Below are 101,500 nucleotides of genomic sequence, written 5' to 3' on the forward strand. Positions count from 1 at the left end.
GAGATGCGCATAGACGGTGGCATAAGGCGAATGAGATGGCTAAGTGCTACATGTTGGCTTCTATGTCATCAGTACTCAAGCATCAGCATTCTGCCATGGAAACTGCCGCCGAGATCATGACAAATCTCGCAAATCTTTTTGGTACTCAGAATCGAACGGCTAAGTCTCAAGCCTTTCGGAGTATCATGACGAAGTCTATGAAGGAAGGCTCGTCTGTGAGGCAACACGTCCTCGAGATGATGAGTCACCTCAACCAGATTGAGGTATTGGGAGGGACGATCGATCCCGAGTCCCAGGTTACTATAATCCTTCAGAGTCTTCCCCCTAGCTTCCAGCAGTTCAAGCTCAACTTTGAGATGAACAAACGGAATTATACTTTAGCAGAGTTGCTGACTGAACTTCAGTCGGCGGAGGACCTTATGGTTCAAGCTAAAGTAGCTATGATGAGTATCGCGCCTAATTCCTCTGGCTCTAAGGCTAGAAGAGGAAAGAAAAAGGCACCGAACCAAGTAGCAGTCAACAATGCTAAGGGAAAGAAGAAACAGCGGGGTGACAAGAAGCAAACTGGAAAATGCTTCAAGTGTGGAGAGAAAGGTCATTGGAAGCCAGATTGTCCTAAAAAGGGCAAGGCTACAGGTATGCACCATGCTCTAGTAGTCGAGTCATGTTTGGCTTTGACATCTACTCATACTTGGGTTATTGATACTGGAGCAACTGATCATATATGTTTTGATCCTGACTTGATGCAGGTGACAAGACGGCTACATGATCGTGAGATAGAGGTCCAGCTGGGCGACGCTACGAAAGTGGCGGCCGTTGCAGTGGGAGACGTTTATTTACGTTTTTCTAGTGATAGATTTTTGATTTTGAAGAATGTTTTGTTGATACCCTCTTTTAGAAGAAATTTAATTTCAGTTTCTAAATTGTCTTATGATGGATATTCGATTTCTTTTAATGACAATTGCGTTATTAAGAAAGATGGTTCTTATATCTGTCGCGGTATCATGGAAAACAATCTGTACACGATCACTTCTACACAATTTAATCAACGTAAATCAGAACTCAATGCTACATCGAAAATTTCTAAGAAAAGAAAAGAACCTTCAACTTCAATGAATGAAACGTACTTATGGCACCTTAGACTTGGTCATGCCAACGAAAGAAGGATTCATGCGATGGTTGATCAAGATCTTATTAAAGGTCTTGAGAAGGAACCGTTTTCGAAGTGTGAGTCCTGTCTCGAAGGCAAGATGACTAAGAGATCTTTTAGATCAAAGGGGAATAGGGCCAAAGAAGTACTTGAGCTCATTCATACTGATGTGTGTGGACCAATGTCAACCGAGGCAAAGGGCGGTTTTCGATATTTCGTCACCTTTACAGATGACTACTCGAAAATCGGATACATCTATTTGATGCGCTACAAGTCTGAAACTTTTGACAAGTTCAAGGAGTTTAAGGCTAAAGTAGAGACGCAACATGGTAAGAGTATCAAATGCCTGCGATCTGATCGCGGAGGCGAATACCTAAGTGCCGAGTTTTTGGACTATTTATCGGTAGCTGGGATTGAATCCCAAACGACTGCGCCGGGCACACCCCAGCAGAATGGCGTGGCTGAAAGAAGGAATAGGACCTTATTAAATATGGTCAGATCGATGATGAGTTATGCACGGTTACCTGTTTCGTTTTGGGGTCATGCTTTGCTTTCTGCAAACTATCTCTTAGACGTCTTACCTTCTAAATCTGTTCCTACAACCCCATATGAGTTGTGGAATGGGCGTAAGCCCAATCTAGAACATCTCAGAGTATGGGGGTGTCCGGCTCATGTATTGGAAAAGGATCCAACTAAGCTGGAATCAAGGACTGAGGTTTGCGTGTTTATAGGATACCCTAGAGGAACGAAAGCTTATGAATTCTATAGTCTCAGAGATCAGAAAGTGATTGTGAGCACTCATGCCACATTCTTAGAGGAAGACTATGTAATGAATCATAAGTCCAGCAGTGAGATTGCTCTAGAAGAGCTAACTCAAGTTTCAACTTCCATTAACCAAGAACAATTACCAAGTGTAACAACAATTCCAGAAACTTCAACTAATACTCCAGATATTGTAGTGCCGCGCCGCAGTGGGAGGGTCTCTCATGAGCCCGATAGATACATTGGTTTGGGTGAGTGTATGGATCACTCCTCGGACAGCAATGTACTGGATCCCTGGAATTTTGCAGAGGCGCAGGCTGATGTCGATCATTGCGAATGGGTGAAAGCAATGGATTCGGAACTACAATCTATGTTAGACAAAGACGTCTACGATTTGTCTGTCCTACCCGAAGGCTGTACTGCCATTGGGAGCAAGTGGATATACAAACGTAAACGTGGACCCGATGGACGAGTTAAAGTCTTCAAGGCAAGACTAGTGGCTAAGGGGTATACCCAAAAGGAAGGTATCGATTACGATGAGACCTTCTCCCCAGTGGCCATGCTCAAATCGATCCGTATACTTTTGTCTATAGCAGCTTACATGGATTGGGAAGTATGGCAGATGGACGTTAAGACTGCGTTTCTAAACGGGAGTCTTGAGGAGACCATCTACATGGAACAACCCGAAGGCTATGTAGTGAAGGGCAAGGAACACATGGTTTGGAAGCTTAAGAAGGCCATTTATGGTCTCAAGCAAGCATCTAGATCATGGAACCAGTGTTTCGATCAAACTGTTCAAAAGTTTGGATTCGAAAAATGCCCTAATGAAAGCTGCGTGTATAAGAAGGTTGAAAAAGGAAATGTTGTGTTCTTAGTTTTGTATGTAGATGACATTCTTCTAATTGGAAACAATAAAAAGATGTTGTCATCAGTGCGAACTTGGTTGTCCAGCCAGTTCGAGATGAAAGATATGGGTGATGCGGGACACATTCTCGGTATCAAGGTTCTTAGGAACCGAGGTAAGAAAATGTTGTGCTTATCCCAAGAATCTTACATCGAAACGGTACTTAGACGCTTTAGCATGCAAGATGCCAAGAAAGGTTTCCTACCTTTTAGACATGGCATCCAGTTGTCTCAAGAGATGTGTCCTAAGACAGCATCTGAGATAGCAGAGATGAGAAGAATACCATATGCCTCGGCAGTTGGTAGTCTCATGTATGCTATGCTTTGTACTAGACCCGATATCTGCTTTGCTGTTGGCATGGTAGCAAGATATCAATCAAATCCCGGCCAAGGACATTGGACTGCCGTAAAGAACATACTCAAGTACCTTAATCGGACTAAGGACTATGTTCTAGTTTACAATGCAGCCGAGCTCTGTCCTTTAGGATATACAGATTCAGACTTTCAGGCTGATCTAGATTCGAGAAAATCAACTTCCGGATATGTGTTTACCTTAGGAGGTGGAGCCGTAATTTGGAAGAGTGTAAAGCAGAAATGCATTGCAGACTCTACCATGGAAGCCGAATATGTGGCCGCTTCGGAGGCTGCAAAAGAGGCTGTTTGGCTTAAGAATTTCCTTCTGGACTTAGGTGTGGTTTCGAATATGCCCAAGAGCATCACCGTTTATTGTGACAATTCCGGTGCTGTGGCAAATTCGAGAGAACCACGGGCTCATAAGGCGAGCAAGCACATAGAGAGGAAGTATCATATCATTCGAGATATAGTGCAGAGAGGAGACATACAAGTGGTCAAGATTGAGTCAGAAAACAACCTGGCAGATCCTTTCACGAAGGCGTTAGCGGTAAAGCCGTATGAAAGCCATGTTGAAGGAATGGGAGTTCGACTAATTCAAGACCTCAATCCGCTTTCAGTATAAGTGGGAGATTTAGACGTTAGCACATTTTGTATACTCGAAAGTGTTTTGAGTATAAGTGGGAGATTGTTAGAGTTTGTATACTAGAAATCACGTTTCGAGTGATTGAATACTGTAAAACTCTTATTTTATTTTCCAATGAATAAAACAGATTATTTTTGTCATAATGTTGTTATGTTTTACATTTAATGGATGTTAATGCATGTTTAAATGTATAAGTTAACTTAACAAAGTCTAAGTCTTTGTTTTAGTAGACCGGTTGTGGGCGTCGTCCACTTTAAGGTAATACGGTCAGTTCTAAACAAAGAAAAATATGAATTTCACAACCTAGATGGAATTAGACTACCCATCGAGAAAGGTTGCAATGTCAGTCCGTATATTTCTAAGCCTTACTGAAATAAGATGACATTGGTGTGGTATAGCACTGAACGGATCTAACAGCAAGACTTGCCTTGGGCTATCTACTGAAAGGCGAGGTCTTGATAAATATTTATTTCTTAATCAATGTAGGTTAGCATTGAGCATACGGTATTGATTATGCATTGCTTTGACTTATCAAATGGTGCGGGTTTTTCGTAACCCAATTATCCTGATATATTGGGCAGTGGTGATCGATATCTAGCGGTGCTAGGATTGCTATTATATTGAATCGTGCACGAGCTGAGTCTCGTTTGATAATGTCCTCAAGAGGAGCGCGAAACAAGGTTTTATTATTCGGAACCTAGCTAGTTGGAGTTTGATTACTCTATGAATAATAAATAAGTGTTTCATGCTGAGTCCACTCTTGGAATTAATAAGAAGTTAATTAATTAAGTCAATAGCAGACATTAATTAATTAATGGACATTTTAATCTTAAGCGCGGGAAATGAAAGATAAACGGAAACCCGGATTACTTGTAATTTCGGATTTGGATGGGGAGAGTTCAATATTACTTCTGTAGTGGCTGCTCGTAATATTCCAATTATAACTTATATTAAATTGTGGGTTCAATTTAATTAGTAAAAGTAAATTGGATGAGCCCATATCCAAAGCCTTCCATAGATCCCTGTCTGGGCCCAAAAGGAACTTAATATAAATAGGAGAATAAAGGAGACAGAAATAACACAATTTTATTTGCTAAAATTTTCGAAAATTTCAGCTCTCACAAGCTGTAGGAATTTTCGAATTCCTCTCCTGTTTCAAAAAGGATTTCTTCTGTCTTCTTTATTTAAGTCCTAGTATTCTAGTAAGATCAGCCCACACTGATATTAGAGTACAGTTCGGGAACCAGAGAGAAGATTTGTGGTCTAGTACTCAAAGCATCACGTGGAGAAGTCGCTAGCCATCTTCAATTCTTTGGAGAATTAAACAAGGTATTTTTCCTGCTCCGTAGAAAAGCATGTTTTAGGTTTTTATATTCTAAAACATGATTGATTCAAGTTATGAGCATGATACATGTGAAATTTGCGCGAATAGATTTTGTCTAAATAATCTGCTAAATAGATCTGATAATTATGTGATTTGTTTTATGCACCCGCTTCCGCTGCCAGCTCCATCACCGGCCGGGTGAATTTATAGTTGAAAAATTCCACCCGGCCGGGTACAAGGAAAACAGCGTGATGAGTCCAGAAAGTGGTCTAAAATGGCCACCCGACCGGGTAGATTTCCAGCACAAATATTCTACCCGGCCGGGTACGTCAGTTTGACGCGTCTGAAAGCTGAAAACGCGATTTTTGAAGTGAAAAAAGGGGAAGAAAAGGCTAGGGTTGCATTCGGCGAGATTCATTCAACACCTACCGCCTCCAACACTCACATACACCCCCAAGAACACTTTGAGAGAGAGAATTGAAGATTGAAGACTCCAGATCGGAAGATTGAAGACTTCATTCCATAGATTCGTTCCACATGAGTTCTTAGTATCTATCTTTCATGTTTTTGTTCAGATTCTTTGTGCTAAACTTAGTTTTCTCCATTAACATGAGTAGCTAAACACCTTTTTGTGGTGAAGATGCACTAATTTCATATTTTTATCCGATTAATTTTGTTCTTGCCTTGGTCTTGTAGTTATTTGATTATTCTTGGGTTTATTCCTTTCAATTGCTTGATCACCATTTGATTGTGTAGGATTAATTAGATTAATCGGGAGATGAAATAATTAATTTGGAAATAAGAATAATTCACACCTTAATACAATAAAACTCGGGAGAGTTGAGGTTTTGAGTGAGGTCTTTGACCTAATCGAGCTTTTGGGAGTTAGGGGTTTTAGGATTAGAAGGGGACTTCAATCCTAGCACCTAATCTACAGGTTTCTCACCTCGGGAGGGGGTTTAATCTATAATTGTGGTCGACTTAGTAATTCTAGAGACATCAAAAGGTAAGGCAATTTGATTGGATAAGAGCTTGGAATTGTGCATCAGATCATTGAGTTCTACAATTTTCTCCATATATCTTTTCACTCCGTGTTTACTTGCTTTTATTTATTTACTTGTTCATTATATGCTTTTCGTAGTGTTAGAACAAACTAAACTTTTTCCGATTGTCTAGATAGTAGTTGACATTTGTTCGTGGTAGTTAAGTTGATACAAATTTGTCTCTGTGGGATACGATTCTCTTGCTTGTTAATTGCTACACCAGCCTCGTACACTTGTGGGTATCACTTGTGTTAAAATAAGTCGAGTCATTGTCAAGGGTACATGTTGTACTGCCCGCCCATCTGCCCCCATCCAGACCCCACGGGTAACATGGGAGTCTGAGACCCGCTCGTCGCCGAAGTAGACTGGTTGTTGTTGTCCATCTCTCGATGTTGCTCTTGTACAGAAATTTAGATAGAGAAAAAACTCGTTAAAACAAGTGGTGCAAATGAAAATGACATGAAAATCGCGAATATATAGTGTTTCAAAAATTTTTAAAAAAATAAAATAAAATATTGCACGGCCGATCGCTAGCCGATCATCAGCCTGCAATGGCGGCCAGCGCCTTCAAATCGGCGTGCGCTCGCCTAATGCGCTAGCCGCTATTGGAGATGCTCTAAAGAGGGACGGAAGGAGTATTTCATTTTGAGAATATAACTTTACCTCTTCTTGATAGAAAAGGTAAATTATTTTTATTTGTCTTTTCAATTTACCTTATTTTCTTGGAATCCATTACTTTTTAAGAAGATATAACAACTTTTTTGAGAAGGTAAATGAGAAATATACATTCTCAATTTACCTTTTCCCCTTATAAATGCTTTTACTAAAAAAAAAACAAAAAGTGGAACATATTCAACTATTTTCACGTGTCCATTATGTCAATAAATCCGTCGATAATAAATCGACGTCTAATTGTGCAAGCATTTATTATTACTATGATGTAGTCCCCATATGAATTGATCGCCACTAATTATAAATTATAATGATAAGAAAATTTCTTTAGTTAATTAATCATCTTTTATAGTACTAGTACAATTATTTATTTAAATAATTAAATGATTTTTTCTATACTTTCTAATCAACGTTATAACTTATATTTTACTTTTTTTTCTTGTCTAAAAATTGTATGGATGAACTTTATTTTATTATTCTAATGCCCTGTACACTTAAAATGTTTGAATATACTACAAATATGTACACGTTTATTAATTTCAACGTGCTTTAGCCTGTGTAAAGACGCCACTAAGCTTGGAATATTTTTATTTAGAATGGCGTTTTTATGGACTTTCGAAGTACTCCTGTAATTTAATAATTTGGAGAGCGTATACTATGTTGCGTATAATATAGAATAAAAGATATGATATGATGTCAATCGTGAAATGAAGAATATCACCTGCGTAATTAAGTCCTATGAAATTGATGACTACTAAGTACTAATATTTTTTTTACTCCCTCCGTTCCCTCATAGTTGAGGCAAAACTTTTCGGCACGGAGTTTAAGAAATGAATGTTGAGTATGTTAAATAAATAGATAAAAAAAGTAAGAAAGGGAAAAAAGTAGAGAGAATAAAGTAAAAAATAAATAAAGGAGAGAGAATAAAGTAACTGAGAGTAAAGTAAGAAAGAAAAAAAATTTACTATATATAAAAATGACAAAACTATAAGAGAACTTTCCGAAATGGAAAAATGACTCAACTATGAGGGAATGAAGGGAGTATCTACATTTTTCAAAGTAAGGACATAGAATTTGTTGGTCTTGTGACTTTGTCTGATTGTCTCTATTGGTAGTACCATTTTATTCCTCCTGCACAACTCAATTGACCCGTCAAATGAAATAACACATCATTAGGAAATTTAAGTGCTTATTCAAATTTTTGATTAGATTTTTATCTAATCTAAATTCATCCGAAAAGCCGATTTAAAGAAGGTTTTAGTAGGAGTGTTTAAAATATCTAAACTAACTAAATCTGAACCGAAAAGAACTTTCTAAAAAATTCTGAAAAAAATATTAATATCCTAAAATCCAAAATATTTGCTATTATGAGTATTAAATATAATTCATATTATTATTATTTTTAATTAAAAAACAGTGAACCGAATTTAACCGAGAAATCAAATTTTATAAAATGAATAAATATGATTTAATCCAAAGTTAAAAAAATCCAAGTCGAATTGAATATTTTGATTTGATTAAGCTAAATTATGAAATAAAATGTTTAGCGCACAAGTGACAAGAGTTTTGCTTCTTATAATAGTGTCGGCTTCTTGTTGGAACTAATCAGGATACAATTCTAACAATGATAATAATTATAATTATTACTGCCATTCCCTCCGTCCTAGATTAAAAGTCACTTTTTGCCATAAAAGTTTGTCCTAATTTAAGAGTCACATTTAGAATTTTCGATATTTGGTCATACAATTTTACTCCATTGTTCATCAAAATTACATCAAAATGTCATTATCTACATTAGAATAAACCAAAACAAAAATAAAAATCTAAAAAGTCAAAAGTGACTCACCTTCAACCAACTCACTTCATTTATTACACACTCCATCATCTCACTTTATCTATTACACACTTCAACTATTTCTTAAAACCCGAGCCATAACAATAAGTGACTCCTAATCTGGAACGGAGGGAGTATATTCTTATTTTTTATTATTTATATTATTATAACTAAAAGGGATTAAAATACGGCTACTTATAAGGCTTTTGTCCTGTCTTTCCTTTCAATTTTGTTGTCCTAATTTTTAACTTTGTCCGGTTTGGAAAATATATTCAATATACTCCCTCTGTCCCATTAGAAATGAAACGTTTTCCTTTTTGGGTTGTCCCATTAAAAATGAAACGTTTCTTAAAATACAAATAACTTTATCTCTACTTTTCACTCTCTTCTTTAACTCACAAAACAACACTACATAAAATCTTGTGCGAAAAGCAAACGTTTCATATTTATTGAGACGGAAGGAGTACAGGTTTAGGTTACTTCAAAAGCTAAGAGACTCAAATTAAAATAATACCACTCATATTTAAACTAAAAAGAGTTCAAATACGGCATTATATAAGGGTGTTGCCTAGCTACTTGTCTTGTCTTTCCTTTCAATTATGTAATTTATAATTTTAGATTTTCGCCGTTTTGCAAAATATTAATTATAATATACACTTAAATATATTTCATGAACTGAACTTTTTCCCAACATATGGACCAATTTGCCTCCTCTAGCAAATGTGCGTTACCCCTAAACTCACTTTCATCTAGAAGACTTTTTGCCATTTGCAGTGAACAACATTTGTGATTAATTTTATTCAAATTTCAAAAACAGAAAAGAAAAGGATGTCCACTAGCATGGGTTGCATTCTGATCATCATCCCCTGCCATTCTTTTTGGTAAAGGAAAGCTTCACCACTTTCACTTTAGTCAATTACAATATCAACAAAAAACAACAAAACTAATAGAGAGACTTGACACATGTGTGTGTATATATATAATATATTGTCCTTCCATTTTTATGTTGATCATAATGAAGTTTCTAGTATCCAATTATTAATGTTATTCACTGATCTTGTTCGAGTTACTAAAGTACAAAGGTTTATAATGAGCCAGACATTTCACGATAAGACTTAGAAAATATTTGACTGCTACTTATTTAGTCGGTAAAATTTCTTTTCAAATTGAAATATAAATCAAACTAATTTATAAAAAAAATAATAAATCTTTTAAGTATATACTTTCACATGTGCAAGAGCATTTATATATATCAACTGGGAAACAATTATATGAATTTTAGAATATTGTAACAATATTAAAGTATATGGACTTATATGCACTGATGGTGCCATATATTTCGTGTTAGGCTTTCAAGAAAACGTTTTACTAACTTATGTGGTAAGGTTTATTTTGAATAAAACATAAATGAAATTCAACTTTATAAATTTGACAAATCTGTAAAAAAAGAGTTATACTTTCTTGATAGGATAATTATCTTAAAAGAAATAGGAATTCGAAAAAATAACTTATACGGTCACGAAATAATTTTTAAATTTAACTTATTAATTAAAATTATTGGAGGACTGTGGCCCCCACACACTTGCATGTTGCTTCAAACCTCAAACATTGATATTTCTGTTCAACTTGGCTTTATCATCAATTCAATTCAAGGATCAACATAAAAATTCACAAATAGTCTTCATGGCTTAATTCAACTGTCTCCTTATATTCATAAAGGAGCATATTTTAATGTACTGTAATTTTCACAAGTAATCCATGTTGACAAGAAAAATCATTGACTTGCTAATAGATTTTGGTAAAATGAAAAGGCACAAATAACAGAACTATAATTAATTACCAGTACTCCCTATTATACTGTGCTAAAGTCAAAGCCAATTATGTCACACCACACATTTTGTAAGGCACTTGCCATAGCTTTGAATTTATAGGATCACTATTTTGATTTTACGATAGATTCATTCCTTCGGAATTATTTTTAATTTCTTAATTTCTCATTCCTAGAATAAACTTTTTCACCTGATTTTCTTGCTTTCATTATCATTTTCAATTTTACCACCTCCGATAATAAAAACAACTACTTGGTCACTCCTATATATAAGGCTATAAAGATTCTATATAAAAAATGAATATTTTTATGTGCATAGATATGTACTTTGTTAATTTCACTATTGTTCACCATTTAGGTAATTAATTGAGAGAGAGAGAGAACAATAAACACATTGGGCCTAATTGTAAATTCAAAATAACTGTTAAACTCACATAATTAAGACGCTAATTTTGTATTTTCACATCATTCAACATTCCCAAATTCAAAACGAGTCAAACTCAATCGCATAAATTCTTAAATTAAAAAAATGTGTAAATTGAGCGAATATTCAACTTCGAACCAAGAAACTGGAATAAAGTCAAAGCCCATTACCATACACCACAAATTATCCATAGCTTTGAATTGATATGAATATACGAAAGCTATTTTATTTTTTTATGATAGATACATAGGGGGGAAAATTTTAATTTCTAACAACATTAATGTTCGTTGTAGGAAGACTTCCAATTCCATTTCTCATTCGTAGAATAAAAACATTTTCACCTAATTTTATTGCTTCCGTTAACATTGTTCTCGTTTCTATAAAGATATTCTCTCTTTCCCACAAGAGTATGCACTTTCTGACAATAATTTAATTACATTTTTTTCTACTTCTGTCTTACTGTATTCACATTAAAACTCTTGCTCAACTAAAAGTGTATACTCTTGTGAGGCGCATGAAGTATAAAATAAATTCAGTTATTTTCTGTGTTTTAATTGTATAAACAACTAGTTTTAAATGCCATTGGTTTGCGAAAACAAATGCAATTAACTAAGACACTAATATCATTTTTGACATCATTTAAAAATCCAAAATTGAAATGAATCAGACTCAAATTTTCAATTCGGCATCTATAATTCTTGTAGTATGCCCTAATTCTATCACAGTATTAATATTCTAACTAAACAAATTTAATAAAAAAGTAGTTATGGGGCTCAAAAACGGCATTCCATGTACCCATCCCAAAAAACAAGACAAAACACGCACCTAGACTAGACTAAGGGTTACGACAACTGAATTTATTTTATAAAATTAAATAAGAGTGTAATAAATTGGTAGAATATGAGATCTGATTTATGTTAAAAGAGAAAGTGAAATTCCTTTTACACTCCCTTAGGTAGATTTCAATAATCATCAAATCTTGTTCAAAATCAAGTGAGTCACATACAGTCTGGAAATATTACTGTTGCAAGATGATTTAATAAAATTCCATAATAGTAATATTATGTCAAGATTATAAAAAGTTTGAAATTGTACTAGTGCTTGTGCCCACAGAGTAATGATGTCAATCATCCATTTGTTGTAGACCACTGTCTATATATAAATAAATAACCTCAATTCAAGCGAATGTCGATTTATTCTATGTTCCTTTGTCTTCAATCAAGTCTTCACCCCCAAACCTCACTCCTTCTAGAAGCTTTGTTCTTCACCTCTCAATCCAATCCTCACAATAATATCTACACACTAAAAAAAGCTCCTGTCAATTCAACCCAAAAAGAGGAATAAAGGGTATTTTTCACTTTGCAAAACTGTATATAAAGAGCCAATCTTGATTTCCTCTTTCACACACACTTATCATTATAGTTTCCCTTTTGATGGATTCGGATCTTATTCCGGGTCTCCCTTCGGATTTGGGTCTTGACTGTTTAATTCGAGTTCCCCACACCGAATTCTCCTCCGTCGCATCGGTTTGCCGGAGATGGAAGCGGGAGATTCAGCTGCCGGAGTTCTGGCGCCGCCGCAAGGCCTCCGGGCTGACCCGGAGAGTCGTGGTAATGTCGCAGGCCCGGGTCGACCCGACCCGGGATCTCTCGGCCCGCAAATTCGCTGCGGTCCCGTCTTACCGCCTGACGCTTTGCGAGCCGGAGACGGGTCTGTGGGCGGAGCTCCCGCCGATCCCGGGTTGCCCCGACGGGCTGCCGATGTACTGCCAGCTCGTCGCGGTCGGGTTGAGCCTCGTGGTGATGGGCGGGTGGGACCCGGACACGTGGCGGGCCTCGCCCGCCGTCCACGTGTACGACTTCGTCCGCGCCGCGTGGCGCCGCGGCGCGGACATGCCCGGCGGCGAGCGCCTGTTCTTCGCGTGCGCGTCGGACGGCGCGGGGACGGTGCTCGTGGCGGGCGGGCACGACGGGGAGAAGTGCGCGCTGCGGTCCGCGCTGGCGTACGACGTGGCGCGGGACGCGTGGCGGGCGGCGCCCGACATGGCGGCCGAGCGGGACGAGGCGAAGGGCGTGTGGCGGGGCGGCGCGTTCCACGTCGTCGGGGGATACCCGACGAACGCGCAGGGGAGGTTCGAGGCCAGCGCGGAGTCGTTCGACGTCGCCAAGTGGCGGTGGGGCCCGGTCCTGGAGGACTTTTTGGAGCCGGGCGCGTGCCCGAGGGACTGCGTGGACGGAGGGGACGGGAGGATGGTGACGTGTCGGGGTGCTGAGCTGGTGGCGTGGGAGGGGTCCGCGTGGCGGGTGGTGGCTGAGCTGCCGTGCCACGTCAGGAGCACGGCCTACGTGGCGGCGTGGCCCGGGAAGGTGGTGGTGGTTGGGTCGGAGAGATTTGGGGAGCCTTACAATGTGTTTGTGTTTGACATGAAGAGATGTAAGTGGGAAAGAGTTGAGGCAGAGGATGGATTCAAAGGGCATGTTCAATCAGGATGTTGCATTGAACTATAGGATTTAGTGTAATCATTTCTCAATTTTGTGTCTCATTTCACAGATTCAACTGAAAATGCTACGAATGGAGTTTTGTTTTTTTATCAGTTGTTCTATTAAGATTGAAATGGGAGATTGTAACAATTATAACTCAGGAATTTGATACAACTCGAATGAAAAAGAAATATGATAGAAGAAAGAAACAATACAAAAATAGAGAGGCCCAAACGTTTGAAATAGAAATTTAGATATCGAGTTTCCGATCATTCGGAGTTCGGACACTCTCATTTTCTAATTCATTTTGGTATTTCGAACTAAATGAAGAAATTCATGACATCAAGATCTAATGAATAACTCAACTTTCCAACTCAATCAGATTCAACAGTTTTCTTAAGGAAAAGAGAACCCAAAATGTAATGACTATACTAATCAAATGTTGCAAAATCACTCTGAATTATTTTTTTGATCATCATCGAATTATCTTGGCTTAAGCGGAAGCATGCTCAAACCGTTTTTACACGCTACCACATGTTTGAGCCACAGTTCCTCAACTGGGTAGGTCATATACATGATGGATTAATCGACTTCAAGCGACGATTCAAATCAATTTAAATAGAAATATAATTTTGATAGAAATGGTGAAATTCGTAGTGAAATGATATTATATTTATCATAAAATATTTGTATATAGTGCTCAAATGCATGAATTGAACAAGTATCAATTTCTCAATGTGCAATTTTAATTAGGATTTTTTTTCTCAATGAGGTCATCACTCGTCGTTTAAGAATGTGGTAACACTTTGTTTGTACACACGGCTTACTATAGTATCCTTTGATTGATACAGACGGTGTAGCATTTGAAAACTCAATTTTGAACTGATTTACTCCGTCCGTTCCACTTTAGGAGTTCCAGTTTACTATTTTTGGATGTCTCACTTTAAGAGTTTCGGTTGGAATATTCCATTAATGATATTAGACTCCATATTTATTATAGAACTAATATAAAAAGTAGAACTCACATTTCACTATCATTTTTCATTAATTTTTCTTTACATTTTTTAAAACTCGTGTCAAACTGAACTGGATTCCTAAAATGGGACGAAAAGAGCATTAAATGCAAATTTTGAACTGAATTATTAAATGCACACATATCGACTACATTACATTCTCTCTTTCGTAAAAGATTATACTCCAATATTTTACTATGTTTAAACACGTGTTACAATTTCTTAAACAAGTGTAGCAGAGTCTATTCTTTGCGTACTTTCATGGATTATTTTGTTCGAAATTTTTTATATTTTTTTCTTGTATGAATTATAAAAAATATGAAAAAGTTAAAAAATAAATATACTCCATATCATATTTTTATATACTTCATTTATTTATAAAAATTCATCTTATTTATTTATATTTTAATATATCTAACAAAATTGGATTCATATTGAAAATTATCTCACCCCATTTTTCTAAGAGCATAAATTAAATTCAAATAATATTATTAATTGTGCTATGTTAATGTGACGTAAAATAAAATGAAAATCTAAATTAAGGTTCCTCGCAACCTTAAACCCCAAAACCCTCCACCGCCGCCGCCGTCACTGGTAAATAACCCTCTGTTTCCGCCTCCTTCTCCTTCTTCCTCTTCACACCTCACACCTTAGCTACATCCATAAACCCTCACCAAAATGTCTCATCACAGTAATTCTCCGATTCAAATGGTACAATTGGAAAACAGAGGAAGAGCATTGGTCTCCTCCAAGCCGCTCAAGGCCGGAGAAATCCTCCTCAAAGAATCCCCAATTCTCCTCTACTCCGCCCTCCCCTCAACCGCCGCCGCCAATTACTGCTCCCACTGTTACAGAACAATCGCATCCCAATCCACAACAACCCTCTCTTGCCCTAATTGCTCCGCCGCCTCCCAATTCTGCTCTTCCCAATGCCAATCCGCCGCTCTCTCCACCTCCCACACCCCTTTCGTTTGCTCCGCCTTACGCCGCCTCAGCGCCGCCGACTCTCCGCTCCTCCTCCACCATCACCACGACCGCCTCATCCAAGCTCGGTTCCTCATCGCCGCGTACAATCTGGCAATCGCGTCGCCGCCCAAATTCCAAACCCTAATCTCACTCCAAGGCGACGCCTTGGCCGACGACTCCTCCGTTTTCCTACATTCCGTGATTTCGACGATTTGCCAGCTGCCGAATTCCGGAGAGCTAGGGTTTTCAGTCGAATTGACGGCAGCGCTGCTAGCGAAGGATAAACTCAATGCCTTTGGGCTGATGGAGCCTTTCGATCAGGGGAAACAGAGGTCTGTTAGGGCGTATGGCCTTTACCCAACGGCGTCGTTTTTCAACCACGATTGCCTCCCCAATGCGTGTAGGTTCGATTATGATTCTGCCTCCGAATTCAGCAACACCGATATTACAATCAGGGTGATCCATGATCTCCCTGCAGGCAGGGAGATCTGCCTGAGCTACTTCCCTGTCAATTTTAAGTATGTGGAGAGGCAGCAGAGGTTGAAGGAGGATTACGGTTTCGTGTGTGATTGTGATCGCTGCAAAGTCGAGGCTAATTGGTCTGATGATGAGGAAGAAGGGGAGGGGGAAATGGACCATAATGATGGTGATGATGATATGGATGAGGATGACGAGGAGGGTGACTTGGAGACGACGGACTGTGGCATGGATAAAGAAGGTGAAGATGATAGCTTCCCTCACGCGTATTTCTTTGTGAGATACATGTGCAGTGTAGACAACTGTGGGGGTACATTGGCCCCTCTGCCTCCTGTTGATAATCGCCCGTCTACTGTCATGGAGTGCAATGTTTGCGGTAGCTTCAGCAAATGTGAGGACTGAAGCATCACTTGAAAATAAACAATTTCAGTGAGTTTCTTCCCTTTTCCTTTTGTTTTATTGTTTATTCATAGTTTCTCTGATTTTGTGTTGATAATTTTGCTTTTTGAGTAGAAGTACGACATTCATGGAAGAGGAGAGTCTTTTAGAATTACATTAACTAAAAAAATTATGTGTATATTCAAGTCGTATTCAAGCTGGATTTCTTTCTTGTTAGAGTCTGTATCGTTGAACTACGTGGTATGAGGATAAAAATGGTATCAAGTTATGAAGTGGGGAGCTGGTAATTACAGTGGCTCTTGATGGTTAAAAATGGTTAAGAACAACCCCAGAGCTTCATCTCTGTGAATGTGTCTATTTATGAATGATGTTCTTGTTAGTCACTGATTCTTGGTGGCTAAAAATGGTCAAAGCTTCAGCTTTGCTGATGTTTATATTTATCAATGTTGTTTTTGTTTAAGAGCACTGGTTCTTGATGGTTAAGAACAACCACAAAACTTCACCTTTTGTTGAATGTTTCTATTTATGAATGATGTTCTTGTTTTATTGCTCTGATTCTTGATCTTGATGGTTAAAAATGGTTAAGGACAACCACAAAGCTTCAGCTTTGTTGAATGTTTCGATTTAAGAATGCTGTTCTTGTTTTAGTGCACATCAGCTGTTGTATCTACCTTGAATTGTAATTATTGATGTGGATAAAGTTTCCAGAATAAGATTTCTGCACTGTCCCTGGCCTTGTTTTCTGGTAGGTTTGTATGCCATGAGTAGCAATGCCTAGATTCCTACTACCTTCACAAAAGCAAGTGAAAATTGCAACTTCATGTGAGAATTAAGATGCATGAAAACTAACTAGTGATGAAAATTGCAACTTCACGTGAAAATTAAGGTGCTTCTCAATGACTGTTTCTTTTCTACCATGTTTTCTGCAGTGAACTATAAAGTATTTATCGAGCACGGGATGCCTGCTGCAAAGGCTAGCTCATCGTTGATGGAGAGAGGCACTATCATCTTTCTTCCTCACGCCAAGTCTTAACCACTGCTTGGATTATTGTTGAGAGAGAAAAATCAACTTGTTTACTTGGTTGAACATATATGCTTTGATCGAACGAAATACTCTGTTGTATGCTCCATGATCCACCACTTTATTTGACTAGAACCAAGTACAGTAGGCGAAAGGTATTGTTATGAGACCATATTTGAGACTGTGTATTAGATTTTACTAATCATTATGTGAGATTATGGTAAATCAAAGATTAAATTGGGTGTTTTAGTACTTATGAGGATGTTTCAGTCATATGTTATTCACTGGTGAAATATGTAACAGAATGTTTGACAGTTTCATTTATTTATCAAGTTACTGAAATATGTGTGTTTGTAGGCCTTGTATTTATTTAGGATGCATTTATTTCGAAAACAAAGCAACTCCTTTAATTTGTTTTAGCAGCCAGGAGATAATTTTACTTAGAGTAAAAGTCAATTTTAGTCCTAAACATATGACCGAAATACCAATTTGGTCTAAAACATTTACTTTTTGAAAAACAGGTCCATAACAAATAAAAATGTTGCCAAAGTAGTCCTTTTTTAACGGCTTCATTAAAAAATTAACGGTCAACACTAATTAACCACATTTTGACCTAATTAGAATATTAATCTATAATTAAGTAAAAAAATAAAATTTAAAATTTAAAAAAAATTAAAAAACTATTCACCTTCTTCGTCAAAAAACCTGTCTCGACTGGCAAATCGCCGGCATAACTAGGGTACGCCCCTTTCGGAAACGGATTTCCAGTGCCCGCCGCTGTCTTCGCCGGTATGGTGCTTAAGCCTCTCACTTTTCGACCCCGTCTCTAAAAATGAGAGACAAACTCCAAATTCACGACTCCCATCTCTCTCTCCTTCTCCTTCGTTAAAATTCTCTCTCCCCGCCGGCGAAATTTAGCCCCTCCGCCGCTACCGTTGCAGCGCCGCCGGTTCTCTTTCTCACTCTTATCCTCTCTATCTCCTCAATCCCAATCAATTTATTCTCTAATCAGAGAAAATGATTGTTAACTCAACAATCGAGACTCGTGGGAGTAAGAAAATGGTTTGAAGGGTGGTTTTGCCGGGCGATTTCTTCATAGGGTTTTTAATAGTGAATTGGAAGAGAATTATGGGAGTTGAGGTAGTATGTTCTTGCAGAGAAAATTAGGGTTCCTGAGATGAACGAGAAGGAGAAAGAGAAATGGTTTGTACATTAAAATCCACTAATACAGTCAAAATATCACTAATCAGAAGTTGACCGTCAGTTTTTGACGGAATCATAAGAAAAGATGACAAGAATTTTATTTTTTATGGACCTGTTTTTCAAAAAGTGAATGTTTTGGACCAAATTGGTATTTTAGCCATATGTTTAGGACCAAAATTGACCTTTACTCTTTTACTTATTTATTCAAAAGGCTTTTGTTCGTCAGTTTATAGATATCGACAAAATAATTTCATGGACTTTCTTATCAATCCAACAACATAAAAGAAACAATATGGAGAAATTTGATTTTTCTAAACTTGGTTTAGCTTATATTCATATGATTTTGGATACATAAATTGTGTACTACACGAATTAGTCCAGAGGTTTTGGATGCCTGGTTACATATGTTGGTCTAGTCTTCATCGCTTCCATACTGTTGGAATAAGGATTGGAGTACGTTGCTGGTAGCAGCAGCGGGTTCAGCATCTTGCTGTCCTTTCTCCGGGCCTATAGTTGAGGATTGTGGTATGGATTTCTTGATTATCGAGAATTTGATGGAAGAAGTCTTCGAAACAGGTTTACCACCATCAGAAGCCCCATCAACACCAGCTTTACCTATCAACAACATACATGCAGCTGTAACTATGTAGTACTACATAACAGTTTGCTGAAACACAAAATCTCAAGCTAAAAACAGTTTAGATTGCAAACCTTGAATGTTGGAACCCTCACTGCCACTCTTCTCTGTCAAAATATCTGTTGGTTTGGAAGGATCTTCATCAGACACCTTCGTCCTCTGCATCAAAACACAAGATATCTAAGTAAAACCACAATAAAAGTGGACCCTTATCTACGGGCACAGAGTCAAATAAGTTTTTATGAAGATAGATCAGCACAAAAGACTTTGACGGCTGATGCTGAATGCTGCATATATACAATATGGTTTCAATTTCTGTCGAATACAGGCTAGATACATGTTGCTGAATAGCAGATCCTTCCTGCTGCAGCATAGTGAGTCTCAAATATCACGGGGAGCAAACACTCACCACTAAACTAACTGAGCACGCTACTTTATTAAGGTGAACCCATAATCTGGTACAAACATAAATGGAAACTAAGCTTGAGAATTGGACGCTGGTGCTTAAATGTTTTTCTATTGTTATCAGTGACTCAGGTCAGCTCTACAGTCTACTACGGTGGCGTTCGGTTGTCATGACTATTAGTCATGAGACTATCCATCTAGGTTTAAGTTGTGGGATTATTTTAGTTGGAGGAGGAGGCTATAACTAATTATCATGAGACTATCCATCTTAGATTAAGTTGAGGGGGTCAATCTTATGAACCAAACATGATACATATTTAATCATGAGATTTAGTCTTGCCAACCGAACACCCCCTACTTATATACTATATAAGTGAACACAGGTCAGTCCTACTGATATAGTATAATTTTTTTATCAATCTACTTACAATAGAAAGTGAAACCCCCATCAACGTGTTACTCAGTGTTAGCTCATTTAATGGCAAGAGAACAACTACAGACCTCAACCTCAATCCAGTTAGTGTTGCTTCTATGGCAAATTCAATAGCACAAGTAGCTAAAAGTTTTGAATTGTTAAAAGCACAAGGATGAATATTATGGACTGCAGCTGATACATCCTCAGCCCTATAGAAAAGCATACTCGGAAGACGGTTTATGAAAATAAGGATACCTTTGATGGACGAGATGAAGATCCCACACCGTCGAAAGAGAAAAACTCCAAATCTTCGTCGCTGTCATCATCTATATCTTCATCATCGATCCTTCGAACAAAAGGAGCCTTTTTCTGACCCTGAATTAGAGAAGGAACATAATGAGAACTTCAGTGGAAAATAAAGCTCAAAACAAGCTGTGTATTTTACCCTTACCTGAAACACTGCTTTTATGTAAGCTTCTTCTTCTTCTAATAGCTTTCTTTCCTAATAAATATAAAGCACGGTTCAGTTATAAGCGTGAAGTAGATATGATTTCACACGCATTTGCCATAACTATCTAAGATGTCAATGCTGAGAAAATTCAGGTTATTCAAAAGAATAGCATTATGATAATACCTTCTGCTCATTTGAGCGCTGCAGAGCTTCCAGCATTGAATCTACGCTCACAGTTGCGTGCCGTGACTGAATACAACAGGAAAGAGGAACATCACATTAGCATCAGTATAATTGATATATAAATTATACTAGTATTCATAGCTGGTAAATGATCTGAATTCAACTATTACCTTCATCGATTTCATTTCATCCAAAGCAGCAAGGATATCCATCTCTCTCTTCGAGTCTAATGTTCGATTCTCCAAAGACTTCATTGCATCTCCCATCTCTTCAGCATTCCTCTTCTTTTTCTCTTCCTCTGTCTCTTCATCCTCTGCACGCCAAGGCTCGAAGTTCCTCGAAGCACCGGATTCAACTATGTAATCCGAGTTCTGAGGATCTGTCTTGAAGGTCATCTCAGCCGAGCATTTAGTGCACTTGAAATAAAACCTAAAAATTTGAATCCCTAGGTAGGTCTGCAGATAAACAATATATGTCAAATTCATAAGAGAATCAATAATTGAAAAGACAAAAAAAGAGGCAAAATTAGAAGGAATTGAAACCCTACCTCTCCGACTACGTCTTCTTTGCGAGAATTGAATTTGGTTCCCTTATAAATGTAATTCCCGCAGGTGCCGCAACGGATGCTCATCGGAAGCATCATTCGTATCTTCATCTGCTGGTTCTTCGGCTGGCGCCGCCGCGGAATCTTCGCCGGATCGAAGTCCGGCGGGTAGTACTTGTTCAAAACCTTCCGTTCCCCCATTCCTGCTTGCTAGTCGATTTGAGAGAGTATCGAGCTTGGGCGTGGGATTTGGAGAGAGAGAAGTGGCCAGGAGAGGTGAGGGGGAGGGCTGCCGTCGACGGCGGTGACTGGTTTGTTTTAATGAGTTGGATAAATGAACTGAAAACCTTTAATGGGCCGTATTTATTCATAACTGCAACTAATTGGACTAGGCCATTTTTACTGGGCTAAAAGATTTTTTGTACTTGTTTCCATTATTAACTATTTTATGGAGTAGTAGTTACTCCCTCCGTTTATTCATAGTTGAGGTGAAATTTTTTGGCACGGAGTTTTAGAAATGAATGTTGAGTGTGTTAAATAAATAGATAAAAAAGTAAGAGAAAATAAAAGATATAGAGAATAAAGTATAAAGTGAATAAAGTAGAAAGAATAAAGTAAGAGAGAGTAAAGTAAGAAAGAGAGAAAAGTTACCATATATGGAAATGACTCAACTATGAAGAAACTTCTCGAAATGGAAAAATGACGCAACTATGAAGAAACGGAGGGAGTATTAGTTAGTACTCCCTCCGTCCCACATAATTTGACCCAGTATTCCATTTTGGTCCTCCCACATAATTTGACACACTTCACCTTTACCATTTTTGGTAGTGGACCTCATATTCCACTAACTCATTTCTACTCACATTTTATTATAAAACTAATACTTTAAAAGTAGGACCCACATTCCATCAACTTTTTCAATTCATTTTCCATTATATTTCTTAAAACTCGTGTCAGGTCAAAGTGTTCCAAATTATATGAGACGGAGAAAGTATAATTCTTTAATCGTCTATAAATTATTGATTTACTCCATCATTTTAAAAATTAAAAATATTTTATTTTGACCCCTCCCTTAAAATAATGCAATTCTAATTTTAAAAACTTTGAATAACACACCACTACACTATATTTACAATTTATATTACTCCCTCCGTCCAACAAAAGATATCACACTTTTCTTTTTAGTTTGTCCCACAAAATATGTTACATTTCCCTTTTTGGACAAAGTTTTCTCTTACATGAATATAAAAATTATATTTTCTCTATCCATTTAACACACAATAAAACATCATAAAATTTCGTGTCATCCCACAAGTGTGATATTTTTTGTGGGACGGAGGGAGTATTAGAATTAATAATTTAATAATTTATAAACCTTAGTCTCCACCACCACTATTTCATTTACCTTTCCTTATTTTCTTTCTTACTTTACCAATTGAGCATTAAAAGCATCTCCGGTGGCGGACTTCCCACTAGAACTTCCCACAAAAACTTCCTGCCACGTCATCACTAGGACTTCCCCTGTACTAGGACTTCCCACTATGACTTCCCGCAATAAAATTAAATTCACAATTATTCAATTTACTTACAGAATTAAAATTTCGACACGAATACGAACGGGGAAATGCGAATATTTCATTAAAAAAAAAACATACATTATTCGGAAAAAAAAATTACATAGTTAATAAAAAAAAATTAACCACATCAACGTCCATCCCTCCGCGTTCAAACCTCTTTGATGATATCCTCCTGAAGTCGAATATGGGCATCTCTTTGCCGCTTGTCGGCAAATGCGCGCAACCGTTCAACCTCTCCATGAGGTACCCCCATGTTCACATTCGCGCTGGCCACACCTTGGCTTGGACCGACACCCGTATCATCTTCGTTGGTCCACTGAGTCATTTCGTCACCTTCACTTTCGACAATCATGTTGTGCAAAATGATACATGCGTACATGATGTCGCCGATGTTGGGAATATACCACATCCGTGTAGGACCCTTCACCATCGCCCATCGACTCTGGAGCACACCAAATGCCCGCTCAACATCCTTGCGCGCTGCCTCCTGACGGCTCGCAAAGTAGGACTTCTTTTGTCCGATCGGATGCTTGATCGTCTTCACAAAGACGGGTCAGTTTGGGTATATCCCATCCGCCAAATAGTATCCCATATTGTGCTGGTTGCCGTTGGCGACGAAACTGATGGCGGGACCAATGCCATTGCACTAATCGTTGAACAGGGGCGACGACTGGAGGACGTTGATGTCGTTGTTCAACCCGGCGAATCCAAAATAAGCATGTCATATCCACAGCCGGTTGTCAGCTACAGCTTCAAGGATCATCGTGGGATGCTTGGCTTTGAAGCCGGATGTGTGCATCCCCTTCCAGGCGGCGGGGCAGTTCTTCCACTCCCAATGCATACAATCTATGCTGCCACATCCCAGGGAACCCGTCCACCGATCCGTGCATATTTATCAGCTGCCGGCAGTCTTTGGGGCTCGGACTCCGAAGATAGCGATCCCCGAATATCTCTCTAACGCCCGCGCAAAAATTCTGCAGACACTCGACGGCTGACGACTCGCCAATGTAGATGTACACGTCGAACATGTCGGCCGGGCCTCCGTATGCCAGTTGCCTGATTGCGGCAGTGCACTTCTGTAAGGGCGTGTGTCCGAGTTTTTCAGTCGCATCCTCTCTGATCCTGAAATACTCGTATCTTCTCTTTAAAGCACCCACGATATGCATAAACATCGGATGATGCATCCTAAAACGTCGTCGAAATAAGGCATCCCGAATATGTGCAGCAATGTGGTCCCGGGGTACATGATGTCGCTGATGGATCGGCCGAGGTACCGCCGCCTGCTGCCACCGCTGCTGCCTCTGCCGTAGCAATCGATCAATCACCCCTTCCACAGCGACATCCAATTCATTCTCACTATCACTATCACTAGCGCCCCTCCCACTACCACCCGCACGACTACTAGCCATTTTTACTTGAAAATAGAGTTTAGAGAGAGAAACTTGTCAACACAAGTGGTGCGAATGAAATGAATTTCAACGAGCCGTATTTATAGAGTTTTTTTTTTAAAAAATAAATAAATAAAATTTTAAGTCGGACGTTCGACCGTGACGTCCGACCCACGCCACAATGGCGGACGTCCGCCCGCCCGTCGCGCGGATATCCGAGGATATCCGACGTCCTCACGGGACGTCTGTATCCGAGGCGATGTGTTCCAATGGGACGTCCCGGTCGCCCGTCGCGGAAGTCCGACCGGACGTCCGCCGTTGGAGATGCTCTATACCTATATAATTTTAAACTTGTATGCGCTTATGTGCTACAAAAGGGCGTTGGTCGACATTGTGTATATTTTTAAGAATATAAGAAGAGTGAAAGAAGTTATACTAAAAAAAATACTCTTAACCATGAAGCCCAATTTAATTTGTGAAGTTTTCTCCTACCAATAGGGTCAAAATTTAAAGTCATCATATAGACACAGAACATAACTTAATTGACAAGAACAATGAGATCCTTTTAACATGAGCAAGCATTTCTTAACATGGATCGTTTGAAGCTCTCAATCTCAATAGCAAAAAAGAAATAAAGGATCTAATAAGAATTTTTGTTTCACTCTCATAAAAAAATATGCTTAGTTTGATAAGCTCGATAACAGAAACAACAATCTTCTTCAGTTAAATATCTCATAGCAAAATAAGGCAAGTTTACATCATCATAAAAAGTTCAAAGAATCCAATACCATGATAGCAGAACTCAAGTGTATATATTAACATAGACGAACATCATGTTCATAGGTGAAGAATAAAACTTTCGAGTTCAACTCAAGCCGAAATACCAGAAAATGCAAGACGAACACCGGGTTCATATGTGAAGAATAAAACTTCTAGAGTTCAACTCAAGCTGAAATACCAGAAACTGCAAGACGGCGAACCCTTTGATCAGACAGATAATAACATCGACGTTAAATAACAGGTGAAACTTAGTTCGATAAATCAAGCAGCAGCTGCAAAACAATATTTTGCTATTCAATTTTCTTTTTCTTTTTTTGAAAACTCCATAACAAACTTCTTGCATGGTTCAGGTAATGACTAATGCACAATAACCTGCATCAAATTATTAAAGTCATTTATTTCTCTACATTGCATTAAAAGACCAAGATTTCATCTTCCCATATCTGTGTTCTCACTTACATCATAAAAGAACAAGGAACTGCCACCCGTCAAGCTGCAGTGTTCTTCCTCAAATTAAGGCAGCATGATCAGGCGTTTTCAAGTACCTTGCACAAAAATAGACGAGTTATCAAACTGTCACGGTTAAATTAGATAGTAGATTAAATTAGTCAATACCTAAAATATCAGAAAATGCAGTAGCCCAAAGTACTCCAGATCAACGACTGGAGAACACAATGGGCCTCGGAAGAAGGCCTGCATCAAAAGCACACCCAACAACTCTTCTACACCCAACAGATGGAAGGACTCTAAAGATTTTTGTTTATATGCTTATTCCAAGGCAACCAACCCATCCAGTTACTTCACTGGTCAAATTTCATCTCCGTATATCTGCATTTTAATGCATATCAGGTTAGAAGCGAGAACATTAATTGAAAAACTACTGACAGCATTAACATAATAGACCACACTTGCCTGCGAGGATTCTTTTGCCTCTGCCCAAAATCATCGTTTGCAAGCTCTATACAGGGAACAAATAATTAGGTCAGTGAAGGGAAACGCATGGAAATGTACACAGTGTAAGGAACCAAAACTTTGATGAGACTTACCAGGCCTTTGTGAAGGTTTCCAATCGCTACCTACTTTTGTTGCACTGTTATTCTCTTTGCTGCAACCAAAATACAAAGTTTATATGTAGGCTGTGACATACCATGGATTTTTATTTTTTAATTTCATAAAAGCAGAACTGTTTTTAAAAAGCATGCAAATAAGAGAATGTGTGAGGCTGGTGCTTCCGAGAAGGTAATTCATGTAAAAACAAAGTACTAGGATTTTACAGCAATCTTCTCTACCTTGAAGCAGCTGCTGTAGAAGCTGTCTGTCCAGATGGCCGGGCATTATATGAACCATCAACCGTTATATATGGCGGACAATATGTTGCACCTAAGGCTCCAGCAGCACCCAGTGCTCCAGCAGCACCGGCTAAAACAGGAAGCCTGAATTGTATTATAGCTAAGTTAGGGATGAACACCATACAAGCAAAAAATACAACATCTGGTTTCTTAGCCAAGAGGATGTATCCATATAGTCAAAGATATACAAGATATCCCTCTATGTCAACCAAAAATCCAGTTGAGAGTTAGCAGAGAAAATCTACACAGTATTTAGAGGTATTACCAAGTCATTTCAGAACTCCCTAGACCACCAAGTTGTGGTTGACCAACATATCCAGGAAAGGCCATGCCAACGGCAGGAACCCCAATCCCACCCGGGTGCTGACCTCCAAATTGCATGACTGCAAAATTCCACCAAACAGCAGTTATTAAATGAAATTAAAAATAATGTTAATTGGGAAATAATATAGATGGCAATAGTATGGTTACATAGAACAAATCAATGAAGTTTTAGAGAAGTTGGATCACAAACCCATTCCAAACTTAACAAAGAAAACAGAAACCTTGCACGAAATGAATATATTTCATTTCCTGTCTTTTTAAAGACAGGCGTAATACCTGGTAAGAAAGCTGGGAAATTTTGATCACCTGGGCCACTGCCCATACCGCCAGAGGATCCCATAACCTGAGCTCCACCATATAGGAATGAGCCCTTTGCGCTGCCTGGAGCATTCCCTTTTCCTTTAGCGACCAATGCTGACTCAGGCTGATTTAATTCTGAAGCAGATTCCACTTTCCCTGATTCAGAATTATTTACAGCACCAGAAGCTTTAGGTGGAGATAAAGCTTGTGAATTACTGGGCACACGTTGTGTATACTGCTGGGAAGAACCATGCTGAGAAGACGGAGCACGAATTTGACCAGGATTCCTCTGAACATTTTGTGGCTGGTTTGGTGGATGAACCCTGTTGAGTTGGTTATTAGAGACAACCGGTTGGTAAGCCATCTGCGCGAAGGAAGACGACCCTCTTCCTTGGCCCCTCAACTGAGGTTGACCAGGATTGAAAGATGAAGATCCAGGTGTTGGCATTTGCATAGTATTTGAAGACTTCCCAGCCACTGAAGAAGATGAATCACCCATGGAGAGATTGTCCAGACCGATGGAATCCACTATATTTTTTCCTCGCACTGTAACAGTAGATTGTGACATAGTAAAATTTTCACCCACCACAGATTGCTGGCCGTTTCGATTAATTGTGCCAGCTAGGACATCCGTATTAGGGGGTGCAGTGTTGTCTTTTGTGGAAGAACCAGTGGGATAAAATGGAGGAGAAGCAATGTTCAAATTTGAGGCTACTTGTTTTCTGGGAACTACATCAGGTTTTGCATTAGATGCAGGTTCACTATTTCTTCGAGAACTGACATGGAAATGCTTTTCAACTGATTTCCCAGGGCTATAAATAAAAATAAAGTGACAATGAGAACTATAAACAACATCAAAAGAAAAAAAGGGAAGAGGGAAAAAGAGGATTATACTCACTATTTGTTCTGTGTAGCTGGAGCATCATTGTTGTTCTTAAAGGACGGTTGATACCTTCGAGATCCTCGTCCCCTAACACCCTTGGGAGCACTGCCCTGATTATTATTAATCTGTGTGCTGTTATTGGTGTATTCTTTAGGTCTGTTTACTGGTGCAAATCCAGGGTCTGTGGCTCTATTTCTGTTGCGGCCTCTATAGCGTCCCCTAGAACCCCTTCTACCCTGCAATTTAATTCATATAAGGAATGTGCTGCAAAATTTTCATCAGAGGCACAAATAAAACTAGCATATGTTGACGTATTTACCCCTTCATGATGCCTTTCGTGCATAGTCAGCTCCTCAAACTTATCATGCCCCCATTTCCTATCATCTTTAGACTCCCACAATTTTCTTCCTCCAAGGGTTCTCCTACTAACAACCAAAGCCACATTAATAAATTATTACAGTTACGCTGCTATCACTGGCTCGCTGCAAATGTATACTTCACAAGCTTGAAATAAGGTTCAAAAATATAAACGTATACCAGACAAAGCATAGGCACATGAAGAAACGAACTGTAGTAAGCTTATAAAAACATGATTAGGCTTCAACTTCAAGTAATAAAAAGTAACTAAAGAAATGCCAGAACTCTGTTAAAGATCTAATAGATATGAGTTCTTCGATAAGAAATTTGAACTACAAAATATCTCCACTTTCTTACTAGAAGTTTAGAACCATTGTATAATTAAAGTCTTTCAAATTGCGAGTGAAGAGGTAATATTGCAATTAGCAACAATTGTTTGGGAACTTGATGGCACCAATCCTTTTCTTAAATGAGCTCCTATTGGAGGAGCACGTCTTAATCCTAAATAACCTTATAACACCTGTTCAAGAGCAGGTTCAGAAAAGCTAAAAATGAACATACAGAAACAAAAACGAGTGTGTTTCAGGACAAGATTTATAACCACAAGAGTCCAAGACAGCCAACTAAGCAACCTTTCAAGAACATACTAATCCTACCATTATACTTTCTTCTGTACTTTCTACTCATTATAAGAAACTACTCAGACAGTAGAGCAGGAAAAGAACTGTCAGAAAATATTCTTATAAATCCTCTCATGAAAGTGAAAGCATTATTAAAACAAAGTAACAGTTCACAAGTTAGTTATGGAAACACCCAACTACCACTCTACACCAAAACATTTCCTACGAAAAATTACCAAAATGCAAGCAAAAATATCATAGAAAAAGCTCACATTTTAGCATGTCAACATCCTAACACAGTGATATACAACATCAATGAAAAATTCGGTAAAAAATTGCAATACCTATGTCTCCCTCCAGAACTGTCTCGAAATCTGTCATCGTGCATGTAAAATGCTCCCGCAGTTGGCACAGAGAAAGGCTCAATTACCTTCCTCTCTTCCCCATCAGCAGCATTCTTATCTTCATCATCATTTCCTAAATCGTCAATCCCCCCCTGCTTCTCCTCCTCCGTTACCTTCCCCTCAAAGGTTCCTTCTTTCTCACTCTCCCCCCTCTCCACCGCCACCACATCCACACCAATTCTTCTACCACCGCCATCTTCGTACTGAACAACTACCTCCTCCTCCGCATACTCCTCATCCAAATCATAATCTCCCTCTTCCTCGTCCAATTCCTCCTCATACTCCGCCGCCGCACCTTCAGACTCCCCGTCCGACTCCGACTCAATCCTCCGCGGCGGTTTCCCCCCTTGCTCCGCCTCTTCTTCGTCGTCGCTCGCCTCCCTCCGCCGCATCTTCAACGACAACTTCGCCTCCTCCGGATCGCTCTCGTACTCAATCTCCTCCGCCGCCATCGCCAGTAACAGAGAGTTCAACTTTCTTCGATACAGAAAAATGAAACGGCAGTTACTGCAAAACTTAGGGTTTGAAAGTGTTCGGAATTGTGAAAAACCCTGGATTAAACAATCAATTCGGCTATAATTTATAGGGATTTTGAGTTTGAAACGTTGAGGGAGAGTCAAATTGCATCAATCAATGATTGATTTCGAGAGAGAAAAAGAAGCATTGACGGATGAAGTTGAGTTCCTCACTTCAATTTGCAAGCCACCAAATCGAAAGCCTAACCCACATGGAATTATCTTTGGTTCCAGGGTGTTTTTAGTAATTTGCTATTACGGGATCCAGATCCGAACTCAGATACTATAAAATCAAACCATCTTGATTTACTTATCCATTGGGCCTCAAATTTATCATGCCCATACTAAATTTCGAAATTTATATTTTTAATAATATGTATTGTTTTAATTCATCACATCCATCTCAATATTTTCAGTTTATACCAATTTAACAAATATTTCCAGAAACAAAAATAACAACACAATTTATTTTGTAATATAAATAATAGCTAGGTTATCTTACGACATATCACGTCAAGATTCTATAGTCGGAGTAACATTCTGATAATAAAATAATGCGATAAATTTCAAAATTCGATACAAATTTACCAAAACAACACGACTACATCTTATTAGCTAAAGCTTTATCTCCACAAGTTACACAAACAACAAAGTAACATGATACACATTCAAATCCACAGTTGTTATACACTATTTTGCGACAAATGTCACAACGTTTCTTGAGGGTGATGTAATTGTATGCGAGGGGGTGAGGGTGAACAGAATCCAACTCAAATCGACGCCCGAATTTGACATTCCGGTGAAAACCAGATTCAGCCTTAAGACAACGAATGTGGTAAGACTGATCGCATGGTCGGCAGTGATACATGGGTTTCTTGGGATGCAATTCTTCTTCACAAAACTCGCAATAGAAATCAGAGGGATGGTCTGCTGAGGCATCACTTGTGAAGAGCAATGAGTGGTGATCCCACTCCGGCTTTCTTACAACCAGCGGTAGCTGAGCACATTTCAAGTCCAATGCAAATTCACAACCATCTTTGGTGCAAATATATCCAAGTGTTCTTCCAATGGTATTTGCACAACAATAACACTCTTCATATTCTGGTAATGTAGACATGATGAGGTTAGGGTGAGTACGAGAATGAGATGCATGTTTGATAGTCGTTGGTAGAGACGCGCACTTCACATCTATCATCATCCTACACTCTCCACACCTATACATCATTCCATTTGTAGGATTACCACAAAGGTCGCACCAAGGCACTTCCGGATCCTTATCATTTTCTTCAGAACTTACATACAATGCGAACTTATGATTTGTATCATCTGAATCCGAGCACTCAACATATTGAGAGATGGAAGAAGACGAAGACGATAATGTCTTGGGCAACAAGTAGCAAATCATGTGGATAAAATAATGGCATGCATTGCATTGGTAAAACGGAAGAGAAGATATAGGTGTTATGCACACATTGCATATCTTCAACTCTTCATCTTCATCCTCGTCATCCTCTAATGACTTGCACTTGCCCTCATCATTATCTTCTGAAACCAAACTTAAAGGATGTTTGTGATAATTGAATAAATATGAATAACTTGATGTGGTTTGTGGCATCTTTATGGTTGTTGGCATCTCATTCACATTAAGGATATTAATGCCTCTCTCTCTCATTACTAAAGGTGTGATTAACATTCTGTAAATGTCAGCTAATGGGAATTGGATCACATCACTTTCATCTATACTCCTGAAATCAACAAGTGAAATATAAGCAATCAATGGGTAGTAAATTAATTACTAGGAATTACTCCCCCCGTCCCACAAAGATAGTCCCACTTTGACCCGGCACAGGTTTTAAGAAATGTAATGAAAAGTGAGTTGAAAAAGTTGGTGGGATGTGGGTCCTATTTTTAAAGTATTAGTTTTATAATAAAATGTGAGTAGGAATGAGTTAGTGGAATATGAGGTCCACTACCAAAAATGGTAAAAGTGAAATGGGACAATCTTTGTGGGACGGACGAAAATAAAAAAATGGGACAATCTTTGTGGGAAGGAGGGAGTAGTATAGAGCAAGTTGTCTTACAAAATGTCTTGTTTTGTTGTGGATCCAACACATTTGAGATGGACAAAGTATCTGCAATCACCACAGAAATAGAGCCAACATTTCATGTCAAAATCTTTATCACAATAAACACACTTGTATTGGTATCTGCGATGCTTCATTGGGAAACAAAAGGCTAGAGAAAGCGGGTGGTGGTGTTGGTGGCGATCTTGCAAGAGAAGGATAGGCAACAAAGCACAAGTTGCGTGCACCCAATATTCGCACGTGCTGCAGATATATGCCATATCCACATCATTTGTACCGCAACCATCACACATAAACGGAAGTTCATGATTCCTCATCAGAATCAAGGGATGGATGTGACTCGGGTGTTGCAACTCTACTCTCTCCTTCAACAACCCCGAATTTCTACATTCTACATGGATGTCGAAATCACAACTAGGACACCTGTATCCTAACTTTATACCTATTTCGACACCACAAATATTACATTCATGTCTTATAGGCAAATGCCGATAATCAAATAGGTGAAGAGGATGCTCAGGATGAGAGGGATCCGAAAGTAATCGACGAGGTAACTCTCCACATCTTTTATGGAGGATAACGCGAACACTACTTCTACGACTACTATTACATAGAGATTGCTCGCAAGCATACACCGGCTCAGAATTAGTTACAACTTTACCACACACATCACAATCTAAAGCCTCCCCATCATATTGATTATTGAGGAATAAAGGATGTTCATGACAGAAATAATTAATAGCCTTCTCCATAATAAAATTCCTACATAAAATAGATCACAAAAACTAGAGCAAACATGCATATGTGCAAGCCAAATATTGGTAAATTGTGACTTGTGAATTTGTGTGCATCAATGGACCAAGAAATCACAAAAGTTAATAAAGAAAGACAAAATTAACAATAATGTATAGTGGAGAGCTATAGATACATGTTGGGTGGGATAAGAACCACAATATATAGACATGCATGCTCAAAAAGTATATACTAAAACTACAGTAATGGTAGATTGACATGAAAGAAAAGAACTCTAAACATATATATTCTTCGAATAAGATTTTGTGGGTCCTAAATTAACCTTTATTTAGTTTCCCCTTCTTTTAACTTGAATGCGATACCTTTGAAATATGGAAAATTAAATAAACCTCCAATACTTTTCAGTATTTTTAATACTATAAAACTGGTGATTGTTTAATAATTAATAATGTAATCAAACTACTAAATGATGAATATATAGTAGATCTTAGCTCATATATATATATATATATATATAGTATATATATAAAAGAATAATAATTGCATATAATTATAGCATGATGTTTAAATTGTTTAAAAAATGTTTAAATTGTTGCATCAAATCAACATTTAATAATTTTTGAAATTAGACAGATGGAAGATGCACGTATGTGTGCGTAATTCAAATTAATTTGTAACAATCACAAGTTAAAACCACTACATACACATGCATGCGTCTACATTACAAAAGAATTGTCCTTAGATTTATAACAAAGCAACTAATATTATCTTTTTTAAAGTATAAATTAAGTAGATATTTATTCTCACTAAAGTTAGTAGTGGGCCTTCTATAAGTTAACCTTATGAAACACGACGGAAGCCAAGTGTCTTTGATTGAAAAACACTAGTACTTAATTAACACTAATGCATGAGTTTGTTACAATTATGATATTTAAGATGATAGATATCAGCGCTGATTAATTCTTCGTATGACCATTTAATATATTAATTCATGATATCTGAGAATGAACGATGAAATAGCAATATCCATCAAAAAGTAAAAGATTTACTCAAAATTGAGAAAAAGCCTCTTCAATTTATGAAACTACACATGTAATTATTCATGCTTCCTATTTTTTGAGAACCAAAATATGATAATATATATCTCTGATAAAATTATATTTCGAAATCATGATCAAAATGTTGTTATTTTTTCAAAATTAAATATAATCGTACTAGCCTCCAAATAACATTCTAAATCATAATTGGTGGAAGTTGGAAGAATGGAAGAACACTAGTTGACTGGAAGGAAGCAGGCAGCTGTTAGAGTCTATATATTAACCTTTATTTTTTCACCCTTCTTTTAACTTTAACTAGTATCATCACCCGTGCTATGCATGGGACATAAAATTTTCAAATAATGAAGATAAATTCTAAGGTAAGTAGATTTAAAAAAGAGGATTAAAAAAAGAGGATAAAGAGAATATTAATGATGTTCATAATTAAGGATATGTGTTAATTACAATAAGTATTCATAACACTATAAACAATTAAAATTATTATAAATAATAACAAAAGAGAAATGTATTTCTCTCAACCCACTTTAAATGAAACATTTCATATTTGGCCAACGTTTTTATACAATTTTAATTTCTGGTATTTGAGTAAAATAAAATAAAACAAATGACAAAGAGGAGATGTGCAGTGCGACTATGGATCAAAGAGTATGGATTAGTAAGAATAAGATATAAGATATACAAATAAAAGAAAATGTGCGACTTGTGACTCTTGATACATCAATATACAATTTATGTGAACTGAAGACTGACTTTTTAAAAAATAATCCATTATGAGAGACACATTGACCTTAACTTTTGTTAATCGTCATTGCATACGACATGACCAAAAGGAAATTGTCGTCGTTGGAATTTGAATGACAATCTTGGATCAAATGGTATTAACAATTATAAAATAAAAATAAAATACAAAAGAAAAAAGAAAAAATAAAATAACATTTCGAGCCAATCCAGTGATGATCATAGTTATCCAAATATACATGTAGTGATTTTTATATCACAAAAATTTGTGACACTTGTATGGTAAAAAGAAATTATATATTTGCACACTTGCACACCCAATTACATAAAAAAAATGATTAAATATTTAGTTAAACTTATATGCCAATGCATAAAAAACGATTAAGGCAAGTCTTTCATTAAAAAATGACATTTGAATATGCATTTACAAATTTAATGATATTCAAAACAAAGAGTGAAAAAAAAATTACCGTCGTCTCAATTTAAAGTTGACGAAACGAAATTACTCCCATTGACTCATTCACAATATTATGAATTTTGTTCACCATGAACAACGTCACTTATAAGTTATAAGAATACGACTTTCAACGGATTTATCCACTTCTGTTAAAAAAATACTTATATGCATTTTAAATTACATAAACAGAAAGATTATATGATTAAAAATTTAGTTAACAAACTTATATTTCAACGTAGTATAAAAATGTGTTGAAAATAAAAGTCTTTCATGAAAAAGTTGAAAAAGTTCCATTCCTAATACATTTACATATATACTGGAGTACAAAGGATAACAATTCACACTTTTTAACATATTACTATAACAATAATAAAAAACAAAAGATAATAAAACGTAACATAGCCATGTAGGTTTTTTCCCATCACCCAATTATAAAAATGAGTAAATAATACGTTGCATACCCATGTTAATTTTTTTTATCACCAGAATGCCCAATTATACTACTCCCTCCGTCTCATAATAGATATCACACTTTACTTTTTAATTTGTCCCACGAAAGATGTCACACATCCTTTTTTGAAAAAAGTCTCTCTCACATTAATATAAATAGTATAATATTTTCTCTTGAAAGATTGAGGGAGTACTATAAAATTGAGAAAGGCGGCCGAAAAGGTCCTAACATCAACATGTACTACAAAATGGTGAAAGAACGGAGGCTTGTGCTACAAAATTTGAGAGGCTATGCAAAACATAAAATTGGATTAGATACTGGCCAAAAGGTTTTATTTAAGGTAACGATATTTTATAGCCATCATTTTAGATTGCAAAAAAACTAAACATGAAAAAAATGCACCAGCTTAAAAAACATTGTAGTATAAAATTAAACTTACATAGTTTTAGTTACTAATGCACAAATTTTGACAGAATTTGTTATATGAAGTGGTGACAGGGGGGTTTCTTGAGTCTTCAACAATTACAAAACGCATGATTACTACAAACATCAAAATCCAAGGTACACTTCTAGCTCAAAATAAATTCAAATGTGTGATAAGTTGACACACAAAATTAATATGTTGCAAAAAGCAAAATTCTTTCATTCTTGATTGCTTAACACAATCACTATACACAAAAGCATAGCTAAATTAGTCTTACATTTAAAATAGTGAAAAAACATAAAATTTGCCATATACTACCTTGGTTGCTGAAAAAATTTGTTGAAACTTAACACATTAATGTCTTGTCCATACTCTTTCAATTTGTACTGCTGACTTAAGTTGGACCACTATAGGTGTAAAACACCAAAAAATTGACCATTATGCCAAGTTTTATTTGAAAAAGAAATTGTTCTTCATTTAAGTATTCAAATTAGAAAATGACCTAACACATGGTCTAACAATTACCAATTGTATAGATAGTGGTGGATCATAAAGGATAGTACTACATCATTAACTTCTACAGCAGTGTAGAGAACTTCAAATTAGATTATTGCTGTGCCAATAAAACATAATAAAGTTGCTCACCACAACAGCTTGATTACTATTAATTCATGTCAAAATCCAAGACAGAAAACAAAAATGGCTTCCAACAAAGATTGAGATGAACAATCAGATAATTTAAAAAAGGGCTGCAAATTAAAATATAAAAACACATAAACCACTAATCTGTCACTTCGGTTGAAATAACCAATTTCTTCTTGTTTAGAGCATTCACCTCACCGTAGAAATAACAAATTTCTCACGGTTCATATCACAATCACCAATTTCTTCTTCTTGTTAATCTCGTCATCACAAACTGAGAACTCATCATCCATTTTTCCTTTTAACTGAGCAACACATATAGCATCAACCTGATTTTGTTAAAGTGGAAAAATTAAGTGTGAACTTGGAGTAACCAATTTGAAATTAAAGAAACAACAATAAAGATGGCGGCAAAGTAAGGAAAATAAATGGTTACAAATCTTCTTCAGGTATAAGAAAACTGAAGTACCTAAACTTCGGTTGCTAGTTGATGAATGGAGAAAAAACTATACCATCTAATTTTTTTCAGAAAATATATTATTCAATGTTGCAGGTTTGAGATGAAAAAAGAACCCATGCAACGGGAAGAGAGAAGACTCGTTGAAGGGGAAAGAAGAAAAGAAGTTTCAAAAGCAAGAATCTATGAGGTTGTATAAAAAAACTGAAGCACCTAAACTTTCCATTCTCTCCTTTCATAAATTCAGTTGCTAAATTCAATTTCTCCATTCCCCTTTAATGAATTTAGCAACTGAAAGTCTAGTCAAAAAATTTACTAATTCATTGTTGCAGGTTTGAGATGAGAAAAGAAGAACACATGCAATGGAGAAGACTCATTGAAGGAGAATAGAGAGAAGAAATTTGGAAATAGAATCGATGAGGTATAAAACTGAACTACCTAAACTTTAAGTTGCTAGAACAGTCGATGAGTGATTTTAAAAGTGAATAATAGGGTATTTATAGGAGAAGCGCCTAAATGGGTATTTATAGGAAAAAAAGAGGTAAGCCTGCTCTTTAAATAAACTGTGCATGTTCCCCAGAAAAACACAATAATTGCAAAAGACCTTCCGTATAACAAATTAAAGATTTATCAGATAATAATTGTCACGACCACAACTCCCTAGTGCTAGTGAGCGTAGCTATTTCGCGACTAAACAATTCTCAGTAATCAAGGGACAACAATAAAGGATGAAATCACTTAAATCAATAGTATCAAAGGCATATGGGTACATAGTCAAAACGTGTTCAGAGTATCAAGACTAAGTTCATAGCTTTCTAGCACATAACTCTAGATTGCAGCGGAAGAGTCCAAGACAAAATAGCACGTATGAAGACATGCTACTTTGGGTTACCTAACTACTTATTTACAAGTCTTGTCCCAACACCTTCGCCTCCTCGTACACGTTCAACCTGCACATTTGAAAATAACATGCAGGGCTGAGTATTTGATATACTCAGTGGGCACATTGCCAAAAACAGTTCTATTTTAAATTGTCAATGCCACAGTTAAGTGATCACGGGGTTTTACTTAAAAGTCCCGAGTCACTAAATACTTTTCCTTTAGTAAAGATTTTGATTGCGCAATCACATAACATGGATATACCATATCTGAAACTGATGTGAACCGGGAATGTGGCCACATTCCACGACGGTCACTGGACCGGCCAACTCCTTTGTTAGCTCACGGTCCCCTCATATGTACACTAGTCCGAGTAGGGTTTGCGGCCCTACTGGGACCCGAATTCGATTTAACTTAAATTGGCATAGCCAAGCAGATAGGTAATCATAAAACAAAACATGGCATGACAATATACTTGAGCAAAGAATCACATTTTCATACTGAAATCACGTTTTGAAAGAATGCCCACCTCAAAAGCTAAAGCTCTTTCCGTAAATTCCTTAACTTGGCCTTAGACGACGTTCGAAGACGTCCCTTTAGGAAATAAAATGATACTTAATTAGATTTTTGAGATATCCATTAAGCTTAAACATGAATGCATCCTAAGTGCGTGATCGTTTTATTCCTTTTCCTTAATTCAAGAGAAGTCCTTGAGCACTAAATAAATCTTGCGATTTAGTTTGGTGTGGAGGTCTACCAATTATTCGTTTAACGAAAGAGCGTTACCTCCTATATATTTTGTTCAAGCACTAAAATAGACTCGAGGTCTATTCATCGTTTAGCGCATAAAATTCTGAAACAAAAAGTATTTATTCGTGCACTTAAATTAAGGTCCGGAAATTTAACTTAGCTTCGTGGAAATATTTAGCGGACCAATAATTAATTAATCAACGACATAGGAGAGCCCATGATTTAATTAAATTCTTAGCCTATGCTTTTATTTTAGTTGGTGGCCCAACTCCATAATTAACTTCTAAAAACAAGGCAGCCCATTTCTAACATTTCCTAAGTCCATATTTATTTTTAATAGAGAGGCCCAACAAGTTTAGAAGAGGCAGGCCCAACAAGTTTCTCATATCCATCGGTCTTCTTCTTCTATATTCATTTCTCAAAAACAAAATTCCCCCAAATCAAAATCCTTAACTTCGGAAGAGAAATAGCGGCGCCTCTCCCTCACGCCTCTCTTTTCTCCGGCGAAATCGCCGTTTCTCTGCATCGCCGGAGCATCACCGATCCCGTCCTCTCTCTCCGTTTCACACAACTTTTCCAATTTTCCCTAATTTCACATTCTTAAATCCCTAATTTAGAAAACACAGCAACGGCTTCTTCCCTCTTCTTTTCTCGGCGATTCGCCGGCTTCGTCTCCTCCATCTCAACTCTCGGTCACCGCACTGATATCTTCTCTTTCGTGGTGGAGTCACGGCGGAGCGAATTCACCGGTGGGGCTGAGGCGTCGCCTCGAAGCTCGCGGTCTAGCGGCCTCGTCCCGCTGCGTCGATCGGTCAGCTGGTCCTCAAGGCGGAGCCGCCGTGCAGGGGTGCACGTGGCTGTCACGCCGCTTCGTTCTTTCCGTCGAGTTCTCCGGTGAGCAGCGACTCTGGCCCACTCTCGACGTCCCTTCGACGGCGTCAACGCCATCGCCATTTCACGCTGCTGCTCCGGCAGCGCCTCCTCCGTAGTCGACTTTCCGGAGCTCCGTCGTTGCCGAACAGCCCTTCGGCCTAAGCTAAGTTCTAATTCTTTTATTCCAATCTATTTCTCCTCATTTACTCGTTCGATTCCGAGCTTATTTGGTGATGTTTTGATGGCTGGAAAGGGAAAAATCTTATTTGTGTTCATTGCTGGGGTATTTGCATTTGATAAACATATGTTCTTGTCCTAGATTTCTTTCATCTTTTAGCATATTATTAGTGAAAAGGCTTAGGCAGCAGCTTGTGAGATTTTAAGTTCTTGAAATTGTTTGTCCCGGTGGAGTCCCGCATAATAGCTACTGATTTTGGCCTTATGAGGCAGACTATGGTTTTCCTTACACTACTTGTTATGATTCTGGATTTAGTGTAGTTAACACTTGTGCTACTAAGTTCTTGAACTATGTTGTGATTGTTCTAAACATGATGCAAGATAAGGTGTTGGGGTGTTGAGGTGTTTACCTTGGTTTGGTGATTTCCTTTTTGCTTGTTGGCTGCCCTCCTTGCTGTTGTTGGAAGGAGATTCCTAAACCTTAAGCTCACAATAGCCTTTCTTGCTCCTTCTCACTCTCAACTTACCACTCTAATGCTAGAGAATTTCGAAATATGAGGAAAGAGTAGTGTTGTGGTATGTGGTGTGGCTTATATAGGCAGAGATGTGTACTCGTGTAGCCTTAATTGGGGCTGTTGTAATTCTTTGTTATTTTCCTGCATCAAATCTCCCTTTTCTTTGATTCTTGCAGTAGCTTTAACAGAATTTGGTGGTATACTAAGGAGGTAAGGACTATGCATTTATGTTATTTGTAGTACTAGGTACTTGGCTGATTACTTCATCTTGTTCTCATATGGCCACCTAGTGACCGGTACATAAACATTTCAGGTGTTGCCATATGGTGTGAAGGATTAAAGAATTTGACTTGCCCTCTTTGGTGAATTTTTGGTCTCCTATTATCAAAGTAGGGTTGTTTCTTTTCTCCTAATAGTAGCTCCTTAGTTTCCCTTGTTTCTTTGCAATTAACACTTGTTTTTATCTTGTAGGAGGAAGAAACAATTTTGGCTGCCACTTAGTTGCCTCGGAGAGTGGGCTCGCTGCCCTGGGCCCGGTGGCCGATCAGATACGGGCCGCGACTTTCGGCCCGGAAGAAGAGGCCCGATGCCATTTGTTCCATGCACATTTTATCTTTTTAGTTGTTCATTTTATTGCCTATGTAACGCTATTCGAAAATTCATGATATTCTACAATGTAAATTTCCAATTTCTTAGTTCAATTGATTACTTAGCTTTTACTTGTAACTAAAAGTTTTAAAAAAAATTCACAACAAAAGCTCGAGTTTCATTAATTCTTCATGAACGGGGAACTTCACATCCTTAGTTCGATATTAAAATGGCGAGGGAAAAGAAAAGTAAGGGTGCGGGTATTACAATAATATTAAAAAAATTAAACTATAAAAAATAATTAAGTAAATATTTCAGTAAAAACCTTAATTAGAATAATCGAAATTTTTAAAAAATAGGAGTAGAAATCTATATCTAATTTTATACAAAAATCTATATCAATTTAAAATTTTAAAAAATTGTTGGGTAAATGTTTTAAAAAAAAAAGTTTCATATATAAACCTAAATTAGAGTAATATAAATTTGTGAACATTAATTTCAATGAAACAGAGTAAATCTGTAAAAGGTGAGAATATGAAATCTGGAAAATGGCGTAGAAAGCCTGGAAATTTGGGAGGTTGGGGTCTATAAAATCATTACAAAAGGATCACGGACTACAACAACACATGGTAGTCTCTGTAAGTCTATACTTAGCATGGAGTAGGAATACACATAGCAAGGAGTAAGAAGTATAGGAAGAAAGAAGAAAAAAAGATATAAATCGTAGTATTATATTAAAAGTATTGTTTTAAAATTGGTTCACTCAAAATTCAAAGAATGTTTTAGACCCGTTCAAGTTAAGTTTAAATTTTAATTATAGTTATTTTAGACATAATGTAGATTAGGTAGGTCTCTGAATCATTTTATTCAAGTCAAATTTAAATTAGAGTTACTACTCTTTCACGTCAAATTTAATTATTTTTCAGATCCCAAATTCAATCTAATTAAATTAGTGCTACTAATCTTCCCTTTGTAATTTGCAAGGAATGTTATTTCTAATTAATAGGGCATTCAAGTCAGTTTTAATTAGAGTTACTAATCTCTTTTCTTTCACGTAGAACATAATCCTTTGTTAGAGAATCCATTCAATTTTAATGTCATGCTTTGTATAAAGCTAACTTTTTTCAGGAAATTTTTTTATGTTTTAAATTTATGTATAAAAGTTTAGATATAGTAGATTTTATTTTCAGGTTTATGTAAGAATTGATTTTTTGTACTAATATAATAGTACTATTTGTTATGATATTTTAAACGTATAATCTACTCCTATTTTTTTTTGTCAGGTTAAGATCTTTTGGAGAGAGTAGAGAATGGATCATTGCCAGCTTGTAAAATGGAAGAATTGATTCTTTTTTTGTAGTAATAGAATACTCCGTATTCAATGCTTCCACTTTCAAAAACCGTAGTAATATTTTTCTTAACAAAAATAGCCATGCATCTTAAACATAAAATGTAGGTCTACAGTTTAACATATATAGGCCTGTACACAATTTTCAATAAGTGGTACAGATTTTAATACAACCAAGAGCAGTTATAGTGAATAGTTTCCCGCCAAAAAGGGCAAAATTGGTATTTAAATTTTTTTTTCAAAAACTCTCACTTTATATATTAATAAATTATGTCAATACCTTTGAAATATGGAAAATAAACCTTTAATACGATTTTAGATTTCAATATTATAATACAAAACTTGAGATTGTTTAATAATGGTACAATAAACCAATAATTGATGAATATAGTTCTTTGTTCACATATATCACGATATATCATGATATTTAAATTGTTGCACCCAAGTCAGCTATTAACAATTTTTGAAACCAGCAAATGGAAGATGCATGTGTTTGTAAGTAGTGCAAATTAATTTGTAATTATAATGAGACTTGTGTTTGCTTAGTTGAATAAATATGGTATGTAAGTGTCACAAGTTAATACTCCATTCTAGTATCTTTTTTTAAAGTATAAAGTAGATGTATATGTATACTCACCAAAGTTAATAGTGGGCCTTCTATAAGTTAACCTTATTGATTTAGCGCTAATTAAATATTTGTAAATTGTAATACATTATTTCACATCTTAAAATCAAAGATTGAATAATATCCTTCTTAACAAGTTTTCATCCGTCCCTTATTTGATGTCCCATTTTGACTCAACATGTGAATAATAACTCTTTTTATTTTTTTTTTCTTCAAACGTTTATGTGAATAATAAATAGACAGTTGAACTTAAATTAAGATATCAAAAGCCCAACTGACAAAATGAAATTTTAATTAAGAAAAAAAGTTTTAATTTAAGTGCTCCTTTTGTCATTGAACATTATCAAAATGACTTCAAATAAAATTGTGTACTATTAAAACTATATCGTCATTTGGTTTCTCAACATGCAGGGTACTAAATATATGCAAGTAAAATAAACATATATTAAGCCCATTACGACAACAAAATACATGATCATAATATACACACACAAATGAATGAACTAGCCAAATTGAGAAATTACATCTTTTTCTGTAACATTGAATCTCCACAACGTAGGCAAACAACAAAGTATGTCATAAACTTCTCTGTGACAAATATCACACCGTTTCTTGAGGGTGATGTAATTGTGAAACCAAACTCAAAGGATGTTTGTGATAATTGAATGCAGTTGTGGTTGTTGGCATGTCATTCACATTAAAGTTATCATCACTGCCTTTCTCTCTAATCACAAAAGGTGTGATTAACATACTGCAAATATCATGATCTGCTAATGGGAATTGGATCACATCACTTTGATCATCTATACTCCTGAAATTAACAAGTCATGAAATTCAATGCAATCACGAAACTCACTTGTGGCTAATAAATTATGTATATCAAGATGATCGATAAGAATGTCTTAGAGCATCCACAGTGGGATGACCTAAGCGACACCATATGCACCGTCACGTCAGCATTTTATCCTCCGCCCATTCCACCTGCAGTGGGGCAGACTATAGCCCGCCCTAAGCATTTTATCTATTATTTGAGTATTTAAATACTTCAAAATTTGGAAAGAGAACTTCATTTCATTAAAATTAAAACATTACAATACGAAATAAAAAAACTACAAATTCTCAACGGCGGCAGTTGCAGTTCCAAACTTCTTCAATCATGTCGGTCATGAGTTGAGTATGGTCTTGTTGGTTGCGCATTGAGGCCTGTCGCTGTAGAACCGCGCCGAAGCCCATCGGTAATCCTCGAGTGACAGGCGAGGTCGCCGTGCTGGAGCTAGATCCGGCTTCATCATCCACCCAATCGGTGACATGTCCACGTTCTTGTTCGACTATCATGTTATGTATGATGATGCACGCATACATGACGTCGGCGATGACTTCCTTGTACCAGAAACGCGTCGGACCTTTCACGATTGTCCACCGCGGTTGGAGCACCCCAAAATCCCACTCCACATCCTTCCGCGCGGACTCCTGCTTTGCCGCAAACAAGACTCTCCTCTCACCAATTGGGCAGCTGATCGTCTTCAAAAAAACAAGCCACCTTGGGTATATGCCATCGGCCAAGTAGTACCTCATATGATGTCTGCGGCGGTTGGCAGTGTACTCGATGGCCGGGCCGCGACCCCTGCACTGATCGACGAATAGGGTGGACGAGTTGAGTACGTTGATATCGTTGTTCGACCCGGCTACACAGAAGTAGGCATGCCAGATCCAGAGGCGGTGGTCAGCGACGGCTTCCAGGATCATCGTAGGGTGGCTGCCCTTGTAGCCACTGGTAAATTGGCCTCTCCACGCCGTCGGGCAGTTCTTCCACTGCCAGTGCATACAGTCGATGCTCCCTAGCATCCCAGGGAAGCCGTGCACCGTCTCGTGCATCCACATCAAACTCTGGCAATCATCAGCAGTTGGGCGTCGCAAATATGTGTCGCCAAAAGCCTCCACAACTAACTTACAAAAAGTCTTGAGACATTCGCGGCTAGTTGTCTCCCCGACGTGAAGGTACTCGTCGAACATATCCGTTGTTGTGCCGTAGGCCAACTGGCGGATCGCAACCGTGCACTTCTGCAACGGCGTAAGTCCGGGTCTGCCGATCCCGTCTTCTCGATACTGGAAGTACTCATCACGTCCTTCCAACGTGTGCATAATGCGGAGAAAAAGATCTCGGCTCATTCTAAAACGTCGGTGAAAAACATTCGGGCCCCACCTTGGATTCTCAGCAAAATAATATGCGAACAGACGTTCGTGCGCTACGTCGTGCTCGCGGGGGACATACGTCCGACGTCGTATCGGGCGAGGGACCCGCGCCACCGCCGCCTGCTCCCGCTGCATTTGTGCCAAGCATTCCGCCTTGGCTTCATTAACGGCATCGAACAAGGCTCGAGTCAAGGCCCGTCTGCAGCCATCCGATGTACTCAAATCGTAGTCGTCGGGATTCATTTTTGAGACGATGAGAGAGAATAATTGAAGAGAAATTGAAGAGATGTGAAATTGGAGTGTGTGAAATGGTAGAGAATTGTAGTGTTTAAATAAGAAAAAATTGGAAAAAAAAAAACAAAACGCGTGAGCATCGTCCGCGTCGTCCACAGTGGCGGACGATGGGGTATCCTCCGCGCATCGTCCGAGGACGATGTATCGGGTGCGGACGATGGTTAACCCATCGTCCGCGATGCTGCAGTGGCGGATGATGCATCGTCCGCACCACTGCGGATGCCCTTACAAAACGTCTTGTTTTGTTGTTGATCCAACACAATTGAGATGTGCAAAGTATCTGCAATCATCACAGAAATAGAGCCAACATGTCATGTCAAACTCTTTATCACAGACATCACAATTGTATTTGTATCTACGATGTTTCATTGGGAAACTGAAGAAAACCAGATTAAATTATAACTGAGAAGACAAGTATGCTTCTAATTGTAAAAATGATTGAGAGAATTAATATCTTAGTCAAGGAAGACAAGATATATAGAGTTACAGTACGTGTAATCCAATTCCTAGAATGCATAAAGCTTTCATAACAGTTGATTTACAATTATGGATAATAATGGTGCAACTATAGATATTGCTTCAGCTCTTCATTCTCTTTCAATTATTGGCAGCAGACTCTTGATCTTTCATATCCTCATGGTTTTGAATTTCATCAACACTTGTGATCTTTTGATCCATTGAGCTTGTAACGCTAACACTGCCCCTCAATTTGAGCGAGGATAGAGGACATATGGTCAATCTGTTCCTCAACTTCGCGAACAATTGATTGTTCAATGGCTTTGTCAAAACATCTGCAATCTGATAAAAAGTAGGAACATGTCTTAGTTCAATCAGTTTGGCTCTAACTTTGTCTCGCACAAAATGTACATCAAGCTCCATATGTTTTGTGCGAGAATGCAATACGAGATTACTAGCTAGAGCAATTGTGCTCAGATTATCAACCCACACCACAGGTGCATTCTTAAGTTTTACTCCGATCTCTTTAAGAAGTGAACCGAGCCATGCAATTTCACATGAGACCTGCGCCAGGCTTCGATACTCGGCCTCTGTACTCGACCTTGACACAACTGTTTGCTTTTTCGCACACCACGACACAAGGGTCTTGCAGAAGAAAACACAATAACCTGTCATTGAACGTCGGTCATCGGGATCTGCTGCCCAATCAGAATCCGAGAACCCTATCAGAGAGGGAGCAACAGGATCAACACGCAATCCATAATCCACAGAACCTGCAAGATATCTCAATATCCGCTTTACAGCTTTCCGATGTGTGTCAAGTGGACATGACATAGACTGAGACACTTTGTTGACAGCGAAGCTGATTTCAGGTCTTGTAATCGTTGCATATTGAAGAGCACCTACAACATTTCTGTACAGTTTACCATCCACAATTGGATTCCCTTCATGTTTTGACAATCGCAAGGATGAAACCATTGGAGTGGGACAACCTTTTGCCCCATCCATGTGCATCTTCTTCAAAAGATCTGATATGTAAGCTTTTTGACAAAGATGAAGTCCATTGGCTGTACGCGTGACTTCCACTCCAAGGAAGTGAGTAACCTCCCCTAGATCTTTTAGGGAGAAGTGCATATGTAGTTGAGACACAATTTCTTTAATTGCAGTAGATGAGCTGCCTGTAATCAACATGTCGTCCACATATATGAGAAGATAAGTAACTTCATTCATGCGATTCCTGTAAAACAGAGAGGTGTATGCACGAGATTGTGAGAAACCAAGTCCAAGGAGCACTGAACGAACAGTGAGGAACCAAGAGCGAGATGCTTGTTTCAGGCCGTATATGGCTTTGTTCAACTTGCATATAAGATGTGGGGAGCCTTGTTCAAAATCAGGGGGCTGCTTCATGTAGATATCTTCAACAAGATCGCCATGTAAGAATGCATTGTTCACATCCAGGTGGGTAATGGACCAACCACAAGAAACAACAATTGCAAGGATAAGCCTAATCGTGTTCGGCTTGACAACCGGACTGAAAGTCTCGTTGAAGTTGAATCCAGGTTCCTGTGAAAAACCTTGAGCAACCAGCCGTGCTTTGTGCCTTGCAATGGCTCCATCAGCGTCCTTTTTTAACTTGAAAACCCATGTGCAACCCACCAAATTCTTACCGGGCGGAAGAAGCACCAATGTCCAAGTTTTGTTTCTCAATAGAGCAAGAAATTCTTCTAACATGGCCTCTTTCCACACTTTAATCAAGAGAGCAACAATATATGACCTTGGAGTGACGAGGTCAGAGGGTTTTATGGTGATGGAAAAAGTTTTGGGCTTGAATATACCGACACGAGAATGAGTGATCATGGAGTGTTGAGGAGGCTTGGATTTAGTAGCAGAGATTGGATGAGAAGAAGAAATAGGACATGCATGAGATGACTGTGAGCAACTGGAAGACATGGGGGTAGGAGGATCAGGGATTTGAGTGGGAGAACCAGTGTGTGAGGAGGACTCGGATGGAGGAAGAGAGTTCAATTCAGGAGTGGGAGGAAATACTTGAGCTGAAGGGATAGAATCTTGTAGTTGGGGTGATATTGGGAGAGGAAGAAGACTAATATAAGGATCAACTTGAGGTTGTGGAGGTGAGACAGGAGGAGAAGATTTATGTGGAAAAACTCCTTTATCAAAAGAGATATCTCTAGTAATGATAACTTTGCCAGATGAGAGAAGAGCTTTGTACCCTTTGTGTGTGGAGCTGTAGCCTAGGAAGGTAGCGGGGCTGGATCTGTAGTTCAATTTGTGCTTATTATATGACTTAATAAAAGGATAACATAGGCAACCAAACACTTTCAAGAGATTAAAATTAGGCTTGGAGTGGAACAACTTCTCGTATGGATTAGAGAAATTTAGGACTTTGGTAGGCAGTCTATTGATTATAAAAACTGAAGTGGTGAAGGCATCATCCCAAAAAGAAGTAGTTAAACCACTCTGAGTAAGGAGAGAAAGTCCCATTTCAACTATATGCCTATGTTTTCTCTCTATCAAACCATTTTGTTGTGGAGTGTACGGACATGAGAGCCTATGGTGAATGCCCGAGGCTTAAAGAAAAGTTTTGAGGCTTCTATATTCCCCTCCCCAATCACTTTGAAGAGTCTTTATGCGGGTGTTAAACTGATTTTCAACCAAGGATTAAAAGTGTTTGAAGACCGATTTTACCTCCCCTTTACTTTTCAAAAGATACAACCATGTGAACCTTGAAAAATGATCAACAAAAGTAACATAATATCTATACCCATTTCTGGAAATTATAGGAGAGGGCCCCCACAAGTCACTATGAACTAACTGCAGAGGAGATGTGTATTGTGTGGATGATGCAATATATGGAAGTCTATGAGATTTGGCAAGACAACATGGTTGACATAAGGAAATAAAATTCATTGATTGAAAAGAAACATTACAACTAGTGAGAGCCTTTTTAACAATATCAGGGGCACAATGACCCAATCGTTTGTGCCAAAGCTCTAAACTAGAAACATGAGTGCTAGAGAAACAAGCAACAGGAGAAGGACGACTCGAGAGAGACACTGCAGAAGCCGCAGGTTGTCTTGGAGTTTTCTTGGAAATGGGAGAATGAGCAGGGGACTTGATGGGAGGGCACTTGTGAAGGTGAAATTTGTATAGCCCATGGCTAAGAGTTCCCTTGAGAAGAATTTTTTTTGGTGACCTGGTCCTTAACAAAACAAGCAGACGGATGAAATTCAAAAAATACAGAATTGTCTTGAGCGAATTGAGACACACTTAGAAGATTCTTGGTTATTTGAGGAACATGTAAAAGATGATTAAGCAGAAGGGATCTAGAGGTAGGAGAGGGAGTAGAATGGAACAAGGACTGACCAATATGGGCAATTTTAATTTCATTATCATTACCAAGTTGAAGCTTCATACCTCCATGATACTCAGAGCTGACATTCAGATTTGCCAGATCATTTGAGATGTGATTCGTGGCTCCGAAATCCGGATACCATACTGAGGAAGCATTGTCAAAGTTGAACTTCGAGTGGGAGTGATGAGACTGACCATTGTTGTGCCGAGCCTGCGCTATGTTAGTAGCAGGATGCTGGCCCAAAAGAGACTGTTGTTGCTGGCCAAAGACGAGCTGTTGTGGTGGTCATTGTGGGGAGGATTGTGGAACAAAGTTTTGTTCGAATCTGTGCCAGCATCTTTCCGCCGTATGACCTGGCTTCTGACACAGTTGGCACACCAGACGGTTGCTAGAAAATCTTCCTCGGCCCCCTCTCCCTCCACAGTAACCAGTTCCTCTACCACCTTCATTTCTTCCATATCCTACAAAAACGCCACGGTGGTTACGCGATGGTCCTTCTCGCTTCTGACCAGTGGCTTGAGCAAGATTAGCCGTCGGCTGGGATCCATCAAGATTGATGGGGGAGACATCTGTTGATTCCAACCTTGACTCAAAAGAAAGAAGCAAGTTAGTTGCATCCTGCACGCTCCACGAATTTGCCAAGACCTGCCAGAATATGGAGGATATGGTCTTCATCCATGACCTTGCAACCTGCTGCTCCGAGCAGATCACAACACGTTTTGATCTTGTTGAGATATTCACGCAAAGGGAGTGCATCATTTTTCAGAGTTTGAAGTTGCAGCTTGTAGTGCAACAATTTTGCCTTTGACTAGCTCCCAAAATTTGCTTCAATAGTTTTCCAGATTTCATGGCTGGATGTTAGACCCACGATCCGAATCATGATACTTTCTGTTAAAGAAGATTGGATCCAAGCTCATAACAGCTGGTCCTGGCGATTCCAGAGGAGAAACTCGGGATTGATGACTCTTTTTGTTGAACCCGTGACTGAGATAAGTTGTTAAGGAATTTGTTGATCCCCTTCAAGAAATGATTCAAGGCCATATCCGCGTACAGTGGCCATGATCTGTTGTTTCCAAATGAGGTAGTTTGATTCAGAGAGTTTGAAAGAAATGGGGTGATTGTGAGGATGAATGAGAATAATAGAGTTTTGAGAAGGTGTAGAGCTCTGTGTAGCAGCATCAGATGTCTCGCTTTCTGACATTAGAGTAAGATGCAGGAGGAAGAATGGAAGATAGATAAAAGAAGGTAGAGAAGGAAAATGTTACTTCAAGGCTGTGATACCATGAAGAAAACCAAATTAAAATATACCTGAGAAGACAAGTATGCTTCTAATTATAAAAATGATTGAGAGAATTAATATCTTAGTCAAGGAAGACAAGATATATAGAGTTACAGTACGTCTAATCCAATTCCTAGAATGCATAAAGCTTTTATAACAGTTGGTTTACAATTATGGATAATAATGGTGCAACTATAGATATTGCTTCAGCTCTTCATTCTCTTTCAATTATTGACAGCATACTCTTGATCTTTCATATCCTCATGGTTTTGAATTTCATCAACACTTGTGATCTTTTGATCCATTGATCTTGTAACGCTAACAGAAACAAAAGGCCAGAGAAAGCCGGTGGTGATGCTGGTGGCGATCAAGTGGGAGAAGGATAGGCAACGATGCACAACTCACGTGCACCCAATATTCGCACGTGATGCATATGTACGCAATGTCCACATCGTTGGTGCTGCAACCATCACAGCTGAATGAAAAAACGTGTTTTCTCATCAGTGTCAACGGATGGATGTGGCTCGGGTGTTGCTGATCTTTTCTCTCCTTCAACAACCCTAAATTGATGCATTCTATATGAGTGTCAAAATCACAAATAGGACACCTATATCCTAACTTGCTACCTATTGTGTCACCACAAAGACTACAGTAGTAACCTGCAGTCATGTGTCTATAATCACAAAGGTGAATAGGATGCTCAGGGTGCAAGGGATGCGAATGTATTTGGCGGGGTAACTCTCCACTCATTTTATGGATCATTATTCGGCTACTACTATTATAATGAGGTTCTTTGCAAGTATATACTAACTCAAAATTAGTTACAACATCACCACATACGTAACAATTTGAAGTCTCCTCATCATGTTGTTTACTTAGAAACAAAGGATGTTCATGGCAAAAATGATAAATAACCTTCTCCATATATAATCTAGTGTATAAATTCAGTATAAGATCAAAAAACTAGAGCAAATATATGTATGTGTGATTTGTGTGCATGCGTCAATGGATCATGAAATCACAAAAGTAGTTAAGAAAGACAACAAAATAACAGTAATAATGAAAGCTATATATGGTGTAGGAATTTTGTAAAACAGTTGTATCAAGCACCACAATATATAGACATGCATGCTCATACATAAATGGTAGATTGACATGAAAGCAAAGAACTCTTATTACACCTATATGTATTCTTCAGATAACATTTTGTGGGTCATCTATTAGCTTTTATTTTCTTTACCCATTCAACTTTATTAAATAAGATAAGATACCTTTAAAATTAAAATATAAAACCTTCGATTGTGTGTGTATGTGTACTGCAAAATTAATTTGAGATTATTATAAAATTCAATCAGACAAATCCAAGATATATGTGACTATGAGTAATACAAATTAATTTGTAATTATGATACATTTGTTAGATTAGTTGAATGAATATGGTATGTATGCAACTTTCACAATTTAGAACTATTGTATACACATGTAATCGTCTATATTACAAAAAAAATGTGCTTGGATTGATAGCAAAGCTAATAATATTATCCTTTTTTAAAGTGTAAAGTAGATATTTATACCCACCAAAGTTAATATATAGTGGGCCATGTGTAAGCTAACCTTATATACACAATGAAAGTAAAGAATCTTTGATTGAGAAATATACAACACTGCTCAGTTTAATACTACTATGTTTGTTATGTTACTAATGCATGTTTTTTTTTTAAAGATGATCAATAAAGCTTCACCATTTACCCTTGTGATAATTCAAATTTTCGACTTATTAGTTGAGGGAGAAACGTCTTACCAACTGAATTGTACTTTATTGTCTGTGTAATATATAAGCATTAGTTGTTACAATTATGATCAGTATCAGAGGCAGATGTAAAATAAATAATATTTAATAATTATAGTAATAATAAAAAGAGGAATCTATATGACCTACACGTATCTGCCAGTGATATATACTGAAATTGGTAATACAATTCGTGGGACAAATACCTTTTCTTTACTTGTGCTTGCATAAACTTATATTTACATTTTGTTTTCTATTATGCATGCATACAAATAGATTTATTCATTGGTTTAACGTGTAATGTACTACAACGGCTAGAAGATATTAAAACTATGTTATAACTATTACTCCCTCCGTCCACGAAAATTTGTCCCAGTTTTCCATTTTCGTCTGTCTCCCAAAATTTGTCCCATTTCACTTTTACCATTTTTGGTAGTGGACCCCATATTCCACTAACTCATTTCTACTCACATTTTATTATAAAACTAATACTTTAAAAGTAGGACCCACAATCCACTAACTTTTTCAACTCACTTTCCATTATATTTCTTAAAACCCGTGCCCGGTCAAACCGGGATGAATTTTCGTGGACGGAGGGAGTAATATTTATGCATTTGTGAATAAAATTTGTGTTTTGCACACAAGTCCATGTGGTTTCTCAACATGCTAAATACTTCTACTCCCTCCGTCCTCAAAATGTTGTCCGCATTTGACTCGGCGTGGATTTTAAAATATATAAAGAAAAGTGAGTGAAAAAAAGTTAGTGGAATGTGAGTTTCACATTTAAATATTAGTTTTATTATAAAATGTTAGTATAATGACCAGTGTCGGAGCCATGAATTTTGTAGTGGGGCGTCCAAGAATTTTAGCGCTCACTGTTAATAAATGTGGGTATCTCTCGATGATATTGCCATCGAAATTAGTAGTAGGAAGACCCTTTTATGTTTTGCCTTTTTTTCATCATTTAAAATCAGAAGATCTTAAAAATAATGGAATGTTTTCAGATATTTAGTACACAAAAAATAAATGCATATCAAGAAATTTAATCTAATAAAAAATAATTGATATAAGAACTTTGTGATGACCTTAAAAGAATTTTACCTACTAATAAAATTAAGTTTTTCATAAGTAAAAGCAATTGTTTAAATGGACATATTAAAATTCTTTGGTAAAACTATTAATTATATTACAATACTAATAAAAAAATAGTTTAAAAATGTATGTAACAATATTCACAAGTTATTAACAAATGATATCCTTTCAACCTATACCCTTTAAAAGTCATGAATTAATCACGTCTCTGAAAAATGAATTGCAGTAAAAGTTATTGGATAAATATATATTGTAATTTATTTGACAAGAAATGGCTTACTAAGGTTGGGGTAGTTATTGGATAAATATATATTGTAATTTATTTGACAAGAAATGGCATACTAAAGTTGGGCAAATATTTAAAAAAAGAAGGCATAGCTGAAAATCAAACTCAGCACCTCGCCCACAACAAGAAATGTAACCGGTTTCACCGGCCAACTACACTACTGAATCACATTATTTCCACCTCTGAATATATATATTATACTAAAGTCTCCAATGGCTGGGGGCCCAAGGGCCCCTCATGCCTCATTGTAGCTCCGCTTCTAATAATGACTAATGAGTTAGTGGAAATTAACTCCATTTATCAAAAATGGAAAAAACGCAAAGTGGACAACATTTCCCAAATAGCAAAAGTGGACAACATTTCACGAACAGAGAGAGAGTATTTGCCAGTAAAATAAAGATATTATGCATTTATGCTCATAATCTCATTACAAGAACAAGGTATGATCGTACATACATACGTACAAATGGGATATTGAGGGAGAAAATAAGAAATTACTACATTATTTTAGCTATTTCTTACACTAATTTCACAAACAACAAAGTGATATACATTCAAATCCACGGTAGGTATAAACTATATCGTCACAATTGTGATTGATTAATGGAGTAATTAATAAAGTAATCAAACCACTATATATGATGAAAATATATAGATCTTAGTTCAGTTTAGGGAAGTGATCAATTCCGGGCGGAGCCGGGAATTCTATCTAGGAGGGGCAAACTTATAGTACATGGGGAAAATTAGAGTTATTTAGAGGGGCATTTATAAAGAAATATGAATAAAGTTGCAAATTTACCAAAGAAAATATAGTATATATAAAACTTTGAGAGGGCAAATGCCCCACCTGGAGACCATGTGGCTCCGTCCCGGGATCAATTGCTAACTAATTAACAATCCAAAATTAAGACTAATTTTTAACCATTAGATTATGGGATCTAGTGGTTGATATAATATTATATTTTAAATTTAAATAATTATTAAATAAAATTAAAGGGTATTAATGTCAGTCTCCTCTTATTAAAATTATCCTAAAACTTTAAATTTACGTAACTCTCTCAATTTAAATTAATTTTTTTGTAAAAATATATCAAAAAAAATAATTTTATAAGGATTCTAACGAGATCTCAATTGCATATGTTCCGACGATGTTTGGATGATGAAATTTTATGATTTTTATTTCAGTTTCGTATATGTTGATGATTTGACGAAATCTCAATATAATGCATATAAAATCTCATTATTATGCATGTAAAATCTCAATATAATGCATGTGAAATCTCAATAAAACTGGGTTGATATTTTCGTGTACTTGTGTTGAAATACTAATGTCATTGTGTTGATATTTGTAATACACTATGTTAATATAAAAAAAAAGCACGAAAATTATGATAGGATGATGAAATTTGATGATTTTTATTTCAGTTTTCGTGTATGTTGATGATTTGACGAAATCTCAATATAATGCATATAAAATCTCAATATTATGCATGTAAAATCTCAATATAATGCATGTGAAATCTCAATAAAACTGGATTGATATTTTCGTGTACTTGTGTTGAAATACTCATGTCATGTTAATATAAAAAAGAAACACGAAAATTATGATATGATAACAAAATGATGATCTTACCCTTTTGTTGATATTTTGTCTACTATTTATTGAGATTCGTAAGATTTAATCTCATCCACTCATTTTAAAGTTTAAGGGTAGAGATTTGGTTTTGATTTTGGATTATGATGTTATAAGCAATTGAAGATGAACCTTTTAGTTTATATGAAAGAATAATAATTGTAAATAATTATATCACGGTATTTAATAATTTTTGAAATTAGACAGATGGAAGATGGCGTAGTTCAAATTAATTTGTAATTATCAGACCTTTGTAGTTGTGTTAACTTGTGTTAATTATGGCATCACAAGTTAAATTGTTAAAACCACTATATACACATGCAGCATGCATGCGTCTATATTTCAAAAGAAATGTCCTTATATTTATAGCAAAACAAAAAATATTACTTTTTTAAAAGTATAAATTAAGTAGATATTTATTCTTTAGTCGTGGGCCTTCTATAATTTAGTAGTAGATATTTATGAAACACAACGGAAGCTAAGTATCTTTGATTGAAAAACACTACTTAATTTAACACTATTGCATGAGTTTGTTACAATTATGATATTTATAAATATGACAGATATCAGCGCTGATTATGAATTTATTACAATTATGATATTCAAAATCATGATCAAAATTTTGTTATTAGTTTAAAATTAAATATAATTTTACTAGCCTCCAAATGACACTAGTTGATGGAAGAACACTAGTTGACTAATTATTTTTTCCCCCTTCTTTTAACTTTAATTATCATGATACCTTTGAAATATGGAATATAAACCTTCAATGCGATTTTAGATTTCAATATTTAAATACAAAACTTGTGATTGTTTAATAATGATACAATAAACCAATAATTGATGAATATAGTTCTTTGTTCACATATATCACGATATTTAAATTATTGCACCTAAATCAGCAATTAACAATTTTTGAAACCAGACAAATGGAAGATGCATGTGTTTGTAAGTGTAGTGCAAATTAATTTGTAAATATGAGACTTGTGTTTGCTTAGTTGAATAAATATGGTATGTAAGTGTCACAAGTTAATAATATACTAGTATCTTTTTTTAAAGTATAAAGTAGATATATATGTATACTCACCAAAGTTAATAGTGGGCCTTCTATAAGTTAACCTTATTGATTTAGCGCTAATTAAATATTTGTAAATTGTAATACATTATTTCACATCTTAAAATCAAAGATTGAATAATATCCTTCTTAACAAGTTTTCATCCGTCCCTTATTTGATGTCCCATTTTGACTCAACATGTGAATAATAACTCTTTTTACTTTTTTTTTTTCTTCAAACGTTTATGTGAATAATAAATAGACAGTTGAACTTAAATTAAGATATCAAAAGCCCAACTGACAAAATGAAATTTTAATTAAGAAAAAAAGTTTTAATTTAAGTGCTCCTTTTGTCATTGTACATTATCAAAATGACTTCAAATAAAATTGTGTACTATTAAAACTATATCGTCATTTGGTTTCTCAACATGCAGGGTAAATATATGCAAGTAAAATAAAGATATATTAAGCCCATTACGACAACAAAATACATGATCATAATATACACACACAAATGAACGAACTAACCAAATTGAGAAATTACATCTTTTTCTCTAACACTTGATCTCTACAATGTAGGCAAACAACAAAGTAATATGATACACATTCAAATCCGAGGTGGGCATACGCTATATTGTGACAAATGTCACACCGTTTCTTGAGGGTGATGTAATTGTAAGTGAGAGGGTGGTGAGGGTGTATTGAATCCATCTCAAATTTCCCCCCGAATTTGACATTTCGGTAATCACCAGATCCAGTGGCAAGGCAATCAAAGTGGTAAGACTGATCGCATGGGCGGCAGTGATACATTGGTTTCTTTGGATGCATTTCTACTTCGCAAAACTCGCAAAAGAAATCAGAGGGATGGTCTGAAGTGGCATCAAACGTCAACAACAATGGGTGGTGATCCCACTCCGGCTTTCTTACACTCAGTGGTAGCTGAGCACATGTCAAGTCCAATGCAAATTCACAACCATCTTTGCTGCAAATATATCCAAACGAGCTTCCAAGGAAGTATGCACAACAATAACACTTGATCCACTTGTTTTTCTCTATTTTGGGTTTTAATGTAGACATGATGAGGTTTGTGTGAGAATGAGATGCATGGTTGATAGCAGTTGGAAGAGATGCGCACGTCACATCTATAATCATTCTACACTCTTCACACTTATACACCATTCCATTTGTGGGATGTTTACAAAGGTAGCACCAATGCAAGGACAAATCCCCATCGCTTGCATACAATGTCAACTTATGATTTTTATCATCTGAAACTGGGAAATCATCATATTGAGAGGTGGGAGATAATGTGTTGGGCAACATACAACAAATCAAGTGGATAAAATATTTGCAAGAAGCGCATTGGTAATATGGAGGAGAAGATATAGGTGTTACGCACACATTACATATCTTCCTCTCTTCATCTTCAGCATCGTCTTCTTCGTGATTGCCCTCATCATCATCTTTTGAAACCAAACTCAAAGGATGTTTGTGATAATATGAATAACTTGCGGTTGTGTCTTCCATCTTTATGATTCTTGGCATGTCATTCACATTAGGGATGATGCCTTTCTCTCTCATCACAAAAGGTGTGATTAACATACTTGAAATGGAAATGTCAGCTAATGGGAATTGGATCACATCACTTTGATCATCTATACTCCTGAAATCAACAAGTCATTTAATTCAGTAAATCATGCTTTGGTTAAGGTTATCTATATGGAGGGAGGGAGTATATAACAATAATGAAAGTCGTCTTACAAAACGTCTTGTGTTGTTGTGTCGGTCGTGGATGTAGCACACTTGAGATGTGCAAAGTATCTGCAGTCACCACAGAAATAGAGCCAACATGTCGCGTCAAAATCTTTATCACAAACATCACACTTGTATCTGTATCTACGATGTTTCATTGGGAAACAAAAGGCTAGAGAAAGCGGGTGGTGGTGGCATTGGTGGCGATCTTGCGGGAGAAGGCTAGGCAACAAAGCACAAGTCGCGTGCACCCAGTATTCGCAGGTGTTGCACACATACGCCATGTCCTTGTCTTGGTCAGTGCCACAACCATCACACATAAATTGAAAAGCTTGCTTCCTCATCAGTGTCAATGGATGGATGTGACTCGGGTGTTGCAGCTCTACTCTCTCCTTCGACAACCCTGATTTTGTGCATTTTACGTGAATGTCAAAATCACAACTATCACACCTATACCCTACCTTTCTAGTCATTGTGTTTATACAAAGATCACACGTGTAATATGCTGGAAGTTGCCGATAATCAAGTAGGGTAAGAGGATGCATAAGGTGAGAGGGATCCGAAAGTATTCGAGGTAACTCTCCACATCTTTTATGGAGGATAACTCGAGCACTATCACTACGATTACATTGATGTTGCTTGCAAGCATATGCTAACTCCCAATTACTTACAACATTACCACACACGTAACATTCTAAACTCTCCCTATCATAATGTTTGGTGAGAAGCAAAGGATGTTGATGAAAAAAAAAATTAAAGACTTCTCCATATTAAAATCCCTATATAAAATAAATCACAAAACTAGAGAAAACATGCTTAGATACAAGCCAAAATATATGTGACGTGTGACTTGTGTGCATCAATGGATCAAGAAATCACAAAAGTAATTTAAGAAAGACGAAATAAGTAGTAACATTAATAGTCGAGAGCTATATATGTGGGGTGAAAATTGTGTAAATGTTTGAATGGATACCTCTGCCATGATCACCACAATATATATATGTGGGGTGAAAATTGTGTAAATTTATTGAATTACGGTACCTTTCAAATATAAGAAAAAGCCTTTGGTACGATTTTAGATTTAGATTAATTTTACACAAAACATGTGATTGCTCAAAAGAAATATGCTTAGATTTATAGTAAAGCAAATAATATTATCTTTTTTAAAGTATAAAATAGATGTGTATCTTTTTTCACTAAAGTTAATAGTGGGCCTTACTTATAAATTAATCTCCCAACGAAAGTTGAGTATCTCGAGATTGATACAGATTTGAAAAGTTTACAAGAGACTTCCAAGTATATATTTTATTCGATACAATCTCATTTGAGAACAATGGTATACACATGCAATCGTCTATATTACAAAAGAAGTATGCTTAGATTTATAGCAAAGCAAATAGGAGTACTATCTTTTTTTTTAAGTATAGAGTAGATGGGGCCGGCCTTCTATATATAAATTAATCCTCCCAGTGAAAGTGTATTGTCATGTTCCTTTTCTTTCAATCAAAAACATCAAAATCAAATATCAAGACATCAAAAGAATGAATGATTCTATCCCAAATGAGGAATTTACAAACATCTTCAAACCATTCCTCAACTTGTCAGGATCTAAACATCCCCTTCTCCTTCGACAAAACCCCTCTTATTCGTTCCTCTTCATCTTCTTTGCATCTTCTTCATCTTAAAGCCAAAAATGCCCGATTAATTTATCCCTCCAAAGAGTTGATTCAGAATCATACAAGCTCGACTTGAGTTCCCAAAACCTCTTCATCCATTTAAAAAGTACTCCCTCCGTCCCCGATTAAGAGTCACACTTTGAACCGGGCACGAATTTTAAGAAATGTAAAGAAAAGTTGGTTGAAAAAATTAGTGGAAGTAGGACCCATTTTTTTATATTAGTTTTATACTCCCTCCTCCCAGTTTAAGAGTCACATTTTGTCATAAAAGTTCGTCCCAGTTTAGGAGTCACATTTAGAATTTTCCATATTTTGACATAAAATTTTACCCCATTATTCATCAAAATTACACCCAAATGTCATTATCTACATAAAAATAAACTAAAAAAGAAAAATCCAGAAGTCAAACCATCTCACTTTCCACCAACTCACTTCATTTATTACACACACCACCATCTCACTTCATTTATTACACACTCCACCAATTTTTGAAACCTGTGCCATAACTAATTGGCACTCCTAAATTGGGACGGAGGGATTAATGGCACTCTTAAACTGGGACGGAGGGAGTAATAAAATGTGAGTGAATTGAGTTAGTGGAATATGAGACCTACTTACTATTTATGATAAAAATGAAGTGTGACTCTTAACTGGGGACGGACCAAAATGGAGAAATGTGACTCTTAATCGGGGACGGAGGGAGTAATAGTACTACTTTGCTTTGTGAATTGTGCGTAGCTTAAATTTTGGGTATGCATACTATTAAACTAATTACAAGAAAAAGGTACATGATCACATATGTATATAAGTACAAATGGCCAAATGGTCAAAACTAAGAAATATACATCCTTTTCGCTAACACTTTATCTCCACAAGTTACACAAACAACAAAGTAACATGATACACATTGAAATCCAAGACTGGCATAAACTTGTGTGTGACAAATGTCACACCATTTCTTGAGGGTGATGAAGTTATATCTGAGAGGGTGTGGGTGTAGAGAGTCCAACTCAAACCGACGCCCGAATTTGACGTTTCGATACCAACCAGATCCAGTCTCAAGACAACGAAAGTGGTAAGACTGATCGCATTGGCGGCAGTGATACATGGGTTTCTTGGGATACAATCTCCCTTCGCAAAACTCGCAATAGAAATCAGAGGGATGGTCTGTAGCGGCATTAAACGTCAACAGCAACGGGTGGTGATCCCACTTGGGCTTTCTTACACTCAGCGGTAGCTGAGTGCATTTCAAGTGCAATGCAAACTCGCAACCATCTTCGCTGCATCTATATCCAATATAGTCTGTGATGGTGGTATACTTTGAACAATGATAACACTTGTATGAACTGCGGCTTTGTGTATATCCTATTCTGCCCATGAGGAGTTTATGTTGAGGATGAGTTGCATATGTGATAGCAGTTGGTAGAGATGCACACTTGACATCCATAATCATGCCACACTCTTCACAAATATACACCATACCATTTGTAGGATGTCTACAAAGGTCGCAGCAAATATAGGAGCAAGTCTCATCCATTTCTTTAGAGCTTGTATACATTGCGAATTTATGATTTTTACCATCTGTTTTTGGGCACTCACCATATTGAGAGGTGGATGATGATATTTTCTTGGGCAACAAGTAGCAAATCGAGTGGATAAAATATTCGCAATCACTGCATTGGTAATATGGAGGAGAAGATATAGGTGTTACACACACATCGCATATCTTTACCTCTTCATCTTCATCCTCGTCTTCCTCTAATGCTTTGCCCTTGCCCTCATCATCATCATCTGAAACCAAACTCAAAGGATGTTTGTGATAATTGAATAAATATGAATAACTTGCTGTTGTTTCTGCCATCTTTATGGTTGTTGGCATGTCATTCACATTAAGGATAGCAATGCCTTTCTCCCCCATCACAAAAGGTGTGATTAACATTCTGCTGAAACTATCATTTGCTAATGGGAATTGGATCACATCACTGTGATATATACTCCTGAAACCAACAAATTAAATATAATCAATCAATGGCTAGTAAATAAACACATTGTGTAACAAATATAATAAGTAGGAGTTAGTTAGTGTAAGGCTTACAAAATGTCTTGTTTTGTGGTGGATCCAACACATTTGAGATGGACAAAGTATCTGCAATCATTACAGAAATAGAGCCAACATGTGATGTTAAAATCTTTATCACAAACATCACACTTGTATTGGTATTCGCGATGTTTCATTGGGAAACAAAAGGCTAGAGAAAGCCGGTGGTGGTGGTGTTGGTGGCGATCTTGTGGGAGAGTGATCGGCAAAGAAGCACAAGTCGCGTGCACCCAGTATTCGCACGTGTTGCACACATACGCGTGGTCCACATCTTGATCAGTGCCACAACCATCACACATAAATTGGAAAGGTTGCTTCCTCATCAGTGTCAATGGATGGCTGTGACTCGGGTGTTGCAGCTCTACTCTCTCCTTAAACAACCCTGGATTTATGCATTCTACATTAATGTTGAAATAACAACTATCACACCTGTACCCTACATTGCTACTCATTCGGAAATTACAAAGATTACAACTTTCGTTTCGCATACCGCGATAATCAGTGAGCTTAAGAGGATGCATAGGGTGGGAGGGATGTGAAAGTGTTACAGGTAACTCTGCACATCGTTTATGAAGGATAACTCGACTATAACTAGGACGATTTATACACTGATGTTGCTTGCATGCATATGCTAACTCCGAGTTACTTACAATTTTTTTACACACGTAACAGTATATAGTCTCCCTATCATAATGTTGGGTGAGAAATAAAGGATGTTTATGCAAGAAATAATTAATAGACATCTCCATGATTAAATTCCAATGTAAAATAACAAGAGCAAACTGCAAACATGCATATGTACAAGCCAAATAGTCGTGACTTGTGAATTTGTGTGCATCAATATTGGATAAAATAATTTAAAAAAATGACAAAAATAACATCGAGAGCGATATATGTGGTAGTAATTGAATAAACATATGGATGAATAATATAGGGCATGAGCACTACAATATATACAATGAAAAAGTATATATACGGTAGATTGACATGAAGGCAAAGAATAAATCTCACACTTCAACTACTAACATTTTGTGGCCTCTAGTGACTTTTATGTATTCCCCCATCCCTCTTTGAACTTTTTTGAACACAATACCTTCAAACCAATAATAATTGAAGAATAGAATTTTTAGTTCATATATATAAAAGAAGGATAATTACAACGATTTTAAAATTACTGCACCAAAATGCATTTTAACAATTTTTGAAATTATATAAATGAAAGATGTGTGTGTGTGTAAATTAATTTAGAATTATGAGACTCGTGTTGGGTTACTTAAAGAATGAATATGGTATGCCAATTTGTCACGAGTTAGAACTAGCTAGTATATATCCATGCTGCATGCGTCTATATTACAAAAAAAATGTGCTTGGATTGATAGCAAAGCAAATAATATTACCTTTTTTTGTTAAAGAAAGTAGATATCTATTCTATCAAGTAACCTTATACACATAACGGGGTAATCTTAACGTTGATTAAGAATAAAACACAGCTCAATTTCAAAACTATTCTTTTTAATAAGTAATGCTTTGGGTTTGTTACACATGAAAACGCAAATGCATGCCCACTTTAATCTTTGTAATTTAATGCATGGGTTTATTTTGTTTACACGTGATAATATAATTTTACAACGGAAATAGGGCAACGATAATAATGACCTAACCCTAATCTTGCGGCTACTATGTACTCCCTCCATCCGCGAATTGGAGTCCCGTTTTTTCATTTTAGTCCGATCGCGAATAGGAGTCACGGTTCACTTTTACCATAAATGGTAACAGGTTCACACCTTCCACTAACTCATTTCACTCACATTTCATTTAAAACTAATATATACAAGTGGGACCCCTATTCCACTAACTTTTTTTCACCCACTTTTCCACACAAAGAGTGAGACTCCTAATGGCAGACGGACGGAGTATCAAATTCTATTAGGATTGGAAATTGTAGATTGTGAAGTAGCGGGGCTCGATTAGATTATAAGTATATCGCAATCAAGTGTGTATTAATCCCTTTAAATTATACTTCTTCCATCCCACTTTAGGAGTCCTAGTCACTTTTCTGCACTCATTTTGTAAAAATGATAATAAATAGTTAAAACGGAGAAATTGTAAAGTAAGAGATAGTATGATTAGGGGTGGGTCGATACGATACATCGTATCGAAAACGTTGTATCGTGTATCGTATCGAAAATATCGATATGAAAGAATTTCATATCGTTATCGTATCGAAAGTTTCGATATATCGAATTTCGATATATCGACTTTCGATATAAAAAAATTTCATATCGTTATCGTATCGATATTTCGATATATAGTATCGAAATTCGATATATCGTTAAATATCGATATATATCGAAAATTTCGATATATATTAATATATATCGAAAATATAATATCGATATATATCGAAAATATCGATATATCGAAAATTTTCGATATATATCGTATTTTCGATATAAAACGATATATCGCGATATAAGGAAATTCATATCGTTATCGTATCGAAAGTTTTCGATACGATATCGTATCGTATCGAAAATTACGATATATCGAAAATTCGATAATTTTTCGATATTTTTCAATACGATACGAGCGATATATCATTTTTTCGTTATTTTTCCCCAGCCCTAAGTATGATGTAGAGAAGAGTCTTATCTATATTATTCTCTCTCTTACTTTACCATTTCTCTACTTTAACTATTTATCCACTCCCTTCGTCCCATAATAAATATCACACTTTCATTTTTAGTTTATCCCATAAAAGATGTCACATTTCCTTTTTAAGAAAAAACTCTCTCTCACATTAATATAAATATTACTATTTTCTCTCTCCACCTAACACACAAAACAACATCTCCTAAAATCTCGTGTCATTTTCCATGTGTACCGCCTATTATGGACGGAGGGAGTATCATTTTTATAAAATGAGTGCAGAAAAGTGACTGAGACTCCTAAAGTGGAACAGAGGAAGTACATGTTTTATGCAATTCATTGGTAGATTGTATATGATCTGAATATGTGTTACTATAAGATATGGGTGTTTTACGTATTTGACATGTGGTTTCTTTGCTTTAGTTTCGTTGTTTTTTTACTCTCTCACTCTTATAAAAATAGAGAATTTATGATCAACACGAATTTTAATACTCTTAAAAATTTGGTAAAATATTTAAAATAGAAAAAAAAAAGTGATTGGAGTATTGTTAGAGGAGAATAGTGTTCGCCTTATTATAAAGAAAAACCTAACAAAGTTTAATGGAAGTCGGCTAATTAAAATGACAAAAGTGGGCTACAAATGGAGTATAAAACTACTCCCTCCGTCCATACTAAGAGTCCTATTTTTCTATTTCCGTCCGTCTCATACTAAGAGTCTTATTTCACTTTTAGCATAAATGGTAAGTAGACTCCACGTTCTACTAATTTATTTCCCTCACATTTTATTATAAAACTAATATATATAAGTGGGGGGGTCCTATTCTAATGCTTATAGCACCCTAATCCAAAATCAATACTAAATCTCCACCCTTGGATTTTAAAATGAGTGGATGAGATTAAAGCTCACAAATCTCAATAAATAGTAGACAAAATATCAACAAAAGGGTAATATCGTCATTATGTTATCATATGATAATTTTCGTGAGTGTTTGTTTATATCAACATTGTGTATTACAAATATCAACAATATGACATTAGAATATCAACACTATGACATTAGAATATCAACACAATGACAAGAAAATATCAACACATTTTTATTGAGATTGGACATGCATAATATTGAGATTTTGCCTACAATATATTGAGATTTTTTGTTGCATTTGTTGATAAAAGCTGCTTATCAACATGTACGAAAATTGAAATATAATTTATCAAATTTCATCACCCGAACATCGTCGGAACATATGCAATTGAGATCTCGTTGGAATCCTTATTAAATTATCTTTAATTTGATATATTTTTTGCGAAAAAATAATTTAAATTGAGAGAGTTACGTAAATTTAAAGATTTGAGATGATTTTGAGGAGAGAGAAAGTAGTTAGTTATAATTACTACATATAGGATTTGACATTAATACCCTTTTAATTTATTAATAATTATTTAAATTTAAAATATATTACCCTTGACATTATATCAACCACAAGATCTTCTAATCTAATGGTTAAAAATTGATTTCAATTTTGAATTGATAATTAGTTAGCAATTAATCACATCCCTATAAGTGGGATCCACATTTGACTAATTTATTCAACTCACTTTCTTTTACAATTCTTAAAACTCGTATTTAACCAAATAAGACTCTCATCGTGGGACGGGGTGATTACATGTGACAGAAGAGATTGAGGTGTGACAAAATACAAAACATAACAATACCAACAATCCATCCGGCCCTTTAAACGAGGTAAGGATCTTTTCAAATCGTGACTGCAAAATCGGTTGTATAGCGAATCCTTTCAAATTTGTTGAGCACAGTTCATTCTGTCCTCCCAAAATGCCATTGTTTCATAAACCAAAAGCTATACAATTAACCTGAAAATTCCAAAGAATCTGCAGCAAGAAAGGAATCGGATCAAGATAAAATCCATACGAAAACATCACATTCCTTTTCTTCTACACACCACCTCAATCAAAACCTCAAAATCAAATATCAAGACATCAAAAAAAAATGAAGAATTCTGTCCCAGATGAGGAAACAAACATCTTCCCACCATTCCTCAACTTGTCAGGATCTAAACATCCCATTCTCCTTCAACAAAACCCTCTTATTCTTCCTCCTCTTCATCTTCTTCATCGTCCTCGTCGTCGGAGTTCCTCTTCTTTGCATCTTCTTCATTTTAAAGCCAAAAATGCCCGATTTCTCCCTTCAGAGAGTCGATGTAGAGTCCTACAAGCTCGACTTGAGTTCCCAAAACCTCGTCGTTTCATCGGTTTTCTCTCTCAACTTGAAAGCCGACAATCCGAACAAGATCGGATTGAGCTTCGAAGCTTCTAAATTCTATGTCCTGAGCCAGGGATTGGTGGTCGGATTGATCAGGATTCCTCAGTTTCATCAACCTCCGTTGAGCAAAAACGTGAGCGTTCAAACACGAGTATTGTTTGAAAGCGTAAACGTAAGTGAAATCATGGATAGAAATTCAAGAAAATATCAATCTTCCAATGGAGCTTCTGATGATATTAGAATATTAGGCGATGTTGCAGCGCAAGCTCGGATATTTAACATCTTATTGCCGAAGATTAAGGTAAAATCGAAGTCCCATCGATCATCGTCTTTTAGGTCGAGCTAGCCTAAACATTTTATTTTGAGAATTTTTTTTGTGTAGTATTTCATGATAATAATGTCTTCAATTGTGTTGTTTTACTAGTGTAATTTTGTTAGATTTCCATCAAACACATTATGGAAATATTTTTTGTGTTGTTAGGTTGCTTTGGATTGTGGTATAAATGTTAGCCAGTCGAAGTTGTCAATTAGCAATATTCAAGTGTACAGCATGAGATGGATTCCTAATCAATTGGTAGGGTCATTTCTCAATTTTATACGTAATTGGTTGTTAATTTGTTCTTGATTACTAATCAATAATCATTGTTGTTTGCAGTTTTCACTTCCCCTCAACTCACAGGCAGTCTCCAAGAAATGCTCTCTAGCTATATTGATGTAGCTGGATAAATATGAATTGATGCTTAATTAATTCTCTAGCATTGGAGTATTATTTTGTATGTATATATATTGGAATTTTAATTGTATAAACTAATTGTATATTTTTTCAAGGCTTACAAACTAATAAGAATTCGTAGGCTCGACATTTTCATCTATTTATTAAAGTACTTCTATAATTTCACTAATTTTTTTTGTACGTATGTTTCTTAAAACTCATGCAGAAATAAATTGAGATATTTAATCCCGAACCAAAAGAGTTTAAGATTTGAAAACACAAACTTAAAAGTAAGATAAAAGTGGTATGGAAAAAGAGTACCTTTCCAGCCACGAGTCAGCTCCAATAATTGATCATATTCTTACATATTTTAATTCTGCGGACAGCCGTATTCGATGAAAGTAGTATGTCCGTTCAATTAATTGGTCAAGATAATAGCCCTTGAGATATGGAGTAATATATGATCATCAACTAAGACTACTCATATGTGATATGACTGATCATGAGATTAAATATAATCTCGATAATTTGAAGACATGCTAAAAGACATTGTCACGAAACGAAATAAACAAACAACAAATATACACATAACCTTCAGTCGTGATTAAACATGACAACCGATCGACCTTTCGATATAAAATCAGACGACAAGATAGACTCGCTTTTGGTCACATTAAGTCCAAATAAGAGACTATAGTTTTTAGAAAAATACAAACCACAAAAAAAGAAGATATACTTATTCACTAATTCAGAGAGGAAACCGAATCCGCCGCCGCCATGAACACGAAACACCTCTTCCTAATCACCAACGGCCTCCTCCTCGCCGTGGGCAACTGCGGCGGCCCCCTCATCATGCGCCTCTACTTCCTCCGCGGCGGCTCCCGCATCTGGTTCTCCAGCTGGCTCGAGACCGCCGGCTTCCCCATCCTCCTCCTCCCCCTCCTCTCCTCCTACCTCCGCCGCCGCCGCGATAATCTCCTCCACATCAAGCCCCGCCTCTTCGCCGCCGCCGCCGCGATCGGCGTCCTCACCGGGTTGGACGACTACCTCTACGCCTACGGCGTCTCGAAGCTGCCCGTCTCCACCACCACGCTGCTGGTGGCCACGCAGCTGTCGTTCACGGCGGCCTTCGCCTTCCTGATCGTGGGGCAGCGCTTCACGGCGTTCTCCGTGAACGCCGTGGTGCTGCTGACCACGGGCCCCGTGGTGCTGGGCCTCCACGCCAGCGGGGACCGGCCCGAGGGGGAGTCGGACCGGGAGTACTGGGTCGGGTTCTTCATGACGCTGGCGGCGGCGGCGCTCTACGGTCTGATTCTGCCGCTGGTGGAGCTGGCGTACAAGTCCGCGAAGCAGGAGATTACGTACACCTTGGTCATGGAGATGCAATTTGTCATGTGCTTCTTCGCCACCGTGTTTTGCACTGTCGGAATGATCGTCAACAATGATTTTCAGGTCAGTGTTTTAAATGTCTCACTTTGATTCGATATGAGTTTTAATAAAATAAAGAGTAAAGGCAAAATCTGGTCGAACGAATGTCCATTTTATAATTTTGGTCCTCTACTTTATCTTTTGAACATTTGCATCCTGAACATTTCAACTTGAATCACAATTGGTCCTACACTAACAATTCTATCAATTTTTAAACGTTTTTAACCCGATTTTGACTGATTTTGATGGCTTTAACAGTCACATTCGGGTTTAAACCGTTTAAAAATCGGATTAAAAACGTTTAAAAATTGACATAATTGTTAGTGTAATCCCAATTGTGATTCGAGTTGAAATGTTCAGAATTCAAAAATTCAAAAGATAAAGTATAGGACCAAAATTATAAAATGGGCATATGTTCTGGACCAGTCTTGGCCTTTACTCTAAAATAAAATAAAAATTGAATAAAGTGAATTACTAAAATGTGACTGTACGGGGTCCATTTACTAAAAATACTGAAAATATCCGTGATTATTTTTGTGGTTCTGGGCTTGATTTCTTGTTAATTCTCGATTTTCGTTTAATTGAGCAGGTGATTTCGAGGGAAGCGAGAGAATATGAACTTGGGGAGACGAAGTACTATTTGGTGGTTGTTTGGAGTGCTATAATTTGGCAGTGTTTTTACTTGGGAGCAATTGGTGTGATATTCTACTCATCTTCCCTTCTCTCTGCTATAATAATTCATGTCTTATTCCCTCTTACTCAGACTTTGGCTATTGTTTTCTACCATGAAAGTTTCCATGCTGAAAAGGGTGTTGCTTTTTTCTTAGCAATTTGGGGTTTTACATCTTATTTTTGGGGAGAGATTAGATACAACAACAACAAGAAGAATATTCCTACCACTGTGGATAATCAAACTCATCATTTGGAAACTTAATTTCCATTTTTCTTGAGATTATTGTATGTAGTAGTGTTGTACTCTTAGCTTTATTTATTTTGTTTTGTTTGCCATTGCTGGTGGTAGACATGAATTAGGGACCTACTATAAAGAAATATTGATGTCTTTGCTTACTATAGACTTTTCGATATCAATTATTCATTGATTAGTATGATAGATATATATCCATCAATCATGCTGTCTGACTAGCTAGGAATATTAAATTTAAAAATATAAGCATGATTTAAAGTCCTTTGTAAAGAGTAGAATATTAAATAACCACAAAGCTTCTCCTAAATGTACAAAGCGACTTCTTTTGGTAATCTACCTGAATATGGCTATGCTCCTTTCGTCCACAAAAATTGTCTCATTTTCCGTTTTAGTATGTCCAAGAAAAATAGTCTTATTTCTATAAATAAAAAATTTCTTTCTCATACTTTATTCACTTTTTTCTTTTATCTCCTATGCTTTACCACCTTTTTCTCATGTCTCTCTTATTTTATCTATTTTTTCTTCTTTTATCTTACTTTATCAATTTCTTATTAAAATCTGTATCGTGCACAAATGAGACTTTTTTATGGGTGGAAGGAGTATTTTATAGTAATATAAATGAAAGCTTGATATTTTTTTAATTTTTAATTAATTTGTGTAAATTCATATATGATTTGAGAGTATATTTATAGGTTTCTCTTCTTGTGCTTTTTTTCGAACCCAAGAATAGGCCCAATTATAGTTCTTGGGCGGAGAAATAATGATACGAAATATATTTATAGGTTTTTCTTCTTGTGATTTTTTTCGAACCCATCACCATTTCATTGTGTAAGCCCAAGACTAGGCCCAATTATAGTTCTTGGGCAATTAATCTAAGTACCTACTGTATCACAGATTCACAGTCATAATTCTTTTATACTCCATCTGTGTCCTAAAATCAAAAACTTTTAAAATACATGAATTTTAATGAAAAATTAATAAAATAAAAATGAGATAAAAAGAAAAGTGTGATATTGAAAAATGAGTCTCATCTCAATATAGAGAAAGAAATTACCTTAAATAGAAATTTTGTACTTTAGGGGACAAATAAAAAAAAAGAGTTTTTATTTTTAGGGAATGGAGGGAGTAAAAGTTAATTGTCATCTAATTATATCAATTTGTCTGTTTTTTTCAACATTCAATAATTACGATAAAGCGAATTGCACAACCAGTTGACCTAATTCCATTATTCACCTAAAATTATCCACCTGCACAAAAATAGAAAGTTGCAAGTTCATGATCATTTGATGTTACATTTCAACTTGTTTTCATCATTTAGTTTGACATCTTCACCCTAATTTCAGGTTGCCAAATATTAAGGGAAGACCACAACAGCTCTCCATCTATCCCACTTAGAATCACGATCAGATACAAATAATTAAAGACAACTGCAAAATTTACAAATTATTATGTTCCAAATATATATTTCAAGGATTTGAATTTGTTCAACCATTCCACATAAAACAATAGCACACCCCACAAGAAGCTAGTGAAACTTCTCCTTCAAACCCTACTACAAATTGGAAGATAATTCTAGTTATAATTAATTTAAGAGGGTTGGTACCTTAATATATCCTTTGATTCCTTATTAGTATAAAATATATATCCCATGTTCAGATAATTATTGTTTCTGCCTGATAACCATCATACAACAGATTTCATTATTTATTGCACACAATTATTATAATTATTGTTCTCAAACAAGAATATGAATAAAATAAGTAAATGATTGCATGCAACATGCATAATAGGACCGCTAAACTAAATCACGTCCTACTTTCCGGTAAAGGCGTTTAAAGCTAAGTGAGTGACATCATTGTATTCTAATTCTCATAAAATGTCGAAGACAATGAAAAAACACAATTTAATTAATAAGACGATTCCTTTTAATAAATATAGATTTTGAGTATTATCAATCATGTTTTGAAAAGTAATTAGATTCAATAGCAAATTAAAGGAAAATGCTTTATGATACTCAGCAGATTTGGCTTAGTTATAGATAAAGTGAACAAATTTGATAGTATTTTTAAAAATCACTTTTAATTTAAGTTTAAACCATAATCCAACGTGTATGATACCCTGTTCCGATCATGGAACGGCGCCGCTACATGAAAACTGAATAATGTGTTATGAAATTATTATTTTATTGAATTGAACTATCAAAATAAAGTTGGTATAGTAGTGCTGTGTCCCATTAGAAGGTTCGAGAATGGAATTGGAAGTTAAAGTGATGTGGAGAATGTGATACTTACACAATTAAGATATTTAAAAGCATAGAAATTAGAATAATTTTAATGGCAATATTAATTACTAAAATGACATGTTAAGTTTTGATCAAAAGTAGATGAACCTAGATTAGATATAAAAAAAAAAAGTGCACACATGAAATATGTGGACCCAAATTCATATCACCCAACCAATAAATTGTCGATTGAAAATAGACATATGTTACTATAATTAAAAATGTTTGTTTGGAGGTTTTTAAATATGTATGATTAAAATTTGAAAAGGGCTTGTCAATTAATGACTGTAACAAATAGCGTAGAGATTAGGGCTCGAATAACACAAAGTATGTTATGTCACGAGATTAATTCCCATCAACGATTTAAATCACTTCTCTACTTTTTCATTGGTTGGAACTAATAATATGATTCCATGGATTAAGTTTCGTGGGCTTTAAGGTGGAAGTCACATGATTGTCAACAAATTCATTAAATATCACGTGATCAACATCAATATTCATCAATCAGCAGTAGATGATCAATGGTGTTTCCTTTCCACGTTCGAATGTGCTTTCCTTAGATTTATTTGCAGATAATAATTAAGCATTAAAAATATAACAACAACAAAAGAAATATTCTTCGTTATCACTAGAAATCAACTTTAGTGACTGATATATACTACTGTGATTTGACCCCTTCCATCTAGTTTTATTTATTCTATTTCTTTTTTTTGCAACTAGATAAAATATTTTATTTTACTTTAATAATTAATGTTTAGTGATTTAATTTTCACAAAAAAAAAGGATAATTGGAAAAATTAAAATAGTGGCAATATGAAAATGGGACTATAGCTAGTACATATTTTTAAGAGGCGAATGAGTATAAAATATGGAATTAAATATTTTTCTTAAAATCATAAAATAATCATGGTTAAGAACTTAAATAAGTGGACGTGATTCTCTAACTTTACATGTCACGTTGCCTCTAGAGAACAATATTAAATAAAATTAAATTAAATTAAACTTTATAAAAACTGCCTACCTCTCGATCGGGAATCGGCCTAAAAAATGATTACTATTATTCTTCTAAATAAAATCAGAAAGCTTATCTTATTTACCTAGAGTCGTGTTTAGCCATTAATAAGTTTAAATATAATTTATACTCTTCTTTTCAGTGCTTAATAATTGCTTCCACAAATCCAATTATATGTATGTTTATATATATGTTTCTATAGAGTGCAGATGGAATCGATAAATTAAAGACTAGGTTTTTTAAGCACTTTTTTCGCCTAAAGTCTTTACTCTTTTATATTGAGTCAATTCTATTGTGTAATGGGTAGTTGGCGCCATCAATAAACAAATAATTCTTGATTCCCCTTTTTCATTTTCATTTTCTTTCCCTCTCAATAAGAATACTTTATAATTAGTGGGCTAAATTGGAATTGAGCTAACCCATTATCATGATGCTTATATGTTGGAATCACATAGTATTTCGTTTTATTGCGTATAGCAATCAGGAATTGAGTACATAATATTATTCATTATTAAATTACTATATGGAATGAGAATATGACAATATCACTAAATTCTGTAGTGAAATTTATAACATGATACAGAATTTGCATAGCAAGTATCAAAATTCATTTTTGTTTAGCGAATAAATGATCACTTATTGCGTGATATAAATATTATATTTAGTAAAATACCAAATTTAGTTCTTGAAACTATCATGCACAAAAATCCACAAAATCAATTTCAAATTTTGTACATATTTATGATAATAAAGTGGTAGTATTAATAAGAATTTCGTTGTTCCTAGATGCTAATTAATATTGAAATAATGGACTAAATCAAAACAATAGCACCGTATATTACATATAATAATACACATATATATGGTAGATATGTCATCGTAGTTTATCGAAACATATTTCATATTTTTATACTTTCTTCTAGTTTATAGTATTTGTTCGATTTTTACATCACTTGTCTTGTGTTAACTCTTCTTATTCAGTTTAGTTCTATAATTAAATAAGAATCCAATTCACACGTCTAACACACGTCTAACATTTCAATATTTTACTACCTCAAACCAATAGTTTTAACTAGGCACTTGAAGAGAATCAACTTAGTTATATCAATACATTGACATAAATACAATAAGCACTTTCATATAAAATACTAGTATAAAAAAGAGACAACTGAAAATTTTAAAAACTTACTATCTTTTTGGCCTTTCAATTGAAGGGAAGTACTTCAAATGAATTGAAAAAGAAAGACTAACTTTAATACATTAAAATAGGATGTCCCTAAAATAACATTTGATACAACTGAATTTGAAGAGTAATTTGTCTTTTCATGGATCCCAAATGGTGTAAGCTTTTTATCCAAAATATGGTATAGCTACAAACTTAATCGTTTCCAATTAAAAGTAAAAAAAATAAGAATAATCTATTCATGCAGTTATTGAATTATTGTTTTGTGTAAAACATTATTATTTGGAAAAATAAAAAGGTTGACAAATGACAACTAGAATAGAGATTTTCCCAGCTGTATTGTGTGAAGCAATGCACTAATTTGTGCCTTCGCCGGCAAGCCACAGGGCTGCGCCGCGTGGCAACTCGTGTTTGGTTACTTAGCATGTATAAATTCCATATTAATTGAATTTTTCCTAAAAAACAAAGTAGATTCCTTTTAGTAGTCATCCGAATAATCAAAGTGGATCATACTGGCGCTAAGCTAAGTCAATATTACTAGTACTTCTTAGCGGGTTACCCGAATTCGATTCAAACTCAATCCAAAATTATAGAGTATGTATTTATCAAGTTAATTTGATAATGACACAAACACAAAAAGACTTGACACTAATCCGTTTATTTCTTATGTGTTTTTATTATATTTTTTATCGTATAAAAAATTTTACAGTATCCAAATTGTGAATTCTATCTAATTGTAGTTCCCCTCCCATTATGGAGTAAGATATTATCAAATCTATAATTTCTTAATAGTAAAGGTTATTACCTTTCATGGTATTATTATGTAGTGCTCTTTTGGGATGAGGAAATTATATTTCAATGAATTTAAATGATTCATCCAATAGCATAGTAGAAAAAATAGAATTGTCAGAGGATAGTCACGTTCTCATATGAATTATTCAGCTTGTTTATGTTCTTTCATTTATTTTTATATGTTTATATTTATGGTTGTATGATATACTAATATTTTAGTCTTGTTGTATATATGGAGTAGCATCCGTCTGCAAATATTTAATCAACCAACACTTCTGTTTTTTCTGTTTTGGGTGGGGCCATCCAATACATGTTAGTATAAAAAATTATATCCTGAATTGTTATAAATGAAAGTATTCATAAAAAGACTACATGTAACATACAATATGTATCATATAGTAGTCGAATAATTTGTTGTCAATTACTCTACAAATTAAAAAAACAAGTGAAAAACAAGCAGTCACATGTCAATTTCAACGGAATAGAACGGATTTTCTGCAGATTTGTCTACTGCGTTTGACTCCGCCACTATTCTTCTCTCTTTCATTTGTTGCCATTTTTTTTAATTACTAAAATATTTATTTTAGTTTTCTAGAGTAACATATTTTATATTGTAATGTAATGTAACAATAGCAACAAAATAGATGCACTAACATATTTTGATCATACTATTATTTTCAACTTCAATACTCACCAAACATTATCACTTTGTTAAAGTTAGCTATTATATACTACGAGTATATGATTATTTAGCTATCTTAAGTTACAAAATATCATGTCACACCATCACTTTTTAGATGTTCGTATGAGCACGTCTACTTTGTTACAAATTCGATAGTGATGTTGAGCTCCAATTGAAGAAAATACACCAACAAAATCACATTTTCGTATTTTATAGTAATAAATTCTGATAAACGAATACTTATTATACTATATTTTACAAAATTGTATGTCATGTGAAATTTACTTCAATTCTAATTTGATCGGCATCTTCCAAAAATATTCCAAAATTCATCTATTCAAATAAAAGTTGGAATGGCTATGTTTCAAATCACAATTATTCGTTCCCATCTCATCATTCCTATAATATTTAAAACTACAATTTTATAGTTTTCGCAATCATCTTGCGATGATCCCAATCGAAATTAAGATGACAAAATCAAAATATAATAATGTCGTTTTCTCAAAAAAAAAACAATGTTTTACTGTTATATTTCTCCATTTATCTTTAATTTTCATTATTACGGAACAATTATAAAAAAAAATCATTTAAATGTTGCAATTTGACCGGATCGGAAATCTGAAAACAGTTACAAAGCTCCACACTCAGACGTGGCGGAGCTGATTTAAAGCAACCACGACAGCCTGTTCACAACTTTTTCTCTCTCTAACTCTAATCCTAACTCCATATATATACACTATTTTAGCACCAAAATACTCCATTACCGAATTTTGATCTTCTTCATTGTGTCGATTGGGTTGGGTGTCCTAAATGCATTTCGGTTGCATGAAAAACCTCTTTTTCCGTTTCCCTTTTCACTCCTAATCCAAATTCCTCTTCTTGCCTTCAATCCTCATTATTCCCTTGAGCTTCCTTTGCGAAAAGGAGCTTCTTTTCTTTCCTTCCCACCTCTCCAATCCCCAATTTTCAGTTTTCCGCCTTTTATAAAAATTGCAGTTTCTTCCCACCCTTTTCGATCGAGAGCAAAATGTTTGACGGGCTGTTGAAAAGCAAGTTTTTTTCGAAATGGTTAGATCAGTTTTGATGAATGTGTGTGTGTGTGTGAGTGTGTGTTTTGATCTGAAATTTTGGGCTGATTTTGTGTTTTTTTGCTGTTTTTGGAAATACAGCAAGTCGGATGTTAAGCTGACGCGGACGCGAATCGATATTATTACGAAAAAGAGGAATGCAACGCAGAAATATCTGAGGAATGATGTTGCTGATCTGCTTAGAAATGGAATGGATTCTCACGCCTTTGACAGGGTAAGAAGCTTTTGATTTTGTTCCTTTGATCAGATTTTCATATTTTGTCATTAATTACATTCTGTTTTATGCACGATTTTGTTTCCTAAATTAGCCTTTTTTTGGCATTTTGTTTCTAAAATTATGTGATTCTGATTCATGATTGTGTTTGAATTAGAATCTTGAATGAATTCCTCAAACAAAAATGGCACTTCATGCTGTGAAATTTGTTAATTTCATGGTGTGATTCTGATCCAAGAGTAATTTAAGAGTTTGGTGTATCCTAATCCTTTGCTGGTGATATGTCTATGGATATTAATTGCTTTAGATAATGGAAGTAAATGATGCTTTCTGTTTGAGATTTTTGGAGAAAAGATGATGAAAGACAGCAAGAGTTAGATAGACACAACACAGCACAACATCCTTAACCAAGTAATTGGTTTTGAGGTTGTTTTTATCCACTTTTTTAGGTCATCCTTGTAGAAAGGTTATCGTTAACTTGTCCACAATTGTAAGTTATATTTAGGATGAGGACCGTGACGCCTCAAACTTGTCGTTCGGTCATGTTATTCCGTAGTTGTTGTTGGTTGTGAGAGCCTGACGTGACATAATGATGTTTTATCAGCATTTGTTAAACATCCAGATCCGCCATTCTTGTTATTGATAGAGCTGTTTTCGATGTTTGAATAGGCCGAAGGGCTTCTTGCTGAGATGAACAGGTCTCAGTGTTACCAGTTGTTAGACGAGTACTGTGAACATATCTTGAAGAATCTCCCTGCCATGAACAAACAGGGGTATGGAAACCTTTATTCTTCAGTTATAGATGTTGATTAAGCTTTCCCTTCTAGCTATTTTCGTGCGATTATTTTCAGCTTCTGAAACCACACTTTTCGATAAGCACTATGTTTTTTCTGGATATTTTCGTGTTGGTATTAGCAGAAAGTTGCTATCTTTACTCCATGAATTTCAATCATGATATATGGTGTCCTAATATTAAGCACCGAAGCATACCTTGGAACTGAATAGACGTTCATTCTGAACAGGGAATGCCCTGAAGAGTGCAGAGAAGCTGCAGCATCGTTGATGTTTGCTGCAGCGAGATTTGCTGATCTGACCGAGCTGAGGGAGCTGAGAACCATGTTTTCTGAGAGATACGGGAAGTCCTTGGATTATTACGTCAACAAACAGGTGATCACGAATGACATATTCGTATATGATTCAACGTTTAACAGTCTTCCCCAATTCTGTAAAGTAAAAGTTGGATGTGTTTTGTTTTAGTTGACCGAGAAGCTGAAACCCGATCCTCCATCTAAAGAAACGAAGCTTCTGTTATTGCACGAAATAGCTGCAGAATCTGGCTTAGATTGGGATGCAAAAGCTCTCGAAAATAAGCTTTTCAACGAGTCTCCATATGCTAAGGTAAAACCTAGAGTTAATATTATGCTTAGTTTGGACTGCATCTTAAGTATTTGTAGCCTAACTATCTCGTTGGTGAATCTTCGACTATGTTGTAGAATCGTGTGAATGGATCTGCTCCAAAGGCTGGGGCAGGATATGAATACGGCCGTGCAAGAGAGTTGAAACCTGAGGGGAGAAAGGAAAGTCCAGTTGGTGCAAGAAATGGCCTTAGTCCTCCTGTCAGAACCAACAAAGCAGCAGCACCCGTCGGGAAGGTTCCCAATGAGGAGGATGAAGACGAGCCTCTCAAGCCCAGGCGGACTCCTCCTTACACCAAAACCGTACCAAACAAAGCAGCCAGCAGCTCTTCAGACGAGAGTGATTCCAGTAACGACAAGGTTGAAGCAGCCCCGGAGCCAACAGTCGATGAGGTCCTCAGAGGTAATAAGCCGATTGTTAAATCTGTGAGGACGAAGCACACTAAACCTTTGCCGGACCAGGAGGTGGTTCCTGGAGGCGACGAGAAGGAGAAGGTGGTGAACAAAGAAAACGTAGCCCAAGGTCGAAGAATCTTGAGATTCTTCGATGGTGGTCGCGGCCAAAGAGACGAAGAAGAGAAGATGATGGATCGGCTTCTGAGACACTACAGTAGGAAGAAGGGGTCGAATAAACCAGAAGGGAAGCTGCCTCCGACAGATTCAAGAAAAGAGAAGAACCTAAAGGGGCAAGATGGTCCAACCAGAGCATCGTCTCTTCGTGCCGAGCCAGTGGGTCCCGTGGAGACTGATCCTAGGAAGCATTCTCGGGCTGCCTCGTTCCACCCGGGCAATGCTCATGTGCATCCAAATATGCCTGACTATGACGAATTTATGGCTCGGCTTGAGGCTTTTAGAAAAAAATGAGGCCTATAATATAGTGTGATAAGAAGCATTCATTTCATTCTTTATAGTTTCAAGACTAAGGTGTTGGTGATATATCTCTTCACCATGTTCATCACTATAATATTGTCTTATCAGTTGGAAGCAGTACTTATCAGTGTAAATTCATGCATCTTTCGTATTCATATTCTTTATGAATATTTGAAGCTATAAATCTAACATCTTTTAGTATTAGTAATGTGAATTTCATTCTTACCTGTTATTAGCTTTAAAATATGAATGTATTGAGTTAACAGAATCTGAAGTTCATTTATTAAAAATAGTGAATTATGAAATAAGATATTAGTGGTCATCCCAAAATGATATGTGACATTCATTAAAAGATGATTTGTAGTAGTAATAATTTTAAATCACCAAGTTTCAATTTTGTAGTTTAAATCACCACGTTTCAATTTTGTAGAATTATCTATCTCAATACGGAATGATGTTTTTGTTGATGCTCAATACGAAAATGTTTCATTAGAATAAGAAAATGATTGAAAATGAAAAAAAATGAAATAGAAGGTTTATGTAGATTACATATGTGGTGTAATTATTTATTTGAGAATGGTTGTTTTAGCCGTCGCCGTCACTCGTCAGCTTTATATATAGAAGGACCATGCAAATTTTCACTTAGATAAGTTTAACATGTTCAATAGTAATACCTATCTTTTCGTAATTCAATATTTTGTCGTTTTGTATGATTTGTGAATAATCAACAACTGAGTTGATTATCACTGGAAGGCCGGTTTGTTTCTGTCATTTTGGCAGAACATTACAGTTATTTATTTAGCACAACTTGATGAATTAATAACCAAGAAATGTTTTCGAACTTAGCATAATACTATAAAAAAAGTTTGCAATTTACAGAAATGTTTTAGGTACAATCTAATGCTAACATGTTTTAAACATATTAAGTTTGAATTTTATAACGAGCCTAAAAAACTTTTACTACTACTATTTATAATGATATCTCAAATGGATTTGGACATAATCCATTACTATGACTTTATTATCATTACTAGGAACATTATTAAATTGTGATAAATAATCAAAAGGTCGGCTTAACTACGTAAGTGGTTGGATTTTTTTATTAGACAACATTCACATTGATAATATTTTCATTGTTAATTTAATAAATACCTAAAGCTCACAACGTTAAAAATCAAATTTGAATTTTATTTATTCATAAACAAATTAATCTATATTTTATATATATATAAAAAAAAGCTTCAGTTAAGTGTGATATACTCCGTCTATTTGGCGCCTCTAAATCTCTTCTCCGCCGCCGTTAACAGGATAATAATACGGCGGAGGCGCCACCGGCCGGAGCTCCGATCACTATGTAATGTTCACCTATTTTTTAGCTAAGTCTATGACAGAAAATTACTGCTCTATTCCACGCAGCAACGAATCCCCCTTTTTTTTACTGCATCCAATATTCTACATTTTCTCCTTTTCCACCGTTTCTGGTAAAAGTGAAGAATCCAACGTCGTCGTTTCCTGCTCCCCTTGCTCTCGTAATCAAACTAGTGTCATCACATGGATTGCTTCAACATCACTCTTTTCCCAATTTTGATTCGTTCAACTGATAAAAAAGGGGGAAAAAGCGCAAACAGAGTTGATATGTATCGATAAAACCCTCAATTTCCTCCCCCAATTTCAGCCGTTTTACACAATCCAGTGCTTCCTCTGCATCACTGTGTGGAATTCCGCGGCGGCAATTCGAATCGCCGGCCAGAGCGATGGGCTGCACGCAGTCGAAGATCGAGAACGAGGAGGCGGTCAATCGATGCAAGGAGCGCAGGCAGCAGATGGAGCGCGCCGTCACAGCGAGGAACAAATTCGCCGCCGCGCACTCCGCCCACGCCATGTCGTTGAAGAACACCGGCGCCGCCCTCAGCGACTTCGCCCAGGGCGAGGTCATCTACCCCTCCACCCCCGGCGCCGCCGCCTCCGCGTCGCCCTCCACCGCGATCGGGAGTGCCGCTCCACCTCCTCCTCCTCTCCCTCGCTTCGAGAATTTCGTCCCGCCGCCTCCTCCACCGGAGTTCCCGAACACGTCGCCGCTCCAGCGCGCCGCTACCATGCCGGAATTCGTGATCCCCGGACCCGTGAACAATCACGCTGATCCGATAATTGAGGAGGAAAACGAAGAGGATGATGAATTGGAGAGTAGCCATAGCTTGAAACGGCGGAGTAGGAGTAGTAAAAGTGCGGGTAGAGGCGGGATCTCACCTCCTGAGCCTGTAGAGGAAGAGGTTTTGCATCAGCAGCGGAAGAATGATCAACGGCCGCCTCCTCCACCGCTGAATTCTTCGACTTGGGATTACTTCTTCGAAACCGACAATATTCCGGGATCGACATTAGCTGATGTGGAGGAGAATAGTGCTGAGAGGGAGGAGATGAAACGGAAGATGCTTGCAGAAAGTGCGAGGAGAAAAGAAATGGAGGCGAAGGCTAAGGCTGCGAAAGCAGAGGCGAAGGAGATGGCAAGTGAGCTTCCTCCGCAGCCACCTCCACCAGAAGCTGCAATGGCAGCTGCTATGGCTGGGAAGAGAGCGAAACCAGCTGCTCTTCCGGCTGAGGGGAAGAAGAAGAGTGTGGCTAATGTGAGCCTTGCGCAGATATTTGTCGATCTTGATGATTGTTTTCTTAAGGCTTCAGAAAGCGCACATGATGTTTCGCGGATGCTAGAGGCTACCCGCTTGCATTATCACTCAAATTTTGCTGATAAAAGAGGTAAATTGAGTGTTTTTGGTACAAGGAAAGTTCATGCTTATTAATGAAGCAAGAGAGTATATCGATGAATGTTTTCTCACTTAGCAATGGTGTTTTGGTTGTGAGAGCCCAAAATTATTCAAGCAAGTGTTAAGTATTTGTTTCTTCATTGGCAGGGAATATTAATCATTCAGAAAGAGTGATGCGCGTCATTACTTGGAATCGGTCCTTTAGAGGTCTGGCTAATGCTGATGATGGGGTGGATGACTTTGATTCGGAGGAGCATGAAACTCATGCAACGGTGTTGGACAAGATGCTGGCATGGGAAAAAAAGCTCTATGATGAAGTGAAGGTATAATCATGCTTCCAACTTGTAACTAATTTTCGTCATTTTGAAAGTATATAGTATAAAAAAAAAACAAGTATCCATTTTTCCATTTTCTCTGATTATCAATGCTGACTTCAACTTGTTTCTCTTGAAGTTGGTCTTTAGGATTCAGTCCTAGGTTTATTATGCCTTTTAAAGGTAGATCAACTTCTATAGTTATCAGCAAGTTGATATAGTTGTTCAAAAATTAAACTGGCTGTATCATGGCTTTTGACAATTTTGTTGGTGTTGCTGCCTTTTATCTTCAAGTGGTCAAATCTTATGGTAGTTCAGCTGATTTCGGAAGTTTTTCGTTTAGACTTTAAGATGCAGTAGCAGTTGTGTAGCATTGCCTTGTTTTTTGTCAATGGAATTAAACTTACAGTTGTGACTTCCACATTAAAAATTCTAATGCTAACCGCAGTGATCTGTAAAAGAATTAGGTTGTTGACAGATAGAAATTAGCAGAATATATTTTTCTTTTTTAAGTTTAATCTAATCTTGAATCTTATGTTGTTCTTTTGTTTGGTGATTTACAGGCAGGAGAACAGATGAAACTTGAATATCAAAAGAAGGTGGCCTCATTGAACAAGTTGAAGAAACGCAGCTCAAACACTGATGCGTTGGAGAGAATGAAAGCAGCAGTTAGCCATCTGCATACGAGATATATAGTCGACATGCAGTCCATGGATTCCACTGTTTCTGAAATTAATCGTCTGCGAGATGAACAACTCTATCCAAAACTCGTTTCCCTTGTTGATGCGTGAGTTCTCGAGCTTTTCCAACAATCTCTCTCTGTCCATGCTCATTTGTTGTGTGAGTGTATTCATGAAATTGTTCTTGTATAGTATATGACTTTGATTGGTTATTTCGAAATTCTGTCATCAATATACTGTGTTTTCTGTGTGACCATTCGATGTCCCTTTTCTGACTTGAGTATTGAGATTTGACTATGTGAATTGTTTATCCAGAATGGCTACTATGTGGGAGACAATCAGAATACACAATGAGACCCAATCCAAGATTGTTCAAGCATTGAAGTATCTCGACATCTCCCAAGCTCCAAAAGAAACAACCGAACACCACCATGAGCGCACACGCCAGCTAGGCGGTGTGGTTCAGGAATGGTTTACAAATTTCAGTGAACTCATGGGCCAGCAAAAAGAATATATCAGAGCACTCAACCATTGGTTGAAGCTAAACCTGGTTCCAATCGACACAAACTTGAAGGAGAAGGTCTCATCACCCGGTCGACCTCAAAAACCCCAGATCCAGACACTCCTCCAAGCCTGGCAAGAATATCTAGACAAGCTCCCCGACGAGCCAGCAAGGCAGACTATCAACAACTTTGCAGCCATTATAAAGACCATATGGCAGTATCAAGTGGAGGAGCTCGACTATAAAAACAGGTGTGCAGAAGCCAGAAAGGAACTCATCAGAAAAACCCGAGATTTTGAGAGTTGGTACAACAAGCAAATGCAGAAGAGATCACCTGCTGATGACATGGATCCAGAGAGGCAGATGAATCAGAGCCATATTGCTGATAGGCAGCTCGCGGTTGAAACAGCAAAACAGAAACTGGAGGACGCGGAAGAGTCTTACCAGAAGCAATGTATTCAAGTTAGAGATAAGTCCCTTATGAGTCTGAAGAGCCATTTGCCCGAACTCTTTAGGGCGCTGTCCGATTTTTCTCTCGTCTCCTCGGACATGTACAGTCATTTGAGGGCCATCGCGCATTCGCAAAGCAGGAATGAGGTATCTTAATGAGGACTCGTCTTTTACCTTCTGCACATGTAATTTTCTCATATGTATTATACAAATAATTTACCACTTTGTTTTGTTGTGAAATGGTGACAAGAATTGTTGAATCCTATTTATTTTACAACTGTGTGTATATAGCCAGGAGATGGGATTGTGAGATGATTCATTCATATATAGTAATATGGAATGTATGTTGCTGTAAGGGAACTTGTGTCTGTTTTTTTTTATTAATTATTTGTTTTTTTGTTTAACCATAATATGACCAATTTGTTTTTCTCTGTTTCTGTTTAAATATTTTAGTTGACATTATTAAGTTAATTATGTAAAAAAAATCAAAGCTCCATTCATTTTTCGCTTTGAATTTAAATAAATAATTTATGAACACATCGGAAGTCGTGTTGCTTAAGGATTAGCGCCAATGATTGGCTCGACAGTCTAAACGCGACAATACATACACGCATTCAACACTTCACGGAACCGCACCGATCGAACAGAAGAGTACAGAACACCCGTGTGGACCCGACCCATCATCTATTTGGCTATTTCTTCTTCGTCTTACTCTGATATTTTATATACGTATGCGTATGTGTGTGTAAAATCTCCATTTGTGTGTGTATAGAACACACACACACACACAATCATGACAGCGAAGAAGCACTCTGCTGCGGCGTCGTTTCAGCAGCCTCTCCTCGCCGACGATCTCTTAGCTCCGCAGCCGCAATCGACGCAATACGTCGTCGTTCTCCCCCAATATCCCCCGCCTAACCGCCCCCGCCTCCTCCGCAACGCTTGCCGGCGGTGCATCTTCTGCCTCGCAATCTTCCTCCTCTTCCTCGTCGCCGCCGCCTACCTCCTCTGGCCGTCCGACCCCGGCCTCTCCGTCGTCCGCTTCCGCCTCGATCGCCTGAAATTCCACACCAGCCCCGCGGTCTCGCTCGACGCGACCCTAGACCTGACGGTTAAGATTCAGAATCCGGATTTGTACTCGCTGGATTACGATTCGCTGGTCGTTGCGATCGGGTACAGGGGGAAGCAGCTCGGATACGTGACGTCGGATCGCGGATCCGTGAAGGCGCGTGAGACCACGTACGTGAACGCCACGCTCCGGCTCGATGGCGTGGAGATTCTGACGGATGTGGTTTTGTTGCTTGAGGATTTGGCGAGAGGCGCGGTTGTGTTTGATACGACGTCGGATATCAGCGGTCGCCTCGGAGTTTTCTTCTTTGATCTGCCTCTCGAGGTAAATCATACTAGTAATCAATTAACTTGAAATTGTACATGAATCTCTGCGTTTGTTGACCGATTGAGGTTTGTTTCGATAAGAATTTGATGTACACTGCCGTTCTTATTGGAGTTCCATTCTCGAACTATAGGAAATGCTTAAGCGTCAATCTTCGAATATCAAAGAGTGAGTATTAGGCAAATAACGATTTGTGCATACAATGTCATGTCATAGAATGAGTGTAGTTTGAAGAGAAATGTTTTGGTAATTGTAGCAATTCCTGGATACAGAACTACAGATCAGTGATAAATTCATGTTTGCTAAGAAGATTGAAAAATGTAATACTAGTATAAACAAAGGAACAAAGACATTGGATTTGAAGGTTTAATTGTTTTGATTAATTCATAAAGAAGTGTCTGTGCGTGTCTTACAGTTACAACTTACAAGTAGCTGATTGTAGAATGGTCTTGATTTTCTTAAAAGAGGAATATTGGAGTACATGATTAGTTAGATATGCTTACCATCTTCCTCTGTACCGTTGCAAACAAAAAATTGGAATAGTATAAACAAAGGAACTTAGAATATGTGATTTGAAAGGTTTACTTGTATTGATTGATTCATATGAAGCCTTAGCTTTGATTGTGTATGTGTGTGTGTGTCTTACAGTTGCAGGTATCTGATTGTAGCATGCTCTTGATTTATCACACTAGGAAATAGGAATATTGTTATACTACTACATGATTAGATATGCTTACCGTCTTCGTCTGTATCTGTTGCAGGCAAAAATACAATGTGAAGTTCTTGTAAATACACGGAACCAAACAGTTACTCGTCAAAGTTGCTACCCTGAGGTAAGCTTTTCCTTGAAATTTTGCTTCATTTTTCTATAGCACATTATGTTATAATAGCAGCACTAGGATTATAATAGATGAAAAGTTTTTACCCAACATGCTGGAAACCTTCAATTCACCACTGCATAAAATTAAAGTACAACTTATTGTTTCATAATGCCGATCGATTATTCCCTTGGTTACTATAGCTGTATAGGCGCCAGGAGCTTTCTCCTAAACCGAAGCAGATTTGCACGTTTGGCAATATTTCAGAGTCAGTCTCTAATCATTGCAACTATATTGATGCGTAGTGATAGTAGTAAACTCTATCCGAGAATATGTTAAATGCATCCGAGAAAGCCCTTTGAGTTAGATTCTATCCTCTGTTTCTATAAAAAGGTAGGAGTATTAATCACAGTATAGGCACCAGGGGCCTCTCCTAAACCAAGCAGAATTGCATTGTTGGAAGTATTTTGGAGTCAGGCCCTAATCCCTTGTTGTGGTTGTGTCAATCAATTATTCCCTTAGTTAATAAGCTGTATAGGCACTGGGAGCTCTCTCCTCTCATAAACCAAAGCAGATAATATTTTTGAGTCAAGCTCTAATCCTTCCAACTAATTTGATGTATAATGATAGTAGTAAACTCAATCCCAGAATGTTAATGTATTCAAGAAAGCCCTTTGAGTGAGATTCCATCCTCTTAAACCTATAAAGAAGATATTAATCGCGGTAATCGTTAGTTGGAGACTCAGGGACTAGGGGTAGCAGATATGGTAACATATATTGTTACCCTCAAAGAACTTGGAAAATAATCTGTAGTGTTCAGTGATTTCTAATCCTCAAAAATGTTAAACAGGTCGCGGAAGTGAGATAGGTTTGGACAGTTTACGGAATCTGGGAACAGATAGAATCCACCACAGGTCTTCAGGTCTTTGTGCAGTTATATATATACCCTGATGAAAATATTTGTATACACATTATTCATACTTGTATTGTATCATTCAAATTTTGTATCATTCATATTTGTATCATGAAATGAACCATAAACAGATGCATCCAATTATCTCCATTCTGCTCATTAGCTTGGAGTGCAAAAATACCATTTCTTTGCTTTAAAGTTTGTGCAGAATTTGAATATCAGTAACAAATGGGAATTCTTGGCTTTTCTTATAGTTTTAAATGAGAAAGAGTTTGATTGTGAAAAAGATGATATATGGGATTTTATGCAGAGGGTATGCAATATTTTCAAGAAAATCAATTCACCAAATTATTGGCATTGGGAGTAATTGACAAACCTTAATGACAGTCAATCGTTGTGTCTGTAGACGATGGAAATTGCAGATAATCAGAGGTGACAAAATCAGCAGCATAATTAAAATTGGTTCAATATTTAAGGAAATAACAGAGAGATATGAAGAAAATAAAGCATATAAGTAAAACTAGTGTTATCCATTTTATTGACGTCAAAATCATGGTAAGGGAGATAAAAGGCCTGCTCAATTAATATGTATGTATGTATTATTATTATTATTATTATTATTATTATTATTTACACATAGGAATAATACTATAACTTATTAATTTGTCATTATCCAACCAGGTCACTTTATGCATACATGCTATTCTTGAAGGAGTATGGATAAATTTTTATATCATGATAAACGAGTCAACTTTGGAAATAAATGATAGACAGCAAATTTTCCAGCACATAAATGAGATGAGTTGTCCACACTCTGAGTCATCAAGAACTCGAGTAAAATCACATCTAGTCAACTAAATATTTCTGTATAATTTTAGTGCAAAGTGCTAATTTAAATTACTCTGTTATTTGCATATAAAAAATGTAGATACATCTGAATTCGCATAGGCAATAAGAATATAAGTACACAGACAAACTATTACTCCTATTCATTACAACAATTCATGACTAAAAGTCAATAATACAATATTTTCTCCCTTTGTTCACCTGAAAATCCCGTTATTTTTTTAGCACTTAGCTATTTGCCTACATTTATAAACAACCTATTTATATAGAAAATTGAAGATATGATACACATAAACTGATAAAAGCAAATATTTTTCTTCTCCTTGTATACATGTTTTAATTATAGAATCAATCAAAGAAAATTGGTCATGATCAAAGCTAATTTTTGAGACATGAGAAGCATTACTTATCTAGCTGTCTAAGTTTGGACATATAAACTAAAAACCACAAGATCTATTGAATACCAAAGATCACTCTATGCAGCTACAATATAACTGGCCATAAAAGATTTTTTTTTTTTTTTCAAAATTCAATAACAAAAATGTAGAGAAAAATTATGAATTTAGATAGATATGATTGGACTTCAAGTGTAGAGAAAAATTATGAATTTAGATGAATTACATGTTTAACTCCATTACTAACAAATGAATCAATTTTTATTTTAATCGAAAGTATAAAAAGCCAATTAATTATAGTTGAATAGCATCACCAATTTTTAATTGACTCGAAAGTATGAAAAGCCAAATTATGGCTAAAAAGCATCACCCTATCCTTTGTATAGACAACAAGAAAAAGGGCACATTCCTATCTTCACACTAGTCTACTATATATATATATATTCCCACTCCCAACTGTAACATATTCTTCTCCCCCACAAACACACACACACACACACACACACAGACTATTCAAGAATGGATGAAGAGTGGGCAAGTCAAGAGAATGCCTGCTGGCCCAGAAGCCAGTCAAGCCTGAAATACGACCGGTTTGCATCATCAGAGCCTCCTGTAAGAAGAAGATCAAAAGCTCCCATTTGGAGACAGATTTGGATGAAGTTCAAGAAAGAGAAGAAGAGAATTTTCCATTGTTCTAACTCAACAAGGTTCACTTATGATCCACATTCTTACTCCAAAAACTTTGATCAAGGCCCTCTTTGGGACGATCTCGACGATCTTTCTAGATCCTTCTCGGCTCGTTTTGCTGTTCCATCTCGAATCTTTGATAACCCTGGATTCATGGTTTAGTTTTTATCTTGTTCTTTATTGAAAAAAAAACTAAAATTGGAACTATATTTTCTTGTATTTTTTTTTTGTTTTTACCATAGTTAGTAGCAGCATGGTTTCATGCTGCTTTTGGATGTAACTATAAAGATGAATGAGAGATCTTGGCAATTTTGATCTTTGTTTACAATGTTTTGTATTTCTTAATTATTAATTGGAAATTATGTATAGTTTTTATGGTTGTGTTGATGTTGATGCAATGTTAAAACTTTTAGATAAAAGAGGTTTGATATGAATCATCAAAAATAATTTTGCTTAATTGGGATGTGGAGAACTTTTAAGCAGTGAATAGTAATTTCAGAGATTGGATTTTGCATTTTTTTTTACTTCAGAAGAAGAATGTGTTATTTTAAATTATTTTAACTAGGATGGCATGCTTTAGAGTTGACTAAATTTTATACACACTCTAAAATAAGATAAAAGAGATGGTTGTCACAGCTATCTGTATTATTTAAAACTCAATTATAAGATAGTTAAATATTGCTCACATTATTAGTTATTTCTTCTTTTTTTTTTAAATATCAATAATGGTCCTCATTTATCCCGAACTATTAGGTAGAGCAAAGGTGTTTTACCAACATATATTAATAGTTATTTTCCATCCTAAGGATTGAGGAAATTATATTAAAAATTATGCAGGAGAATCTTAAACAGAATTATTTTTGTTTAAAATGATATGTCATATATATAATATAGGAAGGCCTAAATTTCATAGGGATCGATCTGCAAAATCTGATGCAACGATTGACTAATCTTTTGCTTGGACCTGATTAATAAAATGGAAAATTTGTTTTATTATTCTCATTGGATACCCTCTTGTTGAATTAATTAATAAATTGGTTATTCCGTATGAGAATTTGAATAAGTTGGTTCGTTGTCTATTGATATTCCAATTCAAGTTTTAAGTTTATTTTGTTGGGAGTTGGTGAAGTTTTTTAATACCACATGGAATCTGGTTAATTCTTTTTAGTAATTGAGAATCATTAAAAATTGAGTTTTGATTTGTAAGCTGTTGCCAGTCTTTAATCTTGAATGCTAGAGTATGTATTTACATTTCTATTTTGTTTTAGTTTTTTTGTTTCAGCCAATAATATAAATATTGTGATTTTGCATACACGCATAATAATAGTATTAAGGAAATTATGGAGTGTAAATGTGTAATGCCATCTCAATCCAGATGTTTTTCTTTCTCGAGCTTAATTAATTTTACTACGAAGCATTTTGAATAATATCGAAGGGAAATCATAAATGTGTATATATCCCTAAATATATTTCTATTTTTGTCTACATCTTAATTAATACTATCCATGTGGGACTCAAGAAAATAAGAAGAATCATAAATCATCACTAAGTATTTTCATTAAATAATATTGAAAATTTGATTTCTTCTTTCCAAAACATTTAATTCCAATAAACATTAGGATAAGAATGAATTCAACGTTATTGTATAACATTTTGGAATATCCTTATAACATTATGTTATTGTTATATTATAATGTCATTGCCCTAAAATATCCTTTTTGGGATATCCTACCCTTACCAAAATACTATTCTTATATTCTGCTTGGAATAAAGTTTGTAGCTTAGTGATAAAACTTGCACAAAAAATTGGTTGTATAATTAATATTAGGTCGGCCAACATTCTAGTTGGCCCCTCCATTTTTAATCTCTATACATAGCCTCTCAATTCTATTCCATCCATTCAAAAATTATCATTACAAATGCACTAAATTGTAATTTGATGAACTAGTTCACAATATTTCTATGAACATTATTATCATGTCACAATTAATACATACTACTATACAAATGGAAGTATAACAACATCCAACCATACCTCACGGTGAATTCATGGCTAAAGATCACGAGTTTGAATTCCACCAATACTTTTTAGATTAATTTCTGATAACGAATCGTGAGTTCACACGTTCCGTACTTTATAACTTTAAATTCTTCACTTACTTTTTGGGTTGTAATTTTCCAATCAAGTAATGAGGGTAGATGAATGCTATGTATATCAATATAAATTTTGTTTCAAATAGCAAGTAAAATTCACCCATATCTGTGGCATTTACATAACAATAAAGCTATGCAACCAAATTTTGTACAACTAAAAATTGGTTTATTTGAGAAAAAATGTAATTTATTTATGCATTTAATTAAAATATATAGACATATATATAGTATAGGGAACGTTCATAATATTATGGTATTTGTGTATAATTTTTTAAATTTTTTTGAATCATAAAATATAATTAATGCATATTTTAATTCAAATTTGAAAAATAATAGTGAAATAATTCAAATATAAAAATAAAAAATAAAAAATGAGGCCAAAAACTAATAAAGTGTTTTTAATTTATTAACTAACTATATTTATTCTTTTAATATTTAATTAACACATCAAAATTATTAATATAATCTTGTTTTGGTTGTACAAAATTTGGTTGTTTATCATTACTCTTTAGTAATCATAGATCATATTAAAAATTGATCAAGACTTTGTTTCCTGTCACTCTGTCAGAGTCTTTATCAAGTACCACTGGTGTGTCATTGTCCAAAAACCAAGAGAGGGAATTAGTTGCATATTCTGTAAAATTTAATGCTCAACCGATTTGCAGTTTACATAATTCCTTGATTCTTGCTAGATATTTTCATCCACTCTCAACTAACTGTAATGATGTCAAAAATATGTCTCAAAACGTGATCAAACACTAATTTGGGCTCAACCTACCAAATTCTCACCACAATTTTAGTTTTTTGTGAACTATCCTGGATTGGGTGAAAATAAGGGTAGGATTTTATGAAAAATAGGGATTTGATCCTCTTAATGAAAGTTTAGACAAATTTTCACCCCTAATTTTCTGTATAATTCGAATAAATTATGAGTTGAATTATTCTAATCCACAGTTGGTGTTCTACCTATTATCTTAGTAAGTTATAACAGTCTCAATTACTTTATACTCCCTCCATCCACGATTAAGAGTCTCATTTCTATTTGGCGCGGGTTTTAAGAAATGTTAAGAAAAGTGGGTGGAAGAAAATTAGTGGAATAGGGGTCCCACTTATATATATTAGTTTAAATGATATGTGAATGGAATGAGTTAGTGGAATGTGGGGTCTCTTTACCATTTATGGTAATTATGAACCGGGACTCTTATTCGTGGACGGACCAAAATAGAAAAACGGGACTCTTATTCGTAGACGGAGGGAGTACTACTTTTATAAAGGAACCTTAGATTCACATTTTATTATTAAAACTATATGTAGAAAGTCGGGTTTAGAATTTATATTCCACTAACTTTTTTCATTAAATTTCAACATTTCTTTATTTTTTGAAAAGAACAGAGGTGAATCAAAATAGGACGATTAATTGCGGATGAAGGGAGTATGATCTTAAAAGGATGCACTGATTACCACCTATAGGCTAAAGTAAGGATTGGAACGACAATTTTGTGCATCAAATAGGAGCATTAGGCCCCAAATGGGCCAAATCCAAGAAAATGTGGAGGAAAATTAGTGAGTGAAATTAGTGCGCCACAAACTAGAGGGCCCAAACTGCAACTTTTAGACACGAAAGAATTTATGTCAAATCAAATCGACTAATCTCAAATCAGAGAGAAAGGCAACCTCATAATATGGACATAATAGCAAAGTAAATTGTACTACCTCGGTCCTATTAAATATGCAACATTTGTTTTTTGGCATAAAATTTTATGTAGTATTGTTTTGTAAGTTAATGAAGAGAGAAGAAAAAGTAGAGAGAGTATTATTTCCTTTTTTAGAAAGGTTTCATTTTTAATGGGACGGATCAAAAAGGAAAACGTTTCATTTCTAATGGGACAGAGGGAGTATTTAGTATTAACGAACGGTTTTGTAATAAAAATTTTATACTCCCTCCATACCATAAAAATATGTACACTTCTCATTTTCTTGTTTGTCCCATAAAAATATAAGCATTTTCACTTATGAAAAGTTATCCCCAAATCAAGACCCATATACATTAAATTTATTAAGTACAATTTATACCACCATGACCTACCATTATAACTCATTAAAATTAATAATAATGTGGGTCTCATTATCCATCAACTTATCTTAAAGTACCTTTTTTTTTTTTTTATCAATTGTGCATTAATTCTCGTATCATTTTAAATGCATATATCATCTTGAACTGAAGTTACTCTGGTGGGATATTCACATGAATGAGAAAAGATCGCATTCCATTTGATAAAGATCTAGTTGCATTGCTTGTTTGCCCCAAGTGAGGAACCCCTTAGATATGATATACAAAACGGATCTTATTCTATCTTTGATCAAATATTTCTTTACGAAAAATATGAATCGGCATTGAAGAAGGGGAGAGGGAAGGAGCACTTCACATGTAATAGACATCCTTACTTCTCTCTGTGTACTCGACGACCCCTTTTCTCCTCAAACAAAATGTAGAACTAATACTAATACTCTATCCGTTTCTTCATAGTTGAGTCATTTTTCTATTTCGGGAAGTTTCTTTATAGTTGAGTCATTTCCATATATGGTAACTTTTTTCTCTTTCTTACTTTACTCTCTCTTACTTTATTCGCTCTACTTTATTCACTTTATACTTTATTTTCTCTACCTTTTTCTCTCTCTTACTTTTTTTATCTATTTATTTAACACACCCAACATTTCTTTCTAAAACTCCGTGCCTAAAAGTTTCGCCTCAATTATGGCGAAACGGAGGGAGTACTAATCTTATTATAGAAAATATAACATAACAGAAAAGAATGGTCATTTATGTATACTTTTCCCGATTTATTTGCTCTCACGGACTTTACGCAATCAATCGGATTAGATAAACACCGTTGCTCTATTGTGATAATCGTGTAATTTATTGAACATGATATCAAAGTTTTGAATATATATACACAAGGAATGAGTGAACTTACTTGATGAGATGAGAAATCCAAGAATCAATGCATGAGAGAGAGGCCGCATATAACAATAGCCAAATACAAGCTGCAGTCTATGAAGATTGCACGAGCTGTCTGATGCAAGATAATCCCCCATTCCAACACCTTCACAGCTCCATCCCAATTCACATCTTTCTCGAATTCCACTTCTTGCTCGGCCTCCCTCCAGAATGATAGAAGTGCCAATGTGGCGGCCGCAATCAACAGATCACTCAGCAGCACCGCGTACAGAGGCCTAGAGGCAATGAGGCTCTCTGACTTCACTACTATGAATATGGGGTCAATGTGAGACAGGAGCACGAGGAGTGCTATCGCCAAGGAGCAGAACAAGCGCGTCTTCTCCGAGGATATGATGCTTTGGTTTATATCTTTTGGTGTGACCGTGAAGAGATGATACTCGAATGGCTTCCTGGCAAGCTTTGATTTCTGTGAGGCGGCGCGTTTGGGTGTGGCGACCAGCGCTGATGATGATCTGTTTCTTCTGTTGCGAAGGGATGCAGCTGTGTTTTGTTTGGAGAAATCCTCATCGTTGTCGGTGTTTGGCACATCATCATCATCATCTTCACCTTAAAGAACAATTGGAAACACTCAGTTTCAGTTTGTGAGACTCAAATCAATCATTCAATGATACAATTGTGCCATGTAAATCGCACATTTGAGTGATTTAAGAAACAGTATAGGTCTACTACGACATTAAATACTTATGGAAATTGCACTTCATTTATGATTTTTCAAATGCTCGATCGATCTCACATGAATTACAGATCGCCACATAACAAACAAAATCTGGTGATGAAACGCAAAATAGAACGTATTGATAAACATTAATCTACTAGGACATGCATCATTTCCGAATATTGCACTTCATTTATGATTTTCCAAATTCTCAATCGATCTCATGTGAATTTCAGATCACCATATCACAAACACAATTAGGAGAGAAACACAAAACAGAGCCAATTGATTTTTACCATGCAAATTGAGACGACATCAAACGAAATTGAAGCATGAATTGATGCGGAAAACCTAAAATTGAGGATTGATTGAATTGAATTTGGTGATCGCACTCACCGTGTGCGCGATTGAGGATCAAACAGGGCGGTGAAGGTTCCGATGAGGAGCGCGAGTGCTTGGGCAAATCATTTGTGCGAATATCAGAAAATGAAGTTGATTTGGATATGCCTGGGTCGAGATTGGGGATCCGACCCGTTATCAACGCCATGCGATCCATCTCTCGTGATTTTATCTTCTCCCTCCTCGCCTGTCTCTCCGTCTCCATCTCTCTGTTTGAGCTCTGCAAATCGAGCAATCAAATTAAATCGATGGCTTTTATATTGCTTCAGCGTAAGCAATAAAAAAATGTTTTAAATTGTGTACTTTTTTTTGGTGAACTTATTTGTGAAGTTGGATTGTTATTTATAAAATATTTGAACGTAAATGATTTTGAAGTTATAAAGGAAATAAGAAAAGAGAAATCTATCTCTCTTATTTTCAATTTAAACATGAATTATAGGTAAACTGGATTTTTAATTAACCTATCAAATACACCAATTGCAAATCTACCTGAATATAGAGAGTATTAAATAAGCCCATAATATTGAAACAGAGTATTGAAAATGAATTTTCAAATTTGTCATTTTCAATTCGAACCCAAAACACATAAGTAGGCCCAATATAACCAAGCTAAGGGACCTTCCATGAGCCCAACATACGTCAGTATATTGATTGATTTCATTTTATAATCCCTTTTGAAGAAAATGTTATAATTATGTTACATACGAATAATTAGCTAAATCAACTTTATTTCCTCTAATTATAAGAAATTTTAGAAAAAAAAGTTTATCAAAATAATTATTTCCAATGTATCGATATTGGACTAAAATAAATATGTATTATTATTATTATTATTATTATTATTATTATTATTATTATTATTATTATTATTATTATTATTATTATTATTATTATTATTATTATTATTATTATTATTATTATTATTATTATTATTTATTATTATTATTATTATTATTATTATTATTATTGAATGTCAACAATAAAACAACAGCTATAAACCATTCCCCATTAGTAGTCAACTACCAATTAAATGTTAGCAGTTTGGCACAAAAAATTAAGAGAGTCAAATAATGTCAATGCGATTTAAAGCACCAACATTTTACAATTTTGCAGTCAAACACTGAAAACTGAATTAGGGTTAAAAATGATGAGAGAAGACTGCAATTAGTAATTGACCAATTAATTAGAATAAGAATAAATAAATCAAATCATAGGTACTTAACTTTTGATTTTTTTAAGACTCCATACTGCATTTTAATAAATAAATCAAATCATAGGTTGTGCAATAACGAGATTCGCATTTAAAATATACGAGTATCTAATAGGCTGGTAGAAATAAATAAACTTATAAATTATAATAGTAGTATATTATTCTTCTTTCAAATAATGGACATTATTTTTTATATCCAGTGAGTAGATGCGGATATTAATAACCATTAAAAACATATAAAAATCAGATTTTATAAAATTTTGATAAGAGAGTATATTTATTAAATGAAAATCGAAACAGGGCAAAAAGATTTAATTAAAAACCATAATTGTAGCTCTTTTATTCACACGTAATTAAAATTCAGCAACCTCAGAGTAACTTGGTAAATTATTGCAAATCCTCAAACAATATAATAGATATTTATAATTGAAAACAGTAAATATTCTCATTTCAATTACTTATCCATCCATATTTATTGTGCAATAACAAAACGGCTATTATTAATTCATAATTAAATGCCGCTGCAAAATTATCATTTCTTTTGCTCAAAAAAATCACACTATAAGTATGAGGCCTCTCTGCTTCTAAACAGTTACATAACCTTTTAAATTGTGATTTTTTAGATTTTAAGAAGAAAAAGATGCCAAAGGCAAATCAAATCCCTAAATCGCTGCAAGAGTGCCTCTCAAAACTCAAAATCTCAAACAAACAGTTTCCGCCGCGCCGGCGGCAAATACTTCCCGGCGGCAAGGAGAAGGAAGACGACAGCGTAACGCTCTCTGACATCGACAAATTCCTATTCGAGAATTTCCGATCGCTCTACCGAGAGGAGTACGAAGAAGGAATCTCGAGGAAAACCGCGTTTCTGCACGAATCACCGCGGCTGCGCGAGCCGCCGCCGCCGGAGAACCTCTGCGGATCGGCGCGGTTCTTCGTCGAGTGCGGATCGGCGAGCTCGCGGATCACGGACGAGCCGTTCTCGTCTGTCTCCTCCTCATCAACGGCGGCGGACGGTGCGTTGGCGCCGGAGGATTTCATCGCGCTGATGACGTATTCGCCGGATCCGTACGACGATTTCCGGCGGTCGATGCAGGAGATGGTGGAGGTGAGGATGGAGCATAATCGGAATGTGGATTGGAAGTTTCTGGAAGAGTTGTTGTTTTGTTATTTGGATTTGAACAATAAGAAGTCTTATCGGTTTATTCTGCGAGCTTTCGTTGATGTGATCGTGCTTTTGCGAGAGAAATCCGGCAAATCGCCGGCGAATATGCCGTTGCTGAGCGGCGGAGGTCGGGGCGGGAAGATGTGAGGAATGCATGAAAAGAGTTAAAATTGTTATTTCTATAATTTTATTCTCCTTTTTTTTTTCATTGTGACTATTAAGAAAATTGTTTTTATATAATATTGTAACGTGGTGTTTTTGAACTGTTTAATTCGTAAATAGAATATTATGTTATTAATTGTGCATAACATAAAATACTTTCTTATGGTAATGTTTTAATCTATTGAAATGACATAGCTCTATGAAGTGTTCGTTTATTGTTTCCTTTTCTGAGACATGTAGAAACTGGATTAATCTAATGCAAGAACTTTCAATCTTTTTTTTATTTTTGTAGATCAAATCTTAAATTTATCTGAAAACTAAGCATAATAAAAAATGAATCGAAAACTGAGAAGCATATTAAGAAGGGAGTAGTCGTGATGTTGTTTAATGGGAGAAATGACTCGTTTCTCAATAGCATTGTCCACCTCGTGCATGTCGCCTAAAATCGTTTCATATGGATGAAAGCAAAACTTAGGTCGTTCTATAAGAGCATCCACAATGGATGTCCGATCTCACGCCCGATCGGTCGAGATCGGGCTCGGGCATGATCGGGCATCCATTGCAAGTCTCGGGCATGCCCGAGGATGACCGAAAGTTCGGTCGCGCCCCATCTCTCGCCCGATCCATCGGGCGTGAGATCGGGCGCCCATTGCAGGCCAATGCCCGAGCCCGAGCCCTGTCATTTTCCGTTTTTTTTTATTTTTATTTTTATAAATTATATAAATCCTAATTAAAAACACTATAAATACTCCATTTTTCTTCACTTTTCACACACCAAATTTAGATGACTAGTTTGGTTTTTTTTAATTTAGTATTTTAGTTTTAATGTAGTTTTTTTTTAAGCTAAGTATATGATGTAATTTCACTTTTAAATTAAGTAATGTAGTTTTTTTATTTTTTGCATTTGTGGTGTTTAATATAATATATTTTGGTATTTTAGTTTAAATAAAAATAAAATTAAAAAACAATGATTTAAAATTGAAATGAAAAGTGGATAAGAGATAGGGCATGCATTAGGGCTCCACCATTGCAGAAAGATAGGGCATGCTGACGTGGCAACCACTAGGGCTCTCACTAGGGCTTCAACCATTGTGGATGCTCTAAGCACGACTTCAAAAGCCAGATGCCTAAAGTGGCTGGTTACATTATATGGGTAGTGACTAATAATGCATAGAACTCGAAAGTTTGAAATAGTAATATCTAATATACGCCATGTCCAACTATCCGCGTCACTAAGACATGCTTATTGTTCATAAGACAACTAGGATTCAGTTCGGTGAAAAATGTTCGTCGTGTGCAAAATCGAAAAAAGTTCTGAAAGTTCGTATATTTAGCGGCTAATACCCTATTTCAAAATGTGAACGGCATATAGTATATTTTTGAATTGCAAGGAATTAATAATGGTAGAATTGAAAACAGGTTAGGTAGAACAACCGTAATTAAATTGCTTTTGTTTGCTTTCTGAAGTCAATTTTCTTATATATGGGGGTAGATATTGTCTTACAATAAGTCAATAATAGTTGAAGCTAACATTCATGCCTCTTATTAATTAAGGATGACAATAAATAATGGATTTATAGATAGGCACTTAAAATATTATTAACACAACTATCCAGTCTAGAGAAACTTACCATCAGAGTCGATGTGTGATCGACTTTAAGTCTAATGTTCCCTTAGGTTCGGCCGAAAACATCATGGTCACAGATCATTCACCAATGTTATTTTTTTAAAGAAGAAGACATTGAACGTGAAATGATATCATTTTAGGAATTTCTCAACTTTACATTGTGAAATTACAATACACCTCATTAAAGTAACATAAAAAAAATTCTTCTCTTTATCTTTATCCGTTCACTTCAGACTGCAAACATTTAAACGTAGTTAATTCCCAAAATTATTTTATGAATTTGAACACTAACCACAATTGGTCTGCAACTGTGTGGCAACAGTTTTAACCACCCTACATAAATCAAATTTAATTTGAGATTTGTGTCGTCCCCTACTCTTATCACATAGTATTGGATAAAACATAAATGAGCATTCATATATAAAGAGATTATAATTAATAGTAGGTCTACATATTAGTTGCCATTAACATTTTTGAACCTACCGCAACGTCTCTTTCCATTCTTCTTCATTATTTATACCAAAATGTATGCGTTGCTATATTATTTGTATTCATATATGTTTGAATGTGTGTCCGATAAGATTTATTTTATTTGATAAAATTACTAAGCTATACTAATGCCATTTATGATTTATGTGGTTCAGAAGAATGTCAACATATGCGGAGTACATTTTATTAAATAATTTTATTTATTTATTTGGTGTGTATGATATTTATTTCTTGTTTTTTGTGGCAATAGATAAGAGACTCGGGGGAAATTGAAATTAAATCCATCTACTAATTCTGTTTATGGAAGATTCTTTGTTAATTAAATATGTAGTATATATATGCCACTGTGACACTGTCCACGCGAACCTTAATTTGTTAATATAATTTTCAGTTTAAGTAAAATATGACGTGTGTATAATATAAGTTTTTTTATTTATTTTGTGTATATAATAACTTGCTTTATTGATTAATCGTTTTTATGCAATTATTTCATATGTAGATAATTTATATCATACAAATTAATGATAATTACCTGTATAGTTCTACATGACAACAATTTCGGTTCAGGTATATAACAAAATCTTAAATAAATAAAATTAGTTAGCTAGTTTTGCACATATTCAAACCAAGTAACGATTCTTTTTTCCATATATACGACTCTTTTTCCAAATATATATAGATTTCTCGACGTCTTAATAAAGTTTTTACTAAATTAATTATTTTAATACATATAATACTCTGTAATTCTCTGATTCCAAACCAAATTCTTATCGGAGTTGGAGTGATTCTCCTTTAAAACGTATAATACTATATACATATAGATACATATTCGTTCATAGCTCTTAACTAAATTTTGAAAAATTGCCAAGAAATACAACAAGATACAAGCGACGATACAAGCATGATGAGCGACGAAATACAACAAAATTTCACATGTGAAATCTGTATAGAACCAGCAACGTTGAGCCAGAAATTAGGCCACGACGCCAATTGTGTTCATAATATTTGTTTCATTGTACGTTGCATTATTAATTTTCTACCTTTTCTCGTTTGCTTTCAATCTATAAACCCCTACACTAAAATTAGATAATTAGGGTTACATTGTTATATTTTACGTTTCTTCAAAATCGATTAGTGCATAGTTGGTGATATTAGCGAACAATTTTAATTTAATGTCAAACTTTGTGAGTGCATACGTAGCCATATCCAATCAAAGATTGATGACAATATATGTACCATCAAGTGCCTAGAACCGGATTGCGGAAAATACCTAATTCCTATAGAATGTCGACCGATGATCCCATCTTCGCTCTTCGTAAAGTGGTCCGATTGTATGTGCCAATCATATGTTTCAACTTATAAAAGTTGTTATTGCCCTTATCTGGACTGCTCTGAGCTGATTCTTAACGAGTGCGACGTGGAAACCACAAAATGTGCTTGCCCCGCTTGCAAGAGGCTCTTTTGCTACGCGTGTAGGGCTCCATGGCACGCCGAGTTAAGGTGCAGGGAGGCCTCACAAGTAATGGATGAAAACGACGTTCGATTCGGTGTTTTGCTTGAGCAAATGCAGTGGACAAGATGCCCTAAATGTGGCTGAAGAGGACACAGCTACGTGTGTGATCACTGTGTGCATAGAAAGAAATAACAGGTTTCCTAGGTCCAGCAAATCCGCTAGATCACACGGTCTAGGGGCTCACTGGTCGTTGGGAAATCCTGGTCGTCGGACACACAGAGACTTTCTTCAAAAAAACCCTCAACCACTTTACTAAAACCTAGCACAGGGAAGTAGGGATCGATCCCACAGAGATGGATGCGTAATAATCACGCTCAAGGATTTGAGAATTGTTTTTGGGTTGGTTGCTGCCACGCATTTTTTTGGGTTGAGGAAATTAAACTTAAACTTGGGATTTTA

At 36.1% G+C, this 101,500-nt stretch overlaps 16 protein-coding genes and 1 long non-coding RNA gene across 21 annotated transcripts; 10 read left to right on the plus strand and 7 right to left on the minus strand.

Moving 5' to 3' along the window:
• The first annotated feature begins 12,142 nt into the window (after positions 1–12,142).
• Positions 12,143–13,527, plus strand: LOC125204132 (F-box/kelch-repeat protein At1g80440). Its single transcript, XM_048102694.2, has one exon. The coding sequence runs from the start codon at positions 12,371–12,373 to the stop codon at positions 13,442–13,444; it is 1,074 nt and encodes a 357-aa protein (XP_047958651.1). The 5' UTR covers positions 12,143–12,370; the 3' UTR covers positions 13,445–13,527.
• Positions 13,528–14,962: 1,435 nt separating this feature from the next.
• ASHR2 (ASH1-related protein 2) lies at positions 14,963–17,545 on the plus strand. The gene is made up of 2 exons (XM_048101353.2): positions 14,963–16,302; positions 17,202–17,545. The coding sequence occupies exon 1, from the start codon at positions 15,109–15,111 to the stop codon at positions 16,273–16,275; it is 1,167 nt and encodes a 388-aa protein (XP_047957310.1). The 5' UTR covers positions 14,963–15,108; the 3' UTR covers positions 16,276–16,302; positions 17,202–17,545.
• Positions 17,546–18,775: 1,230 nt separating this feature from the next.
• Positions 18,776–21,464, minus strand: LOC125203604 (uncharacterized). The gene is made up of 7 exons (XM_048101992.2): positions 21,135–21,464; positions 20,758–21,042; positions 20,588–20,653; positions 20,405–20,455; positions 20,209–20,328; positions 19,208–19,292; positions 18,776–19,111 (listed from the first exon to the last, which is right to left on the minus strand). The coding sequence occupies exons 1-7, from the start codon at positions 21,330–21,332 to the stop codon at positions 18,909–18,911; spliced, it is 1,008 nt and encodes a 335-aa protein (XP_047957949.1). The 5' UTR covers positions 21,333–21,464; the 3' UTR covers positions 18,776–18,908.
• Positions 21,465–24,811: 3,347 nt separating this feature from the next.
• Positions 24,812–29,823, minus strand: LOC125205648 (protein MLN51 homolog). 4 transcript variants are annotated; one of them, XM_089060343.1, is made up of 11 exons: positions 29,054–29,823; positions 28,052–28,154; positions 27,748–27,968; positions 26,826–27,661; positions 26,491–26,608; positions 26,166–26,309; positions 25,923–25,981; positions 25,789–25,834; positions 25,492–25,704; positions 25,336–25,421; positions 24,812–25,248 (listed from the first exon to the last, which is right to left on the minus strand). In XM_089060343.1, the coding sequence occupies exons 1-9, from the start codon at positions 29,563–29,565 to the stop codon at positions 25,677–25,679; spliced, it is 2,067 nt and encodes a 688-aa protein (XP_088916469.1). In that variant the 5' UTR covers positions 29,566–29,823; the 3' UTR covers positions 24,812–25,248; positions 25,336–25,421; positions 25,492–25,676. The 4 variants fall into 4 exon arrangements, with proteins under 4 accessions (XP_088916469.1, XP_047960665.2, XP_047960666.2 ...); XM_048104708.2 differs by having other exon boundaries at positions 24,812–25,060; positions 28,052–28,157; XM_048104709.2 differs by having other exon boundaries at positions 28,052–28,157.
• Positions 29,824–30,211: 388 nt separating this feature from the next.
• On the minus strand, positions 30,212–32,623 carry LOC125204955 (uncharacterized). The gene is made up of 2 exons (XM_048103728.2): positions 31,710–32,623; positions 30,212–31,373 (listed from the first exon to the last, which is right to left on the minus strand). The coding sequence occupies exons 1-2, from the start codon at positions 32,462–32,464 to the stop codon at positions 30,230–30,232; spliced, it is 1,899 nt and encodes a 632-aa protein (XP_047959685.1). The 5' UTR covers positions 32,465–32,623; the 3' UTR covers positions 30,212–30,229.
• Positions 32,624–38,745: 6,122 nt separating this feature from the next.
• Positions 38,746–40,578, plus strand: LOC125204246 (uncharacterized). Its single transcript, XR_007173524.2, has 3 exons — positions 38,746–40,096; positions 40,200–40,275; positions 40,358–40,578. It is a non-coding gene; the product is annotated as an uncharacterized LOC125204246 (long non-coding RNA).
• Positions 40,579–43,566: 2,988 nt separating this feature from the next.
• Positions 43,567–44,775, minus strand: LOC148923454 (uncharacterized). Its single transcript, XM_089061500.1, has one exon. It carries the CDS (start codon positions 44,773–44,775, stop codon positions 43,567–43,569), a length of 1,209 nt encoding a protein of 402 aa, XP_088917626.1.
• An 11,636-nt stretch (positions 44,776–56,411) lies between these two features.
• Positions 56,412–58,319, minus strand: LOC125206475 (uncharacterized). Its single transcript, XM_089059853.1, has 2 exons — positions 57,658–58,319; positions 56,412–57,559 (listed from the first exon to the last, which is right to left on the minus strand). Exons 1-2 carry the CDS (start codon positions 58,191–58,193, stop codon positions 56,437–56,439), a joined length of 1,659 nt encoding a protein of 552 aa, XP_088915979.1. The 5' UTR covers positions 58,194–58,319; the 3' UTR covers positions 56,412–56,436.
• Positions 58,320–60,109: 1,790 nt separating this feature from the next.
• Positions 60,110–62,339, minus strand: LOC125204942 (uncharacterized). Its single transcript, XM_048103715.2, has 2 exons — positions 61,420–62,339; positions 60,110–61,321 (listed from the first exon to the last, which is right to left on the minus strand). Exons 1-2 carry the CDS (start codon positions 62,169–62,171, stop codon positions 60,157–60,159), a joined length of 1,917 nt encoding a protein of 638 aa, XP_047959672.2. The 5' UTR covers positions 62,172–62,339; the 3' UTR covers positions 60,110–60,156.
• Positions 62,340–66,054: 3,715 nt separating this feature from the next.
• LOC125203217 (uncharacterized) lies at positions 66,055–67,216 on the plus strand. The gene is made up of 3 exons (XM_048101527.2): positions 66,055–66,653; positions 66,834–66,926; positions 67,008–67,216. Exons 1-3 carry the CDS (start codon positions 66,099–66,101, stop codon positions 67,068–67,070), a joined length of 711 nt encoding a protein of 236 aa, XP_047957484.2. The 5' UTR covers positions 66,055–66,098; the 3' UTR covers positions 67,071–67,216.
• A 477-nt stretch (positions 67,217–67,693) lies between these two features.
• On the plus strand, positions 67,694–69,560 carry LOC125204734 (purine permease 3-like). The gene is made up of 2 exons (XM_048103445.2): positions 67,694–68,516; positions 69,082–69,560. Exons 1-2 carry the CDS (start codon positions 67,842–67,844, stop codon positions 69,424–69,426), a joined length of 1,020 nt encoding a protein of 339 aa, XP_047959402.2. The 5' UTR covers positions 67,694–67,841; the 3' UTR covers positions 69,427–69,560.
• Positions 69,561–76,045: 6,485 nt separating this feature from the next.
• LOC125203598 (uncharacterized) lies at positions 76,046–79,158 on the plus strand. Its single transcript, XM_048101986.2, has 6 exons — positions 76,046–76,435; positions 76,537–76,669; positions 77,339–77,442; positions 77,692–77,836; positions 77,927–78,067; positions 78,163–79,158. Exons 1-6 carry the CDS (start codon positions 76,395–76,397, stop codon positions 78,946–78,948), a joined length of 1,350 nt encoding a protein of 449 aa, XP_047957943.2. The 5' UTR covers positions 76,046–76,394; the 3' UTR covers positions 78,949–79,158.
• A 1,092-nt stretch (positions 79,159–80,250) lies between these two features.
• LOC125208285 (protein ROLLING AND ERECT LEAF 2-like) lies at positions 80,251–84,014 on the plus strand. Its single transcript, XM_048107864.2, has 4 exons — positions 80,251–81,705; positions 81,861–82,036; positions 82,591–82,814; positions 83,023–84,014. Exons 1-4 carry the CDS (start codon positions 80,709–80,711, stop codon positions 83,813–83,815), a joined length of 2,190 nt encoding a protein of 729 aa, XP_047963821.2. The 5' UTR covers positions 80,251–80,708; the 3' UTR covers positions 83,816–84,014.
• Positions 84,015–84,374: 360 nt separating this feature from the next.
• On the plus strand, positions 84,375–86,981 carry LOC125204995 (uncharacterized). The gene is made up of 3 exons (XM_089060573.1): positions 84,375–85,052; positions 85,814–85,885; positions 86,721–86,981. The coding sequence occupies exons 1-3, from the start codon at positions 84,453–84,455 to the stop codon at positions 86,736–86,738; spliced, it is 690 nt and encodes a 229-aa protein (XP_088916699.1). The 5' UTR covers positions 84,375–84,452; the 3' UTR covers positions 86,739–86,981.
• A 6,779-nt stretch (positions 86,982–93,760) lies between these two features.
• LOC125208395 (uncharacterized) lies at positions 93,761–95,286 on the minus strand. 2 transcript variants are annotated; one of them, XM_048108001.2, is made up of 3 exons: positions 95,242–95,286; positions 94,936–95,158; positions 93,761–94,430 (listed from the first exon to the last, which is right to left on the minus strand). In XM_048108001.2, the coding sequence occupies exons 2-3, from the start codon at positions 95,141–95,143 to the stop codon at positions 93,865–93,867; spliced, it is 774 nt and encodes a 257-aa protein (XP_047963958.1). In that variant the 5' UTR covers positions 95,144–95,158; positions 95,242–95,286; the 3' UTR covers positions 93,761–93,864. The 2 variants fall into 2 exon arrangements, with proteins under 2 accessions (XP_047963958.1, XP_047963959.1); XM_048108002.2 differs by lacking the exon at positions 95,242–95,286 and having other exon boundaries at positions 93,761–94,424; positions 94,936–95,229.
• A 1,476-nt stretch (positions 95,287–96,762) lies between these two features.
• On the plus strand, positions 96,763–97,676 carry OFP14 (ovate family protein 14). The gene has a single exon (XM_048105727.2). It carries the CDS (start codon positions 96,789–96,791, stop codon positions 97,455–97,457), a length of 669 nt encoding a protein of 222 aa, XP_047961684.2. The 5' UTR covers positions 96,763–96,788; the 3' UTR covers positions 97,458–97,676.
• A 2,813-nt stretch (positions 97,677–100,489) lies between these two features.
• Positions 100,490–101,185, plus strand: LOC148923455 (uncharacterized). Its single transcript, XM_089061501.1, has 2 exons — positions 100,490–100,603; positions 100,778–101,185. The coding sequence occupies exons 1-2, from the start codon at positions 100,490–100,492 to the stop codon at positions 101,183–101,185; spliced, it is 522 nt and encodes a 173-aa protein (XP_088917627.1).
• The last annotated feature ends 315 nt before the right edge of the window (positions 101,186–101,500 follow it).

Source organism: Salvia hispanica, chromosome 6, assembly GCF_029641045.1.
Source record: "Salvia hispanica isolate PSC_SH4W2 chromosome 6, Shi_PSC_v1, whole genome shotgun sequence".
In the NCBI taxonomy this organism is placed as follows: domain Eukaryota; kingdom Viridiplantae; phylum Streptophyta; class Magnoliopsida; order Lamiales; family Lamiaceae; genus Salvia; species Salvia hispanica.

Excerpts from the sequence above, each read along its gene's own strand:
- LOC125204955 (XM_048103728.2), bottom strand. The coding sequence starts at position 32,464 with ATGGAGAAGGCTATTAATTATTTCTGTCATGAACATCCTTTATTCCTC. Across the intron at positions 31,374-31,709 it reads ACAACAAAACAAGACATTTT|GAGTATAGATGAAAGTGATG; the intron begins GTAAGACAACTT and ends TGTTGATTTCAG.
- LOC125208285 (XM_048107864.2), top strand. The coding sequence starts at position 80,709 with ATGGGCTGCACGCAGTCGAAGATCGAGAACGAGGAGGCGGTCAATCGA. Across the intron at positions 81,706-81,860 it reads AAATTTTGCTGATAAAAGAG|GGAATATTAATCATTCAGAA; the intron begins GTAAATTGAGTG and ends CTTCATTGGCAG. Across the intron at positions 82,037-82,590 it reads AGCTCTATGATGAAGTGAAG|GCAGGAGAACAGATGAAACT; the intron begins GTATAATCATGC and ends GGTGATTTACAG.
- LOC125203604 (XM_048101992.2), bottom strand. The coding sequence starts at position 21,332 with ATGGGGGAACGGAAGGTTTTGAACAAGTACTACCCGCCGGACTTCGAT. Across the intron at positions 20,329-20,404 it reads ACATAAAAGCAGTGTTTCAG|GGTCAGAAAAAGGCTCCTTT; the intron begins GTAAGGGTAAAA and ends TCTCTAATTCAG. Across the intron at positions 19,112-19,207 it reads TGAGGGTTCCAACATTCAAG|GTAAAGCTGGTGTTGATGGG; the intron begins GTTTGCAATCTA and ends TGTTGTTGATAG.
- LOC125208395 (XM_048108001.2), bottom strand. The coding sequence starts at position 95,143 with ATGGAGACGGAGAGACAGGCGAGGAGGGAGAAGATAAAATCACGAGAG. Across the intron at positions 94,431-94,935 it reads GATCCTCAATCGCGCACACG|GTGAAGATGATGATGATGAT; the intron begins GTGAGTGCGATC and ends TTGTTCTTTAAG.
- LOC148923454 (XM_089061500.1), bottom strand. The coding sequence starts at position 44,775 with ATGCAGCGGGAGCAGGCGGCGGTGGCGCGGGTCCCTCGCCCGATACGA.
- OFP14 (XM_048105727.2), top strand. The coding sequence starts at position 96,789 with ATGCCAAAGGCAAATCAAATCCCTAAATCGCTGCAAGAGTGCCTCTCA.
- LOC125203217 (XM_048101527.2), top strand. The coding sequence starts at position 66,099 with ATGAGGAAACAAACATCTTCCCACCATTCCTCAACTTGTCAGGATCTA. Across the intron at positions 66,654-66,833 it reads TCTTATTGCCGAAGATTAAG|GTTGCTTTGGATTGTGGTAT; the intron begins GTAAAATCGAAG and ends TTGTGTTGTTAG. Across the intron at positions 66,927-67,007 it reads GATGGATTCCTAATCAATTG|TTTTCACTTCCCCTCAACTC; the intron begins GTAGGGTCATTT and ends TGTTGTTTGCAG.
- LOC125206475 (XM_089059853.1), bottom strand. The coding sequence starts at position 58,193 with ATGCATCCTCTTACCCTACTTGATTATCGGCAACTTCCAGCATATTAC. Across the intron at positions 57,560-57,657 it reads ACAACAACACAAGACGTTTT|GAGTATAGATGATCAAAGTG; the intron begins GTAAGACGACTT and ends TGTTGATTTCAG.
- LOC148923455 (XM_089061501.1), top strand. The coding sequence starts at position 100,490 with ATGATGAGCGACGAAATACAACAAAATTTCACATGTGAAATCTGTATA. Across the intron at positions 100,604-100,777 it reads TTCATAATATTTGTTTCATT|TGCATACGTAGCCATATCCA; the intron begins GTACGTTGCATT and ends AAACTTTGTGAG.
- LOC125205648 (XM_048104708.2), bottom strand. The coding sequence starts at position 29,565 with ATGGCGGCGGAGGAGATTGAGTACGAGAGCGATCCGGAGGAGGCGAAG. Across the intron at positions 25,982-26,165 it reads TCTACAGCAGCTGCTTCAAG|CAAAGAGAATAACAGTGCAA; the intron begins GTAGAGAAGATT and ends TTTTGGTTGCAG. Across the intron at positions 25,835-25,922 it reads GAAACCTTCACAAAGGCCTG|AGCTTGCAAACGATGATTTT; the intron begins GTAAGTCTCATC and ends TTCCCTGTATAG.
- LOC125204132 (XM_048102694.2), top strand. The coding sequence starts at position 12,371 with ATGGATTCGGATCTTATTCCGGGTCTCCCTTCGGATTTGGGTCTTGAC.
- ASHR2 (XM_048101353.2), top strand. The coding sequence starts at position 15,109 with ATGTCTCATCACAGTAATTCTCCGATTCAAATGGTACAATTGGAAAAC.
- LOC125204734 (XM_048103445.2), top strand. The coding sequence starts at position 67,842 with ATGAACACGAAACACCTCTTCCTAATCACCAACGGCCTCCTCCTCGCC. Across the intron at positions 68,517-69,081 it reads TCGTCAACAATGATTTTCAG|GTGATTTCGAGGGAAGCGAG; the intron begins GTCAGTGTTTTA and ends TTAATTGAGCAG.
- LOC125204995 (XM_089060573.1), top strand. The coding sequence starts at position 84,453 with ATGACAGCGAAGAAGCACTCTGCTGCGGCGTCGTTTCAGCAGCCTCTC. Across the intron at positions 85,053-85,813 it reads TCTTTGATCTGCCTCTCGAG|GCAAAAATACAATGTGAAGT; the intron begins GTAAATCATACT and ends TATCTGTTGCAG.
- LOC125204942 (XM_048103715.2), bottom strand. The coding sequence starts at position 62,171 with ATGGAGATGTCTATTAATTATTTCTTGCATAAACATCCTTTATTTCTC. Across the intron at positions 61,322-61,419 it reads ACCACAAAACAAGACATTTT|GAGTATATATCACAGTGATG; the intron begins GTAAGCCTTACA and ends TGTTGGTTTCAG.
- LOC125203598 (XM_048101986.2), top strand. The coding sequence starts at position 76,395 with ATGTTTGACGGGCTGTTGAAAAGCAAGTTTTTTTCGAAATG. Across the intron at positions 76,670-77,338 it reads ATTCTCACGCCTTTGACAGG|GCCGAAGGGCTTCTTGCTGA; the intron begins GTAAGAAGCTTT and ends ATGTTTGAATAG. Across the intron at positions 77,837-77,926 it reads ATTATTACGTCAACAAACAG|TTGACCGAGAAGCTGAAACC; the intron begins GTGATCACGAAT and ends GTTTTGTTTTAG.